Below are 112,600 nucleotides of genomic sequence, written 5' to 3' on the forward strand. Positions count from 1 at the left end.
GACCAGTGTGATGCATGATAAGGCACTGGGCCTGTTGCCGACCTGAAAAGAAAGACGAGAAAAGGAAAGTGAGATTAAAAAAAAGCAAATCAAACAGTAAAGAGGTATTAGTTTATTTTTACTACATGTCTTTTGGGAAGAAAGGAGGAAAAATCAAGACGGATGCAAAGCACACAAACCTGATTAAAACCAAACTACTCTGAATCTGAATCAACAATCTTACTGCAGAGATATGTGCTTATGTGCGGTGTGTTTTGCACCATGTGGGGAATTACATCTGATGATTAATCAGCAGTCTCAGCGTAGAAATGTCTCCTACCATTTGGCTGATTGCCATGACATTTTCCATTCATCTAATCACCACCTGGTGGCTTTCCACTGAGTGCTGCAGACTCCATACATCCACACACAAAACAGACTCCATGCTTGCTTTTCACACGGCATGTGCTCTGTTACAATAAATTTTGCTTATCAACTCTTTTTGACTCTCTGAGGAAGGCTTGATTGCTGAAACACCTCACAGTTTTTAATGGTTTTAATGTAACCAAGAGTGGAGTTTCAAAGTCAGCCAGTGGATTTTGATCATAGACTAAATTACTGGAAAAAAAAAAAACAAAAAAAAACGAAACCTGACTAAGGCAGAGAAAATAAAACAATTCAAAAGTAGGCTAAACCCTTAGAGGAGAAAAAGAGAATATGAAGGCTGTGCACTGGATGTATTTATTCTATTTAATGTATTTATTTTAATTCTAAGCCCAGATGATGAAGACACAACCTTTTCACAAAAGAGACAGCAGAACAGCAACACTGGTTATCAATTCCAAACACACTCTTATGTCTCTTAGCACTTAAGAGCTATGAACTGTGAGGTATGAACGCTGCATGGCGATAATTTTAACCAGGGCCTCTCCTACATGCAACACTCACCACACACTCCTGTATGGACTTTTCATGTCCAGTGTGCGTGTAAAGAGTGATTTAAGTGCAATGAAAACAACATCTCAGGTCGGACGTGCAGAGAATTCCAGTGGGAGCACAGGCAGACAGTCTGAGGATGTTGCCTTCTTCTGTCAGCCGCCTCAGTCTCATCATCTCCTTCCATCACTGACATTCATACACTCTGACGACACTCCTCTGAGTTTCTGATGAGCTTCTGAGCAACAGAAGGTCACAAGGCGCCACTTCACCAATGATTGTCAGGCGGTTCCTGTAGGTGAAGTGCGGACACGGCCACGCTGTATTTATATATGTCAGCGTAAATTTCCAACAAGCTGGAGGGAGTGGGAGGGGGATGGTTAAAGTCTAACTCTTTGTCCTTGTCTTGATTGGTTACATGTATTTGATCTCATTCTGCTTTCATCACCTGCTGGATTAAAATTTTTTTGAGAAGAGAAACGTGATGAGTGTATTTCTTATTCTTGGATATGGTGTGAAAGATTTATTTTTGGTACAGTCTGCGCTCGGGATCGATGATGAAATGTGCAGACTGGTGAGCACAGACCCACTTTTAGCAGACTTCCAGGCAATATGGCTCCGTACAGTACGTCTGCACAGGCCTGGGAGACTGGTTAGTGGCCCCTTGGGAAACTCCATGAAGCTCTAAGCTAATAAAACAATGAACTAAAGCAAAATCACAGACTGATTTAAACTATGGTCCTTCAGCGGGCCTCGACTATCAGAGAGAATCAGTGCAGTCAAATGAAAAGCGAAACGCTGAAAAGAGGACAAATGTCAAACTTGTTGCCAAAAAAAAAACACTCTGCTGCAAAAGCCAACGACTGAACATGCAAGTTCAGTGTTATTTATTAATGTTTATTTTAACAAAGAAGGGAGTGGTGGTTCTTGAGGCAGAGTGAGGTCAAGATGTGGAATTAGTTCCAGGGATCTAGAGAAAAATCAGAGCGCGAAGCTTGTAAATGCACCGTCTTGAGTTAAGAGCAGAGCTGACTCAACAGGCTGTAGTTACTCCAAATAACACCATAGACAGACTTACATGATGTAAAGAATTTTGTGCTTGGTCTCTCTTTTTTAAAAAAAAAAAAAAAAAAATCTTAGAAGAACTTGTTTGTTTCCTGTCTGATGAGTCTGTGCCAGTTACAGCTCATAAAGACGGGAAAGAGCAGTTATTTATTCAGCAGTTATTGTGGAATTTCCTCCGCCGTTAGCCTTTACAAGAAATCAAATGGCCCATGTGGATGACGCAGTGCTCCGATACCGGTTGCAATGTAGAGCTTCTAAATTCAGCCTATCAAACTAGATTTTAATAAGGCAATTTTCTGATATTTAGAGATGCGTAACAGCTCCTGAAAAGCATCAAAGGAAAAATAATTTTCAGTGCCCAGTTTGGTTAGAAAAAAATACATGGAGCAGAAACTATTCAAAATCCAATACAGAAAAAAATCAGGTCACAAAGACCCAACACTGAATGAACTACAAATGTATGTGAATGTTCATATGTACTTCATTTGGCTCCATGTCTGCCATACTTTTCATTTCAAGTCCAATAGTGGTAATAAGCTTGGGGGTGAAAATAAGCCAGTGCTATAATGACACTGGCGATGCAGCAGAGAAACCACTTTGGTTGCTGCTGCACAAACAGGCTCCGACTTCGGCACACAGCTTCGGAACTTTGTCCCCGAGTGTCACACACAAGCGAGGCTCATCCCGGCTGCGAGACGTCAGAACAATCGCCTCCATTTATGCTGGGCAGGAGAGGGTTGATGAGGAGCTGCACGTTCTCCCCCTAAATTATCATGCTCCAACAGCCAGCGGGCACAATGGGCCATGATGCAGCCTGGGGACCCATTCAGAGACAAGACAAACAGCAAAGATTGCCTGCGGTTGAAGTGTCATAAGGGGGTGAAACATACGATGTGAAACATGCGATGCTAGGGATGATTCCGGCACATAACTTGATTTATTTAATGCACATGCGCATGTACGCGCACACACACACACGCACACACACACAGAGGCAGATACTTCAGCTGTGGCGTTAATGACCCGTCAGGTCAGGGCCCCTCCAAAGGGTCACAAGATGAAACTGCAGCATTATGAGGCCGTAACACAATGAGGTAATGTCTCCTCTCATCAGCACAGTCTTTATGGACGTCCTGGACCTCCGTGTTCACACCAGCCTTGGCTCTACGGACGCCACTGCAAATCAAGGAAAACAATGTGACTCTAATGACGGAGGAGGTGTGGGCAGGGTGAGCAAACACGGTTGCAAATGTGAGCGTTTGGCAAACTCAAACTTGCCCGAGTGAGACACTCTTGGCCCTGCTGTTCCCTTCAAACCAGCCGTCTCCTGGTTAATGTAACTGATGTGTGGATGTGGTGGATGATGAACCTATTGAGTCCTTCTGGGGTTCTGTTCCTCAGACTCATCTTGCTTGCGCTCTCGCAGTGCCGTCACTATGCAGAGAAGAGGGCCACTAAGGACAGATAGTCTCCATAACTCATTTAAATAGCAGACTTGTGATCAATAGGACGAAGGAATAAGTTGTGTAGAACATCTACATATTCTCTTAATTCACTCAGATTCTGTCTGGGGGAGGACACACACACACACACACACACACAATGAAACGTGTTTGCACAATGTAGCCACCTTCTTACAAGTGGAACTGGTCTTTATGGAAATACAGATTCTGCAAATCCAAAAATGTGATCTTAATAAAGAAGGACCTTGCAAACACGAAACAGGCCACTACAGAAGAACCAGTTCAGCTATTTATAATCCCGAATTAATTTTTTTTCCTGCAAGATATAAAATTATGCATCGATGTTAAATCAACCATATGCAAACAAAACATGGGCGTAAAACATTGTCATCACATGAGTTCTTGATATAAAAAAAACTCAACTTAATAATGGTATCATGGTTAAAGCACTTTTAATTGATAAATAAAATCAATGTCAGAGGACACCATGTGATTGTAAAGTCTTGAATTATTCATTGAACTCATATTTATCTGGTGTTTTTCCAAAAAGTGAGGTTTTATTTCATATTTTCTTTTTCATACCTATTAAAAAAATATTGCATTCCATATTTTAGGTATGCTTATTTCAACGTTTAAATAGAATAAAAAATGTGACAGGGGCGGTCGTGTCACTATGCCTCCGTTGACCGGAATGGTTAAGCGCGCATGGCCCTCTGCGGTACACTCACGCACACACGATTAGGAAAAAAAAGCCACTTTAATCAACAACAAGCAGCAGGGGGAAGGAGGCTCCAAGGTGTAAACAATGACAGCTGATGCAGGTGCTCCCAGTGTCCTTCCCCCACTGCAAAACAAACAAACAACTCCTCCCCAAGTAGCCATGTGACCATCGCTGTGTGTAGAGGGGGGGGGGAAATCTCCCAAGAAAAATACAAACACGTTTGGACGTCCTGTCATCATACATAATACATGTGAGTGAGACTGAGGGTTTCCACCTGCTGCTGCTGCCTCGCCTCTTTAACTGTGACGCACCTGTCTGGTAACCTGCTCCTCCTCCGGAAGGTCTGCGGTGGCAGAACATCGCAGGCAAGAGTTCTCAAGAGGACACATTCCACCCCTGGAATCAGGCAGGCAAATCAAAGGGGAGCACCATTCCCGTAAGATTCTGGAAGATTGGGAACTGTTCGTAGGCTGTTTTCAGCGTCTCTCTTTTTTCTTTTCCTTTCTTTCCTTTTGTTTTCTCTCTTTCTTTCTTTCTTTTTTTTACTCCCTCGGGAACTCTGACGCACCCACCGTCCCGGCTCCGTTCTGTCCCTCTGCCTGCTGCGCTGCAGGGGCCACCCCATTCCTTTGGAAGCGCCGTCTGGGGGAACCGTATGGAGACCAAGTTGCGCGTGAGGCGCGCAGCTCGGCGTCGTGGTGGAGCAGCTCCGAAAAGAACCCCGCAGCGTCACGGACACGGCCAGCTCCCGCGCGGGCATAAAAACACACGCGCGGCACGTCTTCCCGTCACGGTCGGCGACCGCAAACTCCGCGTGCTGAGAACTTCCTCGACCCGTTCCGTTCTCTTCTGAGCGCGCTCACACACATACACACACACATACACACACACACACACACACACACGCATACACGGGTCCTCTCACTCAGCCAGGCGTTCCGCCAACATGACTTCGGGCGTGCCTGCCTCCAAAGCCCTGTACATCGGCATGGAGGTGGTGATCGCCGTGTCCTCGGTCATCGGCAACGTGATGGTGGTGTGGGCCGTGCGCATCAACCGCTCGCTGAGGGACACCACCTTCTGCTTCATCGTCTCGCTGGCCTTGGCTGACATTGCGGTCGGCGCCCTCGTCATCCCGCTCGCCATCACCATCAGCATCGGACTCCAGACGCATTTCTACAGCTGCCTGCTGGTCGCCTGCACCGTGCTCGTCCTCACGCAAAGTTCCATCCTGGCGCTGCTGGCCATCGCCATCGATCGCTATCTGCGGGTGAAAATACCCATGAGGTAGGCACCAAAGGTGATTTTTCTCCTTCCGTTCCCTTCACTCTTCCGTGCCTTGTCCTGCTGCTACGGGGGGGGGGGGTTGTGTCCACACGGACCGAGGGGGCAGCAGTTACCTCGGCCACCGCTGCTGTGGAATTTGTTTTTAATTTAATCACACGAAGGCTCTTAACAAATGGGGGACACGTTAATCTGCGATGACGTGTCGGTAGAAGCCCAATTACAGTGTGCCGGAGATTCAGGGGGTTGCCAATTTATCATCTGAGTTGACAGTGCAGTCAGATTAAATCTCAAATATCAGCATTATTATTATGGTATATTCTAATTTAAATGCGTTTACTCGTTCCATGAATATTGGCTGCAAAGTGAAAACAAAAACAAGACTATCGCACGCACACGCTCGCGCGGACACACACACACACACACACACACGCATACAGTAGTAAGGATTGTGTAGTCAGCTCAGAGCATCTCATCGCCCTATCAAAATGAATTAAATATTAATACATTTATTTATTTGCACATATTTGTATGTTTGTTTTTCTTACAGCTGCAGTGGAAACTCATGCAAGAACTTTTGTTTAATTATTTAATTTGATTTCTAAATAATTTTTTATTTGGATTGTAAAACGTTTCATCTTTCTTCACCTCATCTTTCCCTGGTGAAATTTGCAAATTTTAATTTTAGCACAGCTAAATCCCTCCTAGCTGAAACAATGAATTATCTGTCCATTCTTAATGGAGTTACCAAACTCAAATAATCTCAGTTTACAAACTCAGGCATTATGATCAGATGCGTGTTTATTACCCAAGGGCATATTTGAAGTTCAGGAGGCCGAGGTGCCATTTAAAAGCTGTTGAATTTCACATCTGTGGGGACAAAGTCGAGCTGCTCTGCAGACGGAACGTGTGGAGGGAACACGTGTCCTCGCTTCTGTCCTTTCACTTTTAATAACATTCCAGAGCCTGTTTGCCAGCACCAGCTTCACTCCGTACGGCCACAGAATATTTAAACCTCTCTCCCTTTGCTGCGCATTCTGTTTCAGTCAAAAACACAAAGTTTTCCCTCAGAGTTGGCTCATTTAACAATAACCCTGATGAATATGGCACGGAATGCATGATTGGTCAATAGGCTCATGGTGGCTGGTGAATGGATTGTATAATTCCTCATTTCGCTGGCACCCAGACCCGGGCGCTTTGCTCCGTCACATTACACTGGTCTCAGTGACTTTATAGATTTCATTAATACAAGAAATAGGTATTTGTGTGTTTGCTGGATTGTATTTATCACTGTGCTGCAGGGTCTCATAGTGGCAGCATCAAATAACTGACAGAAAACCAATCTCAATGTACAACAGTTTCAAATATTGATTTGTCAATTACAGCTGCTGTAACATTAAAGTCTTTATCGCTTTCTTACATATGTTCAAGAAGTGGGCATCATTACTGACCAAGCGGTTGCAAAATCACCTTTATCCTCACTACTTCTCCCTGTAAACACGATTCTGATTCTGAGAAAGTTTTTACTGGAATGCCTCAGTCATCTGTTGGGTGTCATTGAGTCAGCACTAAGTCTTTAGAAATAAAGCTTGGATTATAAATACCATGTGGCCAGTCCACCACGCCATGCGATGGTCTGAGTGACTAATTCACAGGCCTGTCTGAGAGCAAGCAGTGCGACACGCTGTGAAGACAGCAAAGAGTTGCAGACGGTAACGTCAGCCATCCACCCCCTCAGCTAAAATGTCTCATACGTGGATGAACCTTTTTGCTGCTGCATTCTCATGGTACACAACTCCGCCAGACTTGCACTTTGCAATGCTGTTCCACAGAAAATACCCTGCAAGTTCTTATCTGCTTCTGCTGTATTTCTGTCTTAGTTGCATTGCAACAGTGGTTACACTAAAACAGGATGCAAAATAATCATAAATGCTTAGAACTGCGGATAAGCCTTGCATGATTACTACTGATTGAAATTTTATATGTACTTTCAGTATCCCGCATGCTTAGCCCTCTGTTTACGGCCCCCTGTAAAAAGCTTCAGTTTTAGCTTAACTGATGCTCTTTTCAACCTACTCCTTGTTTACTAGGGGAAAGAATCAAGGTGGTCCCAAATTGATTTTACAGGGTAAAACAGACAACTGGCTAAAGTGTTTTGTCATCTGTGTGTGAGGTTGCCTTCCAATACATCACAAAGGGACAGTTTCCAGAACTTTGTGTCTTCACACACACAAGAAGTAAATGAAAGAGGTACATAATGTGCTTTCCTCATTTTAGGGGAGTTCATGGAAAACAATGTTAAATTATTTTGCATAATGCAGGACTTTGAAGCTCTTAAAACAAACGGTTTGCCATTTTATGATAATGAAAGACATAAAAAAAAACAAACATCAGACAGCCACTCCAAGTCATTTTTTCCCCTCTCGTTGGTTGCTATAGCTACAAGCGACTGGTGACGCCTCGGCGAGCCGGCACTGCCGTGCTACTGTGTTGGCTGGTGTCCATCATAGTGGGCCTGACGCCCATGTTGGGCTGGAACAACCTGCAGACTCTCCAAGACAATGGTTCTGTGATCACAGATGACCTTCTGGTAACCTGCGAGTTCGAGACAGTCATCAGCATGCACTACATGGTCTACTTCAACTTCTTCGGCTGGGTCCTCCCCCCTCTGCTCCTCATGCTGGCCATTTACCTGGAGATCTTCTACATGATTCACAAGCAGCTCAACAAGAAGGTGAGTGCCTTTCAAATCAGACCATTATGTCAGACAGAAAGTGTTGACAAGACAATTTTAAATTGGTCTGATTTGGCTATATGTATCTATATCTATTTACTATATGTATATCCACATTTTTATGTGCGTATGTATGTGTGTGTGTATATATATATATATACATGTCACACGCACAGAAATACGTTGACGATGTTGTCCTAAATTCTTTTTAGGTCACCGCTAGCCACACAGACCCCAGCCGCTACTTTGGCAAGGAGCTGAAGCTCGCCAAGTCGCTCGCCCTCGTCCTGTTCCTCTTTGCTGTCAGCTGGCTCCCACTTCACATCCTCAACTGCATCACGCTCTTTTGCCCGGAATACGGCACGCCAGAGTTTCTGATCTACATCGCCATCATCCTCACTCACGGCAACTCAGCCGTCAACCCCATTGTTTACGCCTTCCGCATCAAGAAATTTCGCACGGCCTTCGGGAAAATCTGGAAACTGTACATGCTCTGCCAGGATCCGGGGCCGCGGCTCCCTCAAAGGGGGAGTCAGAGAGGATTGAGTAATGAGAGGAGGCTCAGACAGCAAGACGACGACGACGATGATGTGTGACCTTTGGCAACTGACTGGATTACAGTGGAACTGTTGTGTCTCACTCTTCTGGCTCACACAATAAAAACAAGACTCGCCATGCTTTCAGGCTCAAGGGATTATCTGTCAAAGTGGCCTAAAGTTGTCGATTGATGTTGGTGAGATTAATGAACTCCTTTTCAGACTGACTGACTGACAGTAAAGAACAGAAAGACAAATTCGGCAGGGAGATGGGACAACGATCCTAAATAGAACTTTGATTCAAAAATGGACTGATGTAGTTTGTTTTTTTTTAATCCTCTTCGGATTTACAAAATGATAATTTCACACGGGAGAAGGGGCTTATCAGTTTCAATATAAACCTGTTGAACTTGAATTAGTACGTGTATATATGTAGCATTGAGTGAAGTATTAGCATAATGTATTTATAACCTGGACTCATAGTCAGCAACTTTCTTTTTCACATTTACATGATCAGCTGCGAGGCCTTAAGGACTGAATGTGAGATGAATAGGAACTACAACATGGCATGTAAACAACAGGTAAGCACTGTAATTCCAGTGGTTAGTGAAACTAGCTGGACAATACAGAAGTGCAAAACACACAATACATTTCAAAAAAGGAGAGATGATGACTTGGAATTGTAATTAAGTCATATTGTCTCATGGCCTTTATGAATATTGGATGCAATGCTTCAATGTTTCCATCAATTTTGGATGTTGGTGGGAACATCTTTCCAATGTAAATAAAAGGAAAGTGTCAAAAAGTGAAGTCTTCAGATTGGGCCAACAGAACAAGTGTTACCATTAAAATGTGACTTTCTGCATTAACAATTCATGTTGATAGGAGTGGAGTGGACACTTTTAATATGTACTGTACGTATATTGAAATGTTATATTATAATAGTATCTACTTTACATGAAAATTACCTCACTTTTAGCTCACATTTAGATGTCTGCAAAATCCACATCTCAGTCATTCCCTTTTTCTTTGCTGGAGGTCAAGTTAAATACAAAAAAAGGGAATAGGAGGGGAAAAATGTAGCAGTACATTATTGATCTGAAGTCACTTTTCCCCTCCTGAGTCTGTACCAAGGCCAGATCTTTCTGGGGCCAGAAGTCATTTTTGCTTTGGCATTGATCTTTCATCTCTTGGTAAAAAGCAGGCGCAAAATAAGTATTTGTGGTGAGGCCAACTGGAAGGGTTAATCCGTTAACAAGACGCAGCAGAAGAAGAGAGCGCAGCTGAGGAACTCATCAGCAGTTTGTGTCAAGCTGGAGGTCAACACCAAGGCTGCCCAGCTGCTTCCACACTGAAGTAAAAGAGACTTAACACACAACCTTGTTGAACTCTGTGGCTTGCTGAGCGACTGCTCAGTAAACACTGCCACTGGACCAATAAGTGAACTACAGTATCTGGATTTCAAAATGCTGCTTGTCTTACCATCTTGTCTAATCATTTATTTTTTTTATTTGTGAAATGTATCTTCAAAGCCACTAGGTGTAGACACAGATATCTAAACTATACATACAATTTACTGTTGTATAATTAAAATAAACCAGGCAAAGTTTTTGTGTGTACATAAAGAAAAGTCTTAATTGTGCATGGCGCTGCTCACATTGTGCCTTTTGTTGCCAGTTTGTTGCCAGTGCAAAAACATTTGCATCTTTTATTCTACAAATAGTGGCTTTAAGTTCCAATGTGTTTACTTTTGTGATGGACAAAACATAATCTGTGCAATATTCACAAATGTACAATGACAGTATCTCAAGTACTCTATATTATACTTCAGCTGAAAGAGGTATGTATACACGGAGCTGGTCTGTCATTGTAGTGATGAATAAATTGGTCAATAGATGGATTCAAATCACAGAGAAATCAATGTTTGTATTGAATAGAATGAGTTGAAGAAAATACACTTTTCCATTTAGCACAAAGGAAATGTTTTTTTTTTTCTTCCATCATGTCATCAGCAATGCCATCCAGAAATAATACTGCAAGTTACAACCAACAGTTAGGGCCCGGTGTGTAACATTTACAGGGTCTATTGGCATGTAGTTGAATTTAGTTAGCTTAAGTCATTCGAAATGACTTGAACGAACTTAAACTTGTGTTTTCATTTTTCCAAAAACCCACATAAAGAGTGGGTCCTATAATCAAGTGTCAACATCATGCCATTGTGTATTTAAAGTTACCCAGCTTGTGAATATTATCATGATTAAAATTGTTGTCCTTACATTTTTTAAAACATTCTTTCTCACAATTACCATATTGAACTTACATACTGGGACATTAATATTTGACTGAGGATCCTTATCAGAGCAGACACGGTAAAGTTTTCCATCTTTGTCAAGTACGCAGCCACAATGAGTCAAAAATTACAAGACTGAACAAGTACAAAAACTTGCACAATTTGTTTGTTTTGTATTACATGCTATATAATTAGTTTATGTCAGTTTAGACAGGGGCAGACAAGGACAGAAATTAAACAGAAATTCATGTCTTTACAACCCATCCAGTGTCTTTAAGAACTTTGAGAACCATTCCCTGCCTAATGCCCTGTTCTCTAACCCAGGGGTCCCCAAAACGTTCCACACCATGACCCCTCAAACAGCATTAGCATCTGGCAGGGGACCCCTTTCGCCAACCAGCAGACAACATCACGAGATATGTAGAGAAACATCAACTTTTAGAATGTTTATTTATTTTAAAACTTGCATTAGCTATTCCATAATTGTTACTTTTTGTTTAGAATAAGACTACCATCAACTGACACGTTGATAATCATGGCCATTTTACAGCCATACAGAAGAATATTTTCTTACTTTAGTTGGCCAATTTGAAGGTTTTTTGCAGCAGCGTCTTCGACAGCTGAGCTGTCTGTTCCTTTGGTCCCTTCGTCACAAACCTGCCCATTACTACCTATAGGCTGGCTTGTGGAGCAAATCACCTTGAAAAATAGTGCAAACCAGCGTGTCACACACACACAACGCCATGAACGATATTTTTCAGTGGCAGGCAATCGTGATATATTATCACAGATGATATTTAATAATAATGATTAAACAATATTGATTTTATTATTTAATTCGATTTTATTTCTCATCGTCTTTCCAATTTTCTGCTGCCTCCCCCACGGGCCGTAGCCCCCAACCTGGAAACCACCGCCCTACCCCATAATCATGAAGTATCCCCAAAACAAATTATTTCATTAATCAACAAGGAGGATTAATAATTGAAACATAAAGACAACTGTTTGTTTTAGGCTTCCCATTGGCTTGTGTAAAACAGGGCTTCCCATTCCCCTCGTGTAAAATGAAGTTCCTAAAGAAACATTCAAATGTGAGCAAGAAATTGTATTTTCAAGTTGAACCCGCTGCCACAACACACACACAATACTCCACACACTGCACACACTTTTTGCATTTTATTTTTGAATTTACAAAATTACAAATGTGTTTTCTTTTCTTTTTTTCATTTTTCTTTAACGAGCCACACATTTGAACAGCTGCTGTGACATATTTAAAAACCATTTGGATTTTGTTTGGCTGGGTTTGGAAAAGGCTTTTTACCAGTAGCACCCCCCGTTTAACATTAACCAAAACCCTGCTGAACACAAATATGGCTCATACATCTTTATGTAAACTTAAAAAGGCATTAGCAAAAGCAAACAAAGAAAAAGACATTAGAATACCCGTTTGTTTGAGAAAAAAATAATTACCAGAAGTCTCATCATGACTTTGCTAAAAATTCGCTTTTCAAATTTTTTTTTTCAAAACTAAACTGCTGAAACTACTAAAACAGAATTTTTGGCGCTGTGCAAAAAAAATAAAGCAAGCAAACATGAATAACTTGTTGACTGACAATAAATCTAAGTGCAAGATTGATTATAAAACAAACAAACAAAAGAAAAACTAAAACAAGTGGTGGCTGTTTCAGGAAGTGGGTTTAGTGAAAACTCTTGAGTTTGTCAATCTTGAAACGGATCTGTGGTCAGTTTGAGAAAGTCAGGTTACTTGGGCAGAGTGAGTTACTATGGCAACTGAGTTTATGACCTGGTTTGCAGCAGGTCTTCTCTAATAGAGCCCAAGTTTCTCTGTCTCCTCTTCCATACAGAGGCAGGAATGCCGTTTCATTTCCACATACGTTCCATCTTTAACAATCATGTAGCCATAATGTAATGTTTGAAGTACAATGTGGCTGATAATCAAAAGAACAGACTATATACACACATCTGGTGCAGTGTGTTAGACTTTCCCAAAAATATGTTGAACAGTAAAGACTGTTGACTTTTGTTGACTGTTGCCATATTGAATCATAATTTTCTTTTTTAATTATTATTACTGTGGTACCCAAACTTGACTCTGCATCGAAAGAATTCAAATCAGCTGTTCTGGAAGCAGAAATTCAGAATTGTCCATTTCAGGGTGAGTCAACTCAAGAGTTCAGCAGCTCAGAGTTTGTTGAACTTCCTTTCAGAAACAGACCTTCAATTTCCCCCAAAACCCAAACGGATCAGAACAGCACCAGACTGTTAGTGACTGACAACCATACAGCAGTTCTGATTTAATAAGCAAATGACAACATGTGAAGATTGCTGTTTATCCTTTATCACAACTCCCTTAAAGTTTAATCCTTCAGCAAAAGTTCAAGTCGGTGGAAAAGTAAAGTAAAGATCTTCAGCCACTGCTGTATTCCATACTATCGTCTTTGATAAACACTACACAAGGCTGATTTTTTTTTTCCTGTAGCTAAAAAACGTGTTTCGTGTACGAGGTTGCTCGTTCCAGGCTCAGTCGCACATTTTCACTTTGTCCTAAAGAGAAGCAGATAAAACAGAAAATTGAGAGGTTTTTTTACATCAAACTTGACAATTTAAACATCACTTATCATATCACAGATTACATTAGACATAAAAGCAGCAAAACAGAATGTAAAACTGTGAATAAATGTAACATTAAGCATAAAAGATGAATTACCAATTAATATTTTAATCTGCCAAGAATTTTGTGGTAGTATATAATGGCTGACACACACACACACACACACACACACACACACACACACACACACACACACACACACACACACACACACACACACACACACACACACACACACACACACACACTTCTGCATTTTTTTTCCCAGCCAGATTACTTCATGTCAAGGAGAAGTAATGAAGCAATAGAAGGTGGACACAATATTTGTTTATCACAGTCGGATAAGCAAGTTCAGTTCTCTGTGACAGAATTTGAACAGAACGGCTGTTGCTCTGCACTAACCAGTGATTATTCAGGGGGAAAAAGAAGAAGGTGTAATTAGGAAAATAAGTTACATTATTTTACCATGAAAAACTTGGAGTCTAATGAGTGGTTTGTTTCACTATTAATGGCAAGAGTACAGAGGTTAAGACTTTGCCCTGGTCAATGACTAATATCTGAGGAATTTACAAGCCACATCTTCATTGTCAACTTCCCGGAACTGAAGGTTTGCACCAATGACAGGAACCTACTCACCCATCCACCTTGCTGTGACACCCACTTGTCTTGCCTGTGGACGAGTGACTGCATAGCAGCATGGATTTTATTTTTCAGACCTGGAGAAGACTTAATGGCGTGACGAGCAAAGGCCACTGCGACGGTAATCAGCTGCACTTCTGAGGTCACTTCGGGACTCAAGGCCTGATTCTTGCACAAGGCCTCCACGCCATGACTGAACGCTGTTTCTACTGCCTGGACAGAGAGACCCGACAAGGTTTGATGCGTTCATCATTTTTACAACGTCAACCCTAGCTCGGCAACCAGGACATTCCATCACTGTGATACATTAAATGCCAGCAGATTATGGATTCACACTGCGCATGTGTGTAACTTACCTCTTGTGCTGCTGCTTTCTTGAAGTCATTCAGCGCGGCTTTAAATTTCATATCCTCATCCAGTTTATCTGCAAGAATCCTAATTTTCTCAGCAATTGGACCAGGGTCAAAATCATCTGGAAAAAATGAATAACCACAAAATTGTAAAAAACAAACAAACAAAAAAACAAACAAAAACAAACAAAACAACAACATTCAATCCAGATGTATGCAACTATAACTGCAAACCTTTTTAAAATCCAAATAAAGGCTTTCTACAAAATAGGACGGGGAGAAAACGACTGCTCACAAGATAGCAGCTGCAAAACCCATAAAGCCATCATTTTGTTTGTTTTTAACACCCTGGCAGCCAATTGTAACGTCGACCCCTCTGTTTGAGCATTATGCATCCAGGCAACTGATCCAAAATTCGGGTGGTGTTTCAGAAGCATAAAAAGCACTGTTTATTCTGTGCAGGTGAGTATTGGATGGAAAGAACCCCGCCTGTTACTGAATGGTCCAAGCCTGGGTCTAATGGTGACGAAGCATTGCTCTGTTTGCCCAGAGCAGGAGGGCGTGGATTGATTTGAAATGAAGACACCACACAACCTACCGCAATTAAAAGTCAAATAAAACCACTTCCGGAAAATGTCAGAAGAGGAAGCAGTCCGAAGACACGGTTCTGACCCGGGTAGGGATAAAACCACACGAAACACAACGAATAAAGCTACACGAATCAAACCCAATTCCGGGGCATCTCATGATGGCGTGAGATGTCCCGAGTACACCTTTGTACCATGTACTCAAACGAGTTCATAGGTGTTCAATGCAAGCGGTCATGAAGCATTGATCGGCAACGAGGTCGCCGTCAGCCTAACTTGAAACTGATCAAGACGGTTTCAGCTGATCAGAAGACAGGAAGATCACGCCACCGAACAAGCTCGTGCTGCTCAGGTGTAAAAACAAACAAACAAAACCTACCGCTGCTCTCGTCTGGTCCATCGGTCTCCACATCGGAATACGCCGGACCTGAACGGAACAGAACGGGATGCTCATCGTCTTCGAACAAGCATTTAAAAATTTCATCAGTCTGCCAGTGGACGACGGACAAATCAAGCGGCGCCATGTCTCCCTCGGAAACTCTCACTTCCGCGCAGCCGCAGAGGGTTCCCTTCCGGTGCCCTCCAGCCTATATCCCCGCCCCTAATGGCGTATAACTGGCCACTCCTCCTTGCCATTAGGCTTGGCCTTTGAGTAATTTATTTCCTGATGCAACTCACATTCACCTTGATGTAATAAAAATCAATGTTTTACTTATTTATTTATTTATTTATTTATTTTTTATCTGTATTTATTGCTCCAAACACGAGAACATTGTACATGTTTTAACAGTAGATTATCGAATTGAAATATCAAACAATCAAATCAAAGCTTGCATTTTGTACAAACTTGACAAATCGCTGAAGAGAACCAGAAAATCTGGATTTGACCAAGGTGGTTGTGGTTGTGGTGGTGGTGGGGGGTCAATAATAAGTCAATAATAATAGTGCAATGCCGCCATCTTCATATCCAGAAGATGGCGGCATTGCACTATTATTATTGACTTCAGGCGCTGCCCCACCCTGGTTCACTGAACAATGCATGTTTGCAGTTTCCCCAGCCTCTTCCTTCTGGACCAAGGTTCCTTGTCCCCAAGTGATAGAACCAAGGTACAGGAATAGCTTTGTTCCAGGCGTGCTTTACGGAACGACTTCTATTCAAATGTATTTATTATTATAGATGATTAAAGTTTACCAGGTTTTTAAGATGTATAAAAAAATGTTGTTCCTGTTATTCTTGCAATTAAAGAACTATATACTAATTATCATATTGTCCTTGTATTTAAGAAACGTTTTTTTTTTTTGTTGTTGTTTTTTTAAATGATGTTTAATGGGCTGTAGTGCTCTTTATGTCACCATCTGTCAGAATGAATGTCACTATCTTATACAAGATAAGTTCACCCTTTTTTGTTTTTTTTTTACACTCCATTTGCCTTCCACTTAATTCATACATCTCAGTTGACGTTTGCTGCATTCACACTAAGCAAGAGCGCAAGCAATTATGTAAAACATTTGCTTGCAAAATTGAGCAGCACCCTCTATTGTTGTTAATATAAGACACCTGTTGAGCCTTCACCGCTCTTCAATTTCACAAAAATCTTTCCTCTTCTCCACTCCACACTAAAGAGTCACCGTCTGTCCCAGTGTGTTCTTTTCTTGTGCTTTTCTATAAAAGCAGAAAGCAGTTCATCAACAGGTGTCCAACTCTAGAGATCATGCATCTGTCTTGAGACACTGTGGCTCATGTCCAGGCGCTGCCACTCCTCGCGCCACCACCACCAGCACCACTGGCACCACCATAGAATCAGCAGGATTAAATCAAAACCATGGGTTCAGATTACAGGGCTGCTGTGGCCTTTTGAGACCACATCTATCAACCTCTCAATCCAATCTCCGTTTCATCAGCCGCACATTAGCCAATATTAATGATGCTATAATGGGATGTCACTTTCACTTGCTCGTGCAGTGTCGTGCACCTGACTGCTACCGTCTGCATTCAGCATGCTTCCCCTTGCATTTATTTGCGATTTGCATCTAAACAGGAGTCGCTTTTGATTCTTCACACCAGATTATGGTGATCCCCGGAAAATAATTGATTTTACACGAGCACGGCAGCCGCCTTGTTTGCGAGCTCCGATGGAGAGGCAGGGAGAAAGATGAAAAAGTGTTTTAGCCGCTGTGAATTTCACCGTGAGGATGAGATGTAAATCATTTCTTCCCATCTACCAAATGCCTCTGGAGAGAACAAAGTCTTGAATAGTAATCATGCACCAGGATGATCAGCACAGATATCACAGTCATCTCTGCACTCTGCAACACACTGAAGCCATTGTCACTGCGTGCATAGTATAGAAAACAATGAGTTTCCGCCAGTGAAATAAACATTGTTAAAGTTCAGATACTGAACGCTAAGAGGATTAGCAAATGCAAAATGATCCTGCATCTTTCCAGGCAGGGCGATGTGCTGACAGAACCAATGACTGTGATTGCTTTTCATGCAAAACAAGACAATATAAGGAAATCAGAGAAACTGTGTTAAAGGTCCCACATAACGCGGAAGTCGTACCGGTGTTTTCCAGCCCTAATGTGTATTTTTGGCCTGCAGCTGAACTCCCTAGAAAGACGTAAAGTACATTCTTCTATCTCTTAGCAAACCTTACTGATACTTCTCCCTGTTCACCCACAACAGCACCAGCCTGGTGTTTGTCCGCTTACATGTGGCAGGTCTGAACAATCAGCTCTTTTAGAAGTTAGCTTTTCTTCCATGAGCAGCGGTGGACTAGCCACCGACTGTCGGACTCAGCCAATGTGGGCCATTGCCACAATAGAAAGAGAGAGAATGAGAGAGAGAATGAGAGAGAGAGAGAGAGAGAAGGCGAGAGAGAGAGAGAGAGAGAGAGAGAGAGAGAGAGAGAGAGAAGGCGAGAGAGAGAGAGAGAGATAGTTTGAAGCAACTTTGTTGTTTAGGTCACATGAAGAGCGATTCCTAGCACAATGAATTACTTGGCACCTCTTCACAGCCCATTAGATAACTGCCCACATACTTAAACATGTGGCTGTACATTAATGAGAAGAGCGCTCACTCGGCATGCTAACAAGCTGCTGACATTTTGAATGTTGTGTTGGTTTGGGCGCTGCGGCGGAGGGGGGGGGTGAAGCTGTTAGTTTGTGTTGCAGTTGCTGCCAATGCACGCTGACTGAATGTAATGTACATTAGAATGGCTGTGATTTCTGCATGGGCCTATTTATCTCAGGAGCTGGCCTGAGACTTGATTATAATGCCGTGGTGTTGAGTTTTTTCTTATTAACCTAATTATGAAGAGATAGCATGCGGCGCTATTGTGAATCATGGGCTTGCATTTAGATGTCCTTTGGGAACTGGCTTTGTTTTAAAAGATTTTCCATTAGTTCAGCACAAATTCAGCCACTATTAAAGTCCTGTTGGCTCAAGGGATGTGGACAGTTGAACAAAGATCCCACACAAAACACTTTTATGCAGGATGCTGAGCCTGAAAGTCATATCCTAAGAATAAAAAAAAAAGATTATCACAATCACTTTAGTTCATCTTAAATCGACTTTATTTCTTGTTCAATTTAACAAATACCATCAAGAGGGAAGATTCGCTGCTTTGCGACCAAATCAGCGAATAATTAACCGATTTATATCAGCTCAAGTCAGCAGAGATCATTTCTGAAATTCATATGCATCCATCCATCTTGGTTCATTATTACACACCGTATTCCCGTCAGCGCCTGAGATGCTTTATTGGTGTCTGCCCCGCTGTGCCCAACATCCAGCCCACACATGCAACATGTTCCATATAGTCGCCGCTGATGAGCTCTCAGCTTAACGTGGTTAATGTTTGTCGCTCCCCAACCACCTCTGTGCCGTGCTGAGCTTGTTGTTTTTCAGATGTGGGCAGAGATGAGGTTAGGGCCGACGCGTTGTCTCCAGTGCGTTGGCCCGCGTGAACTACTTGTAGCTTTATTGTTGTCTGCTCGTGCTTTTTTTCCATCAAGGATCTCTGAGGGCCTTTAGCGGCGCTGAGCTCTCAGTTATTACGTGATGTTTGTCCGTCCAAGCTGTTTGTTATGTAAGAAAGTTGGACCGTTTTGATACCTCAAGTTGACGGCTGAGGCAAAGGCCTCAAGTCTGAAATCTTCCCTTATCTGTAGCGTGAAATGCAAACATTTCTTTTTTACTTATAACTTTCTTGTTACTTACTCGCTTCAGACTTTACTGTCAGTGTCTCTAAAACTTCTGCAACACTGCACACCAGTCAACCCAGAGGTCTTTCAAAGGTAGGTCACTCTGGACACTTCTTCAAAGGTTACGGGCAGCCAGCAGGTGTTGAATTCACCTCAGCCAGGTTTTTTTTTTCTTTTTCCTGAGCAGCTGCTCAAATCTCAGGAACTCTACATTTTATTTTATTTTTTTTAATACAGCTTCTCCCAGCGGACGAGCCTGACCTTCAGTGATCTGCAGCTTCTTTGACTGATGAGACGCCGCAGGTGCTAAACTTGTAAGTTTGCACCAGCTGCGAACAGAAACCGGACTGGAAGATCAGCGCCGTCCTCCCCTCAGGATCCCCTTTTGAAAACGTACAACGTCTCATCGCTTTCTCCTGACAATTAAATCAAAATGTCTGTGTTTTTTTTTGCACATTGTTCTGTCATGTTTGGCATCGGAGTCCTTACAGTGGCGAGAGCAGCAGGAGCAGCCTAGCAGAGTCTTCCTGCTCTCGAGTTACAGCCAGATTCATCACGTCCTCAAGGAGAGAAGCCAGGGACCAAGGACAACAACTCTCTTGCGAGAGTGGCTTCTAATATAGCTGGGGAGGACTTCGCTGGTCTAGATGGCTGCTGCTAATGACTTATGACTAATGATTGTGTGATTGTGGTCTGCTGGAAACCAGATAAACCTGAAAAGGACACCCAAAGAGGTGAACTGACAGTCAAGAGACTCATTTTTCTTCATCTTTTTTTTCTTGTTCTTGTTCTTCTCTCCCCCCCTCAATCATATTTATTGAGATCCAATATTTAGTCAAACTATGAGCACTGCAGGAATGCTGCAACAAAACTCAGCCAGTAAAGATTTATCATCATAGATCAACATCAGCAAAACTAGATAAAAGATAATGAAGTAACTGAAAGTAAACTTACAAGACTACTGACAACAGTCTTCGGTCTTTAGTCTTTAGACTATGTGCATTATTTTATGAATCGCCCGACTTTGTGCTCCCACTCTGAGAGACCTCTGCAACATCCGCAAGAACTGCTGAGGAGGGACTCCTGCCCAAAGAGCTAGCAGAGGTATTAATATTAATAGGACAAATGTGTACTCACTTGAGGGCTCTTATGTTTGGGCCGACTGCGGCTGCAATTCAGTCATAAAAAGGGCTGTAAGTGATTTAGGCTCAGAGCGGTTACATGAGTTACAGCAGGATGAAGTGTAATTCTGCTGTAGACGTCTGGAAGGCTGTCGCTCGTGAGTGAGTGAGTTGACATTCACAAGGATGTGATTCTGGCTGCTGAGAGTGTGTTTTTGGGCTCAGTTAAGTCGCTCAGGGTTTAATTTACTCCAACAGCTGCGATTTCACCAACTCATTTGACGACTCCGCCGGCTGCCAAGTCGTATAACCGCCTGGCGCTTGTCAAACGATTGTTAACCACCCAGATGCTGCTGCTGCTGCTGCTGCTGCTGCTGCTGCTGCTGCTGCTGCTGGCCTTCTGTCCTCATCTGTGGAAGGCCCTCAGTTGGCCCACTGAACTAATGCAGCGCAAGAGTCAAAATAAAGACAACCCCAAAAGCGAATGTGAAAACACACTTAAGCGTCATGAATGTTGTCCGTCATGCAGTGACTTGCTATTTTCTGGCAGGTTCACACATTTTTGTTGCCAAACTGTTCCTCTGGCTTCAAAAAAAAAAAGAAGAGAACATTTACCTCAAGCAAGACGGCTTTTAAGCACAAAAGTAATTTCTCCTCATCCATTGCACAGAATGGAACTAAAAGCACAAATAAACATGTTTGTCTGTCAGCTAAAAAGCAGTATTTTAAGTATGAAGTATAAAAGTAGGATACATTATGTTAGTGAGTGAGCCTTGCAGATTTTTGCCGCCTTGTTACACAGCTTCCCACTTCGTTTGTACTGCTTGCAGTGACTGCAAGTCAGTTATGTGCACATATCCGTGGCTGACCATAACTTTTTTATCGGTTGCTCTCAGCAACTGGAAGGGAAAGAATAGTTGTCGTCAAAGCAACTGGCATGAACCGTTTGACATGCAGGAGCAGCGCGGCAAAGGGCTCCCACACAACAAAGAGATGTTTTATGGAGATGGTTCCGAGCCGATACTCTCTTCATTAACACTTCTCTGATTTATTCATTTCTCTCCATAATTCATTTCCTCTTGATATAGAAACTAATTGAACTTTTTGCGGCAGCCAGGGTACTAAGATAAACCCCATGGAGTTGCAGTCTAGGGTTCACTGTATGGTAACGGTGCTCCTTATTGGAGGCAGAGGGAGCTGCTTCGTCACGTCAACTTTGGGAGTTTGTTTCGGTTCTTGACAGCTGCCACTGTTTTCCCACCCCGCAAGACATATAGCCGCGCCTCTTACATGCTGGTGCACAATGTAAAGAGAATGACTTATATAGGACAAACATGTGTGGGCTGGATAAAGAGAGAGCGAGGGAGAGAGAACAAAAAGCTCAAACAAATGCAGCGGCGGCTGGAGGAAGACCGATGGTGTTTGCAAAAGAGTGCTTTTCATTTCTCCCTGGCATGTTTTCCAATTAGCACCTCTTAATGAGCGTTTTATTATAGAATTAATTGGCTGTCTGTGTGTGTGTGTGTGTATATGTGTGTGACTCTTTTCTTTTATATGCGGCAAAACAGCCTGATTAAGTTCAAGAGACTCACTGCCAGAGCATTACTCAGTCAGTGAGGCTCTGCGTCGGCGTGTCGCCTGAACCGCAGCACAAAGCCATAAACACTTCAGTTTATGGAAGTGGAAATGACCCGTTCATCACGTATACATCATCCAATTATTTGATTTAAAAAAAAAAAGTTCCAACTGTGTTTTAAGTTGAAAAGTCTGCAAACTGTGCTTGATGAGAGATGCTTCTACCTGAAGAACAAACTGTGAAACTGACCTTTTCCTCTTGGTGAAAACTCTCGACGCTGCAGAGAAAAACAGGAAGTTAGACGGAAAGAGACCCAATAATCTCCCAGGACTCCGGTCACCGATGTGAAGCCCTCCTGACTGCTTAATTTGCTTTCTTACCACTAGGTGTTGTTAACTCTTTTGCTGTGGGCCTTGAATATTACTTTCTGAAAACCCTTCACCCCGATACATCCCAAGGGCAGCACTTCATTTACAGATAAAAAGCAAGAGGATGTTTGACTTTTTTGCCTGCTAAAATGAAGATGGTGATTTAACAACCGTGTGTAAATTCAAGCCCTAAGAGGCAAATGAGACCTCTCACATTCTTTTTGTCTTAATTGAAACTCCTCTCTAGTGTGCTACATTAAAAAAAAATCCTCTGCACTCACAACAAACCGCCACGGTGTCTGCTGCCTTTTTTTTTTTTAATTAGACAATGTGATGTTACACAAGGCCACTCTCAGCCAGTCACAAAACCAAATACCACCACTGAAACATAAACACAGGGATCAAAAAAGCTTTATAAAAGAAGTCATTTTTAATTAATTTTTCATTTAAGGCAATCCAATAAGAAACAATTCACAACTCATCATGTGACAATATTCATGTACAAAAAATAAACATTCAAAGGAAAATTCATGCAACTCAGAAAAAATTGCGGGGTTAAAACAACAGGAATAAATATCTGATTTTGAGGCAAAAAGAAAAAGGATAACTGAAAGTCTTAACTGTAACATGCTAACTAGCTACAGTTTTTTTTGTTTTTTTTTGTTTTTTTTTAAAACCACTGGGGAGACGAGAGATGTTTGGAGGACCAGGCACGAGAGAGAAGAGACGGCAAACAGACCATGGCGCTCACCGCCATGTTTGCCACTGACATGCATGGAATCTGGATGGGGTGAGTCCATTTTCCCTTCCTTATTTTTTTTCATTTTGCCTTATGCTGGCGGCACTCTGATTAGAACCTAATTCAATGGACCCCAAGAACACATGCAGGTGATCCATCATAGTAAAAAAAATAAGGGCTTTGAGGGGACGAGTCACTGAGATGACAAGGACGGAGGCAACAGCTTTTTGTTCAAACTATGAATGAAATGGCAAAAATAAATCAATGAGTGAACATTTGACACGGCAAGATAATGACTCATCCTGCAGATGACTGGGATCAATGTAGTGAGCATGATGTTTTTCACACATGTGTAGAGGGTTACAAGAAAAAGGCTGTTTTGTCTTTAGAAGTACCATAAAAGGTCTCATACGTTGCAAATTTGTAGATCTTTATTTTTCATGTTGGGTCCAAGTGGAGAAGCCACAAATGATTAACTGTCCCAAAAAGCATTTTTTATCCCTCTGTTAATAGCCTGCAACAAAACTCTTGGTATTAGCTTCCCACTAGAACTGATGCTTTGTTGGACCTTCTACATTTATTTCACTGAGGCTGAGTAGGTAAGAGGGCAAACAGAGCCAGGATAAAGGAGGAATACCTGCGAGAGGCGCATTCACCCCTCTGTGACATCACAAAGAGCTGGTTTACAGAATAGTGTGTTTAGTGCTGTCACACTGGTGAAGTTTACATATGATGGGTCCTTTAATTGATCACATCTCCACTGAAGAGGCGTGTTTACCAGCAACAAACATTATTTTTCCCCCAAGAAAGAAGCAAACGACAGTGATTTAATTGCATCTGATATTTTTAAGGCTTTTTGTTTGCTACATTAGACATTTGATTTATTGGACCTCTGCATTGGTTTTCTCTTTAAATGTATTTTATACGTATCAAATGCAATGTTGTTTGTATTAAGCACAAATGAAAGTGTGATGCTAAGATGGGGACCAGTGCGATGGGAAACGCTAGAGCATCATTTTTATATGATGCAGCTGCAGGTGGGACGGCACAGAGAAAGGCCGTGGGCCATGTGACGCTCGTGATGCATTATTGGCTCATGGCAGCGCTGCGTATTCTCTTTGTGGGGAATGTTTACGGTGGGCCGTCAGGTCGAGAGTGCTTTCTGCCTCTTCTGTACAACCCACCGGGGATCCCACGTGGGATCCCTCACCTCCCACTAAAACCTCAACATTATCCTTTGTTCTTATAGCTTTCTAAAGAAAAGAGCTCGTAGGCATCTTGCAATCTCGTCAGGCCAATGTTGTTACAAAAAACAGAGCCGAGCGCCAACTGTTAAATGTCAACAAAATGCCAAAATACTGAACTTTGGAGCTTTCATACCATGATATTTTAATAAAAACAATAATTTGCTTTGTTGAATAAAACAACACTGTGAGGGCACAAAATGTTGCCTACACTGAAATAACTTTCGTAAAATCGTTCATAAAAATCTAGATTCTATTCTGAATCACCGCCAAAATCTGCTGTTGCCACACCCCCATAGATCTTGCTGAAAATAAATAAATGCAGAAAAACACAACCTCCTTGGCTGGACTTTATAATCACTAGAAAATTGAAGAGAAAAGGAGGCAGACTTATTATGCCCTTACATTGCCATGCGATGTTAGAGATAAAACGCTGCCGTTAGTTAGCAAAAGCCTGAGTTTCATTATTATCTTACCGTAACATTGGCGCGTTCATGCATGGATAAAGCAAAACATTGAGTCAAGGAATAAAACAAAACAAAATAAACTATCAGCTCAAAGCACTGCAGTTTAGATGAAATGGAGAGTCTGCAGACATTTAACCCTTTCATCATAGTAGATAACAATATCCAGAAACCGTCTTTGACCGCCTGTCTACTACACCTTCGCTCACTTGACACCACTCAAAAACATGCCATCGTCTCTGCTTGCAAAACGAGGAGTGTCATCGCTGATGACGGTAAAATTGGATTTGCTACGTGAAAGCTGGCGTGCCTTTTAATTTTTCACGCAGAAGCGCTGCCACTGACAGCAGGAAGCTACAGACAGCGCCGGGCGCAGAAGGATCCCCCTTTTCCCCTTTAGCACAGGGGAAATGTTAATGTGGCCACACATGAATGACATGCTTAATGAATGTGACGATTATAAATCTGACAACTTAAAAAGACGTCGGGTTAACTGCGTCTCCTCCAGGAGATCTGTGATAGGCTCCTGTGGGGACATGGCTTTCTATATATATATATTTATGTAGAACTCTCCATAGAGGAATGCAGGCTATCATCCTACGGGCTAAAGTTGATGTCACAGTCTAGGAGGACTGGAGTTACGTAGCAGCTTATGTGTGTGGTCGCTGGCTGGAGGCTTGAAATTTGCAGTGACATGAGACTCCACAGAGTCCCAGAGCCGCAGCAGTAGAGGAGAAAAGAGAGGCTTCCGCCCTCACGGTTTGATTAACGTCAATGACTCGGTGAGGGGCCCGGCTTTCAAACTCATTTATGGTTCAAGTCAACTGAGTGGATGTGAGGATCCTGTCGCTATTTTTAGCACTTGTTGCCCCTGAAAAAAAAACAAAAAAGAAAAAAACACTTTTCTTCACGGTTGTGCTTTAGACGTATTGAAGTCCCAGTGTGCAACATTTAAAGGGCACTACTGGCATGTTATGGAACAGAAAGTAAGTGTATGTGTTTTTAGGCAGTGTAGGTCACTGAAGACGAACTGCTTTATGGGAATATTTAACATTTAGATTTATATAAAGGGCAGCTTCGCTTGTGAGAAGACGACATTAATGTGCAGTCACTTATCAGCAGTCGTCCAGAACGTGTATCAGCTCAAGAGCTTTGGAGATTCTACCCTGCCATCATCAAAGCTTGGCAAACAGGAGATAACATTAATACTGGTTGCAATACACTTTCTTACCATTCGATGTCGCCAAATCTTACACACTGGGTCTTTAAAAGAAATGGCATCGCTGCATTGTGACTTGGGGCCACTTTCCGTAATTGAGTATTTAAAGTGTGTCTCAAGCCAGCATTTACATCTCCTTCTTCACCTCTTTGGTTCGACAGGGTGTGTTTTTATAGCTATTGTGCATGCCAAAGAAGAGAAAGACACACAGGTCATTGGTTGGTCATGGTAAAATTTGACCGTATGAACTTCATCATAGCTTTCTGAATAACATTCTGCCCCTAAATGGTTAAATATGATTTGCCTGTAGCCCCAGACTTCAAATCTTAGATTTGCCCCTTTTCTTGCCTTTTCCTTACAATAGCATTTGACAAAGCTGACAGAGTTTAAGACGGACTGATCACATGTGCATGCCGCTCTCAGTCACATTCCATCATACATATATTTCTCAATACTGGGGACTACTATTACAACATGCTCTTTTAAACATAAAATAGAGAAGGCGTGACACCTCATGGCATGATCAATGTGACAGTGTGATCCTCCATCATATCTAACGCACTGGCAGGGATGGCGATAATCTCCAAATATAAAACTAATTCCAGACGGGAGAAGGTGTCTGGAAAGTATGACGGTAATAGGCCACACCACTGACTTGACAAGCAGGGCTTAAGGTCAGAGTTCAGGTGTCCTGACACACTCAGAGAAACAACCACAGACAGGCACAAGTTTTAACCACGACATGAACCTTTCTGAAGCCAACCTGCTGCCGCACCAGATGCCAAACAGTCACTGCCCAAGTGTCCAGTTCAAAGGCTTATTTTTCCTGAAAGGTTTGCGGCCTCTCTTCAGGAGAAACCTGCCAAACAAATTGGAACAGAGGAGAAAAAACAAAACAGAAGCAGACAAAATGCTGCAAGAGTCATCCAGAGGGTGTTGGCAAGAGAAAAACAGAAAAAAACAAACCAAACAAAAAACAAAAGTGAAAACATCCAACACCCATTTCCTGGTCCGTCGGCTCCTGCGTACACAACAAAAAACAGCAGGCGGAAAGTTCCCACGGGGCTCTTGAGTGGTAGCTCTCGGTAGCACTCGCTGAAAAAGCTGAGAGGACGAGGGTTCAGATCTGTGTGTGATGGTGCGTGTGTCCGGGTGGAGTGTAGGGAGGCGGCGCCGGGTTGGGTTTGATCCCCCGGCTCTTCATGTAAGAGATGAACTGGTCTGGGATCTCGGCTAGCACGTCTTTAGCCAGTCGGGCCATGCTCAGCACATGGTTCCCCGTCCGGTCCATGTAATCTCTGAAGGGGACAAACTGAGGGAGAGGAATCGTGTCAATACGCTGAGAGCCAGTGAGAACCTGCAGGTGCCACATGGTGCAATTAAATCATAATAATTTGGGCTTTCACTCACTCCCCTTTTAGGAAAGCCTGTGCCATAAAGGGCTTAAAAGAGTTTGAGATGTGAGACCACACTCAAGGGGGCGCCATTTCAAGCAAATGAGAGGGCAATGTCCCAGTTCCTAGCAGTGGAGTGAAGGCAGCTAGATTTTAAAACCAGGTGGAATAAAAAAAACCAAACCAAAAAACAGCTGGTTTTGTTGCCTCACTTCCTCTGCATCAGCAAAACACAGCTAAGCTTCTTGCCCAAACTAAGCATTAAAAAAAAAAAAAAGGTTGTACAAGAGCTGTGTTCTGGAGCTCTGTTGAGGTTTTTGGGATATGCAATTCTGCAAGGTTGCTCCACTGGACCTTGGAATAAAAAAATGGAATATGGGACCTTTAATGCTCCACTGCAACCAAATGAGACAGTTTTGCCAAATGTGGAATGTTTGAGCTTGAAAATTTCAATAAGGAGTTGCGCAGGGCCACGGAACAGATGGTTTCCTCCCTCGAGATTTATGAATAACCATTGTAACGATTCCTGAAAGCGCTAAATGCGTTTCGACAATGTACACAAGTAGGATTTTGGAGGAGGGCGGTAAAGTGAAAGGAGAAATCCAGAGGGCTCATGTTTAAGCCGCCATGTTAGTCAACATTTGCCAGATACTGCGAGCTGAAGGATGCTGATCCGTCACTAATCCTGGGTTCTCTAAGAAATGTGAGGAATTAAATCAGCCCGAGGGAAGAGGACTGCTTTTCTAGCGGAGCTTATAAAAAAAACAACAAAAAAAACAAACACGCATTGAATTTTTTTTTCATTTGTAGTATTCGTAGTCTCCTGGGAAATTATCTAGCAGAGGTGTTGAACCTCTAAAACCTCCAGACTTCTCACATATTCACTTTAGTTTGCAGGCAATTTGATTGAAAATCAACAAGTACCAGGCTAAGTTGCATGAGGCATAGCTCTGACTCATGCCTATGAGCCTGAACTCCGTGTCGGTTCCAACAGTTATGTACCTTAAGAAGAAAAAAACCCAGAGCAGTCGTCAAATGCAGCCCGTCTGCCAATATTAAACCATTGGACACAGTTTTATAGTATTTTGGTTTTATCGTCCCAACAGATGTTCAGAAGAAGGATTTTCTTAGCGCGTTGCCAGGTGCGGTTGTGAATGTAAGTGTGATAAAATAAGACACACATAAATACATGGAAATGCTGCTGAAACAGAATCTCAAAGTGAGATTCAGAGGTTTTGTCTGTTCACCTGGACGATGTCTCTCTCTGCCAGCTTTCCCCGCGATGAGATCCTGATGTCATCACCATCCAGCTCCACCATAGCTGATGGAGAAACACATGCACAGACACTAGGTTGAAAGACTTTTCATGTATATATATATATATATATATGTATTTTTCATCACACTTTGCATCAACTTTTGGGGTGTTGGATTGGCCCAGAGCAAGAGAGGCCGCTGCTCCACCCGGCTGCAACGTTCTCCACCGCACGTCTAATCAACTAATGATTCCTTCATTGTAGCCTTGCTGCAGTTTGTAATCATCCGCACTAAACAGCAGAGACCAACATTTAACCTCAGCAATTTCTTCTACAATTACACTCCCATCCGCCTACACGGCGCCTCGCTATCGGCTCAAGCGATTTGGCACAGTAATTATCTCTCAGGCACCTCCGTGGGTTCGCGCCGCAGAGGTTACCGCTGGCTGCTAATAATAATAGTCTGCCAGTTCCCAGCTCACCTCCTAATACTGTACGTAAAAGAAAATAAGATCTCATGCTGCTAAAGTTTTATCAGACCTTTTTTCCTTGATCCCTAACTATTCTATATGTGCTGTATGTGAAAAGACAAAAAATACTAAAAGTTACACAGAGGTTTGAAGAATCAAGTCATCACTGTACCGTCAAACTCAGCCTGACCTACGCCGACGATGATGATGGACATGGGGAGCTTTGCACCCTGAAGAGACAGAGAGAGGAAAAAAATCAGTTGATTACAAAATGATTCCATGGAACAACTATTGCTGAGCTCAAGAACGCGGTGGCCAATGCAGACATCAGAAAATCCACCAAGCGTCGGCACATTGTTACTCTTTGCAGGGAAAACTCGCCCAAAATTGAATCGTCACCCATTTGCGACTCACCATTACGTCAAGAGAGGCTCTGGGACAATCCACATAACAGTTCATGAGTTTTACAGATGGAAAGAATTCCACAGACTTCCAGAAAGAAGATGAAAATATCACGTTTTCATATTGGTGTCATCTAATCAGTCCATTGGATTTGATTCTTTCCTTCTGTGAAACTGGAGAACAGTCTCATGATTTTTAGAAAATGCCAGAGCAAAGTTGATTTGATTTGATTTGTTTATTTATTTCGAACATGTAAAAGAGTTGCCTCTATTGACGATGCGGTGGCCGAAGACATGCTTGAGGTTTCATTCCCATTCATCATTTTTCTCATTGAACTTGTGAATGGGATGTATTTCATGTGAATGATCAACAGAGAGCCACCACAGAGGGAGGAGCCACATTCTGGTTAGAATTCACCTCAGCCAGCCTCAGCACGTTTATGACACTGCGAGTGGCTGAGGTGGGTTCTGCATCCTGCTGGTCCTCTGCAGGGATACTTGGCTGGTAACCGGCATCAGTCAAAAGTTTGGACAGGAATTTCTTTTCAGACCTTTAGTGATTCTTCTTGAAAAAAACAAAACAAAACAAAACAAAAAATAAAAAAAAGTCAACGTGAAGGTGTATCCAAACTTTTGATGCGAACCGAAACAATTTGCACCTGAAATTCCTGCCATCAGATTAATGGCCTGCAAAAGTGTTACTCCACTCTATTCCCCTCCCCCGCTGGCGTTTAATAGTGTTTTGGGCTAATGAATGCACACACTGCTCATCCTCTCAGAGAGAGAGAGAGAGGAGAGACGCTTGTCCATGCCGCCACTGACCTGTAGTTCACATTGCTGCATAATTAAACAACATTGCAGCGACGTGCTTGCCCCACAGGTTACATGCACACTAATGTACTCTCAGATTTTAACAAGCCGTGTGACCTTTAATAGGACGAGGGAGAGACGGAGGGGGTTTATTAGAGCCAGGAATCCAGGAGGAGAAGGCACAACAGCGAGACGCCTCAGTAGAAAAGTTTTTTTTTAATTGTCCCGGCTATTTCCTCAGAGTTTTATATCCCTCAATCCAGTGTCCCCTTGTATGAGCGCTCCGCGGCTCTTATCTTGTCACGGCAATTTGTATGTGACCACAACATGCCGGTTATCAGGCCAGGGAGGGGAGATTACACCCACTGACACTAACAGCATCCCCAGAGATACAGAGCAAACAGCGACAGTAGCATCAGGGCTAAAGTTGAAGAGAGAGAGAGAGAGAGAGGGAGAGGGAAAAAAGGAGCAGCAATCAAATTAATCCCCGGGACTTGGATTTATCACGGAACTGCGCAAAAAGTAACTCTTTTGACGTCACACTGGTGACACTAGTGGAGGAAGATGGCCACGTCTGATTTGAGAGACTTTGTCGCGTGGAGGGAAACAGGTGATGATGAACCAGATGACAGATGTCATGATAAGGCCTCACGTGTCACAGCTCACATGGTGGCTTTTGCAAGGTGGGAGGGGATGGAGAAGGAGGAGGGGCCAACGTTTTTGAACACAGCCACCATCTTCAGTAGCCCCGCCCCAGCCTCTTCCACGATGCACCCAGGGACAAATACATTGTTTTGCCATCTCTGATACAACACTTGGTGTGAATGTTATAAAATTAACATAGTCATGTAAAATGGACTTCTGCCATCGACACAGTGCCCCCAAGTGGCCGGGTATAGTATAACTTTGGTTGCCTGCCAGGCACTGGCTCTGGAGAAGCTTGGCCACCATCTTGTCCTTTCCTCCTCTCACAAAATCTTCTTTGGTCTTTTCCTCTGCCAGTGAGAACATATGGAGGCTAATGAGCTAGCTAGCCTCTTATAGCCAAGCAGGTGAGACGTGCTGATGTTGGCACATACAATAAAGTGTTGCCATAAAGCGGGGCATATTGTTGTGAGAGGCTGCCAGGCAGGCAACCAAAAATAGTTCCACGCCTGGTCACTCAGGGGTGCTTTTTTAGTTGATGGGGTGCTGCTCTTCACTTTACAAGTCAAAGCATTGGAAAAATGATTTTGTAATGATAATTTCAAGCTAGGAATACTACATGGTGTTTAATAAGTTTAACATGAAATCAAGAAAATTGTATGACACTACAAGAGGTTGGAAATAATATATTTCGCTGCCTCATAAAATTAAATCTTAGTTTTATTTTACTAACTTTTTTTTTCATGTTTTGTTTGCATATAAGAGACCAGACAGCTCTACAAATGGTTGTTTTGACGAAGATAAAAATATTATCCATCACAATGAAAACAAGACAAAGGCTGCTTTAACAAAGACAATGCTGTGAACAGTGTTTTTAAACATAAATTACAGAATTGGAAGGAATTTCCTTTTTGGAATTCCTGCAGTGAAGCTAACAGCAGCATTGTGGCCAATCGTTGAGCAGCTATTAATAATTGAGGAGGTTTCTGCACTGCGGAAGAGCTTTGTAATTAGCCCGGTACATCAGGAAGCTTCCCCAGTTCAATCTCAGGTGAGCTGCTGTGAACAATCACGGCTCAAATTGTCAGAGGAGAGCATCAGCACTGAGTAACAGCCCACCTGCAAACAGCCGAGGTCCAAATGACGACGGTTGCCATTATTCCCTTGGTTTCTGAACATCCAGTGATTTTAACAGCTAATCTCTCTGCCACTTTAAATTGGATCGGCTTTCAGCAAGTTTCTCTTAATTCAGAAAATACAACAATAGCTTGTCAACACCGAGCTTATCAAGTGAAAACTCAATATGCTCCGACGTTCAGGTTTGGTTGGCAAACAACGTCTTGCATAGTGTGTGCAAATGAATCCACACAGCTGCTTTATGAAATGTTGCCTGGCTGCCTCGTCCGCAGTCAATCTGTCAGTCAGCCAGCCAGCCAGCCAGCCAGCCAGCCAGCCAGCCAGCCAGGCATCTCTCATTTCCTCTCTGGCTAAAAAAAAAAAGACAATGTATGGAGGAAAATTAGCTGAAGGCGGATCGAAGCAGAGGCAGCGCAAGTTGAGCTTGCAGTAGCATCGCTCCCACTTCCCACCCACACACACATACACTCGCAGGTATTCATGCGTGCGGGAGCATACATTAAAAGATCAAATGCTGCTGAAAATAACCTGGCAATCCACCGTGCCCTACTTTTACCATCCCTTTGTCACCCCCTGACAGGCGGTCGAGATTTTGAGCATTACAGATGGCGAGACAGGCTGCCAATTAGCACGCGCTCTGCCTCCGACTCGCACCGACCTGTTTAAACTTTAATCAAAGTATCTTTTAGTTTCTTATGTTAAAGGCGCTCTCGTGGCTCTGAAAGGAAACATTCCTCCACTTGACAGATGATTGTCTTTGTTTGATTAAATCTCTCTGTGTAGTGGCAACGCACTGCTGCTTCTCACCACTGTTTCCACACTGATCACATACCAAATGTGAGGAACACCAGAAGACAAAGTTCATCCAATTTACATCTCAAATTCAAACATCAAACTCAGTGACGATGACAAATGAGAGGTTTTTGGAAGCTTACAACCATGAGTGACGGTCACAAAATACATTATTTATGTTGTTACGACCAATCTGAATTATTAAAAAAAAAAAAAAGACTGATCTATTTACCTATGAATCCACAGTTTTGAGGTTGGAATGACATCACAATTGAGTTAACAGCAAGAAAAGATGAAAGGCACATTCAATTTCAAGCTCATTACTGTTGAGGTTCCTGTGACTTCCTGAAAATGATGAATTCTTGGGTGTTTCTGATTTCATAGCAGGTGGAAAGTAGAAAGCAGACCTAAAATCTTACTGAAACATCTGACCCAAACTAAAGGTTTGACTTGGAATGTTTCTGATGCAACTGACAGACTTCCAGGGAAACTGGATCAAAGCACAATCTTTGGTCCTCACCTTCAAACTGCGCTGATGTTGTTGACAAAGAGGACGTGGAAGATCTTCCTTTTTCCTGGTTCATATCTTGATTCCAAATCATTTGAGCACATAAAAGCACAGTTTGGTTGTTTCTCTCAATCGACTCGCGGGGAAAAGACACTCAGCAGCCATCCAACAAAAGATGGATGGCTGTTTTTGCTGATACCCAGGCTTCAGATCACAGCATCGCGCGACGAGGTTCTTACAGTCTCTCCTGTGGGCTCCAATGCCAGGATGGGCAACGATGAAGTGACAGATTACAAGCGGAAGATGAGAAAGGGAAGAGAATCAAAAGCGGGCAGATGGTGGTCCGTGTGTGACAGACGTATGGAGGCAGCAGATGAAGTCGGAGAGTTTCAGATCTTTGAGGGGAGGTGAGCGATGCGGAGCGGAGCGGCAGCACAAGTCTTTGTATCTGTGTGCGAGGGAGTCTCAGGGATTTTCAGAGAGAGTGTGAACGAGGCAGCCCGGGGACTGCTGGTCGCAGTCGGGGTGGGGATCCTGCATGATTGACAGGTGGGTTCTGAGACACTCACTATACATGTGAAGCCCTTTGGTTCTGTCACCAGAAACTGTATCACGAAAACACACAAAAGCCACCTGGCACTCGGCCTCACCGCGCTCCTCCCGTCTTGAAGATACCTCGCAGCATAAATTAAAGAAGGCACAAACTCGGGTCGCGGCGTCCTCCCTCAACCAGGAACCGGTTTGCGGGGGGCAGCGGAGGAACAGCAGGCGTCAGCTGTGGTCGGCGGGAACCCAGCGAGATAAAGCAGCAGGCAAGATCTTAAAAGGAAGGTGTGGCTGTTCTAATGTTTTGACTAACAGTCGCAAATTCCCTTTAAATCCAGTCTGCTGGGTGTTCTGTAGCCGACGCAGGAAGAGGAGCAGGAGGTGGAAGAGGAGCAGGAGGAGGAGGAAGAAAGAAGCTGGTCTACTAGCCTAAAACAGTGAGACAGGGCAAATAATGGGGAAGCTTATTGGATCATAACACAATGTTCTCTGTGTGTTCTTGTGAATATGGCATTGTTAGGACCGTAACTAGTCTTGAACCGAAGGCTTAGGTTTAGGGTATAGACTGAGGTTAGGCCAAGGTTAAGGCAGAAGGTCGGAAACAAACGTGTTTCCGATTCCAAGGTTTCCAAAGTTTCAATTATAACGTCTGAAAAAAATCTGTAAGGTGAAGGCAAGGGAAGTTCTGGAATTCTACAGCCACATACTTTTGTACAAAGACTGTCAGAGCCACTGACATTTTCGGTCTGTTAGTAAAACAGAAACAGAAATGTTCAGAGGTCCCATATTATCTCCAGATCTTTATTTTGATTTTGGACCCCGGTTGGGCAGTGTGGCATCGCAGCTGATCCAAAACTGTGAACAAGTAGGAACACAATGTTTTTGTCTTGTTAAAACTGATGCTTCGTTGGACCTCACACATGTTTGGAAAGGGACAATGTGATATCACAAAAGGACGGATTTCCAGACCACATTTTCATAACAGTGAGCAAAAGAAGTCGAGGATGGACTTTTATTATTTTGGAGTTCACTGACAGGTTGCAGACAAATTGTTGTTAGATTCGCTAAAAGGAGCCTTGTGTCATGTGGGACCTTTAAAAAGTCATTTTTACTATGTGTTTTGGCAGGCGCCATCATTTTACAGGGGAATAAATCATCCCGGAGCTGCAAGATTGTCTTTCTATATGAATCTCAGCACCTTCACTGGACAAAATGAGGATCAAATGATGGGAAATTTGTCGGATTGAAAGGAAGTTTGTTGGAGCACCTGTTCAAAAGTATCTCCCGGCACGAGTCAACATAAAACCGCAGTGTGCTGAGATGTAGTGCAAATCTAAAAAAGCTGCTGACTCCATCTGCTGTTGTTGCTGCTGTTCTTACGTTTACAATGGCCTCTTTGGTCTGGGCCATGTCAGAAATGACGCCGTCCGTGATGATGAGGAGCACAAAGTACTGCGAGCCGTCCTGCACTGCAGCCGCATACCTGCACACACACACACAGACACACAGGGATGGAGGCAGCAATCAGCAAACAGTGTATCATGGCTGCACACAGACAGATCTGATTTGCTGCTGATTTATTCACAGTTGTGTTCTCTGGCAGGCTGTGCTTCATTTTGCGCTTCCACAAACGAGAAAGAAAAAAAACCCCAACAACTCTTTGTCACTGTCATCCTTCAGACAACTCTCATTAAAGTGTCTCATAAAGACACCCTGATTAATGAGTGAGTGCAAAGAGTATGATGCGAAAACCCGCAGGCACCACCTAGTCGGATTCGCAGATTGGTACCTTTGTGGAAATCTCTTCCTACCTGGGCTCGGCTTTTCAAATGCTAAACGCACGCCTGTCTCAAGGTTCTCTGCGGCAGATTAAAATGGCATTTTTAATTACAGCTCGGCAGTGGCACAATCACGGAGAATTGTTCCAATGTGGCTCGACAAATAAGCGACGGTGGCGGGGAGGCGGGGCGAAGTTGGATGTCAGGCCACACTGATCCTATCGCACGTTGACAAAGTCCCAGTTTGTTTTGTTTTTGTTTTGATCGCTGTCAGCCTCCCGGAATTCATATGCAGGTCTGCACAGCCCTGATTGTCGCGCCTGGCGGCACAGATAATGTGCGGATCATAAAAAAACGGCGCAGGAAATCAAAAGCGGGCGGGACCAGCGGCCACGGACGCGGGTGCATGTCAGTCTGATTACTGGACTCTAATAAAGGAGCAGAAGCTTATCAAAGTGCAAATGTTGTAAATCGAAAACAAGATTCATCGGAGCCGGTAGCGATTAACAGATTGAGAGAATTATTTTGTCAGTCAAAAAAAAAATGTAACCCGGTTTAAATGTTTGAGTGCGTCACCTGTCAAGCTTATCGCTGGCACAGACAACAGACAGTTAACACTGTGCACAGCGATGCACCTACACAGTCATCATCACAAGAGAGAGAGAGAGAAAAAAACACCTGCGGCAAGAGCTCTCTGGGCAATGCATCTCATCTTCTCTCCTGCTTAATAAAGGGGAATATGCATAAATGAGAGACTAAAAAAGAAAGTGCGGAGGAAGGTCGAATCTCAAATGGATCTACTTCCACCAACAACACTTTACTTTTTGGGCCTGAGTAAAATAAAGTTTGTTGCGAAGGCATGAAGGGGCAAAAAAAAATACATTTTTCAAACAGCAAATGCAACAGAATCACGTCAGCATTTGCGTCTGTAAATTAAAAAGGGAATGCTGAAATTCCAAATGCTGCAGTTCCACAATATGTTGAACCTGTTGCCCTTTGCTTTCCATTTGAGGTTTTTTTTGGCTTGTTTTGTTGTTGTTTTTTTTTAACTATCCTTATTCCAAGTTAGGCTGCACGGTTTTAGGTTTTGGCTTCTCACCGTGCGACGTGGTTCACCACGGGAGCAAAGTTGGTCGGCCCGTAAAGCTGCACCGTCCTCAGGCTCTGATGATACGCCTCCAAGATGCCCTCAATGCCGTTGCAGTATGGATTTTCCATGTTCCCATTCTTGAAAAAACAATACCAAATAGGTGGACTGTTGTAGAATAATGATGATGTGAGTGAGTGAGTGAGTGAGTGAGTGAGTGAGTGAGTGAGTGGATCTTACCAGTGGGAACTCGTGCGACACCCGTCCATCAGGAGGCAATTTGGCTCCAAAGCCCAGAGCGGGAAACATCTTGTCACTGTCGTAGTCCTGAATGATCTCGCCCACCGCCTTCAGTGCCATGGCGTAGGCGTTCAGCTGGTACGGGTTCATGTAGTGTAACGAGGTCGATTGCGACGGGTTACCTGTAGAGACGGCCAGCGACGGAGCGATGAAGGCTGGAATTTATTCACCGCGGGCATCTAAAAGCAACAGTTACTGACATCATGTTGCGACTTTGAACGCAGCAACAGGAAGGTTATAATGAGTGAGTGAAGAAAAGAAGCCAGCGAACAACACGGCTGAGTTATTTCTGATGTGTTTCAGGGTATTTAGTTTGTCACTGCCATGCGTTGCCATGCTGTAGGTGGAGATTTTATCAGTCACACCTGTAAGCTGTGGGCTGAAGTCCTGCTGTGACAAACTGTGAACTTTCAGAAATCTCAAGTGTGCGATTGTTTCACATGGCTCCCCAGTCTCTGCAGTCTGAGGAAAGGCTGGGTTGTTGCTCTGCCTGTTCAGACGGATCAGTGATCCACCAGATCCTGATCTCCTGGGCCTTGGGTCCCAACGCAACATACTTTATCACCTTCATCACCTTTATTGCAAGTCATTCCAGTGAATGTGACATTATGTGCTTTTAATTGGCAATGAGCAAATGCTCCTCACATATTCTTCGCTTTAGATGGGTAGAGTTTAAAACCTCAAGTCATCTCAAGGGTATTTCCACCTGGAGAGCAAGACTTAAATGTAGTTTGAATGAACTACCGTCATCTCCAGCTGCTTCAGAAGAACTGTAGGCATTAGTGAACATTACTGCAGGCAGACAATGTGGTGACAGACTGAATGAAGTGTTTTTAGAGATTGGAAAGTTGTTTGGACTTAATCACATATAATATGCCAATATTGAGCCAATTCATTCTAATTATATTTCTTTATAAATAAAGTCTAGTTCACAGCTGCTACCCCAGAGGATCTCTTGCTCTTGTTACTTGTTGAAGGTCCAACAAAATGCCAGCTTGGACAGGAAGATTACACTGAGTGTCTTTGCAGGAGGCCGAAAACAGAGGGCTAATTGTGCTACTTTGTCTTGGAAGCCAAATATCAATCGTGTACAGTCGTGGACGGATATAAAGTGCTGAAGAAGGTAAACCGCCATGTTGGTGTGTGTGTGTGAGTGTATGCGTGTGTGTCTTGTTCCTTGACCCTGTGCTTCTCCCCGCTGAACAAATCTTGCGGAACATTGTGTTAAGCCATAATTAATGACACAAGTTGTGTTATTAAATTTGCGTCCCCTCCTTCAATCCGCCGAGGCCACTTAATGTTGAGCGACGGCTCTGATGCCGTCCACTCCCCCTTTGCCGCTGTAATCTCCTATCGACTCAGCATTTAGGCGAACGAGCCGTCCAATAAGAGGCGTCGCCGCCTCCTGGTGTCGTGGAGGTGTCAGCGCGCCCCCAGCTTGGCCGTGTTCTCACACTTGTGTGCCGATTGCACGATTGATCCCGAAATTGGACACGTCACACGCAGACGGCACACCTATATGTCCTCTGCCCCCTAACGAAAACACACACACACACACACACACACACACACACACACACACTTCCTCAAGAGTATCACTCACCATTAGATGCTGTGAAATCGATGGCCACAGTGAAATTGATTTGTGTCCTAGAAAGGGGGAGGAGAGGAGGACATGGCATGAAAATCAGTAGCCGAGCCGCAAGCACAACAACAGCAGTAGCTACGGCAGCAGCATGCCAACACTCACTGAATTCCTCTGCCCATAATTAGACACATATTTTTTTTAAGAAGCAAGAAAAACAAACAGAGGATAATTACAATAATAATGAGACCACGATGCTCAGCTGGAAAAAAAAAAAGTTGTTTATCAGAACTTCATCTCTTACGAGGATTGGCAGGAAGGTACCGACGAGTCCGCACGACACAGAGCTGGAAGCAATTAGATTGATGGAGCACTTAAGAGCAAATCATAATCCAATTTTCCCGCTGATGAAGCGCCGCGTAGAACCGGCAGATTGACTGGAGTGAAGTGTGGCCTCGGGGGGAGGCGGTCCACGGAATTGCCAGGGACAGGAAGTGGGGTGGAGGAGTGGGGTGGTGTTGGTGGGGGAGGAGGTGGCCATAGTAGGATGGGCAATATTCATGGCAGTTATCAGGGTTTCAAAAAATAGATATAGCAACACGCACTCTCAAAAAGTTAATAATAAAAATGAAAGAGGTGCAAGGCCCAGTCAGTTTGAATCAAAAAATGAAACAAAAAAAAAAACATTATATATTTCATTTATTGGTCGTGTTTCATTTTTTGAATTATGAGGGTTTCCTCATGTTACTGCTGTGGCCTGCCTTTGCCCTGAGACAGCTAGGATGGATGGATGGATGGATGCATGGACGGATGCATGGATGGATGGATGGATGGATGGATGGATGGATGTTGGTTTCCTGGCAGCTCCTAGGTATATGATGTGTTTTTCCTTGAGTGTGTTACTATTAGAGCAAAGGTTCAGTGCTGTCCGCTTATCCCTCACTCCGGGACGCACGGGCGATGGAGCCAACCCTGACTGTCTTAGTCTGAACGAGTCTGTGCAATTGTCTACTGTTTGCCAATACTAAAGCAGCAAAGATGCATCTTATAAGTACGCACAAGTGTGGAAAATGACCAGCTCTGCATATCCCTGCCACAAAAGCGGTGACGAGTCTATTGTGAGCTGCTGATGCCTGACTCCTGATGTCTGAGCACCAACAATTAGTCTTGCTGCTGAAGAATTCACACTATTTAACGATAAAGCCTGAATGTGAAAAACACATTTGCAATCGTGTTGTATGATTATGCTGTTTTATCACAGGGAAACAAAAGTAAGCTTGCGATGAAAAATTCCAAAAGGGAGAGAATTTTAGAACAATAGCCACGTAGAAAGCAGCAAATGGCTGCTGCGGTGCAAGACTGCAAAACATACACAGTTCTATTTTGCAGCAAAAAAAAAAAAGACCAGACAAATTGATGTGACACAATTTTTTCCCTGAATTTTCATTGTTTCCTGAAGAGCGGCTAGAGCTCAGCGGGGGCCGGAGTGATGTTGGGGGACAGGCTGATGAGTTTGATGTTTCTAAAGTAGCCGTTCCACCTGCAGGTTATTGTGTCGCGGGCAGAGCTGCCGTGTTTGTCAGCTTATGAGAGCCGTGACAGTCCCACTCTCCCTCCCACTGTGACGGGCCAATGAGAATGGAAACACGGCCAGAGGGGGGAACTCACACACTTCACCTCAGACGCTCTGGCTGTTCGCAGTTCAAGCTCTTCAGATTTTGGCTCTGGTTTCCGCCAGGTTGCGAAATCCATCACAAACGGACGGCTCCGACTTCCCACCTGGCATTAATGTTTGTCTCCACAGTCACATTCTTTGACCGTGTTTCTATCGCATTTGTCCAATGTAACTCGATTCGAACACAAGTGGGCAAACTCGAGTACAAGGAAAACACGCCTGGGGCACAACATTAAACTTAAGATGGGATCATTGATGAATGTGACTTCAAAGGCTTTATGGAAATAGGAAATAGCAATTTATGCTTTGTTTTATTTTATCAACTGGATGCTCTTATATTGGGCACTGTGAGGCACTTCTAATAAAGGTTTAAAATCTTCTTTGAACAGTTATTTCTGATTCCACAGACATCACCAACACACAATTTAGATTTCTTTTTTTATTTCAATATTTTAGCTCCAGATCCCATTTTCGTTTATTCAACCGTGAAAATTGCCTCAAGACAAACTGATAAACTGTTGTTGGGTTGTACAATAATATAACGGCCCTCCATTACTTTTATTTTCTCCTCTCCAGTTGTTTTTCCAAGCTTTGTCAGCTGACTGACTCCATATGCTAATCAAAAAACAAAAAAAAACTGCAGTGTATCAAACGTTGTATACTTATTTTTTACTGCCTAACTACTCTTACTTGAACAAACTGCATAGGTTCGGGCATTAACTTCCTGCTGCAGGTTAAAGCAAACATGCATTTGATCATTATAAGCAGAAGTGTCTATGCTTATTTGCATATAGAGTGGGCAAAGTCAGATCCGATCACAAATGGTGATTGGAGACTTTACATTACTGCCATGTGGGATCAATAAGGATGGATTTTTAACGAGGTTGGATACACTGAGGCCACCGGAGCAGCGCGCACTGCTCACACTGTTGATTTAAACACTGGAGCGCTGAGAGTGGGACGCTTCAGGTGCAAAGTAAACGAGAACGGCAGCTGGATCGCTGCGTTGTCAGGTCAGATTTCTTTTTTTGCAGAGCCTTCTTGTAAAACTCCCTCTGTGGTGCTTTCAGCCATTAGGAGTGTGATTAGACCAATCAGAGGCGAGAGTCACCAACAGGAAGTCTGCCGCTTTTAGAACCCTGATTGGATGTGACAGTAAAGCGATATATAGATATATATATATTTGCTCCTTAGGGTTTCTCCTCCAAATAACGGACATGTGAAACATGTTTTATTAATATTTGACACATTATACCTTACTTATTTATAGCTATTTAAAATTAGTTCAAGGTAACTTGAGAGCAAACAGGGCTCCACATATATTCTCAATTGCAATGGTGCTGCTTAGTTCATTTGGTGCACTCATGTTTAAGTCAAGTGTGAAGGATATTTTTCTACAGTTCTGTGTTGCTCTGCTATGGAGGATAATTAAATGTAATGTTATATACCAAAATAAAAAATATTAATGATTAATAATAAAAAAAGAAACCTTCTGAATCAAATAATAAACACTCCCAGAGCACACTGATGTCTTTCGTTCTCGTCACCTTTGTGTCTCCACTCACCCGCCTTTGATGTAATCTAAAAATGTGAATTCTGACTCCACTGAGAAGGAGAGCAGGGTCACCTGCAATCAACATTCAGAGGATAAAAAAAGGGGGACAATTAATATTTTTCCTCAAACAAAAAAGAAGAAGAAGAAGAAAAACTTCACAGATTAATTACGTCATATTGTTTTCATCCACACAACCCTTCTGCCCTTTTGATACCTTGTACTCATTACTGCCCATATACTTACTGTAGCATATTTGCCCGCAGCAACATGTAAATTAACACAAGCTGCTGTGAACGGATCCATTCAATTTTTAATGAAACATTTTCAACGACTCGCATCTCTTTTGAGAATTTTTGATCCTACATTGAATATAACAATGCGAGTGTTGCATCCTTTGTCCAGGAACCACAAGTTCACAGTAATTAAAAAGGAATAATTATTCGAAGGAGGTCTGGTGTAAAGGCACCGTGCTGTGTGTGTTAGTAGGGCCACACTCACCGTTCCAGAATTTGCGTATTTCTTTTTCTTCATTTTCTTCTTGGTGTTAATCACCTGCATGGTAATTAAAAAAAAGAAAAAGCAACAGGTCCATTTAATGTGGCTTCAGTGAACGTGGCTCCTGTTTTCACTTCAATGGAATATTGTAAATAATAATGCAGCTTCACATCTCTCGCCATGTATTTGCCATACATTGAGTAAATACACTTCCCTGGAGACGCAAGACATAAACCAGGTGGTGGAAATACATTTAAACTAAGGATTGATGACATTGATTCATTTAAATGAGGTAGAGGACGTAAAGCTCGGAGCCAGATCAGCTCGAAACACTGCATGCAGTAATTGAATTACAGACTCGGGCCATCTGTCACCAAGGTGGACGGAGAGCCAAAGCAGAGCCTGAGCCACCGGCTGAGGCCGCCTGAGAAGTTTGCACGACAAACATTTATTTTAGAAACACTTCATCAGCTCCAAAATGAGAGTGAAACGTCAATCCAAAGACGTCTCGGCTCATTACCTCGTTCACTGCGCCTGCTAGGCATGAAAGTGACAGCCCCTAATTTAACACGAAGGGATGGCAATTTGTCTGACACACCGAACAATCTGCTGATGCAAAAACTAAAGGGGCTCTCAGTCTGGCTGGGAGGCGGAGAGGGACGAAGAGGAGCGTGGATAATGGAACTGACATCCAAACGACAGCGCTCTGTCCGCTTCCAAAGGCCACCAAACCGCACGGGGACCAAGGTGTTCACACTCTGAGGTTTTTTGCGCGCTGCTCTTGTCTGGCGATAGGCCTGAAAAACGTTTCCCCATGAGCTGATGTGTTTGTTTCGGGAGATGGGAAGAAAGAAGAATGAGACTTTCAGACGACACGCTGTTATTAGCACGCTTTCCCCTTTCGAAGAGAGGAGAGAAATGGAGGATCATAATTAATCCCTGGATTTCACCCCTGTTACCCTGCTCACTTCTCACACCCTCAGCAGTCAGGTGATTACTGAGGCCGACTTTTTTAAAATGCATGCACACTTTTAAGCGATGCGAAATCTCCTATTCAAATGCATTTAGAAACACCTTTGTCAGACTGCGCTATAGTGTCTCTTGAATAGATGCGGTTGCTTATTAAAGGTCCTGTGTAATGCAAAATTTACAGGAACATTGTTTTTTGAACAGTAATATGTCTTGACTTCCAAGAAATGAGAACTCAACAAAGCTTTTCCCTTTATTTTGCTCCCATTTTATGACACATAGCCTCTTGCTAGAGTCAACACACCCAGCCAGGTGCTAGCTCCACACTCTAACTCTCCGCCGGCAGTTTAATCCCCTTCCAAATGTGTACAGTTAAAAAAAAAAGTTAGATTGTTTTCTTTGCAGAAGGCTGTAAACAGATGGCTAAATATACTGTTTTCTGGATATCTATACAGTTTCTTACATTATTATTCCTCCAAGGCTGCTCCACTGAAAAGTAAAAAGTAATGACAGACAAAGATCTCCAAAGATTTACAAATGGAACTTTGAGTTTTGCTCCATTAGGACATTTCAAGCTTGAAGGAAGTCCAACAAAACATTAGCTTTAGCTTGGAGCTTCTACAGTTTTGCAGGAAGCCATAAACACAATGTAGTTTGCCGTTGCCTACAATAAATAAAAGTTTGGAAAATGGGACCTTTAAATTAAAAACATATCCATGTAGAGAGAAATGTGCCGAAGCATGAGCGCAATGGAGATGTCTGAGACAGAGACGTCACCTGTGGCAGAAATGTGGCGTGAGACACTGGGAGACAAAGTGCGTGTTGAAGTGCGAACCGCTCACCTCGTACACGTTGAACTGGCTCTGCCCTCGAGCGAGCTCTCTGTAGCTGGTTGTGAAGTCCCCAATGAAGTCGTGGCTGGGAGCATGAACGAAAACATCAGTAAGTATGTATATTGAAAAAAAAAAATCAGGTTCAGAGAAATTAGAAATATGGGCTGTGGTGGCAGAAAATCGTGCCAGAGGATTTATGAGAGAGACCCTCGGTATCATACAAGGAAAAATAAGTTTTTCTTTTCACTGTTGTTGGGTTTTCTATTTTGATTTGATGCTGAATTTGCAGTTAATGCAGTGTGTCGTGGAAACGCACTCACCTGCCATCTCTGTCCCAGTCGTAAACCTCCACCTTGATTGTTCTGTGGGGGAGAAGCGAGTCAGTGTTCTTTCAAACCGCATGTTTTTCATACATCACAAGGCTCCCGCACGACGGGGAATAATCTATGAATGATTTAGCTTCAAGTTTGCAAACTTTCAATCAATTTTAGCTTTCGAAAGATGAACACAAAATCTGCCAATGACAATACAACAGGGATGAACTTGAAAAGGATAGAGAAAATTGAACACATGTATCGTTGAACCAACTGCTGCTTGCCGCACTGGGTGGGAGTGCGCCACCTCCATTATGCTGCTGAGACGCCTGGTGTGGCCACAGTGGAAATAAAACCTGGCATCAAATCAGTTTTATAGAAGTTTACAGACGCAGCTGGGCCCGCCAGTGTCAGATTTCTGCCTAACACTCTCCTAAAACAACACAACTACTAAATGAATAAATAAAACAAAATAACCTCCCCATCCCCCCTCTCAAAAAAAGTTAAAGCTCTCTCCGAAAGAAAGGAGAATAAAGGCTGCAGGGGTGAACCGGAGCGGTGGCCGCATGTTGAAGTCTGCCTGACAGCCGCTGAAGCACTTTAAAACTTCTGCTTCTGCTGCGCCGAGTTGTAGCGGCACCAGAGGATCAGATCAGGCGGTGCGTGTGTGCACGCATGCGTGTGTGAAAAGGTCAGAACATGTTCAGAGACTCACAGTGCGTCACTCCACTCGATGATCATCGTGCGCAGCAAAGTCTGGCGGTACCTCTGAGTCAAAACGCACGACCCCAAAAACTCACCCAAAAAAAACCGAGTGAAGACGGAGCGAGAAAAGCTGCGTTTGCCGCTCAAGTTCCTCTCGACTGCGCCGTTGATGCTCGAGTGTCACTGAGACGAAGAGGAGAGAGCGGCTACAGGTGTCGCTGCTTCTCCAAGCCGACACTCCTGAGCGCCAGATTTTGTGTCAGCCAATTTCACCAGACTCATTACGAGCAGGAGACAGGATGAGTGTTTACAAGTACTAAGGCATCACTTCATGAGTTCATTAAATGTCTCAGTTGAGAGATTGAAGCTCGAATTTTATCCTGCAAACTGCAGCGAGCGAGCACGCTGGAGAGCTTCAGAAAAAGAGATGTTCAAACAAATACACCCACCCACACACACACACACACACACACACACTCATACAGAACTTTCCTCTTTGACACCATCATTCCCGAGTCAGGTTGATCTCACCCGGCCGCGCTTCCCCTCCGTCCCTGACACATTTGAAACACTGTGCTGTCACCGCGCGGGAATTAAAAACAGCCGCAGACACCGAGCCACTTGGCCTCCGCCCGTCTGCGCTGACAGGTCGGCCTTTTTCTTTCTTTTCTTTTTTTTTTTCTTCGAGGGAATCTTCAAGCCCGTAAGATGGAGAAAACGCGCTTGTCAACCAGTCAGAGGAGAAACCTGCCGCTTCTGCCATGGAAGGAGAGAAACAAACAGATCCCCGCTCCATCGGCAGGGAGCGAGCCGAGGCGGCGTCTCGCTGCACTGGTGGCCATGTTTAGAAAAAAGAAAAGAAAAGAAAAAAGAAAGCTGAGATCCATGCAGCTCAGAAGCATATGTCAAGGCTTCGCTTCAAATCCTGGCTGCGGTCCTCCGGCGGCCACTTGAACTCTCCGAACAATAACCACTCCGAATTCTAATCTGCCGCACGGATCTTCGGCTGCCACTCAGTTTTTAATGAACATGACTCATCTTCAGTAATAGAGGTGCATGTAATTGAGCAGAGCCAACCACGCAGAGTGGTTGTTTTTTTTTTTGTTCCCTTCTTCTAGTTACGTCGATTTGACTGTGCAGTCACTTGCCAGGGAAGAAAGAAAGTGTGTTTGCATCACCTGGCTGAGCCCCTTGATGAGATTTGTTTATTGTTCATTAGAACAGAGAGGGAGAAAATGCACTCGCACATATCCATACACGTGCACAAATTCCGTGTACACAAAGGAACAGAAAACGGAGAGAGCCGCACCGAGGAGGTCGGCACTCAAATTGAATAATTTCCAAGTCGACTTATTAGTTTTAGTGTCGTAGTTTCCTTCTTGGGATTTAAAAGTCACACGTCATGCAAAATGACCTCCTGCACCGCTTGAGTTTGTCTCCAGCCAGTCAGTCAGTGAACAACCCAGAAACCATGAGGTCCACTCTTTAGTTTATCTTTGGCAAACACAGTTTTGCTTTTTATGATGTCACAAAGGGCGCTGGTACATCACTCAGGTTAGTGACGACTAATGAGTTTGTTGTCTCACATCTTCCTTGTCCAGAGAAATTCATTGGATTTATTTGCATTTGGAAAGAAGTCTTCCCCACCAACCAAACAACCAACCAACCAAACATTTTAAAAACAGTCCACCCAAATTCCCTGGTGCGAGGTGAGCCTTTTACTCTCTGAGGACACAGAAAAACAACCAGATGGAAGTTTTTCAATCTGGATTTGGAGAAGCCAGACTTGAAATGATTCCCTATTACCCACAACTGCGGTCTTATTGTGTATTGTGAACTGTGCACTCCCTATTTAGCGACAAGCTCATTAGTCTGAATTCTTTGCCAGCCGTTGGTGTATTTTCCTCAGCTTCTTCTTTTCTTAATTTTTTTTCAGTTTAAATCTGTTTGAAGCCCATTTAGTTCCTCAACTTTAGGTTTTGCGTATACTTTTCAGCCTCTGTTTGCTGATTCAGACTAATTACCTGCCCCTATGCTCAGCCTGCCTCTGCAGACCTTAAGCAAGCCTCTGCTTCTTTGTATTTGTATTTGACTTTTTAAAAAGAAAACAGAGGAATTCTGGCGTGAGCATTGGAAGAACACTTCAAAGAAGACTTTGAATTAAACAGTTTGCTCAAATATTTAAGGCAATGATTGAACTCAAGTTTGTAAAAGTTGAAGTAGCCTTGGAAAGAAAAAAAATGAATAATGGAGGATTTCCCCACCGATCTGCGAAATATGCACCAATTCAGAAACTATTCCTGCTTCCCTACCACAAGAGCAGAACCTTTGACTTTGCGCCTCCTGAGACTGGCTATGAATGTATTCTCCACAATCATTTATTTTCCACTCATTTATTTTTCATCATGCCCAAACTACTGCCTCCTCCACCTTTGCTTTTCTATGTCTGCAGTCATTCAGCTCGACAGTAAATTACAAGTACGAGTGGAGACGTGGATTTGTTTGCTGGCTGTCGACTTGACGGACCTCTGGCTTAATCATGGAGCTGCCTCGGCCCCAGCCTGCTCAGTCGGAGGGTGGCTGTATTTTTTTATCCTGTCCCCTGTGTTGTTTGCAAGATATTCTAAAAGGTTACCAGCTGATTTGACTAAAGCACGGTCGACAGATAGCCTTTGGCTACGATTCAGATCCGGATCTCAGAATGCTCTTCCCTTGCAGTAACAAGCACCACCAACCCTAAAAATAGATTTCCCCACAACAAGGCTCGGTACACTTTTCCATTATTGCCTCTGGCTGCACATTGTTAAAGATGAAGCTTAAATGGAGCAGAAAAAGAAAAACAACAACAACAATTTGAGGTAATTTTTGATCTTGAATACATTCAAAGCAATCTAAAAATGTAAATGTAAATTTTACCCATTGGAAAGTTTATTCTGTACAAGAAACTTTTAAAATAGCACCTCTTTTTTTTTTACACATAGAAAATTTAAATTTTGCTCAAACTTTGTGCTAGCTAACAGCAACGCAAAGCCAAACATCAGTAGGTCAGTGGTCAGTCATTTGTTAGGCAAAATGATAAGAGCTGGACTTGTTGATTTGTCTATTACATCTGACCAGGAAGTCAGATCCCTATATTGGCCCCCCTCTGCTGCTCTAATGCAGATAAGACTCAATATAATGGATGACGTGGATAGATAAAAGCTTTTAAAGGCGCAGTACGTAGCATCATGTCACCACTAGATGTCATAGTTTCGCACTACATCTACGCCAAAACAAACCGACTCGAAATGTGGGAGATTTTTTTTCTTTAAGTTAACGAAACCCCAAAGCAGTCTTTGGGTTTTTGAAAACTTTAAATATCTGTCAAACAGCACATCTGTGAAATCTTTGCTTGAGGCACCAAAAAAGAAGAAAAACATGGGGGTGTGACTGGACAGAAGAGGCAGTGAGAACAAATGTGCCAAAGAACAGATGTCAGTGAGACTTTCAGTCACTTCCTTGCACATCCCACTGGGACTAGAACTGCTCTGTACTGTAAGAGTCCACACTGCTACTGATCTGATCCGTCTTTATCTTCACCGTCACCAGTGTTCCATCTTCGCAAGTATGTACGAACAAAATGAAACAAGTGTTCATCACATAGAACTAGCAAGTACAGCTCCATCCTCTGGAAGGACCAGTCTGGTCTTTCCCCTTTAGTCCCTTTCAGAGTTGTCCTCCTGGGGTTGTAGCTGTCCTGGAGTCACCCTCTCTTTGGTTGAACCCGGTCCAACGTCTCCTGCTGCCAAATGACGCGTCTAAAACAAGGAACGCATCCCATCGAAAGCGCCGGGCTAATTTAAGCAAACCTAATCGGCTGTCATACTCAAGGCGATGAGCTCTTCCAGCAGACAGAGGCGCTGAAATGCTTTCGACCGCATGCACTGCCGCTGGAGTGAGGGAAAACAGCGAGCGGAGTCAAGTGCCATCCCAGATAACAGAAAGAGGCGCCGCCTCTTCACCATGGCGACGGGCGCCAACAAAGCAATGCTTTTTTCACATGATGTTTGTCGCCTGTCGGACGACATGTACGGCCAGTTTAGCACGTTCGACTTCGTGAAGCCTTACAGTGACAGTCGAGTTTTTCCACTGTAAAAATAATAGTTTCAAAATCCTTTTACAATTCATTGGCTCAGAACGGGAAGAATGGGAGGCCTGGTTTAAGACAAGATAAAGCACCTGTCCAGTGTGAACACGCATGTTCTCGTGAAAGGGTTCTGGGCAGTTGACCAAGGCTTTATTGTCAGACTGTATACCAGGCCAGCTGCTCAAGCTGTGTCATTGGAAGAAGTTCCCTCACGAGTCAGTGAGTCAAAAAAGCATTTTGAGACTGTCGGCAGGAAAAATACATAATGTCGGATAAAAAAATGTGGCGATTGTTTCTGGATATAATAGTACAAATCACTTATTTTAACTTTCGATAAAAAGTTCATATTTTTGAAAAAAAAAAAACAACCTTTGATTTACACTTGAGTGAAGTAATAATTGAGTTCTGTCTGTTTGTTTTGAATTCTTTGCTCCTGGAACACGTGGGCATCACATAAGTGTTACTTTCAAACCAGGCAAAGCATCCGTTTGGTGACGGGCATAAACAGTAATTACACTGATCTTCAGTGTGACGGCTTTTTAAAGCTATGAATAGAGCTCCGATCTTTTTGTTTTTTGTTTTTTAGGAAAAAGTGGAAAAACGTAATAATAAGTTGATCTCAACGTGACAGACGGATGGATCCTTTCTCTTCCGGCCGGCCTGCGGCGTGGACTTGTGTTTCTGTGCCTTTGTGTGAGTGTGTAACCTGTTTACACAGCTGTCTGTCAGCCTTCCAGGGTTTTGCAGCATCTGAGGCCGTTTCAGCTTGTGGCTTTTTCGCTTTCTATTATTCTCGAAAGACCGCTTTTCATACCCGATCCATCACGTCCCATTCATTGACTTTTTTTTATTATTTTTTTTTCATTGACTTTTTCAAAACGAATCGTCAGCCACTCAACTTTCTGGGCTGCCACAGTCCACATCATGTCTTCCCGGGTCCAACACAAATACATGGAACTACACAGCTTGATGTCACACAGCGACATGCTAATTAGGTTTCTTTCACCACTTATTCTGCACTCAGGGTCGCAATGATCAAGCCAATCCCAGCTGGTTTGGGTTGAGGGCGGGGTTACACCCTGGACAAGTCTCAGGTTTATTAGAGTTTCACACAGTGAGATAACGACCACACACACTGACAAGAAAAATCAAAGGTCTCTGTTCGCCACACCATTCATGAGAAAGAACAACCTTGTGATGTGCAACACATTCCCAGCATTCCCCAGGAACTGCGGCTTGGAAGAGGAGATAAAAACGCCTCTGGGGGATACATGAATAAAGCAGTGGCAGAACAAAGAGGCGGCACGTGAGACATTCTCCACAAACACAGGAGTAAATCTGTCACCCCTGTTTTATCTTCATCTGGATCCGACTTGTGGGTAAATTAACAACTGGCGTCCCCTCTGACGTCACGCATCTGCAGTTATTGTAAGTTAAGTGCGAAGAGCGGCCCTGTCGTTATTTAGGGAGCCGTCGTGAAGAGGCTTGTTTGCCAGCCGGCGATCTAAACCACGCTGATGAAACAATGATTCAACGGCGGTTGGCTGCGTGCTGCAGCGTCGGCACAAAGCTTTTCTTTCTGTGCTGACCGACGCTCACAGAAGAAAAATACAATAATAATTAAAAAAAAAAAAAAAAATCCCCAAACCATGGTGAAACTGTGAAAATATTTCATTGTGAAGTATATAATATGGTGGCATGAAGTCTGACACTTTCACAGTTAGGGTACAGCACTGTTTTTAAAAGGTTTCTCACAGTGGAGGTTGAGCAGCCTTCCTTCTGCTTAAAATACTCTTTCAAAAACTGTCACAAAGTTTTCATATGTTTTTTTTTTTTGGAACCTTTACCTCAAAAATGTGCCAAAACTTTTTTGCAGCATTGTGCCCACAGCTTACATTAGCAACTGTCAGAGGTTTCAGTGCTACAGTTAAAACAGTGCAGGAGCCATAGTCTCCCATCAGATCAACTAATCAGTTGGAGAGGTTGATTTATAACTAGTCAGGGATAAAGGCCATCTGGAAGCAGATTAATAGAGGCTGTAGGACTAATTTCCTTCAGCCTGGTGTCAATATTTATGTTCGATGTGCAGGATCGGAACTCTAAATGATGAGATATGCCTGAGCAGCAGGCAGCACTGCGATAAACTGTAACCTTCGACTCTCATGTTCCGCTACTACGTCGACTGATAAACACACAAAGGGCTGAAATCTCATCTCCAGATCTCTGTGGGGAAAAAAAACACTACGCTGACATTATCTCACCGACTCATGCAGAGTAACTCTGACTGGTGCTTTCCAACATTGTTCACGCCTGAGATTTGAAAAAAAGAGAACATCTCCTCATGTGTGAGAATAGTAAAAAAACAACAACCGCAGACAGCATTTTGAAAGGGAACAAACACTGGGAGTCAAGCAAAACAGCAGCGATCATGGAGAAAAGCCTTCAGTCCTGCAGTCTGTCTAGTCTTCTTCTGTAGTTTTTCTAGACCATCTGAAAAAACTGCTGTCTGCAGGAGCTTGACAAGATGGATGAGTTAAAATCCAAGCAACCGACTGATATGGAAACTTACAAAAGCTTCATTGTTTTTTTTGTTAATCCTAAACATGCACCTGATGGCTCAGACAAGCTCTTAAAGGTAGACGCAACGCAGAGAAAAACTTAATTTGACGTTTGCGGCTCACTTGCTTTGGTACAGTGTCACGTCTTTGACGTTTACTGCGTCTCCAGGACGCTCTCTGTCCATCACAAAGTGTCTTCTACTTGGTGACAGCATCACACAGAATGAGCGGCTCTGCGGTGTGGTGTGTCGAGCTGCATGCTAATCTGATCAGTGCTCAGGTTGCTCTTACGACTCTCGCCGGGATGTCATTTTTCTTTTCAGTCAGAGAGATTCCGAACTCCACACCACGAAGTCGGTCGACCAAAACCAGTCGTCCCTCTGAGTTTAAGCGGAGGCTTTTTGTGTCTGTGTGGCCTTCTGCTGCTACTGAGGTGTAATGAGTTGTTCGTCTTGCACGCTGACAGACGGAGAAAGTAGAGAACCAACATCTAAGGGTGTGAAAGTGGTAAAACAAAGAAAACAAAGAGGCTTCCAGCAGGGCACAATCTGCAATATGGAGTTTTACAAGTGCTTTGAAGAAGGCTGCAGTGGAGTGGGAAAACAAACAAACAAACAAATGTTTGCAGCTTGTTTCCTAAGCATATGCATTGCAAAGGGTGCTGGATAGAGGTTCTGCTCTGAGGTCAGGGTCCAACAGGGATGGTGAGGATGGTTCAGGCTTTACCTGTCGTAGTCTCCGTTGCAGAGCGCCCTCACTGGGATGGCGAACGGCTGCCACACTGGGTTCAACGTGTTCTTCACCACCTCAGTTTTATGGCAGATAGTAAACCTGGAGCACCGGGAAGACAAGCTTGTTAAAAGAGACAAGAGTGCTCTTATTTTTTAAATATTCCATCAAAGGAAATAAAAACAAAATGGGGGGGTTGTTGTGTGAAATGAAAGGGTCAGTGTGTTACATTTATTGTTGGCAGAGTTGAACAGAAATGCATCATAGCTGCCAGCCAGCTGTGTTGCAGTAACAGCAACAACATGGCTTGCAAGTTCAACTCTAAACATGAGAACTCAACAGGTTTTTTGTTTGTTTGCAGCACACTTCCTCACCACTAGGAGCTTCAGAACTTCCTTCCTTCGTCCTCTAAAGAGAAAACAGAATCCTAGCAAAATGCGGTTTTCATCTTTTCTCACAGAACCTGCCCTTCACTGCAATAATGAGACAATAATGTACAAATCATTTTTGACGATGTTTTGCTTTCTGGGTCCGCATGAAAAAAAAAAGAAAAAAAGCCAAACACCAAAGGCCGACCACAAAAGACGCTCTCTGGCAAAATGCAACAGTTTGTATGGCGGCTTTCTCACCGCGGGCCTTGCATTACTTGCGTCACTAAGTGCCTCGAGGCTTTAAAAGCCCCTTTGAATCTCCCGACCACATGGGGGTCTAATTTGTAAACCCCTTTTGGCACAAACAAGTGGGGCTTCAAGCACATTGGTGGGGATTTCCCACCCTATTATATCCGGAGAAAAGAAATAGCGAGAGAAGTTGGAAGACAACTAATGAAGGACTGCGGATTGATACGGCCGACGACTGACACACTAGGCAGCCCGTTGGGAGGCTGAAAAACACTCTGGGGAGGGGTGAATGCTGGGGGTTGGAGAGTGGGCTGGGGGGGGGGGGCATTGGCTGAGTGCTGTGCATCCCCAATGTGAATTGCTTTTAAAAGTAACAGCATTTTTATGTGCAAAATACATGCCTGTGTTGTTTTTTTCAGCCCTTGCATCACTTTCACGCACTCGGAGAGTAATTGCCTCTTTTCCCTGTTTGCTCCCCTGGAGTCATTTGCGCAAGACGGATCGCCGTCATGGGAAATCTGGGTGTGTTGCCGAACCGAACGCGGACCCCGCGTGAGTCCTCTTAATGTTCGCACGACTCAGTCAGCGGTGCCGCTATCCGGTGCGTGCTACACACACCCTCCTCGCTCTTTACCGCACAGTTTCTCTGCTAGCGCGGCATCTGTGTGGGGGGGTTTTGTCTCTCGCTTTCTCTCTTTCGCTCATTTCCATCTGAGCTGATGCAAATGTGAGTCTGTGATGGTGTTTTCCCTGCAAGTATCGTCTCCCTGTGCCTGTGTTCTTACTTTGAATTCTGTTGTGATGGAAAATCTAGCACTCCAGCGGGTTTTTAACACAATGTTGCAGGGCCAACGCTTTACGTCTGTGTCTCCCGTGACCCCCTACCAACGACAGGGACACAAAGGTAGGATCACACCAAGGACTCACGTTCCGTCCTCGTTACTCCTGTAGAACACCATGAAGGGGTCCGACTTGCCAAAGAAGTCCTTCTTGTCCAGCTTATTTGCGCAGAACTGCAGGGTGGCGCTGTCCTGCGGGGGAGCACACAGACGTTTGAGGAGGGCGTTCACAAAGAAATCATCTCATCCACATTTATGAAAACAGTGCATTCGATTCCTTTAAGCGACACTCAAAGATGTTTACAGCATCTCTCAGGAAATTGCACCATAAAGCAGAGCATCTGAAGGCTTCAACATTCCCTAACAATTGTAATAATTTCCCACACTTACGGCTTATGTGCGTGGCGAGGCATAGCTGCACGCACATAAAAGGAGTGTGTTTGCACAACGCCCCCTCGAAACACAATCTGTCAACAACACGTTTTTTCTTTTTCTTTGCTTTGGAGCTACCTCCACTCTCTCTCTCTCTCCATTCACTCTCTCTCTCTTTTTTTTCCTTTCCCCCTCTGCCACCTCCCTGCCATCACAAAGCCTCGGGGCAACTCTGAGCAGAGTTCTCACAAACGGCAGAAAATAGTGAAATGATCAGATTTATAATAAAAAAACATCTTCTTCCTCCTCCTCCTCCTCCTCCTCGTCCTCCTCAAAGTTCACATCTTTCTGGCGAACATGTTGTTCCCTCTTGGTGTTTCCCTGTGATCTGCAACGGAGACGACGGAACCTGAGTCATGTCAACTCTGGGACTCAGTTCAGTCTGTTCTCTGTGCATAAATTACATATTTTGGGACAGATATTTGAAAGTTTGCATTTGGTATCAAGGGTCTGTACCAATCAAAGAAAAGAAAATATCAAGACAATTATAAAAGGTAAATGATGCAAATGGAAACATTCAAGGGGAATCATTGACCTCCTCCTTTGTATCCAAACACATCAATTCCAAGTTTGACAGTCACCAATCTTATCAATCCGCTGATTATTGTGATGGAATTCCAGTCTTGAAAGTATGAATATCAACTCATCAATACAATTTAAAACTCCCTCCTCACGTCATCATTCGTGGTCAATCGGCAGCGTTAAATATATTTCACAAGGGCCAACACATCTGAGAAACACTGAAAAACAGTCGCTCCCGCTTTGTCTTCTGAGGCAAGTGGCTAATTAGCTCTGACCGGCGGCGCCTGCAGACCGAGCAGAGAGCAAAGCACCGAGACAAAGTGGGAGAAGCTCTGCTGACTCTTGCGCCAGTGGAGCACCAGTTTGTGCCGGGAGCACAGCATCGTGGCATGACACGGCATCTCCGGCATTGCCAACTAAAGGCTGGTCACAACATGTCTCCATGTGCCGCAACACACTGGGGAGGAGATTCTGCAGCCACTGGCAGACCCACGGCACATGGAGCTGGCAGACTGAGGAGACGCAGATACGTGCACAATCTGGGGGCTCAAGCCACCTCCAAGACAGCGACGCTGGCCCTCGCCGAGCCGATCCAAAACAGTTAGCGCAGTGACGAAGGCAAAAAAGATGACCAGCGTGCATCACATAGTAAAATCGAAGGGCCAAAATGTAAGATTTAGCGGTGCCAAGGGTAGGAAAACCTACTGCAAAAAAAAATGGTTGACCTCCCTTTCACTTTGCAAAGTGATTTTCTCTCACTTGATCAGTGTGTCTCCACATGGGAAACAACATGCCATCCACAGCTGTGCCGCCCAAAGGGATCGTTCGAAAACAACAAACTGAAATGGGCAAAGACGACAGGACTGTTTTCCTCAAGCACAAAAACATTATTATCAGCCTGCACTATAACTACAGGTTTTTCTAATAAAAGGAAAAAAAAGATCTGCAATCCATCTGGAAACCTTTATCAATGGAGACATATTTGGTCGCTGGAGTCAAAGATGCAGAAACGTGTTTTGGAAAAAAAGCTCGGCGCCTCTGTCTGAAGTGCTCCCCTGAAAAAGCCTCATTTCAAGCCCTCGCGCTCCGCCCCCTTTTATCTGTACAACAATCGGAACAAAACCGAAAGATGGAGGCAAAGGTCTGAGTGGGGTGTGAGAGGTGAAACGGAACCGAGTCCTCGCTGTGTGTTTCTTGTTGATAATGGCAACAAAAAAAAAAGAGTTTTTCTGTTTTTCTTCAATTCTTTATTGGGGGGGCGGCGGCTCGATGCGTTTCATTAAAGCTGCAAATTTCTCCATCGGGCTTTTTATCGCAGCACCTCTGCCTTGAGCTAACTGGAAAACACTCTCGGATCCTCTCTTGTTGTTCTCGGCTTCTCTGCGTCGGGTCTGTCGACATATGGACTCTTAACACTTCTCGTAGACACAGTGTGTGTTCATTACGGCAAAGCCTTCAGAAGCCTTCAGAGTCCACTGGCGGAGCCTGAGGCCGAGCGCCGGGCAGCGCTAGCCGCGGCGCCGCTAATGATAACCTAATAGCTTTATAATGTTGGCGCTTGCACCTCAGCGTGTCTGGCCGTGAGCCGAGCGGCACGGGGTGAGCGGGAGAGTGAGCGACAGCCTTGAGTGTTAGTTTTGTGTTGCGTGGGTGCCGGTGATTTAATTCCCGCGTGAACCTCGACGCTTTTATCGCACACGGAGCAGGCGTCGCGCGGCGCACGCTGCCGTGGAGGCAAAATCAGCCGCCTCATTCCGGAGCGGCGGGAACGTTATCTTGGTATCCCCACCCTGAGGACACACACTCACACAGACACACGCGTTATTCTCTACTCACACACTCAAACACATTTCATTTAGATGCTTCTGGAGATTCTCAACGAGCAGAAGATTCTTGTAAATAACAGCACAACAACAGCACAACAACAACACAACAACAACTCGGCGACTCGGCGTTCTTTAAGCGAGTTTGACCTTCCCATTGTTTTTTTTTAAGTCAGATGACAAAAACCTTGTTTGTTCCAGCGTTTTCTCAGCAAACTCCTGTGACCTCCAGTTTCCTCCTGAGCTCAACTATTGGCGCACCTGTTAACGTCTTTGACCAAAGTGTCCAATTCAAATTCAATCGTTTTTTTCACGATTGAAAGAAAAAAGATTGCTATTTGTCACAATCTTGAAGGAAGTTCCAAAAGAGAAAGGTGAGACTTTCACCTGACCTTGAATTGCTTCCAACAACTCCCGTCCGTTGTTTTTTTGATGTCAATATTACTGTGAATGCGCGTGTAGTACACTGATGTTTTTTCCATTTGCTTTGCCACCAGAGTCAAACTTTCCATTAACCCGCATCAAGCCCAGAAAGAAATACCCCATCACTACGAAAATCACATGAAAGACATTTTAGCTGCTGTTTTGGCCTTTTTTCAACAAGCATCAATATTTTAGATATGAAAAAAAAAGAAAGTAGTAGGAAATATCGCAGCCCATTGCACTTTGAAGGCGCTGGAGCGAGCCAGTGGGACTGCTCCCTGAGGAGGAGAACGAGATTGAGGGTGTGAGCCATACGGCTGCACCCCAGCTGGGACTTAAGCTCCCGCTCCTGGCAAAATGTCTGCTCACCAGAAAATGGAGCCGCGGCTCAGACCGGCCGCGGCGACAAGAGCAGAAATTGGCAGACCTGCTTTGGACAGACACGGCGGGGTTTTCTCCTCTCGGGCTGATGGCTTCTTGTCATGTCATGTTTTGTTTTGACTGACTGGGCAGGAAATTGGGGATGTTTAGCCCTCATCCTTCAACTTCAACCCCCCCCCCCTGGTGCCACCCTGCTGTCACCTTAGTCGTCACTTGTCTGCGTTTTTCTAAATGTTCTGCTCGAAACGACGAAAAGCAGGGCGACATCTTTCTGTAAATGAAAGTAAGGTGAATTTGGTTGAAGCACACCACTGAAAAAGACTTTCAGTTTCACCTTGTGAGTTTGTTTCTTTGTTTCGGTCGTGGGTCCTTGTTACCATTGCAAACAACCGGCTTCATAAGAGCTGTAACCTTGCGAGCAAAATGAACTCAATTAATTTTGCTTTTCATGTGAAAGTGATCGTCACACTCTCGCTGACACTCGGCGTAACAGTGGGAGACGGCGCTCGCACCTCACACTTCCAACGACACGGCTTGTGCCTCGTCGGCGCCAGCAATAAAAAGAAGATTATGATTTGTTTGTTTATTTAATCCTTTATGAGCCTGAGATAACACAAACAGCTGGGTGGGTGACTCCCATTTGTCTTCTGTGAGACCCCCAGTGGGGAAGCTTCTGTCATCGCAGTCGATAACGCAAATTTCAACTTTATTTGACTTTGACTTTCTGGATTCCCAATTCGGGACGCCGGTCGGAAGTCGATATGGTTTCAATTTGGCTGCGGCTGGTTCCTGGGCCGCTGCTGTCAGTCATCTGGTTTCCTGGTGATCAGGCAGCAGCGCAGAGGCAGAGAGACGGGCGACGCCGCAGCGGCACTCAGCATCAAAGGTTCCGGAATTCAAAGCCGCTGCTCACAGCTGCCTCTGGGGGGGATGCGGAGTCAAATGCAGAGTCCAGCTTACATAGGCTGGACTTTGAATTTAAAGGGGACCTTGTTAATTATGAATATGACAATTACTGGCATGCCAGCTAACAACTAACACACCAAGTATGAGAAGCTTTTTTCGCATTACTGCACTGAAACATTCAGTGCAAACATTCCAAACAAGTCGTTTGGATTTTGCTCAGTTTTCAAGTGGCAACAATCATAGTGATGCCTTTATATACTATTATTTAAATGTGGACGAGAAGTCAATGCTTGACAGCGAGTATCCATCTTCCCGCTTGCTAGCAGTAGCAGTGAGCAACTAGTCAATCGCGACAGAGTGAGCTGTTTGAAGGCGGAGCTAGGATGGAGCAGGTGGAGCTCAGAGAGAGCCAGAAACGCCTTTACGGGCTGAGTGAGAGAAACAACTGTTTTGAAAGTCCAGCACAGCTCAAAGTTGGAGTTTTGTTTTGACCAAACAAACCTTGTTTATTGTTGGAAGTAGAGCAGTGAAATGAATTTATAAAATCTAGAGTAGGACCCCTTTAACCCAACATAACAGATGGTGACTGGACACCAACGCAGATCCATTGAGCTAAAAAGCTCTGCTGTGTCCGGATTCATTCTTCACTTTCACAACTAGACGCACATCACATAAATCTAAAGAGCTTATTTAGCGCTGAGCGTTGCAGCCGTGTGGCCTGAAAGGCACAAAGTCAGCAGAAACTTACTGTAACTAGTGGATGCTTGTCCTAGCATAACGACAGGTATAAGACTCCAGACCCTGGTCGTGTTGCCCGGCAGGGCTGATTTCTCCTCCAGGGCCGCTCTTCAGAGGACACATTGGGAAATCTATGAAGAGCTAATAGGCCCATAAAAGCATTTATGTCTGATGGAATGTATAGAGGCTATTAAACTTGCAGCTGCCCTCGGCCTCATTAGGGCTCGGCGGCACGTCCGCCGCAAAAGGTCTGCGATCAACAGAGCGAATTGGCTGTCAATAATTCAAGACGGGGACGAGGCCGCATGGACACACTTTCACAGCCTTGGAGGGGCACTAAGCAGGGAGCGGCTGTGACGTGTGTGTGTGTGTGTGTGTGTGTGTGTGTTTGTGTCTGTGTGTGTGTGTGTGTGCGTGTCTCCTCTGAATTTTGGAGAGTAGAGATGGGTAGAAAGGAGTCTGGGTCAAACGGTTGCATTTGTTGTATTCAACGTGTTCATGACGACTGGAGTTTTCAGCTGCTGAAAGTTTAATGTCTAAAAAATGATGAATGACAAAGTCAATTTCAGCTATGCTAAATGACGGTGTGACTGCTAAATAATGTATTTGCATCCTCTCCGCCCAATATTTTGTGTGTTCTGTCAGAAACGCCCGTATCTACATCTTCATTAAGCAAAAAGCACTAAAGGGACTCATTGCGCCCCCTTAACAGATCAGCCTCGTCATTAATTAGCGTGTGTAATGACGTTTTTTGGCAGTTTTTCCGCCTGCAGACCTTTACTAAATCAGGCCCATGTGATGTCATGTGATGTGAGAGAGGAGAAAGGCTCCTCTCCAACACTTGCAGCCTCTTTTCTAGCCTCGGCTTTCCTGCCCAACCCCTCCGCCCGATCCCCCTCCCTCGCTTTTTGCTCCCCCCCACGTTCGACCATGCACCGTTGAAAATGTGATAAATGGCGCCTCCCTTATTTATTTCACAGTGTGCAGTGAAGTTTAGAGGAATCAACTCCGACAGCAGGGAGGAAGCCAAGCGCACAGGAAACACGGATCTGCTGTGCAAAGGAAACAATGGTCACACTCAAAGCATTCGGCTTCCCTGATGGTTTAAGTGCACAGTGAACGATTCAAACACGCTGGGTGGGCATCAGGGCTGCCGGGGGGGGGGGGGATAAAAGACATATCCATGAAATATAATATCAATTATTTATATTTGTTAAAAAAAAAATTGAAAAGCAGCTTTTTGCTCATTGAGAAAACAAGGAGGTGCACACCGAACAAGAGGCTCTTTAGCACTGAGCACCGTCATAAACACCAACCAACCTCTGACATTCACAACACACTCGCTCTCCTTCTCCGGGACATTTGCTCCTCTAATCTCTGTGCCCGGAGTGCAGTCAAGCATTGGATGGTTTTTGGGACGCACTCAGTCTTTGCTGAGGAGGCTCTCGGCGCTCACACCATCGCTGTGGTCGCTCTGGCAGAGCAGAGAGAAGGTGCGGCACCACTTACTGTGTGTGTGTGTGTGTGTGTGTGAGGATGGATTGGACGCTCTAACCCACCCTGTTGACACGGCACATATGTTGCAGTTCAGCCTTTTTAAGCCCAATTTGGAACCGTTGGATGATGCAAACTTCTTGACCAGCTTCACAATGTGCTGACAGCATGGCTCACTTCACCCAATTGATTTTCTTTTTCATTTTCTTTGTTTGCAAAGGGAGTCTCTAATTTGCTCCTCTAATCTTCTGTCTTGATACATCTGGTAGGTCTCTTTTTGCGGATGGTTTTACGGTTTACTCACTCTGCAGTTACTCAGCTCCTCTGCAGACAAGACGATCGTGCCGCATTTCTTTCCCAGGATCCCTCTGTGGAGCAAAGACAGAAAAGACTGAGCGCTGCGAGACAAAAAAAAGATCAGATCTCACACTCATCTGCTTCTGTTGGAACAAAGTAATCAATAAAGTCAACAGCATTAGCTGTGACGAAGTCCTGTGGATTCAAACAGAGATGCATTCAGTTTTTATGCTCAGGTCATTTTTTTTTTTTTCTTTGCCCGCTGGAGAAGGTGAAGACTGAGGCGTCTCAATATCTGACACTGACTGCAGGATAGAAACCTGGAGAGGAAGAGATGATATCTTTTACAAATCGCAAGTCCCAGAGAAAAAAGAGAAGAAGATGACGAGATTTTAGAATGTGAAGCCGCAGCCCTGTCTTGATGATGATATTAAGTGGAAAAATACAGAAATCTTATATAACTCATGCATTAATCATAACTTGTTTTTCTTCTCACTAACATATGAGACAAAGATCATTTGGGATTTTTTTTCATCCTACTTCATCCTTTTTCCTGCAACGCATAAAGTCAAACTAAATCTCTTTTGTCCACTCAAGACAATACATAGGATTGAACGGTAATGCCCACAAAATGGAATCCATTTATTACAATACATGAGAATTTGTCGGTGGATAACGGCTCTAAACCTGAAATAAAATGAAAGTTTTTGTTTAAAAGCTGCTGGACTAAGTTATTCTTTCTTATCTTAGCAAAACAGCATCTGAATAACCAATAAAAGCCCTTCTGGGAACCAACTTAGAAACAAAGTTTTCCAAACCGTAACCAAGCGACAGAGATCTCTGCAATGTGTAGGTCAGATTAATAGTGCATCAACTGTCCATAAATAGATGATTTAGAAAAACAGATGTTGACAGACCCATTAGCGACTTTGCAATGAATTCACTCTGCATATGGACCTGGCATTGTTCATTCGCAATGTAATCCATGGAGTACATCTACGTATCTGTCTATATCCGTTGTATCGCTGAAGCGAAGCATGAGCAGCAACATACAAGAGTGATTCTTGGTTCTGAATTCAGAGTGTGCTCAGCTATCTTCCAGCCGCAGCTGTTTCCTCTTTCCAAAGAGGATTGAGAGAGTTTTGGTGAATAGATTTTTGCGTAGAGAGAAAATTTAGAGGTGAAAAAGACTCAAAGAAAAGGATAAAACATTCCCCTGCTGTGTTTGTAAGTGCTCTTTGCTTTTGTGCAGAGGTGAGCGGGCTGTAAGACTTGGAAGCAGACCTTTGATCCACTCGGCAAAAGTCTCCATCGATCTTCAGGTGAGAAAAGTAACCAGTTCACATGGACGGGGAAATGCTATCACCTGAGATCTTAAACACTCACTGACATTTAACACTCCACCAGGCACCGGCTCAAAAATATCCCGCTTTCTAAAGATGGCCATATCCACTTCCTGCTTAGCTTCCTGCGCCCCCTGTAACCAAAGCTAATGCCGCTTTGGTCCTTCCGGAAACAGATCTTTATCTTAGCAAAAAGGACAAATCAGCAGAGAGTCTTAAACAACCTTGTGAATTTGTTCTTTGCTGAAAAGTTGCGACAGAGCTATAACTTTCCAACAGCAACAGAGTTTAGAGCTGCAGAGGCAGTTTTTTGTATGTTTTTGTTCTATTGTTTATTAGCCAAAAGCCAAATACACAAAATGATCTAAAACATCTTTTAGCTGTTTTGTTGTTGTTGTCACCGAGTTTTGAGACATTAAAAGGGCAAATTCTTCGTGTAGCAGTCTGGAAGAAGATGGCATTGACTATGGTCTTCCCCAAGCACTGAAACAACGCGCGTAATCCAAACCCAGTCAAATCAGTTGCTTTGCACAAAGTTGTACAAATAAGTCATTTTGAAGCGTTTTCCTCTCTAGTATCTCAAGTCGTCCTCAATCGTATTTGTGCAAAAGCAATGTTGGGTAATTCTGCCACTGAGAGATTCGCAGAAAGCAAAACAAATCAGCCGGTGTTAAACTGCAATCTGTCTCCCACTGGAGCTGATCCATCCTTGTGCACCCGTGCACGCCAGAATCCCCACCATCGCACCACGGAAGAAGTGCACAGTGGGAGATGATTGAATAAGATCTTATTTGCACCCCGCCGGCGATTTGCAACAACCTCCTCAGGGCGTAATTCACAAGACACACAGCTCTGATTAAAAACCAGGAGAAAGACGTCTATAAATGTCTACGGGAACTTTAGTTCGAGGTGGAACCGGCCCTGTTATTGTGCCTGAGGTTGTAAGAGTAGCATGCACACTATAGTGTCCATTAGATATGTCAGCCATGTCTGCCCAGAGAGCATCTGAAACACTTTTAGGTGGAAGGATCAATTAACACTAGTTTAAATCATCTCGCTGATAATACAACATGCACAACTAATCACCCTGTGAAAACCACCTGGAAATTTTTTTTTTTTTTTTATATATAATCTTTTCTCCTCTATTCTTGGGTTCCTGACTTGTTTTGCAGGAGAACATCCAGATGATTGCCCAGACAAATACCTCCTGTGCTCAGCATCAGAACGAGCATTGGGGAAGGAACGGAGGAAATTGAAAGAAACGAGCGAAGAGGCTACGCCGTTATTATCAGAGAGTGTTGAGAGTGAGATTGTGCTGGATGGCTTCCAAAGAGGCACTCTCCACCATCGGCAACTGCAGTAAAGAATAGACCCGCATTGATTCGCCCGGGGCAACGACCAGTATAGAAGACTCACCAGCGATCAACACAGAAATATGAGACGTGAGGTTTGAAGGGCAAAAGGTTGCAAAGTGGAGCCAACTTGGACGAGTGTTGTTGTTGTTGTTACAAGACAGAGAAACTCAGGTGAGCCAGACGGTTGATATCGCTCCGGTCATCCAGGTTCTTGCCCCTCATTCCATTTCAGAATTTCAGAACAGGAAACAACCGACACCGGCACCACTCTGTTTAATGTGTGCAACAGTGGGTGTTCAAAAACAGCTGCAGCGACAACCAGCTACTTGACTAAAAGGGTTCCTTTCAAGTAAAGTTTGAAAGGAATCAAGAAAAGGACAAAAAACTTGTTTCATCTCTGAACATTTTTACCTGCCACACAAGAGGAGCGAAACGAGACCGAATTCAGACTGACATGAATGACTGAGTGAAGAAAAGTGAGACTTTTATCCTTGTATCTAATCCAACTGATCAAACATTTAAAACATTAAAATCTCTTCAGTAGACTTCAGATCAGTCAGATAAGTGGAGCCATCACTCTTTACATGGAAGCTTGATAACCTAGTTTTAGTATCTTGCGCTTGCAAGATGCGCAACGCATTTTATCAGAGGAAACAATTTCAACACATGCAGAATTGTCACATTTTCCATCAGCAGAGTCTTTTCTTCAGTTTTGCCCACAAATATTTCTCCTCCATTCATCACAAAGATGATCTCAGAGATTTTCAGCTGTTCAATCTAATCAGCATCGCCTTCTGATAAACATTTAATCCAGACAGAACTTTACACATTAAGAATAAAGAGATATTTCTGCAGATGTGGTTTTGTGCGCTTCTGAATTTATCTTTGAGCGCATGAAGCTCTCAGTAAGATATTATTACAGTGAGTCCCACTGCAGAACAGTCAGTCTGCTGCTCCACCGGCCAGTGAGTCACAACCAGCTGGATCCTCTGTCCAGGTTCAGCGTGAGGTTCCCACCTGCTGTCTACACCGCCATCACTCCGTTTGGAAATGTCGCTGGAGCGCAAAGGAAGTCAGAGCGTTTAGCCTTCTGGTGCTCCCCAAAGATCTGCAGTTCACAAAGTGCACAGTGTGGCCGTGCCAGGGCAGGAGTTGTGAAAGCGGAAGCTCGCTGCCGCAGAGAGCCTTTACTTTACTGGCCGCTGCTAAGACACAGTCAATGATTATCAGCATGTTTTGAGGCGGAGGGAGGCAAAAGGCGGTGGAGAACTTCCTAAACACATTCAGCTCCCAATAAGAGCTTTTAGAATAAAGAATATGCTGCAGGACAGACAGCAACAGGAGGAACCAGAGTCACTGGTGCACTGGATGCACTGAGGACACTGAGAAACACGGACAAACTTCTGCATGCGGTTGACCCGGTGCAACTTTTGTCATGTCATTGGCTTCAGGATGACGGGCAGGTCTGAGCGCTGTCAACTTAACTCAATCAGCTGCAAATGAGGTCATGAATTATATATATATATAAAAAAGCTTCAGATGAGGGAGGCAGAATTTTCGGTGACAGCGTTGCAGGTCTGAAGCTACACTGGATACTACAACTCATTATAACAGCCGCTGAGATAGATATAAAAAGCTGCAGAGAGGTGCAGAGGATCCAGAGGAGGATCTCTGATTATCTCACTGCGCTACCGCTGTAGAGGCCGACCTTTCGACAAGACAAGACCTCCCTGCTGTAACAGAAAAACTGATATTTTCTAGAGTTACATACAAGGGGGACAAACTAAATTCTAGTTAGTGTGAGACCTTCTGCAACACGTTCATAATTAGCCAAATGACGTGAAGGAAGGAAAATAGAACAGAACCTCCAGAGATCAGGATTTGAACGGACTGTCTGCACATTTGGCGGATCAGGCAGCAGTTGCACTCCTCTGAAGGTGGCTTCTCGGGCCATCCAATTGAACTAATGATCCTCTCTCTCCTTAATTGGTGATGCGCAGCATGACAGCAGCGATACCAATTAGGAGAAACAGAGGGACACGTCTTTGGCCTGACTGTTATCCGCTCATTCGGGCTAATGAGCTCAAAAAAAAAAGAAAAAGAAAGGAAGAAAAGGGAATTCCTGTGAGGACTTTGATTCACTTGTGATTTCCATGTGTAGTGTAGTGAAAAAAGTAACCCATGCAGTGTGCTGGTGATTTAAGAAAGTACAGGGGGAAAACAATAGTCTTAGCTAGACTAAGAAGCTTCTTCCTGCAGCGAATACACTAATTAAGCAGAAATGTTGCATGTGCTCTGATTTTTTTTTTAAATTAGATTTACAGTATTATTAAAACCTGAGGACACAAATCTGAATTCCTGGAGAGAACATTTAGAATGATCCAAGGGTTGGCTGACATGTAATGACAGGAAGGTTAAAAATCCCCTACTGACATTTTCAAAGATTTATTCCTGTTCAATTTGTTTCACTGAGTTCACTGACAAAATAGAGCTTCATATTGAATTTTAAACAGTGTAGGCCCTGCAAGGGTATTAAAGAGAATTTTAAAGTAGGATAATATCTGGGGATTCATTGGCTGGGGTTAATTTGACTTTCTTTTGTCCCATTGTTTTAGAACAGTCGCACAATCACAGCACTCACCGCATCAGCATCAGTGAACTCTACAAACTAACTATCGGCTCACAGAGGAGATGTTCCACTGTCAAAAGGTTCAAACAGCTGCATCATGTTCCCTTTGTTCCTTTGGCTGTTCATTTTCTCCACTGTTTATTCCAAGAAAGCAATCACCAACAGCGAAATCTCCTTTTCAGACTCCAGTGAAATTCTCTGGAATTTCCGCAAGAAGCCAACAGCCGCTCGTGCCTCACTGCCTCATCGACTGACGTAAAACAGATAACAAATGTCTGCAGCGGGGCTGACTTGACTGGGCTATTGACTGCTGCTGCTAAACGCTGACACACCGGAACAATAGGCACTTGGACGGGTTTAAAGCCAAACCATCAATGGCTCTCCGCAGCCATTTGGTTCCCAGTACAGTGAGAGAGTTCCAGCGGAGAGAGAGCTGCTTCTCATGACGGAGATCTGGGGGATTAGCAGGATTTTCTGTAGAATTTCCTCCAGAACAAGAAGAGGAAGTCAAACATGTCTCGCGGATTAGCGGTGTTTGCTGAAGACAACATGGAAAGACGACGCTTTGACACATCAATCCTTGATGCCTCTGCGCCGTTTGAACAAACTTAACGCAGCCTAATGGTTTGTGGGTAGAACGCGGCTCCGGGAACTTTAGCGGCGTCCAAACAGCCAATAAATGTGCAACAGGGGGCCGCCGTCTCCAACACACACAGCTATCGACTTGGCTAGCTAAAAAAAAAAAAGCACTAACGCTATTTCAGTGCCCTGAGGACGTCCAGAGGACTGAGAGCTCCCCCATCAACGCCCCTCCACCACCTCCACCATCACCACCAACTGGGCCGTCCACCTCCTCAATTACCCCGTTGCTGAGCCTACCAAGCCTCAGCCGCAGAGACCTCATTTGACTTTATTACAGCGACCACCTGGGAGATTGCGCCATTAATCAAATAGAAGATGGAAGGTGTGGGCAGCTTCCAGTTAACCAACCGAGGGGCCACTGAAGTTTTGATGGAGACAGAGGGAGATAGAGGGAGAGGAGAGAGATTCCATTACGTGGACCAAAAAGGCGGCTCCTCCGAGTTTGGCCAGCCAGGAGGAGGAGAAGCACTCCAAGTCATGGCTGCTCGTTGCTCTGCCTCCGTTTCCTCCACAAACCTCAGAGATGAAAAGCACCCAAAGAGGCAAATGTGCAATAATTAAGGGCGGCGGCGCTCGATTGATGCCGCTCAGTCTTCTGTTCGTGGCCAGACATTTATTTATTTACTTTTTCTATCTTCCCGAGCAGACGCAGACATCTGGAGACGTAGTCACCGCCAGCGAGAAAAAGGTGAGTTCAAGAGAATTCCGGATTCAAAGGGGAGCGGGATGACAAACGGCAACTTTCATAACATGAATGATGTCTAATTACTTCTCTGTCTTTCTCCTGTGTTTGAAGAGAGGAACACACTGGATAAATGGCTTCATCTCTTTCTTGTGTGGGGTGGGTTGTGGGGGGGGGGGGGGGGGGGCAACACCTGAGGCAATTACCGTGTTGCTCAAATTTGTTTTGGGAGGCTAAAATCAACGCTATTAAACAAAGCAGCTGTGTTCCGGTGCAAATCTCCATCAGACGGCCGAGCCTCCGCAGCTTCACGGCTGTTTGGATTCAGATTTGCAGAGTCACCTGGTAGGGCTGTTAATCCTCCGCAGCTTTTCCCGACTTTGTTAATGTTTGCACAGGAAAGCGCCTCTGTCACCGTTGATGGATCACTCCAATACAAAACAGCGGTGGCAAAAAAAAAGAAGGGTTTTCCCTGCAGCTTGGAGAGGGTAGCAGCGCGATCAATTGCTGCCTGAAGACACAGGAAACCCAGTTTATGCTCACAGATATTAGACGCCTCAGTATCAATAGTGGATGAGCGCTCGCTCGCTCGCTCGCAGACAACAGAAAAAAATCTTTCGGCTTTGAAAATGACGCGCATGAGAAAGCTTCTCTCCGTTTGCTATTCATGGGCCGGCTTCACGCTCCCACATAAACACAACAGCCTGCGAGGAAGAAGAATAAAGTCCCGCCAAAGTTTCCAATGAGTCAACGAAGCCGATGCAGGGCCAAATATCGTAAAGCTGCTCCAACTCTCATTGCACTGCATTAACCTGCGGAGTTAAGTGAGGCAACAGCTACCAAACTTGATAGATACGCCTCCTTTCAGCTCAAACTTTAGACTTGGATTATTCACCAATGTTCTGTCCTGCTACATCACAGTTCAAACAAAGAAAATTAAGCTAGCCAACAGGAAATTGGCACGTCCACCAATAAAGCGTAAAAGACAACAGCAAAGGTCACGTTCAAGTAATTCATAGTGTTCTCATGTCTTCTTTTGTCACACACAACACATGCTATAGAGCAGCTAGCTCGCTTTGAGTCCGACGACGGTACAAAGAGTAATTTCACTCAAAACACTTAAGCTCGGTATAATAATTTGATAAAGTCTGAAAAGTGCCAAACCATCATTTTACCCCTTGATTGCAGTTTTGGACTGCATGTCCACCGAAGCAAACCGGCTCAGAAGGTAAAGACACCTAAAACAGGGTCATCACTGTTTCTTGGATATTACTAATTAATAAAGCACACAGCCTCCTGGTGTTTCTTCTTTACTTTGATAGTTTCCTGTGAATTACTAGGCAAACATTTTCCCAGTCTATGCTATCATTAGCATTAGCGAGCAGTGGCTGGCTTCCAAGGTAGCAAGGAAGAGGAAATTCACATCCAATAAAAGGATAGTCCGAGCCACTGAGCAGAGGGTTCTGTGATATCAGGTTTTTGTTTTGTTTTTTAACTGCATTATTATGAGGAGAACTTCAAAAAGTTCTCAGTTGCTTCGTTTCTAAAAAGCCGTTTTAGGGGTTTTCTTTTATCTTATTTTTATTTTTTTCAGGATTTCCTCAGCAAAACAAGCATTGATCCCTCTCTGAACTGATTTCCATGGAGCTCTGCTCTCCTCAAACATCCACTTCACCTTGCCCCTTGAACACGAGCTGCCCTGAGCTTTACAAGACCCACTTTTCATCCCAGCATCAAAGACTTCCCCGGCAGGAGAAAAGCAGAAGCCAGAGGGGACCGATGGAAAAATATTTCCTCCTCCTTCTTTCCTCCTTCCATCCTCTCCGTCTTTCATGGAAATGTTGCTTTGTTTGCTTTTTGAATATCAAAGTGAGCCCTGCCTGGTTACTGACGCTGCTTGCACATCATTTATGCATTAATCAGCAACTGAGTAAGAGATGATGCAACCTTGCCAACCCTCTCCAGATTCTAGGATAATAATAATTAAAAAAATAAATAAAAAAAAAAAGGCAGAATGCAGGGAATCATCTTTGTCCAAATCCCTGTTGGTTGCTTTCTTTTTTAGGCAGAAATTTTTAAAATAATAAATTAAATATCATGTTTTTCTAAAAAATTCCTCAACATACAGGAGTATGAAATTCCAATCAGTGAATCTAGTTTGTCCTGTGTTCAGACTTTCACTGAATAACTCTTAGTTGGTTTGCAGCTGCTCATAATCCAGAGTTCTGCTTGCTCACTTAACAAATAAACAATACTGTAGTTTTTCTTCCTGAAAGTCCATTGATGCGTCTGGTTTCTACCACCTCTTACCCTGCACTGAGGGTCACACGGGTGCTGCAGTTTGGGTGCACAGTTATCATTATCCACACTTTCACCTGGTGGCTTGTTATCTCTTCCCTGTAGGTAAAGATTTACGGCACACTTTACAGCAGGGATCTGCAGGAGGGCAGAGCTGAAGCTCCGTGGACTCTTACGGAGACGGGAGAGGAAGAGGGCGTGTGCTCATGTGGAGAAGGAGCCCTCTAGTTGTAATTACACTCTCGGCCATTACTCTTTCCTGACCGACGACATCCCCTCTAGGAAATAAGTCCTCCTCATATTTACTGTATGTTCCGTGTCCCTGAGGAAGCTCACTCCGCTGCTCTGACTGTGTGTTTAAACACAGACATTACTCTCGTGACAGCGACCCGGGCCACCAATGAAAGTTTCCCCTTTGGGAGCAGAGCACCGCTGCAGTGTGTCAAGGGAATGTGGTCTAATCTGAGTGCGAGGTGTTTCAGCGTGAGGGAGACAGAGAGGCCGAAGGTGGGCGGATGAAAGATACATGGCAGCAGAAAACAAAGACGGATGGGCCGGGGGATTGTGTTTGGGAGCTATGAATAGTCGCCACTCACAAAGACTGAGCGCACACCTAATGTCTGCGATGACTCCGTGTGTGTGTGTGTGTGTGTGTGTGTCCTTTGTTCATTTTCTACTCTCAGAGTAGCTCAATACATTTAATTTTTGGTGTTTTGTATTCTGTAAGTGCTATAATTGCCCAGGTTAACATGATTATGAACAGCCTGTTGATCAAATGAGATTGGGTGAGACATATTCCCTGTTGCCGCCTCTTAATGGTCAACAGTTTTACTGATGTTGGTGTGATTGCAATTAACTACTACTACTTCTACTCTCACATATTCACATGCAGGAGTCAATGATAACTTCTTCATAATGACTTAATCCAGTCACTAGTAGACTGACTACTTGGACACTGAAACTGGATCAAGACCTTTGCTTTGAGTGAAATAATTGACCCGCAAAGGCAGCCAGTAACAATTTGGAATCCACCGGGTCCCTTTCGTCTGCAGGAAGCCACAAAGACAAAGAGATGTCACAGAGAGAAGAAAAACACCAACGACAGGGTTTGTTTGGTTGTGGTTTACTCTCTCAGCGTCTGGTATCTACAGTGTGTGCGCCTGTAAATCCTGGAGGTAATGATGTGGCACAGTGAAGCAGGGCGCTCAAAGTCCTGATTAGATACAGCTCTAAGCCACTCTGTCAAATAGAGACGTGCACTGTTATTACAGATGGGCAGGGGAGGGAATACAAAGAGCAAAGATAAGAGGCAGTGAAGATGAAGAATCGGTATGAGGCATGAGCAGAGTCGACAAGGCAGACACGCATGACCTGCAGAGGTGGATTTCCAGACATTTGGACCAATCTGAGGGACAGGGATAGAGCTCCTAAATACATTTTGCCGAGTTGCTCCTTAGCCTCTCAATTTGCCACAGAGTTTCAGAAGATGATCTCAGAGTAACGATCTGAATCTGATTTCACAGTGTGAACTTCCCTCCAATAACCACGGTGCCGCAGTTTCACGGCCAGTTAGAAAAAAGGAGCAGTTAAAAACTGAGAGTCTCTGAATAAAAAACACCTGAACCCTACAGAAGTTTCTGCATTTTAGTTATGAAAAGGCAATGGGCCGAGGACGCTGCCATGCAGCCAAGACTTTTGCTTTAAACTCCGACATTCATCTGAAAGCGACAGTAGAAAAAGACACAAAGCAAAGTCCGAACACTGAGCCATGCTTCAGCACTAAGTTACACTCTAACAGCTGTGCATTGGTTTCGGATTGGACAAAAGCCAATGGCCTGCTTTACTCACTCTACTGACTGACTTCATATTTTATAGAACTTATATTTTCAGTTTTATTTGAAAAGGCCCATTTTATTTTTCACTCAAAACCTTGGACTAAAGGCACCCAGCCGCTGGATTTGACCTCAAGCCAAGACAAACACGTTCCGATGTTTTGCTGTCGCCGGATTGACCCAGGACTCAAGTTGGAACCCCGAACTTACATATTCAGAAAGGCTTTGAACACTGTAGTGTTGTCATTTGTGTCTCATTTCTTCAATCCTTATCTATGTCTTAGCTTGTGTCTGTTTATTTATTGTCCTGATTTAAATGTCATGCACCCGGAAAACCTCTTTTTATTGTCGCAAAGCAAAGCACAAATAAATGTGTATTGACTGGTGTTGCATGCACTGCTTCAAGAGGCCTAGAATCTCACGCACAGACAAAATGAAGTTTATAAAGCATAAATTGAGGCAGCAAGGGAAGAATAGATTTAGTCTGAGTGACAAAAACAAAACTTTTTTGCCTGCCTCTAATCTAGGTTCCAGACAAATGGCAACCCGTTAAAATTGTTATTACAAACCGGAGGCCCCATTAGAGTGCAGCGCGCTGTTACGATCAAAACAAGTGCAAATCAATTAGAAATGTCTTTGGAGTGCAAATTCAATATGAGTGCGCCAAGCATTTGGGTTATATTAGCATATTGCAGATACTGATTTCAATATTAAAAGTCAGACTGTGCGTCTCACCTACTCTGACCACATGACCTCAAAAACCGTGTTAACACGCACAAGAACACTGTGCTCACAATTCAGTGCTCAAAAATGTTGTTTGCGTTTGTGACGTGGCCACTTCAGCAAGCAGCTGTCAAACGGACCGACCTACTTGCTTTGAGATGCTGACGGAAGGCGGCTCGCAGGAGGGTTCGTGAGGACCGAAATAACGGCGCCACTCGTCGGAGGCGTCACGCTTTGAAAGCACTCGTCACCGTGCCGCGGTGGAAAACACATGTCCGCAGTAAAAGGAGGCGCTGGAGAGTAATGTGAGCTCAGTCAGAGGAGGAAGCCTTTCGGTCTCGCCATTGATGTCATGATCGCCGCCTTTTTGTTGTTTTTTGTGGTGAGGAACCATTGGATGAATGTTTGAGCAGAAACACACAAGCGCAGGATGCAGACTGCACCTCCCTGTCACACCAGTGATGGTGATCTGTACTCCTTTTTCTCTTGCAAACTTTCTCTGTGCCCTGCTTGAGAATAAGAGCAGCTGCGTTTCCATTACCCCTAGAATTGCACCAAATCCAAATATCCCAATGGAAAAACTGGTAATGGAAACACCTAAACTTCGAAAAACCTCTCAAATATCCCTAAAAGGTTTTTACGCTCTCGTGGGGTGGTTTGTCAGACCTATCGATATAGAGGTAGATCGAAAAAGTGTCACTTTTTTAGCATTTACACGTCTGGAGACGGTCATATTAGAAACCGTCCAGTTCAACTTCCACTGGTGCAGCCAATCGTGTCTCCAATCAGACACACACAGACGCAAAGAGGACGGCAAATCGACCTGAGACGTTCATTACATACAGTCCATAAGTGGCACAGGAGAAATATGTGATGAGGGCCTGAGAGAGTCGAGGGAACTTGTCAATGAAGTGTCTAGGCTCATGGAGTGTCCTGCAAGGCTGTCAGGAGCACCGGTCTGGAAACCACAGTTTTAAACGTCATGATTAAAGTCTAGTATAGAATTACTAAATCATAATTCCAACACATTGCAAATGTTTTGTTTGAATCTCATGATGCGTAATAGCTGGAAAGATTTGGTGTGTTGCTATCAGTTTTGCAGTGAATTCTGCAAACATGCTTGATTTGCACAATATGTGCCTAACAACGTTAACACACACAACCCAAAATTAGGCATCAATATTTTTATTTTAACACTGCTATCTGTTCAGGATGTTTTTGTTTACTTCTTACACAGTTGAGTCGAGTCAAGTCAAAGTTTTTTTTTGTTTTATACACACAACATTTAACAGCAAACGTATTCTCGCTCTATTTCAAATTCAAATTTGTTTTGTTTTTTTTCCACTAAGCCTGGCGCTCAATCAACATTATCAGCACTTCACATTAATGGAAGCTGCTCTCATTGGTCGTCCAATAATAGCCTGTTGTACAAGATGCTCAGATCATCACACAGTGAAGTGGCTGGTTTTAAATTGGCTGCAGACTCTGTTAGTGATCTGGATGCAGCAGGAGAGTGAAACAAAAAAATAATAACATTAATAACAAAGCTGCCAAGAGAGTGAGTGTAAAAGGCATCAGGCACAAGCATGAAAGAGCGGCGAGTTCATCAGCTTTGATGTGCTGATGAAACAAACGTCTTGTTAAGCGAAAGTGACGTTTCTCTCCGCTTTCTCCTCCTTTGTCTCCGCTCACACACACACACAGGCGGCCGCCATCAAACGCACTCGCACACATTCATTTTTTAAAAGGAGAAGTGTGAGGACCATGCTTCCCCCTCATCTGTCGGACGCCACAGTTGCAGATCATCGCTGATAGGGCAGCATCGCGTACAGTAGAATGTACATGCAGATGTTTTGACTTCTCACACAGGAAAAATACACAATTATCACGACAATCAGCAACACAGTGGGCCCCTGCACTGGCACAATATTGAAAAAGAACAATTTTCTTTCGACTACATCTATCTTTTCTTAAACATAAATGCTTTTTTGATGGCTTTTAGAAACCGTTTGGCCTTTCATGCAACAAACTGGTGAAAGATGTTTGCAGAGTGGCTCTGTCTGGTTTTGCCGGCGTCCAGATTCTCAGACGCCGATGTGACATCTGCATCATTACAGACGACCACCGGGGGACTTTGTTGTTCCTCGCCCCACAGTTTTTTGAACTCCAGAAAAAAAAGGAAGAAAAAAGAAAACATAGACGAAATGTTGTGCAGCTTTATAATGAGGAAAATTCACTGTGATATAATGCATCATGCGCCATCCTTCAGCAGCTCCTGCATTCACTTCCCCATGAGAGATGTGAACTCTCTTGGTGTCTCATTTAACAAGTGACTCCCAGTGCGTTAATTGTCGGGTCCATGTTTTTCCGCTTCCGTCTGTTTGTCCATTTGCCTCAAGTTGCGCAATCATTCACTCACTCATGTCACCTTCCCTCTGCCTCCCTTCAGGCCTTTTTGTCCCCCGTAATGAAAACGGCAGCTGCTTAATTAAACTCGTACTCATTTCAGAAAGATTAAAGCCATTACAATTAGCGGGAGAACAGAGAACATGAAGGAGGAATTATAAAAATAAAAAAAAAGAAAAGAAAAGAGTACTTGTCTGAATTGAGATGCCATTTAAACATGGAACAATATGCAACAAATCAATTACAGAAATGTGCGCTGCTGTGGATTGGAGCATTGTAAGGAGACAACGGGAAAATAACGGTTGAGATGGAGGAGGAGAAGTCAGAGTCACGAGCAGCTTTCAATAAAAGCAAAACATCGCTAAAGATGCTCTCGCTCCCTCTCAAGGATGATATTTATTCAAGTTTGCGCGAAGAGAAAAGAAAAATATAGCAGAGGGGCTGGTTGAGGCTGATGTGGGAAGAAAAAAAAAGAAAGAAGACAGCAGCCAAAATATTCACCCGGTGGCTCAGCGGAGCTTAGACAAATGTCTTGACACATCCAAGCAATGAAACATGAATCACTCTTCATTTTTTTTTTTTCAGAAAGAGAGAAACGACTCCGCCGGGTTGCACATCAACTGGGGCAGTGTATCACTGCGTGTGCCCACGGGTGTGAGTCTGTAAAAACGGCTTTACTCAACTTTTCTTGCATCTCGAACAAGGTCACGCCGCGCATTAACATCTGACGCTGCCAAAATCTATTTGACCACCCGTAAACACTGTTAAATGTACCGTAAAATAGTTTTAATAGAAATATGGACAAATCTTCTTCTCCACCAGAGCCAAATCTCAAGTTTTCTGACATCGAGCGGGACTATTTTTGAGCCGCTCAAAATCGTTTTAATGCACACCGAGCCGAGGGTGTGCAGCGGGCTTCACTACCTGCACTACAAAAGCAAAGTTTTATGAACTCATTCTAGGGGGTAATTACATAAACTCTTGGGAACTAGAACTTGGTAAGTGTCCATCAAAACAAATATATTTGATTAAAAAACACAAAATCAAAAACAAAAAGTTCTTTGAGCACCAAGTGGGTAATAAAAAAAATATATTTTTTGTCTCTTTTTAAGTTTTGCATTCTGGCTGTATGGGCTTTTTACTTTTTTATTTGTCATTTGTGATTATCAATCTACAGCAACTGTGTGTGTTAGGAGTGTTATGCAGGGACTGTATGTGTAGCTAACTTTGACCACTGACAGCACAGCGTGTACAATAAAGATTGATTGCGTTGAATCGCTAACTGTTTCACACTAAGACTCTCCTGACAGGCACTAAGCGCGGTGATGTGAGCTGAGGTAGACGAAGCATGAAGTTAAGTGAAGCTTTCTCAGGGGCCAACTCCATCATTAGTTAAAGCAATTGACGTTAGCCTAGCTTTGCATAGCAGATACGTACTTGCGTTAGCTAGCTTAAGTCTGGGCTTGTCAGCAGGTCTCAGCCATTCTAGTTTTGTGTCTCTGTTCTGTTCTTGCGTCAGCTTTGCTAATTCAGTTGTCGGAGTTCAAAGCAGCTGTCCCAATTGGAAATCAAGCCACGACGGGGACACGTCATGCAAACTTACCGCTGCTCAATCTAAAAAGAAGTCCTGCATGTAACGTAAATTCAAATAGCAACTTCAGATGACGTTTCCCTTTGGAAACGGTGCGCTCGTACATCAGAAAATGAATCATAGCTGTGGCACAACATGCATCTTAATCAAATAAGTCCATCTACTTAGATACTTGTTCAGAGTACAAAGCAAAGCTCACTTTCACGCCTAATGTGCCGTCGGAATAATTTCAACCTGAATTACAGTCCAGCAGACGAGTGATGATGATGATCATTATGGATGATAGATGTATAAAGACATCTTGGTTAGAAACTACATTTTACTCAGGCGGGAGAGCAGCACAAACGGATGGCGAGCAGTAATTTGGGTAATTTTGCAGCGGGCATTTCCCTTCTCCATAATGACAACAATTATCTGCTGAAAAACAGCTGCACCGTGTTTTCTTCTTCTTCCTTTCCTCCAATTCTCTGTCGGATCAATGTCTTTCTGCTCTCCCTACATGTTTCTAGTTGCTTTAATGAGTCTCATCAGCCTCCGTCTCCACTCTTTTACCACCAGCTTTCATACCCGGACTCAATTTGTCTCAGTTTAATCATCTTTTATATACATATATATCTGCATATAAACACACACACAAAACCACCAAAGCAAAAAGATCAATCCACAAAATATTTGGCATGAACCCTTTTTTCTACTCTTCTCTTTGCACAGGAAGGTATGTAGGCACTGGGGAATCCGACATTTTCACTCACCCCAGTGGTTTTTCCAGTCTGCTGGCTGGTGATCCGACGATCTCACCGAGCGTGCAGAAAGTCTGACCCAGAAAGTCCTGCAAGGGACAAGAACGGGTGAGGAAAGGCACGTCGTGAGCGAAGGTGGAGGAAAAGAATCGACGGGGAGAAACACTGGCGTGGATGGGAAACCAAGAGACGAGAACAAAGAGTTCAACCCCATTCCTTTTATTTCTGAGGAAATAAAAGAACGAAAAGAAAAGAAAAAAACCCTAAGCTGTGGCATCCGATGAGCTGCTAATACCTGAGTAGTGCTTCTCTCATTGCACTCAAATGTTGCCATACTCATACATAACCGCTGTGGTTGCACATGGATGGTCACGACTGTTTAACACGCAGGCTCCCACCAGGTCTGCCAGTAGATACAACCATCAGAGTCCCCATTAATAACCTCGTTTATCCGGTATTTGGTTATGTGGTTGTATTTTATTCCTCCCACGGGAAGAAGTCGCCACGTGAAACAGTGCCGCACAACAACAACACAAAGGAAGCCGACACAGTGGTTTCAATGTTAAAGCCACTGCTGAGCTTATGTTGAGCCAAAACTGTTCTGTTATTAGAGGGTCAACGTTGCACAGCTGTGCTGTTGTAATTGAAGCAGCATGTGCTGACCCCGACTACATAATGCAGCTCACCTGGTGGGAACCTTTTTATGTCTACAATTTAGAGGATAATCAAATTTTTCAAAAAGAAGAAGATGGTTGGGGGAGATTTAGATCACCATGTTTAAAGACAAGAAACATCATCACGTGTCCAACTTTGTTCAGGCATTAGTGATGTCTCTTAGTGTCGTGGTTAAGGCCAAACACTGAAATTAAAGACTTCGAACCATCAGGTGTCAACCTGTGTTTAATTTCAGTAAGCATCCGTGATTTCAACTAAAGAAAAACAAAACCAAAAAGAAACCAAATTGTTTCTTTCAGACTTTGGACTCCTGTGGACACTGTGACAATGCTCGATGGTTTTAGCTGCACGGATTTCTGCTCTGATCAGTGGCACCATCCATCCACCTGAATTGATTTTTTTTTTTTTTTTCTTAAACATAAAAGCAAAAAAAAGGATCATCAACGTGAGAGAGCGTCCATGCAGTGTCTGAGGTGAGAGAAGATTCCGGGACCTACGTTGAAATCTGCAGTCTTCCAGAAAAGGTTGAGCGGCAGCAGCAACAACAGCAGTGACAATGACAACGACAACAACAACAGAGCACATCATATACCAAGACAGAACACTGTACCAAATACCTCGCACAACTTCAACTAAAGTTCAGGGTGTGGAGATGGAAACGCAACAGTGTCGGTGGACACCAGCTCGGTGGGAGCTGCAGGCTGAATGAAAGCAAACTCTCATCATCCAAATGCAGAACAAATAATCATCGCTGCTGATTATTCCATGACTCTTGGCAGCCGGGTCTGACCGTTAAAGGAGTAGTCCGCCAAGAATGAAGTTTCCTCAATTTTCTGCCTGCCACGTTGTCAGCGGAGGCTCTCGTGACATTTTCTAAACCTTGTAGGAGCTTCGGAATTTCCAGAGGGAAAGAATTTCATGGCAAATGGGTCTGCAAGAATGGCAGTCTGACTTGACTCACCCTGGCTGGGAGCTGCAGACCTGTTCTCTTTCTTTTCTTGATTTCTTGTTTTCTTTCTTCACATTTGAGTACTTTGCCACTGCGGCCTTTTGTTGTGTTGGCGCAGGTGGAATTCTCTCCCTCCAAAAGGATTATGTGGGTTAGAAAATGTCACCAGAACCTCCACTGACATAGCGACGGGCGCCAAATTGGGAACAGTTGCAAGTTGGGCGCAAACTATCCAATAAAGGCAGAAACCTTTGGACGACTGCATTGCATCTGCTGAGCTTTTGTGCATGATTGCTAACTAGTGATGGCACTGCTGGAATACACCACAAATATATAGCGATAGAAAAATACAAAGATGGTAATAATTATTGAGAGAAAATACAGGCATTAAACAAGGACAAAGTTAACGTTTGCATTTGGATGTGGTGATGAGGTCGAATAAAGACCCAGCAGGAAGGAGGGTTTGCTTTAATCCACCCAAAAGACACCATTCAGCAGGCGGCAGCAAATTAAAAGAAAAACAAAAAGCAAAACCAATACAATGACAAAACAGAACGGAATGAGATCACTGACATGAGAGACTCCAGTGGGTCTGAAATCTCATCATCTCTGAGCCAATTTCAGCGCCGTCCGCACTGGCAAGTCACAATTTGGCCTTCGTAGATCAGCGTCTCACCGTCATCACAGCTGCTATACTCACATGTTTGGACAGGTCGGGGCTCTTGGAGTCCACGTCGTACCTGCCAGCGAGCAAGCAGAAGGAAAGCAGCAGAGTCATTTTGGAAACACTGGGCACTGCCGTGTAATTTTAAGAGGAAACGTGCAAAGTTCCTGCGTCAGACGGCAGCGGCTGCTCAATCTGAACCAGGATCAAAAGCGTTGGGCATCATTGTGTCCCGTGGCTAAACAGAGACCAAGGTTAATCAAATCTTTTTTTCTTTTTTTCTTTTTTTACTGCCCGCCTTGTTATGAGCGCCGTGCCCTGGAGTGATTTGCATGTGAATATGAGGCGATGAATGTGAGCAAAGTAGCAGCGTGCGTGATGAGAGTAAGATTAAACATCCGATGAAAGGACGTGTCTTGCAGATCAAATGCAAAATCAGACGCAAATAAGACAGAAGCGGGGGATTTTAATGAGAGTTCTACCAAGACCACAAAGGTTGTGTTAGCATGCCTCGGCAGCGAGCACTTCCTCTAAATCACAAAAGTCTCGGTCAGTGGTGAGTGACAGATATTTCTCTCCTCTGTCAGCTGCAACATCAGAACCAATGACACTACGCTACAACATGAAATGCTGGAATGTAGCACTGACTTTGACACCATCTATCTGAATGACCCCGAACGACTGTGGTGCACCCAATTTTCCCCGCTTCAAATTTAAAAAACAACTGAAAACCCGTTGTTTTACTTTACCAGCTGTTGGAAGAGGCTGGTTCGGTTTGGTCGCTCTGGAGGCCATAGTGACCACCAAGCAACTTAAATCAGACATTGATGCATGGGCGCGGCTGTTCTACCTCAGGAGAATCAAAAATGGCATTGAAGGACTTTAATGGTGAACGACACGCCGCCATTATACTTCCAAATGGCTTTGAAAAGAGTTCTTTTAAACCTTTTGAAGGTCAAGACTTAGAAATGTAAAAATGTAATCTTTGAGAAAAAGATTCAGCCTGCAGCTGCAGATCAAAGCCAAAGATGTTACATGCAGTCCTTGAGCCACCTACGGTAAAAGAAAGAATAAGAACAATAAGTTATCAAAAAAATGAAATGATGTGTATGATTGATTGTTTTAAGAACTTTCCCACATGAGGGACTTCTGAGACTTCAGGCCACATGCAGTAAAACTCAAGCTTCAGACAAGTCACTGGTTGTGGCATCGCCCTAGTGGTAAACCAGTGTCATTGCAGTTAGTCACTGTCATGTTTGGCGTGGTGGACCAATTGTTGGCTCAATGACTGTAGGCAAAAACACGAGATCCACTGGTTTTAAATATATATTCCTTTTTTGAGTTGGTAAGCTGCTGCTTCCTGACTGAGCATTCGCTCCTTGGCAGGAGGTTTTCTCTGAGTCTGGCAGGGCACCATAAAATATCTCAGTGAGAGAAGCCCAGAGAGCAGGAGAGGCGACTTCAGAACAATTCAAGTGGAGACTGTGGCACTCACAAGTCAAAGCGGAGGTTCTGCTTCTCCTCGAAGAAGTAGTCCAGGATGTACTTGCGAACAAAGTCGGGGTTGAGCGTGTTGTCGATCACCTCCGTTCGGCCAAACTGTGAACCAGAAGAAAGTGGAAAAGACGAGGAAAGATGGAAGGAAAAGAGATTTTATTAATGCGCAGAGCAGAGCATTGCGGATGTCTCCACCTCCTACATCTTTGTACTCACTACTTTTTAGAATATAAAAACTCAGAATCTGATTTAATACACCTGCTGAAAACTGAATTTATCGGAGGCCTGATGGATGGAGTCGCTTTCAAGCGCTGCAGAAGCCTGACAACCATCCTGCTGTCTTCCACCTCCCTCCTCTCCTACATTAATTACGGCCAGATAACTGGCTGGTCGGGCCCGCAGAGAGTTAAGAGATGAGGAAAGAAGTCAGGAGAATGTGCCTAAAAGACGGGGGAGGGAAGAGCAGCGCGAGCGTACTTGGAGTGAAAAGAGGAGGGAGGGAGGGGGAGGGGATGGACAGCAGAGTGGGTGTGGGAAAGGAGTGGGAGGGGCGGGGGAGGAACGGCGCCGCTGATTAAGTCTCTGTAATTAGGTGGATTTTCTCTCCCATGTGCCAAACTGCAGGGATGTATGCCAAAAAGACGAACAAAAAACTGGCAGAGACTTGGAAATGCTACATATTGCACATAAGAATGATTAACATTTAACAATGTGGGAGTATAGTACTAATTTAAAAAAAAAAAAAAGCCTTAACGATGATGTATTCCATTAAAGCTCAGTCCTAATTTAGTGTGAGAATTAATTTCACTCCCATTAAGCAGTTTTGTGATGGCTTTGATTTTTGCAACTATGATCAGTGAAAATTTAATCATGTGTCATATTTTTTATAATCAGTCATTTCCAATCGTTGGCGTGAAACTTTTTTTTTTGTTTAATTCTTCTATCATACACCTGCTGTCATCCCGATAGCTACAAACTGGTGTTGTCGTCAAGACGGCACCAACCGAGACATCGAGACCAAGACTGTAAATATCTCAGAGAAAAATAACAACGAAACAGAAAAAAAATGAGCAATTCAAGTTTGCTTGTAAATCGAACAGCAAGGTCTCTTTTCAGAAAGGTCTCTTTACATAATTTTCTTCAACATTTTGCTGCTTTGCCAACTATTTTAAACCATTTTCAAAAAAAACAACGTTGCTTCATAGAATTAAAAAAATAAATGAACGAGGAATACGGGGGGGTGTCACTCTGGGTGTCACAAATAGAGCGAAACATGGAGCTGGATTCTTTTCTGTTATTATCGTGTCATTACAGTGTTCTTGACCAGATCAAAAATCCAGAGTGCGTCCAGTCTCAGACCGAGACAAGACTGAGACCGTTAAAAAGTGGCCTTGAGACCAAGACCAATCTGGAGTACTCAACACTACTACAAGCAGTGAATGAATGGAGGTGCTGCGGTGCATTTACAGTATGTGAAGGTGAATGTATCAGTCTGGCCACTCGACCGGTGTGAAGTACTGATGAACGTTAAACGTGTTGACCTCATTCAAAACAGGAACTTGGTTGGGCCGAATAATGAATACATGGAGTGTTTAAAGTGAAACCTTTGATTGTGCATCACTGGCTCATTTTCAACAGTCATTTTTTTTTCCATTTCCTAACTTTCCTCCTTCCATGATTTGATTTTGATCCTCTTCTTTTGACCCACTTGCTCGACTTCATTAACACCGTTGCTGTTTTCGTGCCTCTTGCCTTGAATGCATGATAAATATTTATACTTGGCAACGCTGCCAGGATCGATACATTGAATCAATGCCAAGGCAGCCGTGCGTAAGTGGGAGTTGAACTTCCTTTTCTTGTTCTCGGGCAGCAGGTGGTTCACATGTTAATGGTGCGTTTCCAGTCGATGTGGAGAAGAAGAAAAAGAAAAACGAAAAGCCCCATGCATTGCACTCCGGGGCCATTAAAACATCCTCTGCTCCGTGCAGCTGCTGCACGGTGAACACCTCTTTGAACTCCGAGTTGTCCGGGTCGTGCTTCTCTCTGGGTGAACCCACCGACTGAGCTGATCTAAATTTAACGGCGGCGTTGGTTGGAGGAGCGGAGTGGGAAGGGAAAAACAGGAGGTGGTTGCTTCCATCTGCAAAGCAACCTCGACCCCTTTTATGGGACCCTGAGGTGTTGATGAGGCTGGCGGGGCATCGTGTTGGCCGCCATGGGCTCCGTCATGTGATTTCCCCGCTGAGTGGAAGAGACAATAGCGAGCTGCGGAGTTCATTACGCTCCGCTCTGCTGCTGGAGACGGCTAATGAGAATCTGGCGTGGAATCCCTGACCACCGCCTCCGATACACACACACTGCGGAGCAGGGTGGCTAGATCACACATGCACGTAGTGAAATGAGCTCCTCTGGCCTGGACCGGCTCCTGCTGACTGCTGCGGTGTCAGATGCTGAAATGTGAGCGCGTCCCAGTGGTCTGATGTACCAGAAAAAAAGAGAAAAAAAAACAGAGTCCTGCAGAGGAGCAGCGATAACGCGACAGCAGCCTAATCCTTCATTATCTCTGTAGTCCGCCTGTTCCAAACCTGAGCAAGATTTCATTATCACCACCCCTGGAGCTCCCAGAACTCAACGTTTCAGGACATTTGGCCAACTTTGGGCTTTGTCTGACTGTAATGGAGGAGAGTTATGGGCATTTAAAATGTTGAGGGAGGAAAAAACTAAAAAAAAAAACACAGCCAAACAACCTGCTTCATCAACACTCGTGCATGCTCCAGTGGCACGGTGAGACCCTGAGGTTGTTAGAGAGCTGGCGGCTTATTGGCTCCCCCTGCACCTCCTGAGTTACGCAACCTTCACTTTGCCAGTATTTTAGAACAATATGATGCGTCAGTGAGTGAAGTCCCCGGGAAGGAGAGAAGTCCCTCCTTTACTTAGTTTGCTGGCTCTGCTTTACAGGAAGTGTTTGCTCAAACAAGCAAAACAAGCAGTTAAGGACTGCAGCCCCTTGTGGTGTCATCAAGGGAGATAAACCTACTGATACAGGTTTTTTTTTAACAGGCGGCTGTAAACAGAGTGCTAAATATGCCTCCTTCTGGAGATCCTATAAAGAGTATTTTTCAAATGATTAAAAACTGCCTGTAACAAGTGTTTGTCTAAGTGAATGAACAGGTGTAAATACCACACGGCCACAGCCAAACCAAGCGGAATTCCAAGAACACGACTCCAGCTTTGTGCTGCGTCTCTGTGAGGGGGAAATATGTAAACGCAGAGAAAGAAAACAGCTTCCTGCCGCCAGTGGCAACAGCCATTAAACGTCCATGTAAGATCTATACGACAGTGACGTCCACACAGAAGCGTGACTTTATAGACTTTTAAATCTTTTAGCTTTTATTGTTGTTTTAATGACCTGCACCATGCGAAAGTGAAGCCTGCAGGAGAAAGAGGAGGAGGACAGGGAGGAAGAGGACAAGAAGGAGGAGGAGGAAGAGGAGGAGCAGACGGAGGACGAGAAGGTCGAGGTGGAAGAGGAGGAGGAGGAGAAACGGGAGGAGGAGGAGGAGGAGGAGGAGGAGGAGGAGGAGAAGCAGGAGGAGGAGGAGGAGGAGGAGAAACAGGAGGAGGAGTAGGAGAAACAGGAGGAGGAGGAGAAACAGGAGGAGGAGGAGGAGGAGAAACAGGAGGAGGAGGAGGAGGAGGAGGAGAAACAGGAGGAGGAGGAGTAGGAGAAACAGGAGGAGGAGGAGAAACAGGAGGAGGAGGAGGAGGAGAAACAGGAGGAGGAGGAGGAGGAGAAACAGGAGGAGGAGGAGAAACAGGGTGGTAACGTGTAAAGTCTAGCCGAGAGGAGTCATCAGGCAGCAATCAGATCTCGACAAACGCAGATTAAACATGCCAACCACAGCTGTGTTTGCTGATTGAAGTCTGATCACATGATCACCGCTTTAAGCAACGAAGATACACCATACACACACACACACGCGCTTTATTGTGTCTTTAACATGCCGCTGACACACTCTCAGAGAAGCGGCAGCACAGCGCTGTGTGCTGGGTGTCACCAGTAAATTAGACAGTGGGAAAGAAGAAAAGGTCAGACGTGTCACACCCCCATGGAACCCGCAGGGAGCGTGAAGAATTAGCGCCGTCTCTTCTTCCTCTGTGCTCTTTTTGCAGGGGCGAGGCTGCAAGGTTCCCTTCAACTGATGCACAGGAAACGGTTGGTTTTGTTTTTTGTGCAAAAAGCCAAAGACAGAAATTCCTCAGAGAAAGTCCAGGGATGACCAATGAGCTGTCTGGGCAAGATAAAGCCTTTGATAGCATGCGTCTATGTTAGTCTTTATGGATGTTATTAGCAGGAATTAGCAGTGCTTCTTTCTTTGTCTTTACCTCTGAAAGAATAGACTATGGACGCAGTCTTTAGCTGCTTATAGTTTTATTATAACTTTGCTCTTGGAGCTTTGTACCCAAATCACCGTCAGCTCGGCTGTACTGCACACACGAGTAACTCGTAAAACGGTCCGTGTGGAACAACATGTTAAACATAACAATCCTATTGTTACAAGCAGGATTAGAAATGTTTCATCTTTGGCACTTGAAAGTCAATGAAAATAGATTTATTGGCCTACAATCAGAAGCTGATTAAATTTTGTTTTTGCCAAAGGAATTTGTGGAGCCTATATTTTGTACTTTATTATATTTCTCTAAAGAAATGTCCGTGTGTTGCTCATGATATTGTTCCCTTGGTATACTCTAAATACATACTGATAAATAGTGTCTTGGTTTTTGAGGTTTCTCTAATAAAAAATCTCTTTGCCCTGCTGAGACTGCCTGTGCTCGTGGATTAGCAGAAGGTTTAATAAGGTCACAGGTCTGTATCACTGAACACCAAAATGAAAAACAATGTTTTCCTGCTCTAGCTGGGTGCATTTTAATTACTGCTTCACCCACAGCGCTCTTTTTGCTCAAATGTTTCTCTGTTCCTGAGTCGATATGTCACACACAACAATCACTTTCCTGTAAAATGAGATTCCAATTGCTTTGCTGTGAGATACGTACTGTATTAGTATTCACGCCTGGCTGAGCTACATAAGTGGATTCTCAGTTTGTAAAAAAAAATAAAAAATAAAAAGCAGCCTTTGGACAATAAAGAGGGGGAACAGAGAGCCAAACAAAGCATGTTAACTTGCAGTAGTGTTGACACGTTGATGCCAAAAGTGCTCCGAGGTTGTTAAACTTTAACGGCTGCAGAGGGGACGAGGGACCTGCGCGGTCGGATGACACCAGTTAGCAAGTGAAAATCCTCATTAAATGTAACTGATGCAAACGCTGCAGGTTATTGTCTGAAAACATTAGCCCCCCCCCCCCAAAAAAAAAGTGTGTGTTGACTCACCAGTTTGAATTCACTTCCTCTTTCCGTTTGTTTATTTATTCATCTATTTGTTTATCCAGTTGGGATCAGTCCGACTAGCTCATGAATCTTTTCCTGTGTTTGATAGTTTTGCTTGTGAAAAAAAAAAATATTAAATGTCACATGGAGGTGTTTCACAGCTGCCGACTCTCTCTGAGAATCCCCGCAGTTGTAAGATAATAAACAGCCGCGGTACATTAAGGTCGTGAAATGAAATGAACTCTCGTTACGTGTGAAGGGGAAACGCTCGTCACGCTAATTGCACCTGACAGGAAGAACTACCTGTCTCAGGCCGTAACGATCAAATCGTCACAACAGAGGCCGTGGTCTAGGAGGGACTCCTTGAATGGCGCCGATAGATAACGCAGCTTTGCTTTTCAACCCGCGGACTCGGCGCCCCGCTCGGCGACACCCACACAGCCATCTGCTTTGGAAAACAAGGCCGCGTAAGTGCGGCTTTAATTATACGATGATCATTGTATTTAACAATGGGCGCCTCAGGAACTGAAGGTTGTATGATCTAATTGCATTAAATGGTGTTTCTGAAACACAAACTCAGACACAGAAAATATCTGGTCAAGACGTTGAAAATGTACATTTGCTCTTCTGGAGGCTGAATTGGTCTTCCAGGAAGTGGTTCCTCCTTCACCTGGCCTCTTTTAAAGCACCTTCAGCTCATCGTTCATTTTCTCAGAGACTCTGGGGGAGGAGACTCAGCGGCCAGGTTGCCAGGTTGGACAGTTTGGTCGTCAGAGCTGATTCAGTGGGTTGTTCTGCATCATGCTGGTACCAACTTCCTCAGCTTGCAGCGGCACAAACCGATTGGGCTACTTTGAATGTGGGAGGCTGAAGGTTCATCCAATCACCTTTCATATTCTTGTACTTCTTTTTTTATTCTTTATTATTATAATATTATTTTTGGATGTGTTCAACTTGTCTCTCAAAGACTGCTGATGACAGAGTTAAAGTTTTGCTTCACCTAATTTACCTTTTTAACGATGATGTTTTCACATTTGTGTTTGTGTGCTTACTATAGAACTGAGTGAAGCTGCTACAGAACAGCATCAAAGACCCAGTGGTTCCAATTTAGTGGCATTTTTATCTTGTTTTTATGGTGACCCGCTTAATTGCACATATCACTTATAAAAGCATACGGTTGGGGTAAACATGCTCTTGGCCTCTGTTGAAATGTGCAGGCACAACAATCCCGCCTCCACCAGTCAGACCAACATTTATTTAAAAATATAAATATCATCACAACATAACATTCCCAAGGGTCATTATATTCAGTTATTCTATATGGCAACAACAGAGTCTATTTTATGCCATCTTACATTACTCACAATATTACACACTGGGCCTTTAAACAACAAAATACATTCTTAGGTTAAACTCCATAAACCAAACAAGGTTAAAAAAAATAAAATAGAATAAAAATCTGTCATAAAGCCACCCCAGTGTTCTATTTATTCCACAGAGTCCCAGAGACATATTCATCCTTACAGTTTGTTCAGCGTTTGGCTGCTGCAAGCAATTAGACAAGATGTGTTTGGCTACGAGCTCGTTGTGCTGAAGAGTGATTGCCAAACCGCCTGAACAAAGTTGTAAAACAGGAGCTGCACGAGTTTCCAAGTGGTTCACTCTGCTTTCCAAACACAGCACAGTGTGTGTGTGTGTGTGTGTGTATACACTCACCTCTCTCCACTGTTTTGTTTCTATTCCTTGTGTATAAAGGACGCATACTGTAAAAGGGGTGTGGGGGGAGGGGAATCAGAGAGCGAGAGAGAGAGAGAGAGAAGATAAAAGACACGATATGTGTGAGGAATGAAAGAGTTACGATGAGAATCAGAATAAAACGGACTCAAACTTCAAACGGGACATAAATTGGAGGGTTTCGACAACCAGCGCAGGCAAAACAACCATTTCCCAAGCGACAGAGCGGCACATTCAAAAGGAATGAAAGAGGGGGAAAGGATGAAAACGGAGCAGAGCTTAAAGACGTCTATGCACCTTATTCAAATTTAACAAAAAAGAAAGTGTGCGTGAGCAAAGCGTCAAGAAACTCACATGGGTCCGATTTAGAGAAGGTGTCTTTGTCCAGCAGGTTCCTGCAAAGAAATGAAAGAGAACACATGCAGTTGTTACACAGTGAAGGCAGAGAGCCACTTGAACGTCACTTTTGAAAAATACATTCCCTTTAGTGCTCGACACCATTAATATGTCACTGGCATTGTGACTTTATAACAGTGTAATTCTGTCAACAAGCTCCATACTTTTCACGGCAACCGTGAAGTAGCTTTTAAAGTGCCAGTGTGTGAGATTGAGAGGCCCCTAATGGTGACGAGGTGTACTGCAAACAACAGCCACATGGAGTGGCTCCATGTCCTGGACTGCTGGAGGTGTGCAGTGTACAACCGTACAAGCGCCTCCTCACAAGGGAACCCACTTTTCATGTAGATTTCATCTGAGGAATTATTTTATGAATTCAAATATGAAAGTAGGCGTTTACCAAATGCATGACGCATAAGACTACAGATGTTTTGCAACAACGATGCAGTGATTGCACGGAAGCAGAGGGAGAAACACTGCAGTGTGCAAGCTTGGGGAAGATAATTATTCATTCCGTCAGCAGTGGCGCTGCTCCAGCACCAACATGACCTCTCTGGACGCCAACATGCGTCCCCCGTCACTCCGACATGAGTTAATGTCAGGGCTCTGGAAATAAAATACATATAGCTCAAGAATGAACGATTGAACGGGACCTTTCATTAGACCTGGTAAAAAACAGGAGCCGTGTCAGAGGCAAAGGTTGTTGAAGAACACGGCATTTAGCCCTAATTATAATTGTACCATCCATTTACGGACTGATGGGGTTTCCGAGCGACCGATAAGTACGGCAGCCGGTGTCAGGACTCATCATTGCAGTGCAGATCACATTTCATCTGAATCCTTTGAACATGACGCGCCATTAGTGCCTGCGGCATTTATTTACTGCAAATTCCAAGACAGGAAATTACAGGCTTGTGCGATACGAGGAGAGGAGAGGAGAGGTCACCCCGCCCGTCTGACTGTTTCCACCATCACGCACCTGTCAGTTTGCTCAGAGGCTCCCGTCTCCCAAGTTGAAAAACGATTGGACGAGACAAGACAAGGACATGTAAAATCAATATTTTTTATTTCTATTGTGCGTCAAGCAGCAATAGTTGGGTTTTGCTTAGCAACACGCCTGTTTTTCCCCTAATGTCTTTTTTATTGGGATGTTACATCTTAAGTGGAGATGATGGTGACGGCGACATCACACAAAGCCTTCAGGCGAGCCGTGCCTCGGTGTTATGGGCAAAAACGCATCAGGATGGTGAGGTAGGATGCGTTTGTCGCTTACGAACGAACAGCTTCATGAATATCAGAAGCAGGTTCTCACTGAGAAAAATAGGACAATATATGTTGCTAAGCCGTCAAAACGGAGCTAAAAAATAAAGCTGTTGACCGTCGCGCGCTCGCCAACATCGGTGTTCCTAGTCACCTTCGTTGTGATGCATGTGGTTTACGTGCTCAAATGTAAGCAAAACAAAACAAACAATCCAAGTAACGAGACTTGCTCACTTGCTTTGCCTTTTCCAAACGTATGTAATGAATAAAGGGGGTATCACCGCATCAACACCTGGTGAACTTAGAGGCTAAACTGACTTTGAATGACTGAAAACAACGAGTGGCTGCAGTCTGAACGACACTTTGGTGTGGAAAAATGCGCATACATCAGCTGCACCCGCTGCCTTCACACGAACACGTTCTCTCGATGCACAGGCTCTGGGAAAACTTCCCTCGCTTGACGTGTGCATTCCATTTTTTTTCCGCCTGGCTGATTGCCATCTCGTGCTCCTGTGCGCTGTCCTCCCTCCTCTTCCCCCAGGTTTGTCCCTTCCCGAGGCCTTTTTCGATGCATTTCCGTGGAATCTATCTCTCCCTGAATTAATCTCTCAACCTCTGTCCGTGTTTCAAGTGTCCGTCTCGCACCTCCATCACGCTCGGCTTGACCTTTCCCCACAGCCCGCCGGAGGCTCTGGTGTATGTGCTGTGTGGAATCAAGCACTATTGTTTTCTGGCGTTTACTACATTTCGCAACTCAAGATGGGAATTTTTTTTTCTTCTCGCAATCTCTCTTTTACTTTACATGGCATTTTTCTCATTCCTGCTCCTCCTCCTCGGCTGTTTATAGCAGTCGCGACCCTGAAAGATTCAAATGCTGAAAATTTCGAAAAAGACAACCATGGCACGTTTGTATGAAGGGCCAGCAACTGCATGACGCAGGATTTGTGCAAATGGGGTTTTAATTGCAAATTGTTCCAAACAGATGCGGCTGCTGCTACAGCAAAACGGAGGAGGAAGCAAATTGGTGCACGCCCAGGACATCATTACCACGGCACGTTCAAAGCAAAGAAGTTCTTGTTCCCCGTTTAAAGTTGCAAGTTGAATGATTTTCTTTTCCCCTGTTTAATTTATTAGTTCTTTGTCTCCAAACACATATTCAGCTGGATTCTTTCCATCCAGCGGGCTACCCTAACGACCCTCAAAGGGTACATTAGCATACTGCGTGGTGCAGCAATCCCAGTACATTCGAGCTCCATCGGCTCACGTAATGAGGGTGTTCGCGGGACCTCGAGCAAACATTCCGCAGCACGGCAAACAAACAGTGTAAACCGCTGCACTGTAGGCGGCTGGAGCTACGCCAACTTAATAAATCGGCCACTTCCTGTGGACGCAGCATGCAGATTTGGCTGAAACGTGAAAATCAATATGCGAGATTTAACATTCACCGCGACGCCTCGAAGTCAGCAACTCATCTGATCAGCTGCTCAGGTACCAGCAGAACAGGAGATGTTACACGACCATTGGAGACTGGCAGTAATAAAACGACAGCTCGCTAGATAGAAGAGAGATTCACACTTGTGTGTGTACACACACACTTCTGGAAATCAGCATGATAGTGACGACACGCCAGCCAGTCGTTGGCTCCACCCGCTAAGGTCACCTGACAGCCTTGTGCTGTTCATATGTAGAAGGTCCAACAAAGAATTGATTTTTCCTTTGCAGGACAGTTTTCACAGGGCAGTAGGGCAAAAAAAAATCAGATTATTATCTTGGCATCCAGGAAAAGCACCCAACAGCCAATCACATTATGCCGGTCACGTGACACAGACGGTTGAACAACCTGAGACTCAACGTGAGGAATGTCCTCCACAGAGACACACATGGCTTCCATCAACCTGCAGCAGATTAAGGAGGAAATAAATGACTTGTAATTTCTTCTACAAACTCCAAAGCCAAAGCCGCAAAGCCCTCAGACCTCTCAGTCTGTGGGAGATGAAGTTTGACCCGCAACGGCGAGAAAGCCGCTCTCCACCCACGTCTGTTGTCTCCGAGCGTCTCATTATCACGAGCTTGACTGTTGAGTTTGATGGCTTTTTCTTTTCTTTAAAAAGGGGCAATCGCTCTTCGACAAACCATTTACACGGATTATTAATTTTATCTTCTGCTCGGCGGGGGCGGGCTGTTGATGGGGCGGAGGAGGACGACTTTCTTGGAGATCTAAAAGCGGCGCCATGATTAGGTGGCGTGTGGGCGGATCCCTGGCCTTTCATTTCTTCTGTGTTCCTCACACAGAGTGTCAGCGGCTCCCTCAGGTGTCAGGGGAGCCTGAAGCTCCCCTGCCTCAGGTTTCCAACCCCACCCTGGAGACCCTGGTGGTTTCTTCTACACAGAGAAGCAGGCGGCAGCGGCGGCGAGCCGACTCCTCCTGCTATTGCGGCTGCGCCAACACTTGGCATTCATCAGCGGGCGCCTCGCCGACAGTCGACCAAGCGTGGAAGCGCCCAACCAATTATTTCAGCATTTCCCTTTCTGGCTTCTCCTAATTTAGCACACGGTTGTTGTTGGCGGTCCAAAATAAATCAGCCTCGTGTCATCCACCGCTGCCTCCTCTTCCTCTCTCACTTCCACCTCCTGTTTATCTGCCGGCTGTGTATGATGCCTCGCCATTATCTGTTATGTTAAGCGTAGCCTCCTCTTGCTTTCATCCCAGTGTGTATCTGCTATTTTTTACCCCCTCGCCAGCGTTCAGTCGGAAAATGCTGAATTTTGTAAGGCGCGAACGGCGGGAGATCACACGCTCCGACCCGGAAAAAATTGAAACATAAACGCAGAATTTCAAAAACAGTCCAATTTCAGCGTGTACTCTTGACGTGGTGCCACAAGGACGAGTTAAAAGGCAATAAAGTCACTCCTTTGGTTTCATCCACGTCCAGTATCCTATATTTACAGCCACTATGTTCAGCGGTTTGTTACAAAGTCATCTTTCACTGCCGCAAACCCTAATCAATAACCTTTTGGAGACGAAACAAAAAATTCCCATCCAACTGTCAAGGATAACCATGTTTAATAATTAACCCTGACTGATAGAGTTAATAACATAAATATAAGAATGTTTCCTTTTTAACCCATGTACTTGTGTTGTTTTCTATGTGTTGTGCCAAAATGATAAAATGATGGTTTATTTTAGGGTTATTGTTTTCAAAAATTCCTTCTGATGGCCTTGTCCACGGTTCTGTGCTGCTAAAACACTCATTTCAAATGGCAGTCAGTCATAAGATACACACAGGTGGTTTCCTTTGGGCCAATCACAAAGACGTGAATAAACCGACATCATCGCATGAGCGTATTATTACACTTTTATTTAATTACAATTATGCCAAGAGTGTTAAAAGGTGATTCAAACATGATTTTGCAAATGAGCAACAAATCTCCTGTGCAACTGATTACCATCATAGATTGGGAAATTTAATTTGCAAGCTGTTAAAAACAAGCGCGGGACAAATAACAGCGCACGGTGCTGTTGTCTGTGCTGTGCTGTGGCCTTGTCATGCTGCTCCCAATCCTCACACACAAAAAAAAACCAAACCAACACTAACAGCAAATCAGTCAGGGAGGCTGTGTAAAAAGACTCCTGACAACAAAGCAGCAGGAGCCCAGAGATCCAGAAAAGTGTCATCCAACCTCGTTGAAATGATGCTTTAATCCCACGGCGCCGCAGCCTCTTGGCGCCTTCCACACCACAACAATCCTGTCCTACATTTCTCCACACTCTTTGTTGTAAAAGTGCTGCAACTTTGCAAAGCAGCTGAGCGAGAGCGGCGCGTGTCTACACCTTCGGTCGTAATTAACTGCAGCGTGAAGTTCTGTTTTTGGGATAATTTTGTCCCACGCCGCACGAAACAGAAGAAGAAGAAGAAGAAGAAGAAGAAGAAGAAGAAGAAGAAGAAGAAGAAGAAGAAGAAGAAGAAACTGTCATTTCTTCCAACGTGGAGCCTGGATGAAAGCAAACGATCTCTCTTTTTAATTTTTAATTTATTTATTTTTTTAAATATCAGAGCGTGGAGAAACTTTTCATTTGGGGCCTTAAAACAACTGCTGCTGCTGCTGCTGGATTAAAAATTCAAAAGGTGCCACCAGATTAGCATTAGCTGTTGCGTAATCCATTTCAAAGGGATAGGCAATACCAAGGGGGGCTTCGCACCAAGTTCCTGAAACCCAACCCCCCCCCCGCACCCCCACACTATGCAAATGAGGCTATGAAAAGATCTGAGCGGCAGCGGAGGCAGGCAGTTTTGGGTGTCTCTGCGCGCACTGGGGAGAGAAACTGTGAAAATGATGTGAGTGCAGGAATTAAGGCGAAATCAAATGGAAGAACAAGACGAGGAGAGAATGTGTGTCAGAAGTCTGTGTTTGTGTGAGACGGAGAGAAGTGGAGAGAAATGAAGTCCTGGGAGATTGGATCAGAAATAGACCGAGCAGAGCGGAGCTGCTGCCGCACAGTGAGGAGTGAAAAGAAAAGGAGAAGGAAAAAGCCCCCCAAGCCCCCCAGCCCCCTGAAATCTGACTTTATTTGCGGAGATCTGACGCCGAGAACAATAATTAGGCGGCTCTTCCACACCGGCCTTGCGGCAGGTCCAGCACCTCTACCACGAGTGGCTCCGTTTGACGAGGCCTTTCAACACGTGAAGTTCAGACTCATTAGGAACAACGAGTCAGCGTAAAAGGAGCACCGTGGCCCTCCTCATTAAAACCCTCTGAGGAGATGGACGGGTCTTAACGGCCAGCGATACCCGCCGCAGTAGGGCACAGTGCGCTGCATCCGCCCAGTGCCACCGGCGTTTCCTTTGGCGCCGGGCCTCGAGAAATAGATCCGAAAAAAATCACCCTCCTGCATGAATTTAAATCAATGTTCTCTCGAAAAACATTCCTTGGAAACTCGCATCGCCAGAGACGACTGAGAGAGGCGTGTGTGCATTCAGGGCCAAAGGTTCCCTGTGCGTATTTCAGCTTTGCTGGGAAAGTTTGTAGGAGTGGAATTCACTTATACGGCGTTGCGGAACCTGGAGTGACCTCTTGTCTGAGCGCGATGCAGCAACGCTCCCAGCCGGGCGGGGAGGGAGGGGTCGGAGGGGTGGGAAAAGCAGCGCAGCTCTCCGCTGTTTAGGCCAGTTGTGCTGCGTTCGTCGGAGGAGTTGGCAGAGAACAGAGATGAAGACTGAGTAGAAGTCGTGAATTATTAATACATTTTGCCTGGTTGCTGACAGAAGACCTGACAAGCTAGAAGAAGAGGGACAGTGGATATATCTCGAGACGGATGCTGAGGTTGGAACTGCAGGCTGGAGCAGGAAGACTGAAGAGGGGATTTATTGTTGTGGTAGACAAATCGGTCCAAATATTGTTATGACTGTATGTTTGTATGCACTGATTACTACATTTAAAGGGGCTCTATGAAGAAGAAAATGGCTTTTCAGCTCTTCAACGTGTCTTTTTGGTGTTGCTGCCATGCCAACTAACAATAACAAGTAGGAAAAATGACATCTTGTGCGTTTGTAGATGGGCCTGGTTTGCAATGTGAAATGTTAAATGAATCGTTTGTATTCTGCACAGTTTTCTATGTCACAAGTCGGATTATCCCAGTCACGCCTCTGCACTTTCTTTTTTTTTTTTAATGTGGGCGAAGCATCACTGCATGAGAGCTAGTAGCCATCTTCCCTGCAGTGAGGAAGCAGTAAGCAGCTGGCCAATCCAAAGAAAGTAAGCTGTTCTAAGGCGGAGCCACGAGTGGAACAGGTAGGGGAGGGGGGAGAGAAAGTAAGAGAAACACTTGGGGTGTAAGGCTTGTTGTACATCTCAAAATAGGAGCTTTGACCAGAAGAAACTTGTTTGAGTTTATAGTAGAGCATCAACTTTGCTTTATGAAATGGGGAAACGACCATCGTAGAGCTCCTGCAAACTGCTAGACTGCAAAGCAGTGGTTTTTAAAACATGACTCGGTGTAAACCTGCCACCAAAAGTCAATCTCCTGATGACAGAGTGAGGGATGAGCTAATGAGGGCTGAGGTGGCTGGAGGACAGAGTGAAAGCTGAGGTGTGGAGATACATAAAGAGTCTGACAGACCGAGGAAGAAAAGGAGGCGGCTAATTAGTTTGCGGGGGCACAGTGGGGAAATGCAGCGCGGCGTTATTAAAATCAGGATGATGAATGCGGGCGAGAAGTCTCGCAGGGCCTCCGTCGCCGCCTCCCGTCAACCTCGGCTCGCTCTTTGTGCCGCCGCCACTGCCGGTGCTTCAATAGCCGCATCCGTGCACGATCGGGCCAATGCAGAGCGGCGGCGCTGCTTCGGTGTCAGATCGATGGCAGACCCCGAGCAGGATTGTTTTTCCCCACCAGCTGTTGAATTATTCAGGTCAGGGCTTCCTCTGGGGAGAACCCGGCTCATCCCGCCAGACAGACGCAGTCGGGCCGGCCGGTGGCCTGGCAGGGAAACTCGGGATCATCGCAAAAAATTCTCAGCAGCCCTGGCTTGTGTTGCTCGTGGCCGCAGTCAAAACAGGTCAGTTTACGGGCAGCATTACAAACAAGCGTGGTGGCGACCTCGCTGAACCCGGGGGCCCAGGGATTGGCCAGGAGCCGCCGTTCCAGGAGGAGCTTCATGCAAAATTAATGGACGGACGTGGCAGTTTTCACACCGCAGTCACCTGCTGCTGCGGCGGCTGCAGATGCAGCAACACGTTGGCTTTGTGGCGAGAAACGAGGCGGTGTCACACTGCGACTAACGAGACAGCAGGGAAACATTCAGCTCCGTGCATCTGGATTTTGGGGGGGGGGGGGGGGTGAAATGAAAAGAAACTGATTCTGTTGTATGAAAAATAGATAGATAATGCAGTTTAAGGTCATATATTCTGTAAACTTTAGTTAATTGGTGTTAATAACACAGTAATAACACAATAATATGTTATTGAAGCATTAGTTTTAGTGTAAGCAGCTCGGCAGGAAGTTGTAAACAGAGGGCTAAATAGTGTTCTCCAGATCTACAGAGGGTTTTATGGCTTATTAAACCTACTAGACAGTGCTAAACCCATTTAATTACAACTTTGAGTCTTACTCCAAACACATCCACGTGAAATGATTTTAAGCTGCCTGGAATTCAAATCTAAATCGTTGAAGACGAAAATTAAGAGTAACAGCTGTCACCAGGGGACCTGCACCAACGAACCCTCACCTCTCATTCTGAATCATGACTTGTACATTTGTAATACTAACCAGCAACTTGTTTTTACGGTACATCATTGTTTTAAAATTCACCTCTGACCTCTTCGACACTCGTGTGAAGTTTTGCCATATTAAGCACTTGAAGCTGAGGCTGGGAAAAAGAATGATGCCGTTGGCTGATGAGACCTTTGACCCGAGACCTCAAGTTGATATTTGTTTATGCTTGAAGAAGTTCTCCTCGACTTGGTGTTCACAGAGCGGCTACACACACTGCTGCGTGAAAGCTCTGTTAAAAAAAAAAAAAGGTCATGAAAAATTCAATCAAGATACATAGCGAGAAACTCGTGGTTTAACGCCTCACATTACCCACAGTTCTATCCACACGACTCAAGCTCGCAAATCCTCCTCCAGGTGCAACAGCGGAACTCTCAAGCCAAAAATCACCGGGCCACAAAAGCAAAAAGGGACATTTCTGGAAACCTTCTAGAGGAATTCAATGTGTGAAATTGAAGAAATCTGAATGAGACTGCAAGGGAAATGATTCTAAAATATTCTAACAAATGGAAAGTGCTAGGATTAATAGGAATTCACTGTAAATTCATTCATTCATCTTCCATACCCGCTTAGTCCCGAGCTCAGGGTCCTGGGGGTCAGCTGGAGCCTCTCCCAGCTGTCATAGGGCGAAGGCAGGGTGACACCCTGGACAAGTGGCCAGTTCATCGCAGGGCCACATAGAGACACACAACCATTCACACTCACACTCACACCTATGAACAATTTAGAATGTTCAGTTGACCTCACATGCATGTTTTCGGACTGTGGGAGGAAGCCGGAGAACCCGGAGAGAACCCACGCAGACACAGGGAGAACAGGGAGACTCCACACAGAAAGGTCCCAGGCCCGGAATCGAACCCACAACCTTCTTGCTGTGAGGCGGCAGCGCTAACCACTGCGCCACCGTGTCGCTGGAAATTCAGCATTTTTTTTTTTTTTTTTTTTTTAAAGGATTTAATTCTGGGATACACATTTTGCTGTAGAGATGTGTGCACCTAACATACATTTTCAAATATTCCTTCACACTTGGGTGATAACTGAAAAGCAGCTTGCAGGGAGAGGAAACAAGAATAGAGACATTGTTAGCCACAGTGTAGCTGTCACACGTTCAGTGAGCCTGATTTGTTCTCACAAGCCACTGCAGAGAGACTAAATTTACTTATTAAAGTAATAATAGAAAAAAAAAACATCCTTAAACAAATTGTTGGGCTCAAAAGCGTAGCTGTGGCTGTGATAGTTCTGCTGCTGTGTGAACGATTGTAGAAATGACCCACGCGTGAGGTGACGGAATGCACCGTACCAGGTTGCTTTAACCAAATCAATGTTTCTATCACCTGCTCGACCCACTTCAGATATAAGCGCTCCAGCTATGTCATCACCCTCTGTCCACCTCTCCTCTGCCTTCTCACCCGATTTTTTTTTCTCTTTGATTCATCTATTGAAAAACCATTCATTCCACCCACTCACTATCACACATGTCCAGCTTTTCTGTTCCACACAGGACAGTCTCGGCCCAATCTGTCCACCCTGCTCCACAGCCAGAGCTGAAATAGCCTCATACCAAAAAGAGACAAACAGTCCCACATCCGCTCCCAGGGTGTCCTCATTGCAGGATGCTGACAAGTCCACAGTTGGTGAAACTGGCGTTCCAAATAATGATGTCATCATTTTACCGCTGTTCCATCAGCGCTGTGTTTGTAGAATTTGCTAATTATTTCAGTTTTTACTGAAGAGCACGACAGGATAGAGTCAACATTACTGTTTCCAGCGTTTCTGAGAGTTCTTTGGGTTTTTTTTAATTCTCACTGTCTTGAACTAAAAATCCTACAAAACAAAAGAATCTCATGCTGACTTTTATGAGTGGAATTGCTTCCTCTGATACCAATAAGAAAGATGCAAGAGTGGCTGCAAAGCTGCAACGGTATAAAGTCTGCATTCTTGTGCAGCGGCCAGGTGTGAATGAGGGACCTTCAAGTGGACGCAAGCTCTGTCCACTTGCACACACACTAGCGCAGCTGCTGCCAGTAAACCTGCCGTGCACATCTTGAACGTGGGAGTCGACTCAGAAGTGCAACATTGTGTCTTTGAAACGTCCTCAAATAGAAAACAAAAAACAAAGACGTAAATGCAGCTACATGTGTGGGAGGACGCACAGCTTGACATTTTGAAAGAGTCTCAACATCCTTCACACAAAGCTCCTTGCCCCCTTCCCTCCTCGCCGCTGCTCCCGCTGGTGACTGGAGGAATCCATCACCTGCGCTGGCCTGCCATTCAAAGCCCGTTGGCTCATTGAATCTGATTAGGTTTCCCAGCACGGTGGCCGCGGCCCTCGCCAGGAAGGGATCTAATGAATGAATGAATCTAATTGCCAGCTGTGATTTACTTCCCTTAACGGCGCAGAACTGCGGCAGTCATTAAGATCCCATTACTCCGTCAAAGATGCCGAGGACAGATGCTGCATGTGCTTCACAATGAGAGCAGTTTGCGCTGACGACTGTTTGTTTAGGCACCTGTCCAGCGTTGGCAGATTCTCCTTGTTTTGTTTGTCTCTGGAGTTAATATTGAGAATATTTGGAAGTTTAATTCGTATCTTTTGATTCTTCCTGTCGTTTCTGTGTTCTTCATTCTTGTTGCCATTTATTCCTCTGGGGCATCAACCATTGTCATTGCTGGATATTATCTGCAGGTGGTTTGATAACTAGGTGGTGGTGGTCATACGCCAATGTTCTGCAGACCTGCTGTTGCATTCCAGTATATGTTCTCAGTGTATCTATAATCACTCATTCCTGGCAGTTCATGAACTCGCAGTCAATACTGTGAGAAAACATTTTTTGTTTTCTTTTACTGCTTCAGACAATATTTGTTCTTATCGATGTGGGTTTAGCGAGCAGACGTTCTCATTATTTCGGAAGCCCGGACTGAAGACGTAACTGCGTAAAACTTCTATAAAATACAGATCCGGGAGTCCAGAGGAGAAGAGATGTGCAGACCACTGGCCAGATGTGAATGGTTGCTCTTCCAATTAAAAAGGATGACTCAATGCGACCGGCGCTGCCCCTGAATGCAAATTCAACACTTCCAACACTCCTCAATACCTGACCTGCGGCAAGGTGAAGACACAAAGTTCTGCCGTCCGCAGCAGGAACAGGATGTTTTTGCAACATTCCCGGAATGTATCAATGGTGTTTAACACTAATTTAAATAAAAGAAATCAGACCAAAACATGAAAATTATGCTATGCTGATAAACACTGCTGAAAGACACTGTTAAAATATTAACATTATGTTACTGGGTGGGTTTTCCTGTTTGTTCTTTTTATTAATTTTTCAGCCTTTGCTGTTCTGGAAATGCACTGCTGCTGGGGGATAAATAGTTGAATGGTGACCATTCAACAACACTGGAGCTCTCATCCAGGACCATGAGCATAACATTATCATGAAAAACAACACTTGACCTTTTAGGGTAGCAAAACTCAAAGATTGGATTCAGATTCCCTCAAGAATACAGTGTAAACTATCAACAGCGCTTTTCAGAAGGCAACACACTTGGGGGTGGAAGTGGGGGCTGGTGCTATAAACATTTGTGAAATTGTTTCCTGCTTCGTTGCGCATGTTATTTACCCTGACACACCAAACAGATTGTTTCCTTCGGACTTCACTGACGCATCCATTCTGGTAAAACAGCCCATAGAAGGCATTTGTGAAAGGCAAGCCAAGCTGGGAGGTGATTGGACAAAAAGTATTTGTCATCATTTTCAAACGCACCACTCAGTTGTTCAACTGAAAGACATTATCATACATCAACACTAATGTCTATTAAGAAAAGTCTTGGTGCTACTTTAATTTTACTCAAATCTTAATGCGAAAATGTTTTTTACAACTCGTAGTAGCGTCGCAGTCCTGGTCTCCTCCTGTAGTTTCTCTATGCATCTACTGGAATTTTAAGGAATTTTTTTTTAATTGTCCATTGATGGTTCTCATTATGAATGCGACACACACTTCCAGGTAGAAATGTGAGTGCAAGGAAAAATACGTGCAGCGATTATTGAGTTTGTGACGAAACACCTGCCGTCTGAAGGCCTCGCCCGAGGACCGTCTGCTTCCAGGAAACTTATTTCGCTCTGGTCACAGTTTTGGCTATTGGGGACAAGCAGGAGGCCATCAGTCCTTCACCGCTGAATTTTTGACTTTGTCTCCACAGGACGCCTCGGTGCTTGCCAAGAGCACCAGCGAGCCTGCCTGCCAAGAGAGCACAGATCAAAGCCGGGCTTCAAGCCTCTAACCCACTCCAGCCAGTGTGACAGCGAACCATCATTAACACACAGAGGACCCATCCCCCTCCACACACACACACACACACACACACCCTTTAACCCTTTAACCGCGTTGCTCTCGGTTCGCAGACTTGAAAAGAACCTCATCTCAGTCAGGGTTTGAGAAGATTCCCTCACGTTGGCACCCAAGTTGGAAGATTCCGGGCCTGACACAGAACTGAATTTGACGGGAAGAGAAATGACGGCGTTAACTCCTGGCAGCAAAGCTGATTGTGGCCCGAAAGAAGCATTGGGATACTGAGAACTAAACAGGTGAGCTGTCACGGCTGCAGGGGATTACTGGGTGTGAGGTGGCACGGACGGCAATGGCACATCTTAACAGTAAAATAATGCACAAAAGAAATAAAAATCGATTTCCCAGCAAAGATCGTGGCAATCTTTGCACTCTATTGGCAGGGGAAGGAAGATGTTGCTTTTAGCGCGCTGTTAATCTTGTGTCATGTGCACTTTTCTTATCCTGCACCTTGCCTACAGTGTGCTGTATTGATTTGGTGAAAGCATTAGTCACAGTCTGTCCGTCGGTGTCAGAGAAAAGCACTGAAAAGAAGGCATTTTGAAAAAGGAAAGTAGACTTGAAGTGGAATAGAATGCGTATGTTGCTGAGGAGCAACGTCTTCAGAGCGCTCACCCACGGGTGTCGACAGAAGGTTAGGAAAGATTTAATTAGTCTCAACAAATTTGTGGCTGAATGCCTCAAGCTGTCCACTCTAACATCTTTGGTTACCAGAAGTTCCTCACAGACATACTGTTGACAAACCCCTCAAACGGGCAGAAAATTCATTCAACTGAGAGAAAAGTCTTTCTAAGTGCCTGCTAAGTGAATTTATGACTTGTATATACACGCGGCCACTGAGGGAGGCTTGGAATAGAGAAGGTGTGGAGCTCTCTTTGCAGATTCCGCCGTTGATGGGCCCCCAGGGGCCTGCAGATAGGAGGAGGCGGAGCCACAGACTCATCAGTGCAGCGGGCGTCCCACTGTTCAGGGCTGCAGCCCTAATAACAGCGCCTGAAATTGGATGCATAAACTACAGTGGGTGCAAGTGATTCCAAACAGTTTGTTGTCTCCTGGCATGTAGGGAAGCTGCTCTGCTGCCCCCAGTGGCCTCAACAAGCATTACACCCCACCAGTCTCCCATTTTACCAGGGTGAGAGTTTCCAAAGGGGAGTTTCACAGTTTTTCACCCATGAATAACATGTCTCTCTATACTGCCTGTGTCCTGTCATCCAATTGTCCAGAATATGCAGCAGCCCCACTTGACTCCTAACAGCCACGTTAGCACCGTTAAGGCCATGATTTCAGCCACACTATCCACTGTAGCCTACGAGCCAGGGGCACGCTGCACAGCTGCTAACACGCCATGTCAGTGACTAATGCATGCATCCACTGGGTGGAACTGTGGCCCTCCAGAATGGATTCAAAAGTGTCTCCCAAACCGACAGCAGCCTTGGTGTTGGTGAATTGTCCCTTTAAAAAGAACCGGCCCTTAAACCAAAACGTTTGGGCTGTAGGTTTCAATGGCCGTCAATGCTTCAAGATTCAATGATTGGTACCTACATTTAAGGAGGGAAATTTTTCATTTGCATCTTGAGGCGTCGTTCACTGAAGCGGCGCCTCACCCCACCTGGGGTTGGGGTGAGGCGCGGGTTTTTTCTTTTTTTAAACATCCTCATCCTCCTTTCATTCCCCGCCCGCTCACATCTCACAGAAATGTTGCATCACTTCGGAGCGACTGGGACTCGGCGGTGATGAAACGCCATCACCTGCAGCGGGAGCAGAGATTTCTGCATTTCTTTCACTTGCTCTGCGCACCTTTTTTGTCAAGCGCGTTCTTATTGGAATCCCTGCATGATTTCACATCCGCTGATGAGCATGTCCACATTCATATGTTTCTCATCACAGCCTGCCCAGACGTTTTCAATTCCTCCTCCCTCCACGCCTCTGTCTCTCCCCGCTCCAAACCTTATTCCCCCCCCAACCCGCGAGCTGGAGCTCGACCAGGGTGGGCTGTTTTGTTGTGCGACAGAATTAACCATGTGACACGCACACAGAAGGTTTATCGTTCCCGGCAAGCTCGTGCCTTTGCCAGGCAGGGCTCCTCTTTTCTTTCCCGTGTCCTTAAAATAGTTAATTAAAGCGGCACGGATTGCAGCACTCGTTCACACCAGAGGTGCTTGCTTCTGCGTGAATGTGAGCGAAATCAGAGCGACACGAACTTGTGCCGCTCCTTCTCCCCCTGGGGGGGGGGGGGGGGCTTCACTCTGCCAACCGGGAAGCTTTCATATCTGTCCCAGATCCTTGCAGGAACCTTTTCGCTTTCTGAAACTGATGATCTCATCAGCCCCATTCTGCATGCGAGCGCTGATCAAGCCGGTCTTTCAGCGCATGGTTTTTTTTTTTAATCATCACACAGCCACACTGTGCTCCAGAGCCAAGCTGAGGAATCCTGCCGCTCCGAATGGGAACCAGAAAACAACCAATTAAGACTTCTAAAGGACCCGCCCTCACTTTCACATCATGTGTAATTACCACTTATACTGATTCTCTCTGCTCCAGCCATTTGATGGGAGCTTTGACTCATTGCGCGTTGCCAGTCATGTGACCCTCCCTGACCTCCACCCACCATCCTCTCCATCTTCATGAGATGTGCAGGACCAAGATGGCACAATCATCTACCTTGTCTTGCGATGCATAAAAATTACTTCTTTTTTTTTTAAACCAAATCAATTTGGACACTATGAATCACTTCCCAACATGTTCCCCAAAGTGCTTCTGCGCCAAACAGCTCATTAGGCTGCCGGCCTGAGAACCAACGATCTTCTGATCAATGGTCTGCGCTCATCATCCTGAATGACTCCACATTTGGCCATTTAATACAGTGTGCATCTCTGCTAATAGCCTCTAATGAGGCAGTGGCCAATTAAACTCTAATCTTAGTCTGGCTCTGACTGTGTGGTCAAGCTGCAAAGCTCCAAATGGGGCCTCAAGAGTATTATTAAGGTCCCACCACAGGCATCACCGGCTCCTGTATCGCCGACATCTGAGCATCCCAGATGATTGCTGAAGGCCACACAGCGCTGCAAAGGTGTTTCCACGATGATTTTTTTAGGACAATTCTCTGATGGCTGACAGTAATAGCAGGTGTTTGTTGAATTGAAGGTACACAGCCTGCTGCCGCTTGCTCAGGGTTATTTCCTGTTATCTGGTCTAAGAGGTAGAGGCATGGGCTAATAGATCAGATAATAGGAAATCTTTACCAAAAAAAAAAAGCATTACTCCCAATAGCAGCCTTGCAACGGAGAAAGATCTCTGAGATTTGATTTTAAAATCTTATACAACCATCTTGCCCAGCTCTGATAAACCAATCAGCTTCACATTATTTGTGACAAAGCGGCAGCCAACTGCTGCAAGTATCCCTTTAAAACCACAGAAGAAGAAATAGGCAGAAATTGTCTTGAAAAACTTGAACGTTCCATTTATGACGTGGCAGACAGAGAGTTCATCCGATTGGTTTCTTTGAGGATACGTGTATTCGTTTTGGATCAATGCAATTAAAGTTACACCACAGGGAGACTTGTAGACGTAGAACTGCATTGAACAATGCTAGAATACAGAGTCTGAATGGTTCAAAGAAAAGTTGGTATTAAAGAGAAAACATTTCACAGCAATTTGCTTAGGGTGGCAACACACAAAAGGCACAAACTGGGCCATTTGCAGTGAAGCAAGAACGAATTAGAACCCCTGAAATCCTCAGCGTGCACGCGCTTGGTTTTTGTGGGTCTCTTACATAAGCTGCAGCTTGCTGTTAGGCTTCGAGAAGCAACGAGCCCCCTGCTCATCAATATCTCCTCCCAGCAGCGGCTGCTCCTCCATTGACTGAAGCAATCCTTCAATAAACAAGCCAGACTGTCTCTCCTCTGAGCTGAACTAGAGGGACTGGCAAGTGGCTCCGGGCCACATTGGAGACACCAGCACATCCTTGATGCCTGAACCAACTGGACAGTTGACTGCAGATGATATTCATCATCACAGCTGAAAGGACATTTAACATACGGAGATGAGAAGGAGAAGAGAAGGACTCCGAGGCAGCTGTGCCAGACCTCCCTAAGTTCCATCAATGATGGAAACATTATTTTTTCATTTAAAAAAAACAAAAACAAACAACAACTCAGGTTATTGCATGTCGTCCCTTGTTCTCGTGTCTCCTGTGTTTTTTTGCAATTGTCAGAGGTTGTGACGTTCTCTCAAAAATGTGATAGAAATGACGCAACAAACAGAGCAAAAGAAGAGAAGAGATTGACAGACTGTCTCAGTTGTGTCAGTGGGTGATGCAAGTGACAAAAAAACAAAAAACAATTTTGGGGGGGAAGGAAAAACAAATAAATGATTACCCGCATCTGCGCTGAAGGAATCGCAAATGGGGAGCGGCTTCACCCGTTTTCAGCAACTTCCTGCCACCAAAGCTTCTCGTTCCTCCTGCCTTCAATCTTTCAATTGTCAAAAAGGTCCCCACTGCCTCCGTCGGAGCCCCCCCGCCCCCTCTTCATTTGCCATTTGTCCCGGTAATGACACGTTGCCGAAAGCACGGAGAATGACCCTTAATAAGGGGTATTAACTGGGAGAGAGCGGCTATCATCGCCGTTTGGGGGCTTTATAAAACGTATAGGAGTACAAAGGCGGAACATTGCGGCTCTTGAATAACAATCTGACTCACGCGGCATCCGCACGGCGGGATTTGGAAGATTTGCAAGGCCTTGATCTGTCAGCGGAAGTGTTAACGGGACAAAGAGATTTTAAGGGTTCTGTTGTGCTCGGTGAAGGCTCAGCGGTGCCTTATTAAAGATTCATTATCGCCGTTATTGCCACGGAATGCTGGAAAAGCCGACCTGAGGCACCGGTACACAGCAATTCACTGAGGATGAGCCCACTGGAATATTGCTATAATCTGGAATTATTTAGATTATTTCAGACACACCGGCGGATTATTGGGTGGAAATTGAATTAAAAGGATGAAAGTTGGGCCTGAGCTGTCTCAGATTTTGCTCTTCCCATACTTTTAATTATTCTGCCTCACTCTCACACACAGACAGACGGACACACACTGCTACACGAAACAGCAGCGAAGCAGGGAGGCGGAACATCGACCGTCCCTGTTGGATTAATCACAACTTCTCCTCAAACTCCTCCTCCACTCTGGTAGGAGACATCCACACGCACACGCATGCATGTCAGAGGAATCGTTTGCATAGAAGCACAAGGGCGTGTGTGTGTGTGTTACAATGGGGCTCATCATTTACCTGAATGGTGCTTAATTGCTCATTACCGAAGCATGTAATCCCAGTGTCCCCAGGGCTGGAAATCCAAACCCTAACACACACGTTTGTTTCGCCACTAAATCCGCCACCAGTTTCATACGGCACAAGAAAAAAAAAGAAATCAAACATTCAGCAAATTGGAACGCACTCATTTCTGTGCCAGGCTGGGGTTGGGTCGGGGGGGTGGAGGGTTGTTTTTTTTTTTCACTCTGAACTGAGGAATGTGGCAGCGAGAGCCTCTGAACGGCAGAAAGCCCATCAATAATGCACAGCCAGCTTGTTATAGCTCAAACTCACACGCTTCGATGGCTCACCAACAGGACCCCGCATCAAAGACCGGAGGTGAGTGCGAGAGAGAGATGGGGGGGGCGTACAGGCATTGACTTTAGAACCTCTCCTAATGGGAAGGGGAGTGACTGTTTATTCCCACTGAACAAGCCCCGACGAGGAGATTTATTCAGCACAAGCCAGATCCATCTGACTGCGGCTCTGGTGAAAAGGGGGGGGGTGTTGCTGCCGGTGAATGAAGACTAGGATTGGGGTCACGGATGGCAAACAAGCCAAAGGACTCCGAACATCTGAATCTTTTACGCGCACCGTACTCTTGAAGGAGAAGGCGGGGGAGTGGGGAAAGTGGTTCAACAAGGCGAAGGCTTCTGCCTGAGAGGATCTGCATCAGCACGCAGCGGCTCCTGAAGCAGGGAGGTTAGGCTGGAATAGATGAATGTTTATTTGCCTCTCAACAATAAGAATCTTTTACAAGGATATTTTGCAGCTTGTAATAAACTAGTGTGAAAGTTGTTTAGCAGTTCAAGTGAGTGGATTGATTGCACAGCATTCAAAAGATCTTTTCATCGATTGTGCTGTAAAAGCACACAAATAAAACATCTGAAGAAAAAAAAAAAAAACTATGATAGAATCCCGATCTGGTGAAAAGGTGACAACAACTCTGTCCCCGCCCAAAAGCTGCGGCTGCATCTCCGAACAGAGTGTGACCGAACAGCGCCGAGCACACACACACACACACACACACACACACACACACACACATACACACACACAGGGTGGAGCGCCATCCCAACTTTTCCTACAAACGCTGCAATTTCCCGCGACCGAACTTTGGTGATGCGTGGCTCCCCGAAGCGGGCGCGCGGACTCACCTGCACGAGACGGTGATCTCCACTTTGGTGGCGGGGATGTTGCCGGTGATCGGGTCGAAGTCGTACACCGATGACACGTCCTCCACCTTGTCCATCACGTCCCCCTCCATCGTCTCCATCGCCGGATCCCGCCGCGGCTCGGGTCCGATCCGGGAGCAGCACCGACCGGCCCTGACGGAGCGCGACGCCTCTCCGGGGACTCCGGGTGCCAGATCAGAGACCAGCGGGTCTCTGGTGCGAGCCGGTGAGGCAGCCACTTCACAGATGTTGGAGCGGGAGAGGAGGGAGGGATGAAGTAAGGAAGGAAGGAGGTGGGAGGAGGAGGAAGATGAGGAGGAGGAGGAGGAGGAGGAGGGAGGCGTGAGTGGAGAGCAGCGGCACAGACACACTTGGTTAACACTCCATGCGGCATTAACTGAAACTAAGACGAGGAAAGAAAGAAAAGAAAAACGTGTATGTTTCTACGCTCGTGCCGTGTCGGAGGTTAGTGTTGCACATGACACGGAGAGGTGGACCCCCTCTGCTCTTTGTCTCCAGTCTGCGCGCACCGCGGGGCGCAAGAGGAGGAGAGAGAAGGCGAGATACTCTCAAACACACCCATCCTCCTCCCACACGGAATCACACTCCAGTGCTGGCAACCCTGCCCAACCATGTCCCTCATGCTGCTGCTGCTGCTGCTGCTGCTGCTGCTGCTGCTGTCACACTGCACACAGCCTCCGCTTCCTTTGCTATCAATGTTTGTGTGAGTGTCATTCATTGTCATGGCAATTCATTTGCGCAATGATGCTATTTAAGACTTTAGGGTTGTTGCTGTTGCAGCTGTTGTTGTTTTGAACTGTTATAAAAGCCTATTGTCAGATTACATGAACCAGCACACCAAGAGGGCTTCACACAGGACGAATGGCGTGGGGGGGGGGGGGGGGGGGGGACACTTTTTTTTATGGTATACTTGATCTATCCATCTATCTATCTATCTATCTATCTATCAGCTGGAACGATTTTAGCTCCCCTAAAGCATTCTGATGGTGTTCATAAATATTCAGCCTTTAAAAACAAAAAACATCCATTATATCAGCATTTTTTTTCAATATGTAGAAGAAGTACTTTAAAGCGGATATAGCTTCATTTAAAAGAAAGAGAGAGAGAGAGAGAGAGAGAGAGAGAGAGAGAGAGAGAGAGAGAGAGAGAGAGAGAGAGAGATTTGGGCGGAATTTGTGCAGTGAAAAAGGAGGGGGGACCAAATCAGCACCAGAGAAGTGGACAGCTCCCCGAGGAACCGTTCTGCTCTGGAAAAACAAAATGTTATTAAAGTGTTTTAGCATCTAAAATAACTGGGAAATAGTTGTAAAAATGAACCGAAGATGATAAAAATGGAAGCATTTCTCAAAGCTGGAAAGAATTAAAAAAGAGAAAGGAAAAACAGTCACCAATTAAAATGTATTCATGCTGGCTCAGTTAAAAAGACATGGACATTCAATGTCCAGCATCCCCAGTAGAACGTTGTGTGCCACTTAGACCTGCCCCACGTAAAAACATAATTATTATGTTAAACTGCTGCAGTACGCTTGCCAACACACTGATTGTTTTTTTCCTCTTCATTTCTGAATAACTTCAGGACCTGAATGCTGATGGTGTGTGGAGTAAATGTTTCCCTGTTTCTCTCTCTCTCTCTCTCTCTCTCTCTCTCTCTCTCTCTCTCTCTGCTCCTCCTTTTAATGGTTGTGCAAAGGTCAGATGCATTATATGTACATACAAGCGATCTGTTGCTTAAAGGGTTAGGTCACTGAAAATTTAAATATCATATATTTGCTATTCAGTGTGTTAATACAGGCTCCTGTGGAGGAGAAGAATGTAAATCCATAGAAAAAAATAAGTATATACGTACATTGCCCAGTGTATTGGAGATGTCTACGTTGGTATTAACTCTGGCTTAGTTTGAACGTTACTGCAACTGGTCAGTCTTGTAAGAGTTAACATGAACACAGTAGCCTGGAAATCAGTAGTTAACTACTGGTATTTCCAGTCTAATTGGCCTGCTTAGTCTTCAAGATGCTTGAATGTCATCACACATCAAGCTGGGTTGGAAACGTACCACGTTTTTTTCAGTAATTTGGAGGGAACAGTTGCTATGGGCCTCAATTTCCCAGGTGAATTCAGTCCATTGTCTTCTGTAAAACTCCACAGTAGTTGCACAGATTTGCCATTTAATGCCACGCTTGAAAAAAAAAAATAGCCTTTTGAGAACTTTGCTTCATGATTTTGGTATAATAATTGTTTTCGTTTGTTTGTTTGTAGCATATACCTCCGACTATTGGCAAACTTTTTCACCTTCTTTTTCACCTTCTCTCCTGCTCTGCCTGTCATTCCTTCTTCTACATCTCCCACAGCAGTAAATCTTCTTACCTGCTTGATAAAAGGTGGTGGCGGCAGCAGCAGTGGCAGCATACAGCTCTCTCCTGCACACACCACCTAATGTCTGCATTCCTGAAATCACTTTAGAGCGGCACAGGACGCTTCTGCCCACTCAACCCTCCGGCTCAGGATTAGGAAAACACACACACACACACACACACACACACACACTTATTTCTTTAAACACAGGTAGGTGGTGGAAAACAACAAAAACAACAATGACTTCCTCTCATATGGTGCGTAAACAGAGAGGCGCATGCATGTACCAACACACCCCATTCTATCTTTGGATAATTCTGTATTTTAAGCACTCTGTGTTTAGTGTGGGGGAGGACGTTATTGCAGATGTTCCAAGAAGTGGGTTGGCAGGAGCAGAGCCAGAAGATGAGGTTGTTGTTTAGGGTGGAGGGGGGGGGGGGGCAGCCGAGATACGTTTTATTCCAAAAATGAAATGGGAAAAGAAAGAAGACAGGACGTCCACATGGGCTCCGTTCCCTGCAGCAATAAGCAGTGGCACGAGCAGGAATCCATCTAAATTTCAATCCACTCTCGATAAACACTTTGACAGCCAGATGTGACCGGAACTGGCGGCGCTACAGTCAACAGTTGTCAATTCAGAGCAAATAACCCAGAAACAGTCACTGACTGGCAAAAAAAAAAGGGGGGGGCAGGTCTTGCATTCGTCCAAAGCCAATCGCATGTATTCGCTGTTTTTTTGTTTTAATAACAGCCAACTTCCTTGGAGCACAATTAGGAGGAGAAATAATACAGCGGTGTTTTTGTGGCATAACCGTAAAACATTAAATATAACCTTTAAAGAAAATCGATTGTCCTCTCATTCCGCCGGGCACGGAGGTGGTCAAGGCTTTGTGCCGCGGCTCACATTAATAACACCGTGGTGCATTCAATTGTCCCGTCGCATCCTCCTCCTCCGTCCTTTCTCTTCCCGCTTCCTGTAGTTTCCCCAGCGCTAATTACTGTGTTTATGCCTACTTGCGTCATGCCGTCCAAGAATATCGCCTTTCTGGGGGCAATTATGCAAAAAACAGATAGATGTACTGTCACGCACGTGGAACGACTCGGAGTGAAAGTGTGGGCTGTTTAATTCCCTTTGAATCTGGTAAATAGAGGCGTCCTGCTCTCTCCTGCCTAATCTCAATCATCAGTTATCTTGTTCAAAAACAGACACACGGCAAAAAAACATCCAGCCCTTAATGTGTTTTTAATGTCGCGCCTCATACGCAGGGAAATGATTAGTAAATGCTCGTAAATCAGCGGCTCTGTTGATATTTACAGTCAACTTGTGTCGCACACTTGAAAGGCAGACTTTTCTGATTCCTTCTCAGCTAAATATATAAACTGTGGCGGCGTGCGGAGGTAAAGAAACGGATCAGCAGTTCCCTCTAAGTGGGAGTTTTTTCCTCTCTCTCTCCTGACTGACAGTTTTGCCTCATCGGAAAACTGTGTTGCTCCCCACTTAGAGTGAAATGTCTCCCACGGCGCAACTGTGTTTGTGTTTTCAGAGCTCATTATGGCAAAGACTTCATTTCCAGAAAATAGACGACGCAGTCGGCCCTGCTGCATGAGGAAAACATGATTAGGCTTTTTAGTCCCCGTCAACATAAGACGGTCTCGCTCCTCTCTTATGTTTAACTGGCCAGCAGGTCGCAGCGGTAGCTGCTAACACATGGCAAACTTGTAATGTGCAGCCAAAACATGCCGGGACACAAAGAAATTAAAACAAAGCAGCCGACTGCCACATATGGGAACACCTAAAGCGCCGCTCATTAGCGCAGTAATGGCCGATTTGTGCAGCTGAAGCAAACACCAGGAATTTCCGGGTTGTGTGGAGAGACGATTGAGTCGGGAGGGAAGTGGGGGCGGCTTCGATAAACCTCCTCGGTTGAAAGGGGCCACATGTTCTCTCCCGGAGCGTAATCCCGCACAGTGGCCCAGCAGTTTTAATCCAGAATCAAAATCCCTCCTAAGGCGGCAAAACATCACAGGCAGAGCCGCC

The 112,600-nt window shown here is 44.5% G+C and overlaps 2 protein-coding genes across 2 annotated transcripts; one reads left to right on the top strand and one right to left on the bottom strand.

The window, feature by feature from the left end:
• The first annotated feature begins 4,680 nt into the window (after positions 1 to 4,680).
• Positions 4,681 to 10,874, top strand: LOC142880383 (adenosine receptor A1-like). The gene is made up of 3 exons (XM_076014261.1): positions 4,681 to 5,451; positions 7,888 to 8,182; positions 8,395 to 10,874. Exons 1-3 carry the CDS (start codon positions 5,111 to 5,113, stop codon positions 8,776 to 8,778), a joined length of 1,020 nt encoding a protein of 339 aa, XP_075870376.1. The 5' UTR covers positions 4,681 to 5,110; the 3' UTR covers positions 8,779 to 10,874.
• An 11,969-nt stretch (positions 10,875 to 22,843) lies between these two features.
• On the bottom strand, positions 22,844 to 108,432 carry cpne5b (copine Vb). Its single transcript, XM_076014291.1, has 20 exons — positions 108,172 to 108,432; positions 88,797 to 88,837; positions 88,425 to 88,471; positions 81,321 to 81,424; positions 79,862 to 79,901; positions 77,550 to 77,626; positions 61,304 to 61,367; positions 54,369 to 54,472; positions 52,819 to 52,923; positions 44,710 to 44,751; positions 44,399 to 44,474; positions 42,591 to 42,644; positions 42,103 to 42,164; positions 38,881 to 38,927; positions 37,218 to 37,399; positions 36,990 to 37,117; positions 35,493 to 35,595; positions 29,446 to 29,503; positions 28,795 to 28,868; positions 22,844 to 27,465 (listed from the first exon to the last, which is right to left on the bottom strand). The coding sequence occupies exons 1-20, from the start codon at positions 108,288 to 108,290 to the stop codon at positions 27,274 to 27,276; spliced, it is 1,719 nt and encodes a 572-aa protein (XP_075870406.1). The 5' UTR covers positions 108,291 to 108,432; the 3' UTR covers positions 22,844 to 27,273.
• Between the last annotated feature and the right edge of the window lie 4,168 nt (positions 108,433 to 112,600).

The sequence above is a fragment of the Nelusetta ayraudi genome, unplaced genomic scaffold (genome assembly GCF_046127955.1).
Source record: "Nelusetta ayraudi isolate G7.1 ecotype Tasmania unplaced genomic scaffold, CSIRO-AGI_Nayr_v1 ptg000168l, whole genome shotgun sequence".
In the NCBI taxonomy this organism is placed as follows: domain Eukaryota; kingdom Metazoa; phylum Chordata; class Actinopteri; order Tetraodontiformes; family Monacanthidae; genus Nelusetta; species Nelusetta ayraudi.

What these genes read in the sequence shown, in the direction of transcription:
- LOC142880383 (XM_076014261.1), top strand. Translation starts at nt 5,111, where the DNA reads ATGACTTCGGGCGTGCCTGCCTCCAAAGCCCTGTACATCGGCATGGAG. An exon ending in CGGGTGAAAATACCCATGAG is followed by an intron (nt 5,452 to 7,887) that starts GTAGGCACCAAA and finishes TGGTTGCTATAG; the next exon opens with CTACAAGCGACTGGTGACGC. An exon ending in ACAAGCAGCTCAACAAGAAG is followed by an intron (nt 8,183 to 8,394) that starts GTGAGTGCCTTT and finishes AATTCTTTTTAG; the next exon opens with GTCACCGCTAGCCACACAGA.
- cpne5b (XM_076014291.1), bottom strand. Translation starts at nt 108,290, where the DNA reads ATGGAGACGATGGAGGGGGACGTGATGGACAAGGTGGAGGACGTGTCA. An exon ending in GAGATCACCGTCTCGTGCAG is followed by an intron (nt 88,838 to 108,171) that starts GTGAGTCCGCGC and finishes ATTTCTTTGCAG; the next exon opens with GAACCTGCTGGACAAAGACA. An exon ending in CCAAAGAGGCCATTGTAAAC is followed by an intron (nt 29,504 to 35,492) that starts GTAAGAACAGCA and finishes CTGTCTCTTCAG; the next exon opens with GGTGCAAAGCTCCCCATGTC.